This window comes from Panthera onca (genome assembly GCF_046562875.1).
Source record: "Panthera onca isolate mPanOnc1 chromosome E1 unlocalized genomic scaffold, mPanOnc1 haplotype 2 h2.Chr16_ul_9, whole genome shotgun sequence".
In the NCBI taxonomy this organism is placed as follows: domain Eukaryota; kingdom Metazoa; phylum Chordata; class Mammalia; order Carnivora; family Felidae; genus Panthera; species Panthera onca.
In genome coordinates, this window is record NW_027675823.1 from 695,609 (window position 1) to 827,446 (window position 131,838).

The window sequence follows — 131,838 nt, forward strand, 5'->3', positions numbered from 1 at the left end:
TAGTTTCAACCTTCTGCATGTTGCTGTCCAGTTCTCCCAGCACCATTTGTTAAAGAGACTGTCTTTTTTCCATTGGATGTTCTTTCCTGCTTTGTCAAAGATGAGTTGGCCATACGTTTGTGGGTCTAGTTCTGGGGTTTCTATTCTATTCCATTGGTCTATGTGTCTGTTTTTATGCCAATACCATGCTGACTTGATGATGACAGCTTTGTAGTAGAGGCTAAAGTCTGGGATTGTGATGCCTCCTGCTTTGGTCTTCTTCTTCAAAATTACTTTGGCTATTCGGGGCCTTTTGTGGTTCCATATGAATGTTAGGATTGCTTGTTCTAGTTTCCAGAAGAATGCTGGTGCAATTTTGATTGGGATTGCATTGAATGTGTAGATAGCTTTGGGTAGTATTGACATTTTGACCATATTTATTCTTCCAATCCATGAGCAGGGAATGTCTTTCCATTTCTTTATATCTTCTTCAATTACCTGCATAAGCTTTCTATAGTTTTCAGCATACAGATCTTTTACATCTTTGGTTAGATTTATTCCTAGGTATTTTATGCTTCTTGGTGCAATTGTGAATGGGATCAGTTTCTTCATTTGTCTTTCTGTTGCTTCATTGTTAGTGTATAAGAATGCAACTGATTTCTGCACATTGATTTTGTATCCTGCAACTTTGCTGAATTCATGTATCAGTTCTAGCAGACTTTTGGTGGAGTCTGTCGGATTTTCCATGTATAATATCATGTCATCTGCAAAAAGCGAAAGCTTGACTTCATCTTTGCCAATTTTGATGCCTTTGATTTCCTTTTGTTGTCTGATTGCTGATGCTAGAACTTCCAGCACTATGTTAAACAAGAGCGGTGACAGTGGGCATCCCTGTCGTGTTCCTGATCTCAGGGAAAAAGCTCTCAGTTTTTCCCCGTTGAGGATGATGTTAGCTGTGGGCTTTTCATAAATGGCCTTTATGATCTTTAAGTATGTTCCTTCTATCCCGATTTTCTCAAGGGTTTTTATTAAGAAAGGGTGCTGGATTTTGTCAAAGGCCTTTTCTGCATCGATTGACAGGATCATATGGTTCTTCTCTTTTTTTTGTTAATGTGATGTATCACGTTGATCGATTTGCGAATGTTGAACCAGCCCTGCATCCCAGGAATGAATCCCACTTGATCATGGTGAATAATTCTTTTTATATGCTGTTGAATTCGATTTGCTAGTATCTTATTAAGAATTTTTGCATCCATATTCATCAGGGATATTGGCCTGTAGTTCTCTTTTTTTACTGGGTCTCTGTCTGGTTTAGGAATCAAAGTAATACTGGCTTCATAGAATGAGTCTGGAAGTTTTCCTTCCCTTTCTATTTCTTGGAATAGCTTGAGAAGGATAGGTATTATCTCTGCTTTAAACGTCTGGTAGAACTCCCCTGGGAAGCCATCTGGTCCTGGACTCTTATTTGTTGGGAGATTTTTGATAACCGATTCAATTTCTTCGCTGGTTATGGGTCTGTTCAAGCTTTCTATTTCCTCCTGATTGAGTTTTGGAAGAGTGTGGGTGTTTAGGAATTTGTCCATTTCTTCCAGGTTGTCCAATTTGCTGGCATATAATTTTTCATAGTATTCCCTGATAATTGTTTGTATCTCTGAGGGATTGGTTGTAATCATTCCATTTTCATTCATGATTTTATCTATTTGGGTCACCTCCCTTTTCTTTTTGAGAAGCCTGGCTAGAGGTTTATCAATTTTGTTTATTTTTTCAAAAAACCAACTCTTGGTTTCGTTGATCTGCTCTACAGTTTTTTTAGATTCTATATTGTTTATTTCTGCTCTGATCTTTATGATTTCTCTTCTTCTGCTGGGTTTAGGCTGCCTTTGCTGTTCTGCTTCTATTTCCTTTAGGTGTGCTGTTAGATTTTGTATTTGGGATTTTTCTTGTTTCTTGAGATAGGTCTGGATTGCAATGTATTTTCCTCTCAGGACTGCCTTCGCTGCGTCCCAAAGCGTTTGGATTGTTGTATTTTCATTTTTGTTTGTTTCCATATATTTTTTAATTTCTTCTCTAATTGCCTGGTTGACCCACTCATTCGTTAGTAGGGTGTTCTTTAACCTCCATGCTTTTGGAGGTTTTCCAGACTTTTTCCTGTGGTTGATTTCAAGCTTCATAGCATTGTGGTCTGAAAGTATGCATGGTATGATTTCAATTCTTGTATACTTATGAAGGGCTGTTTTGTGACTCAGTGTGTGATCTATCTTGGAGAATGTTCCATGTGCACTCGAGAAGAAAGTATATTCTGTTGCTTTGGGATGCAGAGTTCTAAATAGATCTGTCAAGTCCATCGGATCCAATGTATCATTCAGGGCCCTTGTTTCTTTATTGACCGTGTGTCTAGATGATCTATCCATTTCTGTAAGTGGGGTGTTAAAGTCCCCTGCAATGACCACATTCTTATCAATAAGGTTGCTTATGTTTATGAGTCATTGTTTTATATATCTGGGGGCTCCGGTATTTGGCGCATAGACATTTATAATAGTTAGCTCTTCCTGATGGATAGACCCTGTGATTATTATATAATGCCCTTCTTCATCTCTTGTTACAGCCTTTAATTTAAAGTCTAGTTTTTCTGATATAAGTATGGCTACTCCAGCTTTCTTTTGGCTTCCAGTAGCATGATAAATAGTTCTCCATCCCCTCACTCTCAATCTAAAGGTGTCCTCAGATCTAAAATGAGTCTCTTGTAGACAGCAAATAGATGGGTCTTGTTTTTTTATCCATTCTGATACCCTATGTCTTTTAGTTGGCGCATTTAATCCATTTACATTCAGTGTTATTATAGAAAGATACGGGTTTAGAGTCATTGTGATGTCTGTATGTTTTATGCTTGTAGCGATGTCTCTGGTACTTTGTCTCACAGGATCCCCCTTAGGATCTCTTGTAGGGCTGGTTTCGTGGTGACAAATTCCTTCAGTTTTTGTTTGTTTGGGAGACCTTTATCTCTCCTTCTATTCTAAATGACAGACTTGCTGGATAAAGGATTCTCGGCTGCATATTTTTTCTGTTTAGCACACTGTAGATATCATGCCAAGCCTTTCTGGCCTGCCAAGTTTCAAAGGAGAGATCAGTCACAAGTCTTATAGGTCTCCCTTTATATGTGAGGGCACGTTTATCCCTTGCTGCTTTCAGAATTTTCTCTTTATCCTTGTATTTTGCCAGTTTCACTATGATATGTCGTGCAGAAGATCGATTCAAGTTACGTCTGAAGGGAGTTCTCTGTGCCTCTTGGATTTCAATGCCTTTTTCCTTCCCCAGTTCAGGGAAGTTCTCAGCTATAATTTGTTCAAGTACCCCTTCAGCACCTTTCCCTCTCTCTTCTTCCTCTGGGATACCAATTATGCGTATATTATTTCTTTTTAGTGTATCACTTAGTTCTCTAATTTTCCCCTCATACTCCTGGATTTTTTTATCTCTCTTTCTTTCAGCTTCCTCTTTCTCCATAACTTTATCTTCTAGTTCACCTATTCTCTCCTCTGCCTCTTCAAGCCGAGCCGTCGTGGTTTCCATTTTGTTTTGCATTTCGTTTAAAGCGTTTTTCAGCTCCTCGTGACTGTTCCTTAGTCCCTTGATCTCTGTGGCAAGAGATTCTCTGCTGTCCTGTATACTGTTTTCAAGCCCAGCGATTAATTTTATGACTGTTATTCTAAATTCACTTTCTGTTATATTATTTAAATCCTTTTTGATCAGTTCATTAGCTGTTGTTATTTCTGGAGATTCTTCTGAGGGGAATTCTTCCGTTTGGTCATTTTGGAGAGTCCCTGGCGTGGTGAGGACCTGCAGGGCACTTCCCCTGTGCTGTGGTGTATAACTGGAGTTGGTGGGCGGGGCCACAGTCCACCCTGATGTCTGCCCCCAGCCCACCGCTGGGGCCACAGTCAGACTGGTGTGTGCCTTCTCTTCCCCTCTCCTAGGGGCGTGATTCACTGTGGGGTGGCGTGGCCCATCTGGGCTACTTGCACACTGCCAGGCTTGTGTTGCTGGGGATCTGGCATATTAGCTGGGGTGGGTAGGCAAGGTGCACGGGGGCTGGAGGGGCAGGCTTAGCTCGCTTCTCCTTAGGTGATCCACTTCAGGAGGGGCCCTGTGGCAGCGGAAGGGAGTCAGATCCGCTGCCGGAGGTTTGGCTCCGCAGAAGCACAGAGTTGGGTGTTTGCGCTGCGCGAGCAAGTTCCCTGGCAGGAACTGGTTCCCTTTGGGATTTTGGCTGGGGGATGGGCGGGGGAGATGGCGCTGGCGAGCGCCTTTGTTCCCCGCCAAGCTGAGCTCTGCCGTCCGGGGGCTCAGCAGCTCTCCCTCCCTTTGTCCTCCAGCCTTCCCGCTTTCTGAGCAGAGCTGTTAACTTCTGACCTCCCAGACGCTAAGTCGCGCTTGCTGTCGGAACACAGTCCGTCCGGCCCCTCCGCTTTTGCCAGCCAGACTCGGGGGCTCTGCTTGGCTGGCGAGCCGCCCCTCCACCCCAGCTCCCTCCCGCCAGTCCGTGGAGCGCGCCCCGCCTTGCCGCCCTTCCTACCCTCTTCCGTGGGCCTCTCGTCTGCGCTTGGCTCCGGAGACTCCGTTCTGCTAATCCTCTGGCGGTTTTCTGGATTCTTTAGGCAGGTGTAGGTGGAATCTAAGTGATCAGCAGGACGCGCGGTGAGCCCAGCATCCTCCTACGCCGCCATCTTCCGGAACCTTCTATTTCTGGGTTTTCTATTCTGTTACATTGATCTATGTGTCTTTTTGTGCCAGTACCATACTGTTTTGATTACTACGGCTTTGTAATATAACCTGAAGTCCAGAATTGTGATACCTCCAGCTTTGCTTTTCTTTTTCAAAATTGCTTTGGCTATTTGGGGTCTCTTGTGGTTCCATATAAATTTTAGGGTTTTTTTCTAGTTAAAAAATGCGTTGGTATTTTGATAAGGATTACAATAATGTACAGGTTGCTTTGGGTAGTATAAACATTTTAAGAATATTTGTTCTCTCAATCCATGAGCATGGAATGTCTTTTCATTCATTTGTGTTTTCTTCAATTTCTTTCATCAGTGTTTTACAGTTTTCAGAGTAGAGGTCTTTCACCTCTTTGATTAGGTTTATTCCTAGGTATTTTGTTATTTTTGGTGTAGTTGTAAATGGGATTGTTTTCTTCATTTTTCTTTCTACTACTTAATCATTAGTGTATAGAAATACAACAGATTTCTGAATATTGATTTGTATCCTGTGACTTTACTGAATTCATTTATCAGTTGTAGTAGTTTTTGGTGAAGTCTTTAGGGTTTTCTTTTTTATTAGTATGTTTTATTTAAACTTTAACAGTTCCCCCTCCCTTTTTTCTTGCCATTCATTTATTAAAGAAACTGGGTCATCTGTTCTAATATTTCTTACATTCTAGATTTCATTGATTATATCTCCAGGGTGTTCCTCAAATTTTTTTAAGTGTTTTATTTATTGTTGAGAGAGAGAGAGAGAGAGAGAGAGAGAGACAGCACAAGTGGGGCAGGAGCAGAGAGAGTGGGAGACACAGGCTCCGAAGCAGGCTCCAGGCTCCAGGCTCCAAGCTGTGAGCACAGAGCCTGATGTGGGGCTTGAACCCATGAACTGTGAGATCATGACCTGATCCAAAGTCAGACACTCAATCAACTGAGCCACACAGGCAGCCCTCCAGGGAGTTCTTTAAATGTTCCTCTACCACCTACACATTCTGTACACTAGGCAGACCTAAACACTTGATTAGATTTCAGGTTTGCTTTTTTTCCCCAGAAAGAATATTTACACCTAGTATCATGTGCTTCATATTGCATCACATGAGGAAGTGCATTAGCTTATATCTCTTTCTTTTTTTTTTGTTTTTTGTTTTTGTTTGTTTTTTTGTTTTTTTTTTTTTTTTTTTTTTTGTATCTCTTTCTATATGATGTGAAAATCTACATCTGGACTCTGATGATGTCATTCTGATCCCATCCATCATAATATTCTCTGTCAGCCTTTTACCTAATTAATAGTTTTTAGCAGCTATTGATAATCACTACTTAAACCCATTATTTCACTTGGAGTTGCAAAATGGTAAAAATTCTTCATTCTTCCTGCATTTATTAACTAAAATACTTCTGAAAGAATTCTCTCACTAGTTATTTGGATTTTTACTTTTTAAAAATCTGAAATCTGAATCACTTACATCTTCAACTTAAGAACAATGACTTAATTATTAGATTTATACAAAAAGAAATCAATGTTCAGTCTACAAATTTAGAAAAATATACAACTGTTTGGGTAACAACAAACATCCATATACTGGTATTGCAAAGCTCTTATTACAAGAATAATTCCTATTCTAGTTCAAAGACTTTTTCAACAAGAAGACTATATGACAATCTTGTAATTTAGAAGTAACTATGTATCATAGTCTCTTGGGCACCTGGCTGGCTCAGCGGGCTAAGCGTCTGACCCTTGATTTTGGCTCAGGTCATGATCTCAGGATTCAGGAGTTCAAGCCCCATCTCAGGCTCCGTGCTGATGGTGCAGAGCCTGCCTGGGATTCTCTCTCCCTCTCTCTCTGCCCATTTCCCACTTGCTCTTTCTCTCTCTCAAAATAAATAACTTTAAAAAAAAAAGAATCTCTGTACATCAACAGATGAAGTAAAGATAAGCACCTGTGGCAAATGCTATGTGGATATCTCTGAATCAAGAACAATATCTGCTAGTAATGGAAAGACTGCAGACCCTGGCCACCCCCATCCAAAAAAAAAAAAAAAAAAAAAAAGTTGTTCAAAAGAGTGTCTGGAGATTTTGAACAAATCCAGACAAGCATGAAGAAGCGTGTCTGGAGCTGAGCCATGGTGAGGAGTATAGATAAGACTTGTCTACAGAAACATAGAGGCTAATAGTCAGACAACAGGTGCTCTGCTCTCTTAAGACTACAAAAAGAGGCAGCTCAAAATTAGCTTGCACACTGTCTTTCCTGGGGTCTCCTCAGCAATGAAAAACTACAAGGCTCCGGGGTTTTCTATATAGAGTATCATGTCATTTGCAAATAGTGAGTTTTACTTCTTCCTTACCAATTTGGATGCCTTTTATTTCTTTATGTTGTCTAATTGCTGTGGCTATGACTTCCAGTACTATGTTGAATAAAAGTGGTGAGAATGGACATCCTTGTCTTTGTTAGCCATGGATTTTTCATATGTGACCTTTATTATGTTGAGGTGTGTTCCCTCTAAAACTACTTTGTTGAGGGCTTGTGTCATGAATGGATGTTGTACTTTATCAAATTCTTTTTCTGCATCTAGTGAGATGATCATATGGTTTTTATCCTTTCGTTTGTTGATGTGATGTATGACGTTGATTGATTTGCGAATACTGAACCACCCTTACATCCTAGGAATAAATCCCACTTGATCATGGTGAATGATTTTTTAAAAGTATTGTTGGGTTCTGTTTGCTAGTATTTTGTTCAAGATTTTTGCATCTATGTTTATCAGAAATATTGGCAGTGGTGTCTTTATCCGGTTTTAGTATCAAGGTGATACTCACCTAATAAAATGAATTTGGAATTTTTCCTTCTTCTATTTTTGGAATAGTTGGAGTAGAATAGGCATTAACTATTCTTTAAATGTTTGATAAGATTCACCTGTGAAGCCATCTGATCCTGGTCTCTTGTTTGTTGAGAGTTTTTTAGTTACTGATTTAATCTCCTTGCTGGTAATCATTCACTTCAAATTTTCTATTTCCTCCTGCTTCCATTTTGGTAGGTTATATATTTCTAGGAATTTATCCATTTCTTTTCAGTTGTCTAATTTGTCGGTGTATAGTTTTTTCTAATATTCTCTTATAATTGTATTTATGTGGTGGTGTTTGTTATTTCTCTTCTTTCACTGGTGATTTTGTTTGTTTGAGTCCTTTCTCTCTCTCTCTCTCTCTCTCTCTCTCTCTCTCTCTCTCTCTTTTGATGATGAGTCTGGCTAGTTTATCAATTTTGCTGATCTTTTAAAAGAACCAGCTCCTAAAAATCTATAAAGAACTTATCAAACTCAACTTATCAACTCAGTGAAGAAATGGGCAAAAGACATGAACAGATACTTACCCAATGAAGACATGGCTTCCAATGAAGATGGCTAACAGACACATGAAAAGATGCTCAACATCACTTATCATCACAGAAATACAAATCAAAATCACACTGAGATACCACCTCACGCCTGTCAGAATGGCTAACATTAACAATTCAGGAAACAACAGATGTTAGTGACATTGCAGAGAAAGGGGAACACTTTTGTGCTGTCGGTGGGAATGCAAACTTGTGCAGCCACTTTGGAAAACAGTGTAGAGTTTGCTCAAAAAATTAAAAATAGAACTACCCTATGATACAACTGCACTACTAGGTATTTACCAAAAGGATACAAAAATGCTGATTCAAAGGGGCACGTGCACCCCAATGTTTTTAGCAGTACTGTCAACAATAGCCAAATTATGGAAAGAGCCCAAAGGTCCAGCGACTGATGAATAGATAAAGAAAATGCAAAATATATATGCAATGGAATACTATTCAGCAATCAAAAAGAATGATATTCTGCCACTTGCAACAACGTGGATGGAGATACAGTGTATTATACTAAGGAAAATAAGTCAGAGAAAGATAAATATCATAGGATTTCACTCATATGTGGAATCTAAGACACAAAGCATGTGAACATAGGGGAAGGGAAGGAAAAAATAAGATAGAAACAGAGAGGGAGGCAAATCATAAAAAGATTCTTTTAAAAAAAAGTTTTTATTGTTTATTTATTTTTGAGAGAGAGAAAGACAGAATGTGAGCAGGGGAGGGGCAGAAAGAGAGGGAGACACAGAATCTGAAGCAGACTCCAGGCTCTGAGCTGTCAGCACAGAGCCGGACATGGGTGAACCCATGGACCTTGAGATCATGACCTGAGCTGAAGTCAGACACTTAACCACCACCCAGGTGCCCCCATAAAAGATTCTTAAGAGAGCGGGAAGCAAAGCATAAAAGACTCTTAATGGCAGAAAACAAAATGAGGGTTGATGGAGGGAGGTGGGCAGGGGATGGGCTAAATGGGTGATGGGCATTAAGGAGGGCACTTGTTGGGATGAGCACTGAGAGTAATATGTAAGTGATGAATCACTAAATTCCACTCCTGAAACCATTATTACATTATATGTTAACTAACTTGGATTTAAATAAAGTTTTTTTAAAAATTAAGGGGCACCTGGATGGCTCAGTTCATACGGCATCTGACTTCAACTAAGGTCATGATCTCACAGTTTGTGAGTTCGAGCCCCACATCAGACTCTCTGCTGTCAGCACAGAGCCCACTTTGGATCCTCTGTCCCCCTCTCTCTCTGCCCTTCCTCCATTCATTCTCTCTCTCTCTCAAAATAAATAAATCAACTTAAAATCTTAAAAATAAATAAATACAACTTTAAAAATTAAAAAAAAAATTAATATGAAATTTATTGTCAAATTGGTTTCCATACAACACCCAGTGCTCATCCCAAAAGGTGCCCTCCTCAATACCCATCACCCACCCTACCCTCCCTCCCACCCCCCATCAACCCTCAGTTTGTTCTCAGTTTTTAACAGTCTCTTATGCTTTGGCTCTCTCCCACTCTAACCTCTTTTTTTTTTTTTTTCCTTCCCCTCCCCGATGGGTTTCTGTTAAGTCTCTCAGGATCCACATAAGAGTGAAACCATATGGTATCTGTCTTTCTCTGTATGGCTTATTTCACTTAGCATCACACTCTCCAGTTCCATCCACGTTGCTACAAAGGGCCATATTTCATTCTTTCTCATTGCCACGTAGTATTCCATTGTGTATATAAACCACAATTTCTTTCTCCATTCATCAGTTGATGGACATTTAGGCTCTTTCCATAATTTGGCTATTGTTGAGAGTGCTGCTATCAACATTGGGGTACAAGTGCCCCTATGCATCAGTACTCCTGTATCCCTTGGGTAAATTCCTAGCAGTGCTAGTGCTGGGTCATAGGGTAGGTCTATTTTTAATTTTCTGAGGAACCTCCACACTGCTTTCCAGAGCGGCTGCACCAATTTGCATTCCCACCAACAGTGCAAGAGGGTTCCCGTTTCTCCACATCCTCTCCAGCATCTATAGTCTCCTGATTTGTTCATTTTGGCCACTCTGACTGGCATGAGGTGATATCCGAGTGTGGTTTTGATTTGTATTTCCCTGATAAGGAGCGACGTTGAACATCTTTTCATGTGCCTGTTGGCCATCCGGATGTCTTCTTTAGAGAAGTGTCTATTCATGTTTTCTGCCCATTTCTTCACTGGGTTACTTGTTTTTCGGGTGTGGAGTTTGGTGAGCTCTTTATAGATTTTGGATACTAGCCCTTTGTCCGATATGTCATTTGCACATATCTTTTCCCATTCCGTTGGTTGCCTTTTAGTTTTGTTGGTTGTTTCCTTTGCTGTGCAGAAGCTTTTTATCTTCATAAGGCCCCAGTAGTTCGCTTTTGCTTTTAATTCCCTTGCCTTTGGGGATGTGTCGAGTAAGAGATTGCTACGGCTGAGGTCAGAGAGGTCTTTTCCTGCTTTCTCCTCTAGGGTTTTGGTGGTTTCCTGTCTCACATTCAGGTCCTTTATCCATTTTGAGTTTATTTTTGTGAATGGTGTGAGAAAGTGGTCTAGTTTCAACCTTCTGCATGTTGCTGTCCAGTTCTCCCAGCACCATTTGTTAAAGAGACTGTCTTTTTTCCATTGGATGTTCTTTCCTGCTTTGTCAAAGATGAGTTGGCCATACGTTTGTGGGTCTAGTTCTGGGGTTTCTATTCTATTCCATTGGTCTATGTGTCTGTTTTTGTGCCATGAATATGATTCTTATATTAGGGTCAGCTATATTTTTGTGAACCTTGAAAGTGGTCAGGCTATTGAATAGCATCGATTGTGTTCTCTATTGAGTTCTACGATGGTGTGAATGTTACAGGCTGTGCTCCAAGGGAATTTTATAATTAGTAACGAGTCCCCAAACAATTGCCGCCCCCACCCCGCCCTCGCCGCTTCACAGTCTTGCAGGCTTAGAGACTGAGAAATCCTAGCTAAGTTTCAGAGGCCTTATTTGCCCATAAGAGTTGACCCTGGATTGGTCTCAGGCTTCCAGCCTGGACAGCTCTTGCAGTGAAAGTTGACTTCCCTGGTCATCAGGTAGAATCTCCATTAGCTGTCAATTCTGAGTAACAACCTTTAAGAACCAAACTAAACCTTTGGGTTGCTGACCTCTCCCTAACATGCTATGGTATCCCTTGTACACGATCAAAATGTTGTAGCTGTACTTTGCCTTAAGGGGAATTGTATTGTCTATAAGGGACATGGGCCATTTCTGCCAATAAACTGTCCAAGCGCATTCTCTCCCTCCCCCTCCCCCTCCCCCTCCCCCTCCCCCTCCCTCTCCCTCCAAAGCATTGTTCATCGTATCTGGTGGGATTTTGTTTCCGGGGAGTAGACACTTGCCTTGTTTCTAACATGAAGTATCAGCTATAGTCCATGGTCTGTATTCCAGAACTCACACTGACCTCTACCTAATGCCTTACTGTCTAGTCATCTGATTTTGAACATTGTTGTTTCCATAGTTTTAACTTCCTGTGTCATTATTCCTTAGTTCCTATCTCTTAAGATGATAGCGTTTTTGAACTACACAGTTGTTAACTTCATGTGTATTTTTTCACACATAGTTATGATTAAAAACTGAAGTGTGAGATGAGAAAACTTCTAGGGAAATGCTTTTATTTTCTGCTTTTATAAATAAAAAGAATGTCTAGTTATTGGGTGCTATCATTGTATACAGCTAGTTTTAGAACAAGGAAAATTCTGAATTGATCTTGTTAACTTTATTTTTTAAATGTTGATTTTTGAGAGAGTAAGCAGGGGAGAGGCGGAGAGAGGGGGACAGAGGATCTGAAGTGGGCTCTAGTGCTTACAGCAGAGACCCCAGTATGGGGCTTGAACTCATGAACCATGAGATCATGACCTAAGCTGAAGTCAGACGCTTAACTGACTGAGCCATCCAGGCGCCCTCTTTTTTTTTTTTTTTTTTTTTTCCAATCCTTATTCACTTTATTTCAGAAAGTGGTAAAATAGCTGTGGAATACAGACCCTGTGAAGAGATCACAGATGCCAGTACTGAAGACGAGCTGCAGGATTTAATTCAAGTATGTGGAGATTAAAGTTCAAGGGTGACATAGCCACTGTAGCCATAATGTAAAGCAACCAGCAGAATTTGGAAGACTTTGGCATTAGCTCTATCATCCTTTGGGAAATGTGAAACTCAAAAACTGCTTTTGACTGCAGGGGATTTCTGGGGCTTTTCCTGAAGTCCTGACCCTTGGCTCTGACCCCTTATTTGAAATTTGGAGAGCAAATTTCATCAGAGCACTGCCACAGTTGTGGACATAGGAGAGGACACAAGCCTTTTAGAGCTCCCCTCAAACAGAATCTCAAGGATTTGGGAACAGAGTAACTATGGCCTTAAATGTGATTATACTACAGCGTTTGAAACCATTATGCCATTCAAATAGGATGTATCACCCAGATGTCGGCATCTCATATATATCTTGCGTGAATATCTTGCTGAAGAACTTTTCTGTAAATCACTCACATGGATGTCCTGAATTAGGGATGAAGTTGCCGAAATAATTTCTAAAAAAAATTTTTTTTTTTACATTTATTTATTTTTGAGACAGAGAGAGACAGAGCATGAACGGGGGAGGGTCAGAGAGAGAGGGAGACACAGAATCTGAAACAGGCTCCAGGCTCTGAGCTGTCAGCACAGAGCCCGACGCGGGGCTCGAACTCACGGACCACGAGATCATGACCTGAGCCGGAGTCAGCCGCCCAACCGACTGAGCCACCCAGGCGCCCCGCCAAAATAATTTCTAAAAGAAAATAGTAATGTGCCACATACAGAATGTTAAAAAAAAAAAAAAAAAAAGCAAAAATGTGTTTCAGCTCATTGAGAGCTTAATTTGGGGCTAGATTTGTGAATTTTTTTTTTAGATTTTTTTTTTTAATGTTTATTTATTTTTGAGAGTGAGAAAGAGCGTGAGCTGGGGAGGGGCAGAGAGAGAGGGAGACGCAGAATCTGAAGCAGGCTCCAGGCTCGGAGCTGTCAGCACAGAGCCCGGCGCGGGGCTCGAACTCACAGACTGCGAGATCATGACCTGAGCCGAAATCAGGCACTCAGCCAGCTGAGCCTCCCAGCCGCCCCTCGATTTCTGAATATTTCACTCACCCCACAGTTGCAAAGTTTGTTTTGAAGGGAAGAGAGTGGAGAAAGAGAAGATGGTTACTTTCTGAAAAAGCACTGGAAGATTTTTCGTGCAAAATAATAATGTTAATTGAATCTAAATCAAACCAGTCGAGGAAACTTCAGACGTTTCCAAGTTTAGGCTTTGAGAAGTCTCGCTTCCTGGGGTGCCTGGGTGGCTCCATAGGTTGAGCATCCGACTCTTGATTTTGGCTCAGGTCACGATCCCAGAGTTTGTGGGGTCAGCCCCACGTCGGGCTCTGTGCTGAGCGTGGAGCCTACTTGGGATTCTCTCTGTCTCTCCCTCTGTCCCTCTCCTCCGCTCACGCTTTCTCTCTCTCAGGAAAAAAAAAATTAAAAAAAAAAAGTCTAGCTTCCTGAAAAAGGTGAAAAGATGAGAAAAAGATTCAGCATTGATGCTAAAGATTTCAGAAACCTGATTATAGCAACAGATCCATTCCTGCATGAGGCCAGTCTTGGAATCAGTTCCATATAAAAACTATTCCTGTGTGCTAGACATTGGGATTAAGATAAAAACCCCCTCTCTCTTGCATTTTACATGCTAGAGGTTGTGCCAGACCATAAGCAAGGACTAAAAATACATTAGAAAAGGGGCTGTGAAGGAAGTAAACTGAGTGCTAGTTGCAGTATTTCAAGAAAATTGTTTAACACGCTGACTATAACATCCTAAGTGCCTTCTCCATGTGGGCGCACAGAGTGGACCTCTGAAAAGTGGCCTTGTTACTTTTTCTAGATCAATGGCTATGTCCAGTCAAGATGAGATGGGGGAAGTTTTCCCACCCAGTGTAAATAAAGGGCTAGAATTGGTTTCCGGCCCTCTTTCCCAGAATGAATTGCTTAGCACTCCCCCCAAACTCCTCCTACAGACATTTAGGGGCCATCGCAGATTCAGTGGTAGGCCCCCATCTAACAGCGTGGTGAATTAATAATCAGCCATGGGTATTGAGAATTTAGAGGAAATGGCAACATTTTAGAATATCTGACTGTGAAGTGTGTTCTCCTCCCCATCGCCCTAACTGGTGCTTATTTTGCAGGTCAGCTACTTTTCTTGGAAGCAGTATGGCCAGGGGGAGGAAGAACGTCTCTCGGATTTAAGCTTTGAAGAGCAAGAGTTCAAATTGCTAGAGCTGGACTAGCATTTTTTAATTTCCCAGGATGCCAGGTCCTGTGGCTTCCTTGGAAGCTCTGCTCCACTCCCCCACCCTTCCACCCCTCAGAGCTGCGGGAGTGCGGGGCCACCCAGATCTGAGTCCAAGTACTACCTTGCTGTGAGCAGCCCCGGGCCGGGGAGGGGGGGGGGAGGGGGGAGGGGGGGAGTGGGGGGGGAGTGGTGGCCTTTGCAGGGTGGAGGGAGGCCTGGGCCCCAAGTGATTCTGGGAAAAGGGCCCGCTCTGCTGGTGCGGAGCCCATCTCCAGGGAGCTAATAAAGGTGGCGTAAATAAAGACATCATAAATAAAGGGTGGGACGTGGGCGGGGAGGGCGCACAGTTGCTAACTGCGCGTGCGCATCATGGGGCTGCCATAATGGTTTGGCTCCCGCTCAGGGCCCAGCGCCAGTACCCCACTCGCCTGGGTCGCTGCACCCCGGAGCCTCCGCGTGTCATGTCCCGGCTGCGCCTGTTGGCCCCACTGCTTCTCTTTATGTGGCAACCATTGTGGCTGCTGGTCCAGGCAGCTCAGCCTCCGGAGTGGGCCCTGGACCCTGCCCAGCTGACTTCCGACCCCCTGGAGGCGGCTGAGCCCTGGTCTTCTCACTCCTCTGATCCCCCGCCCGAATCGCCCCAGGCACTTACACCCCCAGCTGAGCCGGGGGGCTTTAATTACCTGGGGTCCTCTGCTCCAGCCCAGATGTTGGCCCCGCCTAAGGAGTTGACCGAGACTTTGGTTCCATTGCTGGACACGGATTCGTTTGGAGAACTACCCCCAGGGCCAGATGAGGATCTGAATGACCAGCTAACCCAGCATCAAAGGCTCCCAGAGGTGGTTCCAGTGCCAGGTTGGGATCAGAATCAGACCATAGCTCCGCCTCCTCATCTCAAAAGTAAGACTAAAACTGTAGGTTTAGATCAGGCCGAAGATCACCAGTCATTTGATTCCAATATGGGTCTCCTGTATCCTGAGGAGAACCTACCTATGGGTTTCCCAGGGGGACCAGATCAACTTCCAAACTTCTCTGAGGAGGCTGAAATTCCTCCACCCTTGCAGAAGACCCCACATCATCTAGAGTCCCCTGAGGAAGCTGAATCTTTTTTGCCCCAAGGGGAGGCTCAGGCTCAGCATCCAGAGCCCTCTGAAGAGACAGAACCATCTCTACTTGAGCAGGAGGCTCCATCTCAGCGTCCAGAGTCCCTTAAGGATGGAAATTCAGCAAACCCACAAGAAGCCCCAGCTGAGCCTTCAAGTACCCCTGAAGAGGTCGAACCTTCTTCAGTCCAGCAGGAAGCCTCAGCTCACCCTACAGAGGCCCCCGAGGAAGTGGAACCTTCTCCAACCCCCCAGGAGGCCCCTGCTCAGCCTCCAGAGCCATCTAAGGACATCATATCTCAACTGTTAGCACATCATGAAGTAAATGTGCTATCTCCAAGTCAGAGTGAAGCTCAGAAGCCAAGCTTCCCCAATGTCACTGTTAAACCTCTGGATCTTACCATAACTCTAACTCAGCCTGCGGAGCACCCTGAGGAGGCTGGACCTACCCCAGTCCAGCAGGAGGCCCCTGCTCAGCCTGCAGAGCGCCTCGAGGAGGTTGAACCTACCCCAGTCCAGCAGGAGGCCCCTCCTCAGCCTGCAGAGCGCCTCGAGGAGGTTGAACCTACCCCAGTCCAGCAGGAGGCCCCAACTCTAGTTCCAGAGTTCCCTATCGAGTATTTAACTCAACTTGCAGTAAGTGATGAGGTGACATCTCTACCTCTAGGTCAGTATCCAGATTATTTAATGTTTCCCAGGGTTATAGGTAAGCCTTTAGATGTGGAATTTACCACAACTCCAGGGCCTGATAAAGGTGTTGAATCTTCTATAGCCCAGCAAGAGGCCCCACCTCAGCCTCTTGAACATACTGAGGAAGCAGAACTTTCTCTAACCCAGCAAGAGACCTCGGGTAAGCCTCCAGAGGAGGTTGAGCCTTCAAGTGAGCAGGAGACCCCAGGTCAGCCTTCCGAGCCTCCTGGGGTGATTGATCCTTCTCTAAGGCAGCAGGAGACCCCAGCTCAGCCTTCAGTGCCTCCTGAGGAAGGTAAGCCTTCTCTAAGCAAACAGGAACCCCCAGCTCAGCTTCCAGACCGTTTTGGAGAAGCTGAACTTTCTCCAACCCAGGAGGAGGCCTTAGCTCAGCTTGCAGAGCTCCTTAATGAGGCAGAATCTTCAACCCAGCAGGAGACTCCAGCTCAGTCTCCAGGGGAGATAGAATCTTCTGCAACCCTGCAAGAGCAACCAGCTCAGCCTCCAGAGCTGCCTTCCAGGGAGGTGGAACCTTCTCCAACCCAGCAGGAGCACCCAGCTCAACCTCTATGGCATCATAAGATGACAGTTTCACCTCCAGGTCACTACCATGATCAACATTTAAACCTGCCCAATGTCAGTGTGAAACCTCCAGATGTGCAGCTTACCATGACTGCAGAACCCACTACAGAGGTGGGACCTTCTGCAGTTCGGCACGAGACTATAGCTCAGCCCTCAGTGCCTCTTAATGTGGAAGCTTTTGAAACCCAGCATGAAGCCCCAACTCTGCCTCCACAGTCCCCTGAGGTTGAATCTTTGCCAGTCCAACAGGAGACTCCAACGCAATCTCCAGAATCTACCACACAGGAGAAACTTCCAACACAGCAGGAGACCCCAGTTCAGTATCCAGAATATCCTGGAGAAGTTGAACCTTCTACAACCCATCAGGAGGCCCTAGCTCAGCAATCACAGGCCCCTGAGGAGGGTGAATCATCCTCAACCCAGGAGGAGGCCCCGACTCAGCTTCCAGAGGCCCAGGAAGAGGGTGAACCTTCCCCTCTCCAGGAGGAGGGCCAGGGTCAGCACCCACAGGCCTCCGAGGGGAGTGAACCACCTACAACCCAGGAGGAGTCCCCAGCTCAGCATCCACAGACCCCTGAGGAGGTTGAATCTTCAACCCAGCAGGAGGCTCCAGCTCAGTATCCTCAGGCATCAGAGGAGGGTGAGCCTTTTCCAACCCAACCAGAGACCCCAACTCAGTATCCAGAGCCCCTTGAGGGGACTGAGCCTTCTCCAGCCCAGTCAAAGGCCACAACTCAGCATCCAAATCCCCTTGGGGAAGTTAAACCTGCAACCTATCAGGAGGCCCCAAGTCAGCATCCACAGACCTCTGAGGAAATTAACCCTTCTGCCACTCAACAGGAAGCCACAGCTCAACATCCAGAGCCTTCTGGTGAGGTTGAACCTTCTCCAACCCAACAGGAGGCCCCAGCTCACTCTCCAGAGCATCAGGTGGTAACAGTTTTTCCTCAAGGTCAGAATCAAGCTCAGCTCCTGCTGTTGCCTAATGTCACTGTTAAACCTGTGGATTCCTCAGTTACCATGACCTCAGAATCCACTAATGAGGTTGAAGCTTCTCCACTCCGAGAAGAGGCCTCAGCTCAGTCTGCAGTGTCCCCTGAGCAGTTGGAACCTTCTCCAATCCAGCAGGAGGTCCCACATCAGCATCCAGCCGCCCCTGAAAATGTGGAATCTTCTCCAGTCCAGCATGAAGTCTCAACTCCACCCGAAGATTTTCCTGAGGAAATTGAACTTTCTCCAAGCCAGCAGGAGAGCTCAGCTCTGCCTCAAGTGCCTGTTGCAAGTATAGAACCTTCTCCAATCCAGCAAGAGGTCCCAGCTCAGCAACCAAAGCCCAATGAGGGGGTCGAGTCTTTTCCAGTTCAGTATGAGCATCCAGCTCAGCCTCCAGGGTCCTCTACAGATGTTGTAGCTCAGTCTCCAGTACAGCATGAGGTGACATTCTCACCTCCAGGTCCAGGTGAAGATCAGCATCCAGTGTTGCCTAATATCACAGGTAAACCTGTGGATCTGAGGATTTTCCTAAGTCCCCAGGCAACTAAGGAGGTTAAACATCTTCCAGTGCAGCAGGATGTCCCTGCTCAATCTCCTATTCCCCCTGAGAAAGTTGAATTTGCTCCAGCTCAGTCCAAGCATCTTTCCCAGTCTCCAGAGTCCCCTGAAGATGAGTCTTCTCCAGGCCAACAAGAGGTCCTAGCTCAGACTCCAGACCCCCCTAAGGCTGTGGACCCTGCTTCAGGCCAACAGGAGGCCCCAGCTCAGTCTGTAGTCCCCCAGCTGGCCCCAGCTCAGCCTTCAGAGCCTCCTGAGAAGGTAGAACCATCTCCAGTTCAGCAGGAAGTCCCAGCTCAGCCTTCAGAGCCCCCTAATGAGGCAGAATCTTCTCCAACCCCGCAGGAGGCCCTGGTTCAGTCTCCTGTCCCCCAGCAGGCCCCAGCTGTATCTCCTGAGCCCCCTAAGGAGGTAGAACCTTCTCCCACACTGCAGGAGGCCCCAGCTCAGCCTTCAGAGCCCCCTAATGAGGCAGAGTCCCCAACCCAGCAGGTGGCCCCAGCTCAGTTTCCAGTCCTCCAGGAGTCCCCAGCTATATCCCCTGAGCCCCCTAAGGAGGTGGAACCTTCTCCCACACCTCAGGAGCCCCCAGCTCAGCCTTCAGAGCCCGGTAATGAGGCAGAATCTTTTCCAACTCAGCAGGGAGCCCCAGTTGTATCCCCTGAGCCCCCTAAGGAGGTAGAACCTTCCACACAGCAGGAGGCCCCACCTCAGCCTTCAGACCCTCCTGAGAAGGTGGAACCATCTCCAGTCCAGCAGGAAACCCTATCTCTACCTCTCGAGCCACTTAAGGAGATAGAACCTTCTCTAACACAACAGGAGGTACAAGCTCAGCCTTCAGAGGCCCCTGAGAAGGTAGAACCATCTCCAATTCTGCAGCAGTCTCCAACTCAACCTCCGGAGCCCTCTAAGGAGGCAGAAACTCCTCCAGCCCAGCAGGAGGCCCCAGTTCAGCCTCCAGAGCCACCTGAGGAGGTTGTAGCACAACCTCCAGTCCATAATGAGGTGACAGTTCCACCTCTAGGACAAGAGCAAGCTCAGCATCCAAACTTGCCCAATGTTACTGTTCAGCCTGCTGACCTGGAGCTTACTGTAACTCCAGAACCTACTGTGGAGGCTGAGCAGTCTACAATCATGCAGCAGACTCTAGCTCCTCCAGAGGACACTGAGGTGACACCTCCACATCCAGAGCAGGTCCAGGCTCAGCATCCAAATTTGACTGAAGTCAGAGTTCAGCCTTTAGACCTGGAACTGACCATAACTCCAGAACCCACTACAGAGGTTGAAACTTCAACCACGCAAGAGATCCCAGGTCACCCTTCAGAGCCACCTAAGGAGGTTGTAGTTCAGCCTCCACTGTTTCAGGAGGTGACAGTTCCAACTCCAGGTCTGGATCAAGCTCGTCATCCATCGTCACCTAATGTAACAGTTCAGCCTTTGGACTTGGTGCTTACTGTAACTACAGAACCCACTACGGATGTTAAACATTCCTCAGCCCTGCAGCAGACTACCGCTCCTCCAAAGGACCTTGAGGTGACATTTCCACATTCAGAGCACATTCAGCATCCAACCTTAACTAAAGTCACAGTTAAACCTTTGGACCCAGGGCTTACCGTAACTCCAGAATCCACTACAGAGACTGAACCTTCTCTAACCATGCAAGAGACCCCAACCCAGCCTCCAGAGCCACCTAAGGAGGTTGTTCAGTATCCGTCCCAACAGGAAGTGACAGTTCCTACTCCAAGTAAGGATCAAGGTCAGCAACCAACATTGCCCAGTGTCACAGCTCATCGTGTGGACTTGGGGCTTACCATAACTCCAGAACCTACTACAGAGGCTGAACATTCTACACCCGTGAAGGAGACTACAGCTCCTCCTCCAAAGGACCTTGAGGTGACACTTGCACATCCAGAGCAGGTTCAGAGTCAGCATCCAAACCTGACTGAAGTCACAGTTCCACCTATGGACCTGGAACTTACTGTAACTGCAGGATCCAGTGTGGAGACTGAACCTTCTCCAACCATGCGAGACACCCCAACTCAGCCTCCAGAGCCACCTAAGGAGGTTGTAGTTCAATATCCATTCCAGCAGGAAGTGACAGTTCCAACTCCAAGTAAGGATCAAGGTCAGCATCCAGCATCACCCATCATCCCATTTCGTCATGTGGAGCTTACTATAACTCCAGAACCTATTACAGAGGCTGAACATTCGACAACCCTGAAGAAGACTACAACTCCTCCCCCAAAGGACCTTGAGGTGACACTTGCACATCCAAAACAGGTTCAGAGTCAACATCGAAACCTGACTGAAGTCACGGTTCCACCTATGGACCTAGAAATTCCTGTAAGTCAGCAACCAGAGTCATTTGAGACAGGTTTTCCTCCAACAACTGAACATCCTGTGGTGCATTTTGTAAAGTATACCTCAGAAAAGGCATACACAACTTTAACTTGGCAACCAGAACAGAATGCCACCACAGACCTCAAAATATGTGAGCGCTGTACCTGCAAAGAGGAGACACTGTCGTGTGTTGGTCTCAGCCCACAGCAGAGGCTCCGCAGAGTGCCCGTGCTGGAGCCCGACACCTACAACGGCACCTTCACCATCTTGTAAGAATCGCCTTTACTTGTTTGTTCTCTGCCTCCTGCTTGACATGGCAGTCTCTTCCTCAATGTCGCCCTGGGCCTTCCTCATCTCCCCAACCACGTTGACTGACTTTCTGTTTTTACCTTTTCTTTGTCAACTATCCCTTATCTTCATTTTCCTTTTTACTACTGTTCGCCCTTCTGCAATCTTTTACTTGTAATTGTCCTTATTCTTTTTCCTTATCCAATTTTTAGCCCCATTATTTCATTCCTTAACCTCTACTCTCCCATTTTTGCTCCATCCTCTATAATAGGATACAACAGAGTAGTGAAGAGTAGAGATTCTGGAACTAGATTGCCTGCGTTTGGGCCGAGGTCTGTCATCTATTAGCTTTGTGACTCAGTTTCCTTTTCTGTGAAATGGAAATTATGATAGTTACCATCTCATGGGATTATGGTGAGATCTAGATGAGGTAATACATATGAAGCACTTGGATCAGTGCCTGGCGAAATATGAGTGTTCGCTGTTATTATTTTGATTCCCCAGACCTCATCTTTGACGCCCGGCCTTCCACATACAGTACTCAGTTTGGGCCCAACCCAAGAGTAAGTACTATGGGCGCCACACTAGGATGAAATCGTCTTCAGAACATGAAATGACAGGTGGGAAGAAAGGAAATGGTCATAAAAAGGGAGGTGGCATGTAATTAAGTACTAAAAGAGGTACCATGGGTGTTGGAATTCAGCAGACTCTGTAATCAGCGGAGTATGGAGGTCAGGGAGAGCTGCATGGATAAGCTAACGCTTTAGCTGAGACTTAAAGAGTGGCTCTGATGTGTTAAATAGAGAAAAAATGGGTATAAGTCTAGGCAAAGGCACGGCTGCAGGAATGATCAGGAATTAAGAATTAGGTTAAGCAGTTAAAGATCCAATTACGAGAAACCTTGACTATCAGCTAGAGAGGTTTGAACGTTAGATTCTGAGTTATAGAGAGCCATTGAAAGTTTTCAAGCATGAGATATACAGAACGCTGAAACAGGATTATTTTCAGTTCCCCATATAGGCCGATCTGGAGAGGAGAGCTTGATCCAGCGAGACCAGATAGAATGTTCTAACAAAACCTGGGAATAAAGTAACAAGGGGCCGACTCAGAGTGGCTGAAAAGAGTAGAAAGAAAAGCCTTGAGAGCACTGCAAAGGAGGAAGTGACAAGATAGACTAACTGATGACAGTCGCGGGTGGGGTGTGCACGGGAAAGAGAAAACTCAGATATTACTCTGAAACTTCTGTCCCAGATAAGGAGAATGATGGAAGTTGAGGCATCTTTTACCAGGGAACACAGAGCAACCAGAAGGCTTCAGGTTGACTGGAAATGTCCACCAGGCACATGGGCAGATGGGTATCTGTTTTGAATTTATTCCTGACTCCCCTGAAAAAAATGTGTATATAAACTGACCAGGTAAGCTGTTGCTGAGGGAAGAGGACAAAACTAAAGGTAAAGATTCAAAGTCATACGCAGAGTTAGCGGTTGAAACTGAACCTCAGGCATTTAATAGCTTCTCTTAAACATGTGTAATTCATGGATACATGAATTATCATGGATACTTTTTTTTGTTTTTAATGTCACAGGTATAGAGGATAAAACGTGAAAATCCCACCCCACCCTCCCTACCACTCATAAGATAACTCCTGTCACCTTTTTGGTGTGTGTCCTTCCTTCCCATCTCTTTCCTTTGCATTTTTTCCTAATTTCCTAATGAGGGGATACTTTTTAATTCCTTGCCCAGTGATTTGTTGCTTTTCCCTATACAATATGTCTAAGAAATCTTTCCATGTTAGTTATTCTAATTTCTAACTTCCCTTATCCTTCTAACACCTAGAGAGGTTTCAGTAGAGGGCTTCTTTACATTTGTTTGCTGATAATGGTAAATTTTTTACCATTTTTTTCGTTGAATTATTATTTTCTCATTGATTTGTGGAAGGAACCATTTTAGACACATAAGTGATTTGGGGAAAAAAAATACTTATCTCCAGAGTAATTAACAGGCGTTATCTACCCAAGGAATGGAACAAATAGGAAGTTCAGGTTCTAAGGAGCTGGCTTGTTTGTGCCAGTGGCCCCACGCTATCTCTTTATTAATTGCACCACCTGGGATGCTGATAGCCGCGGAAATTAGAAAGTTGGCATTTACTGCATTGGAATATTCCCCACAAGGTTGCCAGTGATTCTTTTATTTATTCTGTTCATTCCTTTCCTACCTATTCAAGGATCTGAACTGTGTTTCTTCACAGAAATTTCCAAGGAAACTCTATTTCTCACATTGATGAAAATGTATGGAAGGGATACCGTTGGGCTGAGAAACTGTGAGTATATTCTCTCCAAATACGAATACAAAAAAAAAAAAAACAAAAAAAAAAACTAACTGCATTCTAAGGTCCTTCTTGGTCCAGAACTTTGAAGTCAGTAGCTCTGAGGAAAGGTGTTTCCCCTTCCATATCCCAACTCGACCTCTACCGATTGCAATTCTGTGTTAATTTTTTTTTTAACGTTTATTTATTTTTGAAACAGAGAGAGACAGAGCATGAACGGGGGAGGGTCAGAGAGAGGGAGACAGAGAATCTGAAACAGGCTCCAGGCTCTGAGCTGTCAGCACAGAGCCCGACGCAGGGCTCGAACTCACGGACCGCGAGATCATGACCTGAGCTGAAGTCGGCCGCTTAACCGACTGAGCCACCCAGGCGCCCCATCTGTGTTTATTTTAAAAATTAAATTTGGCAGGTTCCCTTTAAAATTAGAATCAATTTCAACTTATTTTCCATTATACAAGGAATACGTGATTATAGTCTCAATATATAAAAATGAAATAACAGGGGGACCTGGGGGGCTTATTCGGTTAAGTGTCCAACTTCGGCTCAGGTCATAATCTCAACGGTTCGTGGGTTCAAGCCCCACGTTGGGCTCTGTGTTGACAGCTCAGAGCCTGGAGCCTGCTTCGGATTCTGTCTCCCTCTCTCTCTGCCCCTCTCCTGCTCATTCATTCCCTCTCTCTCTCTGTCTCAAAAATAAATAAACATTAAAAAAAATTTTTTTGATGAAATAACAGATCTAGTGAACACCTGCCTTATGTTCTAATCCCCCCACTGCTGGGATAGCCACTACTCTGGATTTAGTATATATCCTTCCAGACCTTTTTCCATGCATTTGCCTACATACATATTTACAGCAAAATAGGTTTGTTGTGTGAGTTTCTTATCTTTTTTTTACATAAATTGTAACATCCTACAACTCGATTCTTTTGCTTCGTGGTATGTCTTAGACTTTTTTTCTTCCAGTACATAGAGGGTTACCCCATCCATGCAAGCTGCTGCATAATATTCCATAGTATGAGTGTATTACGATTTAGTAATTCCCCTCCTGATGGATGTTTAGGCTGTGTCCAGTTTTCTTATTACATGCATTGCTGCATGGACCACCTCATACATGCATCTTTGTGTACGTGGGTGGGTATTTCTGTAGAATAGATCCCTGGAAATGGAACTGTTGGGATGAAGACGATGTCGATATATACAATTTTAATTGCCCTCAAAAAAGGTGTGCCAACTTACACACCAATCCATACACCATGACAGCATTCATTTCCTCCTACCCTCCCACTCTTGGATATTCTCCATTTCTTGGCTGATCTGGTGGGTGAATAAAATGGGTCCCTTCTGAATTTGAATTTTTCTGATTACGTATACATTTAAATATCTCTGTATGTTTCCTGGGCATTTGTGTTTCTTGTCTGAATTTTCTGTCCTTTGCCAATTTTGTTGTTATCTTTTTTTTAAATTGATTTGTAGAAAAAGTCAGTGTAGACACAAGTAATTTTGGAAACAATATTATACTCAAAGTAACTGACTGGCATTTTTCATGACAGATTGTGTGTCATATCATTAGTTCAACTTGGGTAGATAAGTCATAAATGACTTCTGAATTAATAATAAAAGACATAACAGTCATAGTAATCTAAATGTAGGGATTATGATCCCCCTAAAGTAGATTCCCCCCTGCCCCTTAGTCTGATAACCTTACTGGTAAGGGACAAATGGTAGAACAAGGTAGTTGTTTTCTTATGAATTTTATGAATTTCTTAAATACTATATATAGTTTATATTTTCTCATGATAGTATCTAACTTGGAGATCTTATTTCCCAAACTTGTAAGAAAAATGAAAGTAATTTGGCACAAGGAACAAGAGAGAGTGGAGAGAGTGGGTAGGCTGAGGGACAGGGGTAGGAGAAAAACTTTGAATTGTGTATTATATACCTTTGGAATTCTGAGCCATGCAAATATATATTACCTATTAAAAAAAATAAACTGAAATTAAAAAAATATTTTTTGAAAAGCGTGTATTTGGTAGTTTATATACTAGAAGATGAATCTGGTAAGATTTGATGATTCTTAAAAAATTTTTAAATGTTTATTTATTTTTGAGAGAGAGAGAGAGAGAGAGAGAGAGTGAGTGAGCAGGGAAGGGGCAGAGAGAGAGGGAGACACAGAGTCCAAAGCAGGCTCTAGGCTCCGAGCTGTCAGCACAGAGCCTGATGTGGGGCTCGACCCCACAAACTGTGAAATGATGACTTGAGCCGAAGTCAGACACTTAAGCAACTGAGCCACCCAGGTGCCCCAAGATTTGATGATTTCTAATTCAGCTTGAGGGTTATGCCTTGTAAGACAGAAGTTTTTAACTATGGGTCAATAGTCCCCTGGGGCAGGATTTTTAACCTTTTTTTCTATATATCAAATTTTAAAAAAAATTTTTTTCAACATTTATTTATTGCTGAGAGACAGAGCATGAACAGGGGAGGGGCAGAAAGAGAGGGAGACACAGAATTGGAAGCAGGCTCCAGGCTCTGATCTGTCAGCAGAGAGCCCAATGTGGGGCTCGAACCCACGAACCGTGAGATCATGACCTGAGCTGAAGTTGGACACTTAACAGACTGAGCCACCCAGGCACCCTTCTATATATGTATTGATGATCTGCAGAAGCTTATGTTCTTGGGATAATGTTTTCAAATGTATAATAAGTTAAAATATATAGGAAAAGGAAATTATGTGGAAATAGAGTTTTCAAAAATTTTTTAAAAAGATTAGTGATATAGCAATAAATCTGCTTCTGTTAGAATATTAAATAACAAAATATAATGGTACGCCTACTAACTATTATAACTTCAAGGTACTGATGAGAATAAATGATATTTTGAGATATCCACGCCAAATATGTGATATGAAAATATCTGATTTCTGCTGGGGACCAAATTAACTACACTAATCTGTGGTTTGTTGCCTACATTCATAATGGAAGGAAATGCTAATTCTAGTTAGAGGTTTGTGAAAATAGAGATGTGATTCTATTTCCCATCCAAGTTTGGCACCCACAAATTCAGTCCATTCTATTCACGGACCTGAGCCCTAAAGGGATGGTCTGCAAATTGAAATCGCATGCACACCTTTGCACGTATTCAAGAAAGTGCAGTTTTCTAGGGAAAGGGTCCATTCCATAGCTTTTATGAAATTCTCAAAAGGTTCTTGTCTCAAAAGATTGAGTCACAAATTGGGGCGGAGGTGGAGAAAGACATTTGTTTTCCTGTGAAGTTGTACTTATTCTCATAAATGATGATAAATGAATGATTTGTTTTAATTAAAAGTAGTATATTTGCAAATTGATACCTGTCACTTTCTGAATTCATTCAACAAATATTTATGGAGCATCTCCTATGTCCCAGGAACTGTTTTACATGCCAGGGATATAAGCCCAAGAACAAAACTGACCAAATATCCCACTTGTCAAGGGGTTTACAAATATATAATATAAAAACAAATATGTAAATATAATAAATACATAGAATTTCAAGTATTGGTAAGAAATCAGTGGCCAGATCTCTCAAGTTTTCTAATTTATTCAACGACCGTTTCTGCTGCTCATAGACTGAGTTTTTTACTAATGATAATACTTTTCATTCATATAATCTTGAGTTGGTTCTTTTTATTAGATGTACTGTTTACCTCTGTCTGAGGATATATTAATGATGCCATTCTAAATTTTGTATACTGTTTAGTTTTGAGAGAGAGAGAGAGTGAGAGACAGAGTGCAAGTTGGGGAGGGGCAGAGAGAGAGGGAGACACAGAATCGGAAGCAGGCTCCAGGCTCTGAGCTTCAGCACAGAGCCCAGTGCAGGGCTTGAACCCATGGACTGCAACCTGAGCCGAAGTCGGATGCTTAACCGACTGAGCCACGCAGGTGCCCCATTAATGTTGGTATTCTCAAATCCTTTTGTGTTTTCTCTGTTAACTGTGTCATTGACTATAAGCTGTTATATTTGTTTTTTATTTTCTGTCCTGAATAGAATTGGCTTTCTCACTCCATTTGGTCATTCCTGAGTGCAATTTATCTTTGTAGTTGAGATTTGACTTGCTTCTGTTTTCTGGTCCTAAGGAAGAGGTGAAATGAACCACGGGGCTTGTTATTGGTGACAGGTCCCCCTGAGAGTTAAAGAAGAGGTGGGAGGTGACTTCTAATGGCTAGTCAGAGTGTATACCCTTCCTCCAGGGTTCTGGGACCCTGCCCCCTTCTAACACCAATGGCTCCTGCCTGGAAGAAAACACCCTTTGCTGCCAGATCCAAGGAGGAAGGATGTGGGGTTGATGTGCTGTCCTTGGTCCTACTGCAGTATCCCAGCTAATCACCCTGTAGGTGGCTCCAAGGCATTTCTGGTGGGGAGTGTTTGTAGAGCTACTCCCTTGGCTTTGAGCTAAGGTTGTGGATTTTCTAATTGTATCTTTTCTAATCATCCTTAGGGACTTTGGTGGAGTTTGGAGTTTGGTAGAGACTTGGCATGTTTCAATCTGCCAGCTTGAAATAGCACAACCTCTTAGGAAGACAATTTTGTACCCCTGTTAAATCCTGGAGAAACTTAGGCAAATGTGTACTAGGATATAAACAGAAAAATGTCCAAAGCAGCACTGTTTATAATAACTAAAAATTAGAAAAATCTAGTATCCACCAACAGTAGAATGAACAAATAGTGTTACACGGGTATTTACTCTATACTTATTAAACTGAGCATTTATGTTATGTGCATTTTATGCACATTTTTAGTTCTCACAGATATTTTTTAGATGGGGAAAAAAATTAGATGGCTTTACTTGTAGCACTGATATGGTTATAAATAGGGCTTCCACAATAAAATTTGGGAAAAGAGAGGAGGAAGTGGCAGTTCTGTCCATGTTTTTGCCACTCAGGGCTGGGTTCTAACAGAGATTTTGTGATCCAGAGAGTAGGCATTAAATGTACATTTTGGTGTGAAGAGTGGATAGGGGTGTGTGTGTGTGTGTGTGTGTGTGTGTGTGTGTGTGTGAGAGAGAGAGAGAGAGAGAGAGAGAGAGAGAGAGAGAGAGGGAGAGACAAAGGAGTATGTGAGAAGAAAAGATTTGAATCAAACAGCAGAGATCACCATCCCTACATTAAATAAGAATTAGTGTATTTGGTGGCACCATTACCCAGGTTTCTCTCACATCTAGCGGTCCTGTGTAGCAAATAGTTGTAGTTATTTTTGCATTTTGACCCAGAAATGACCTTTTCATTTTGCAGAATTCTCAGGGACAATTATCTGACCGAATTACATAAAGACACATTTGAAGGCCTGCTATCCCTCCAGTATTTGTAAGTTAATCAGTTCATCATTTATTATGAGTTTTTAGTTATATTATTTATTAAAAAATACAGGGTTCAAATTGGGTAATTGCAACAATTTCTTCTAACAGTAGAATTCTATAATTCTCTATAGTGGAATTCTATAATTCTCTCTATTAAATTCTATAACTCTGTAAGTCTGTGGGGACCCAGCCCATCTCTAGCATTAAATACCTCCTATGCATTTTCAACTTTTTAATTTTATAGACAAGATATAGGAAAAAGCCCTTCAGTTGTAGAGGAAAAGGGGTAATGAAGTCTGAGCAATTATGGACACCCATATGAACCTTGTTATGTAAGTGTTCATATACCATCTGCTTTTATTTATATTTATTATTTATGGCCCATGGATCAAATCCTGTGTATGGTCTGTCTTGATACAACCTATGAGTTCAGAATGATTTTCATGTTCTTAAAGGGCTGTAAAAGAGAAAAGAAGAGAAAGAAACAGAGAATATGTGACAGAGACCGTATATGGCCTGCAAAGCCTAAAATATTTACTGTCTGGCCTTTACAGAAAAGGTTTGAAAAAGTTGGCTTAGTAAAATGAGAGGAATTGAAGTTAACCTCAAATTGTCACCTACAAGACAAGAAAATATAGAACACTTACATTAATTTGAATGCCATTAACCCAGAATTTTTAAATAATTTAATCTAAATTAAATATTTAAATATTAAATATTTAACTAAGCAGGTGAATTATGTAAGCAGTATTACCAAGTACATATTAAATTATTAAGAGATTAAGGATTTCAGTGTGGGAAATTTTATTAGTTTATTTTTTTATTATTATTTTTTATGTCATTTATTGTTAAGTTAGCTAACATACAATGTGCACTTGGCTTCAGGAGTAGATTCCTGTGATCAGTGTGGAAATTCTTATGCCACCATAAAAATAGATGTTTAAAATGATGGTTAAGGGGTTGGGGCTCCTGGGTGGCTCAGTTGGTTGGGCGTCCGACTTTGACTCAGGTCGTGATCTCACAGTTTGTGGGTTTGAGCCCCGTGTCGGGCTCTGTGCTGACAGCTCAGAGCCCGGAGCCTGTTTCAGATTCTGTCTCCCTCTCTCTCTGCCCCTCCCCCACTCATGCTCTGTCTCTCTCAAAAATAAATAAACATTAAAAAAATGATGGCTAAGGGGCACGTGGCTGTCTCAGTCATTAGAGTCTGCAACTCTTGATCTCGAGGTTGTAGGTTAGAGCCCCATGTTAGGTATAGAGATTACTTAAAAAAAATGAAATCTTTAAAAATATAATGATGGTTAAGTGGTATAGTTAGAAATGTTTACACTAAACAAACATCAGAAATGCCTCTAACTTCGCTAATTACAGAATAAACATCTCTCCAGCCTCATTGTCAAGGAAGAAATGTTTGCATATATCTCTGTACATTAGACATACAGAGATACTAATGTTCTTTGCTATGGAGGTTCAGTGTTTATTCTTTGTCCATGCCATGCAAAGCTGTGTATTTCATTAATCCTTTTTAAAAAATTTTTTTAATGTTTATTTATTTTTGAGAGAGAGAGAGAGAGAGACAGAGTATGAGCAGGGTAGGCACAGAGAGAGAGGGAGACACAGAATCCGAAGCGGGCTTCAGTCTCTGAGCTGTTGGCCCAGAGCCTGATGCGGGGCTCGAATTCATGAGCAGTGAGATCATGACCTGAACCGAACGAAGTCAGATGCTCAATCGACTAAGCCATCCAGGCACCCCTCATTAATCCTTATTAATGATGTGCTTTAGAAAATAGATTCTTCTTGCAAATGTGGAAGGCTTAAGGGTAGTGAGTAAAAAGAATCTCATATGACACTAAAAATAGCCCTTCAAATTATCAAACCTTCCAAGTCTTAGGGGACAACCACTTTGTATTGGTCTTCTTGGCTACCTCTGCCATCTGGGCTCCAAACGTTACAAACACAGTTTGGAGAAAACCAAAAGAGACAAACTGCGCAATGGATAGGGCCTTTCATTATTTCTACTATGAGGTACTTTGTAAGCCAATTATTTCATGTCAGGTGAAGTGTTCTCATTCATTCATTCAAAAAAAATGTGAATCAAAACCTAAAAAAGAATGTGACAGGCCCTATGCCCAGTACCATAGGCACGCAGATGGTTAAGACAGGCTTCCCACCCTTGTAGGAACTCATGATTTCACAGGGAAAATAAACAGAAGCTTAAACCATAATGCCTAAGCACTAAATGGATGATGAAGCACTGACAAAGTGCAGAAGAGGGAGCCACAAAGTCGTAAAACCACATTTCTTTTCAGTCGTTTTGCTCCTTCTACTCACTACCCAGCTGTTAATTTATTTTATAAATATTTGAGTTTGTTCTTTGTCCATGCATCAGTTTTAAACACAGTAGACAACGCAGATGAGCAAGACTAGTCCATACTTTCATGGAGTTTATGCCCAGAGGAAATGGAATGCCAGAATAACTATATTAAGAAGAAATTGGGGCACCTGACCGGCTGAGTCAGTAGAGCATGCGACTCTTGATCTCAGGGTCGTGAGTTCAAGCCCCAGGTTGGGCGTGGAGTCTACTTTAAAAAATTAAAAGAAGGAGAAGAAGGAGGAGGAGGAGAGGGGGAGGGGAAGAAATGGATTTGGGCAATGAGAAGTATAAGTTGTTTTTGGAACACAGAAGAGGGGGGGAAGACTTCAAGTTGGATCAGGGAAGTTACTAGAGAAATACTGTTTGAACAGAACCTTGAATGGCTATGACGTATCATCAGATAGACATCTTGGGAAGAATATGCTTGCAAGATAGAGTGAGTGAAAGGCAAAATGCAGGAGAAATTTCTTTGGTATCTGTAGAGTAGGAAACTAGAGCCGGATTTAGGATTTTGAAGGCCTTGGATAATATGCCACGCTACCGTGTTATCACAGCAGTGCTCTAGGACAAACTTTAGACTGCACCAGGGTCACCGGGAGGCCTTGTCAGAACACAGGTTCCACCTCCACAGTTCCTGATTCACTCAGTCCAGAGTAGAGCTGAGAATTTGCATCTTGAGTAAGTTCCCAAGTGACTCTGATATTTGAGAACCACTCCTGGAGAATTAATCTGGTGACTGTGTGCAGTATAGATTAGAATGGGAGAGACCAGAGATGAAAATGCCAGTCAGAAGATGGTGGTACCCATGTAGGTGGAAAGTGAGGGACTCGGCTGAAATCCATGGAAATAAGAGGGTCAACCATAATCAAGAATGGGTGTTTCCAAATAAAAATCCAGGACCGTGTTGTTTTTTTGTTGGCCCCACTTGCAGCTGAAGCAATTGATAAATTCATAGACCGTTTAGGCAACGTACAACCAAAAATAAATTTCTATTAATATGATAATATAATTCTGAGTTCGTTCAAAGTTAGGTATTGATTAGAGGAGTAACTTCTTTTCAAGTTAAATGAAAAGGTATCTTTTACCTCTTCTGGTATTGACTTGGTGTCAAGAAGTAGAACTAAACCAGGAAGGTGTGCTAATGTGAGAATATCCCTTTTAATGTTAGAAATTATAGGGGCGCCTGGGTGGCGCAGTCGGTTAAGCGTCCGACTTCAGCCAGGTCACGATCTCACGGTCCGTGAGTTCGAGCCCCGCGTCAGGCTCTGGGCTGATGGCTCGGAGCCTGGAGCCTGTTTCCGATTCTGTGTCTCCCTCTCTCTCTGTCCCTCCCCCGTTCATGCTCTGTCTCTCTCTGTCCCAAAAATAAATAAACGTTGAAAAAAAAAAAAAAAAGAAATTATATGTGGCGATCACAACTTTGAGCTCATAATTTAGAAATTGATGAGGCCACAAAAAGTCATTTAATCAATTCTTCTGCTCTCAGGAAACATTACTTCCAAGATCTATCAAGATCTATAGTTGTATATTTTATGTATGAAGATCACAAAGGTGAGACTCTTAAGAAAGGTGAGGACAGGGTTAGGGGCTCTGGAAGGTTCAATTAACAATTCCTAATACTCAGAGTTTAGCCAAAAGCTACTTATTCAATACTACCATCCTACTAATTAGATATCTTATAGCTAATTGAGGCAATATTTTCCTTTTCCTTTTCCTAGAGATTTATCCTGCAATAAAATACAATCTATTGAAAGACGTACATTTGAATCACTACCTTTTTTGAAGTTTATGTAAGTTACAAATATAATTTCATTATATTTGGAATTTGTATTAAACTTAATTGTAAACCTCTTTGTTATTCATTTGGAATGAATGAACCTTTATTAGTCGAAAGCTACTAAAATTATGTAGCAAATCTTTTTTGTCTGTGGCAAAGTTTGGTGTGAGAGTTATTATAGAGATCAGAGTGAATCGTTCTAGAGCAGCAGTTCTCTGCCAGGGTGATTTTGCATCCAGGTGACACTTGGTAGTGTCTGGAGACATTTTTGATTGTCAGACTGTAGATGTGCTCCTGGCATCTAGTGGGTGGAGGCCAGGGCTGCTGTCACACCCTACAGTTCACAGGGCAGCACCCCCCCCCCCATAACAAAGATTATCCAACCATAAATCTCAACAGTGCTAAAGTTGTGAAACGTTTTTCTAGAGAAATAAACTTACTTCTCTAGAAAAAAATACTTACTTAACACAAGTATTTATTGAGCATTTACTGATTTGTATCTAATGCACCACATGTATAAACATGAAAGTATAAATCTTTCATGCAAATATTTTTTTAAAAAGGCAAGTATCTTTCCTAGTGAGATTTCTTTAGTGTATGGAGAGAGTATTGTGGTTATGTTTCATTATCTATAAATTAGAATCACTGCCAAAGGATAAATATTCTGAAAGAATATCTTTTTTTTCTCTTTGTTTGTCTTGTTTTTGTGTGTGTGTGTGTGTGTGTAGAAATCTTGGTTGCAATTTACTCACCGAACTGAGCTTTGGAACATTTCAGGCCTGGCATGGAATGCCGTTTTTACACAAGCTGTAAGTGAAATAGAAAATGAATACATGTAAAAAAAAAAAAAACTACATGTAAAAATATCATACAGTGATTGGTTAGGTGTGTGTTAATAAACCCAGTATGAATTCTGGAAAGTAGGTCTTAAAATCCATTTTTTTTTTTCAAATGAGGAAACTAAGGTACAAAGAGGCCAAGAGACTTGTCTTAACTCCTAAATGGCACTCTCTGCCCTCCCTCGTACCCAGCTTTGTGTGGGCAATGAAAGCCCCAAGCAAGTAACACCCAAGTCAGTATTATCATGGGAATTCGTGACAGTGATGCTTCCCCAAGGTGTGCATGGTCCTTGAAATCCACTTTTGAATTTAACTTTGATTCCTGCTCATGTGCAAGTTTCCTATGCAAAAGAGAACTTCAAAGAACTAAGTTTAGCACAGAGTTTTCCAGGCAGCAAAAGGTGTGGGTGCTTCTTGAGCCATCAGGAAAGCAGAAAGAACTCCTGAATGCCTGCCACAGGGCACTGCTCTCCATGTGTTTTCTTTCCTGACCACTCTTCAATTAAGAAGTATGTTATTCCCTTTCAGCCGGAAAATTCTGTGATTTCTCTGTAAAAAAGCAAATCATACTGGACATGTTCAGTGGCCTGAGGGGGATTTTTAGACTCAAGGTTGAAGACCCTCCTCTAAAGCAGACGCTGGAAAAGACTGTCTTACTGTCTTGTGGTTCAGAAATCCGATTTCACAACTTATCTTCCGTTAGATGAAAGTGTTTACGGTGTGTCCGGAGCTGGAGTAAGTTCCTGCGGGTGCCCAAGAGCAGGGGCCTCCTCTCTCCTCTCATTAATTTGCTGATGCCTAACTTGGGGAAAGAATACTGAGGGTCAGTTTTTTGTTTTGCCGGCATGCCAGAGAACGGGCTCATTGAGTTTCTCCACCAAGAGGTTTTAGTGGTGTCAATATAATGTCTTAAAACTCACCACCTCTACTAAGCATCTTATAACACCGAGAGTCTCTTCCAAGAATCTGAATTTCATAGTTAGGTAGGCAATACAGGACAAAATAGGGTGGAATCCGTTGATAACAATGAATGAATTCATTGAAAAACACTCAGTGCCACGCGCACTCTATGTCGACAGTGTACTAAGTACTGGGGGTACAAAGAATACACAGGGACTGTCCCCAAGAATCTTTCATACTGGAAGGAGAAAAAGATGGCCGTTGATGGGAAAACGTATGTGAGCCATGCTGGCATCAGTGCAGCAGGGTAACGAGCTAGGGGGTGACAAAGTAGGGGATGGTTGTGGAATAGAAAAGATTTGTTGTGGAAAAGGCAACAACTTGCTTGTGTTGAGTTTCCACGTTCATCTTGATGAAGTTTTGGGGAGATGGTGGGGAGTCGGGAGCCGACGGCCAAGAAAGAATTCTTGAACATGTCTTTGGTGCAAAAAGGTGATTTTATTAAAGCACAGGGACAGGACCGTGGGCAGAAAGAACTGCGCTGGGGTTGTGAAGAGTGACAGGTTATATGCTATGGAATTGGGAGGTCAAGTCAAAAGGGAAGTCTCCAGAGGGACTGTGATATGTGAAAGAGGACTCCTAAGATACCAGAGGCCTTGCTATTGTCAAGCTAAGGTTGTTTTTCCGTCTAGCAAAGCATTAAGACAGTAGGGAGTTCCTGGAGAAATATTTTATTTGCCTGCCTCAAGTATCTGTCAATAGGCTGCAGGTTATAAGGAAATTTAATTTTACCTGAGATTTCCTTCTTGCCTTTGTTCCCCATATCACTATGGAGGGGTGATGTGGGGTCTCCAGGAAGCTGATTCTGTAGGTTTCTGGCGATTAGGCTATTGATAAGATTGCCTTTTTCTTGTAATTTACTAAGATATTTGTAAACTGATGGAAACTCCTATCTTGCCCGACTGAGATCTCTTATCAGTTAACCATTTGTTTTCTTTCCTTTCCTTTGTCCTCGAGCAGCCAGAATCACACATATCCCACCTGGGGCAGGGGCATGTGCTAACTTGTATCTTGCCCTCAACTTGCCTCATGCTCCCTCATCAATCTTACATGACAGAAAAAGGTAATTAAAGAACCAGAGCTAGCTGGTATTGAGAATAAATTAATACTCATGTCATGTGTGTTATGCCCAGAATTCGTGATCCCCAAATACCGCCAGGGAGCCGAGTCCGATGTAAAAGCAAAAGAGCCTTTATTCGAGCTAGCTCGAGCTCAATCCCCTACCTGCACTGATGCAGAGGTGAGATACCGGGGAGAGAGAGCCAGTTTCAAAAGGACAAAGGTTTTATGGGGGCCTAGGGGCAGTTGGTGAGGTAATGGCTGTGGCCTCAGCTGATTGGCTGGGGAAGGGTCCTGGGGAAGAGTGCTGTTAGGCAGGTGGGGGGGGGGGGGTTACTCAAGGGGAGGAGGTGTGGTCAAGGTGAAGGACACAGAACAAGATGGAGTCAGCCGGCGTAGGCCCGCCCTTTCAATGTGGTTTGAATAGAGCTGTACTACTAAAACGAATTCACAGTTAACTTCCAAAAAATTATCACAGTACAGTAAGTGTGTATTGGAGGTTGGGCTCCTTGTTTGGGGCCAAACTTTTCTTTTCTTTTTTCTTTTTAACGTTTATTTATTTATTCTGAGAGAAAGAGAGCATGCGCAAGGGAGATGCCATCCCGTGAATTCAGTCACGTTATTACCTATGTGACTTAATTACTGGGGTGTTTATAAGTTGAAACAATATTTTCTCCAGCATTAAATAAGTTTGTAAACCTTTTGGGCCCCAGCTGAGGTGGATTTATCTTGAACTGACTGAAGCTTAAACTTCAGGTCTTCTCACTTACATAGGCCCCTTCCAAAGTCTTGGGAGGGACCCTCGCAGTTCCTGTACGCATAATTTTGCATGTTTTGATGAGGCAGGATTTCCCAAAGTAGATGAGGTTCAGACCCTACAAGGCCTCGATACACCCCTGGGTTTCAGGTAATTCTATCTCAGTAAGTTTTTTGAATGAAGCCTCTTAAGTTATTGATAAACACTGAGTGAACACGTTAGCGGTGTGGTAAAGTCTATTTTGAATCTGAAATCCACCTCAAAGCCATGCCAAGAGTTTATTAATAAGGTACCACTTTTTGAATGGTAGTAATAATCCTATTTCTTTCAGATGAAATCAGGAATGAAATATATTATGGAAAACCAACAGTGGTTGATAATCCTAAATGTTAAGTATACTTTTTTTTTTCCTGACTTTAAAGTGCTTCTCCTTCATTCACCTACACAGGTGCAGACCGATGGCTTATTTTAAAAAATTCACTTCATTGCTTCTAACAGTACGAGCTCCATGAGTTTAGAAGCCGAAGGACTCTACGATGTAGAAAGGCTGTACCTTATCGGGATAGAGCACATTCACATGCTGGCTCGTCTGTGGCGCATCAGTATTGTGCCAAGAACATAAGCTCTAAGGGAGAATAAGGAAAATCTAAGCCTTACCCCTTTTGAATTATTGTTGAGAATATCGTTGAGGTAGGTGTGGCCACCCTCTGAAGGCAAAGTCGAGCCGCAGTCACATTGACGCCCTAACGCTCCCCCAGTCAACTGGCATCTGCTTCCTTTTAGACGGCTGCGTGCCCACACAAGTTGACACACTTCAGGATATTGTCATCGCTTTTTGGTATGTACTGGAAATCCTGGCAGCTTCTTCTCAGATTCAGAAAGGCATCAACGTTAAGGATGAAGATGACAACTCAGGGCTGTCCTTTTGGGGTGATTTAGGGTAACTTTTATTATTTTCCGTGTGTGGTAGTTCAGAAGCTTTGCGATAGTCATACCCAACTGTTACTTTTCTTCTCCCAGCTGCCTCTGATTCTTCCCACGTATATGCCAAGGCATCTTCTTTCTCTGGGAAGCATGGTAGTTGCTCCTCTGCCCCATATCATTTCTTTAATACCTACCTCTGTTAGGTATTTACTGCGCTCCGGCACTACGCTAAGACCTTTCGCTTGTGCTGCAAGTAAGACAGTGTGTCTTAAACTCTTAGAATAGAGCCTGGCACGTGGGAAATGCTCCGGACGTGGCCCCTCACACGCCACTTCATTTTCGTTTTTCCAGCAACTCTTGTGATACAGGTAGTATCATCCTCATTTCGGGGATGAGGAAGTTGAAACTCAGAGACATCGGGTGACTTGCCTAGGTTCACACTGTCAATAAGTGACAGAACCACTTAAGAAGCTTCGCGAGTAATACAATTCCGCATTCCCTGGCACTAGGTAGGACCTGAATGACAACCGGCCTTTTGGGCGTCGTCCCTTGGAGTCAGCTTCTCACTGGAATAGGACCTTTCGAGCAGGGAGCTCCTTTTCCCTATGCTTCGGGAGCTCCTGGCCATGCCACCTATGGGCATCCCCAGGCTTCCTGCTCACCGCCTGGTGCAAATATCACATCGTCACTGCTAGGCACCCACTCTGTGCCCAGCCTTATGCTAGGTGCTTTGCACATGCTCTTTCCTTTAATCTTCAAGTTGCCTTATGAGGTAAATGCTGCTAAAAAGACTCGGAGACGTTCGTTACTTAAGTCCCTTCACCAGGAAGTGACAGCCAGAATTCAGACCTAGGTCTGCCTGATTCCGGGGCCCTTGCTTCTTGGGCTGTTCCTCACTGCCAGAAACTCCTCTTCAAGGCTGTTCTCAGAACTTGAATTAAAACATGGGCTCACCATTTCAGATTCTTTAGGCTTCGCCCCTCCCCCCGCCCAACCCCTGAGAGAGGATCTACGTGATGCCGTTAGATGTCTTGTATTGAGGAGCTTCGCATGGGGAGTCATGTTCTCATGGCTCATGGACCTATGTAGATGAATAAAGGAAAGGGGTTATTCTATCCCCAAGTACTTCAAACATACTGGAATAGGGTCTAGATCACTCTACTTATTTCTTCAACTGCTTTCCTCCAAGGAGCCAGTTTTCCCTCCATGCCTTGGGATTCCAGCATAGAGAGTTTGGAGTCTGTCCTATTTGAAATGTATTTTCACTGCCTGCTTTGGACATTTTTTCAGCCAAAGCTGTTAGGATTTCAGTACATTCAGGACAGTGGTGACAAGCTTCAGTCCTCAAGTCTTCTCTGTCTCCTCAGTTAATAGAAAGGAAACGTAGCCCATCTGTCTGGACCTCTGTAGAAGAATTTGGAGAAAAAAAAAATAACACGTAAGAAATGTTCCCTTATTTTGTGAGCTACCTTTAGTCTGTCCCGTTGCTCTGCAACGGAAAGCTTTTGCAAAAATACTTGAGTTTTCCTCTTCAAATAAGATAGAGTTTTTAAAAAACAAAAAAATATCTAGAACAGTATTTCTTCAACTTTGATTATGAGACAGTCTTTGAGGATAACTGTTGTTATGTTTTACTCCCATAAAGATAAGCCCACGAATATCCAAAAGCCAATAGACTGAGTCAGCACACGTTTTATCTGTAAAATGAGGGAATTGAACGGAAATGGAGATGATGTCTAGTGCAGCGTCCACCGTTCGTGCGTATCGCAGTCTGTGGAAAGACAATTGCTGTCGGTCCAGCAGATGTAACCTGTCGGGTCAGTTCTCATTCTCCCCTTGGCTCGGGCACAATAGCTCCATGAAGAGAAGGCGGCACTAAAGACAGGAGGAGATAGGATAACTTGGAGTGGCCTGTATTTTGTTTTCACTACAGATAAACACAGGGCATTCATCTCAGCAGGAGGGCTGCCTGGGTAAGAGGAAGCACCGAGCCGATGGGTATAAGGCCATGGGTGAGCTACCAGGAAAGAGGGGGGGACAGTGGGGGTAGAGCACTGAGATAGTTGGGGGGAAGGATAACAAACTACTAAATTGTTTTGGCTGCATAATTCTTCATAGTCTTTCTTAATAGGGAGCCAGGGGGGCGGGGTGGGGGGGGGGGGGGGGAGAAGTGGGCAGGGGAAGACACACACGTGGAAGAGGTTACTTGCACAGAGCCCGCCAGTAAGCTTGTAGGTATTAATGCCATTTTTATGTTTTCAAAGCCAAAGGACATTCGGAGCCTCAAGGTTGAGGAACTGTGTTTAACCAGACATGTGACACTCACGTTCTTTCTCTTCATAACATTGTCTGACTGGATATTAACTAGTGTTACACAAACCCGACATGTTAATGGGCCTTGAAAAACGTAGAAGAAGGGGCTGGAATAGGAAGAATAGGGGAGTTTCCAAGGCAAGAACAAAAATGCATGGCTCCCAGCCGCACCGCTAACTCCCTCTGACCTCCGCGTGGAAGAGTTTGAGTCTTCGCTCCCCTTTTCTCCACCTACTAACGTGTTTGATCTTCTGGCAACTGGTTCTCTATTTATCACAACATGGTTCTTTTTTTTTTTTTTTTCAAATTGAGATATAGTCCGCATAACAGAATATGCAACATTATAAAGTATATAGTCCAATGGTATACTTTGATAGACAATAATCACTGCTAATCCAGAACATTGTCATCGCCCCCCTCGAAAGAAATACCATACCCATCAGCCTTTACTCCCCATTCTCCCCTCTTCCCAGGCCCCTGGCAACAACTAATTTACCTTCTGCCCCTATGGATTTGCCTATTCTGGACATTTCATAGAAATGTGTGTCTAGTTTCTTTCACATGGCTTGTTGGCTTCAAGATTTATCCGGTTGTAGCATGTTTCAGTACTTCATTCCTTTTTTTAATGTTTATTTATTTTTGAAAGAGAGCACACACAAGCGGGGAAGGGGCAGAGAGAGAGGGGGACAGAGGATCCAAAACCACAGAGCCTGATGTAGAGCTCGAACTCATGAACTGTGAGATGACGACCTGAGCCAAAGTCAGATGCTTAACCGACTGAGCCACCCAGGTGCTCCAGTCACATTTTGTTCATCCATTCGTGAGTTATTGGACATTTGGATTATTTTGACTTTTTGGCTATTGTGAATAATGCTGCTATGAGTATTCATGTACAAGTTTTTGTGTGGTCATATGTTTTTAATTCTCTTGGGTACATACCTAAGAGTGGAATTGCTGGGTCATGTAGTAACTCTATATTTAACCCTTTTGAGGAACTGCCGAACTGTTTTCCACAGTGACTACACCATTTTACATTCCCACCAATGTATGAAGATTCTGGTTTCCCCAAATCTTGCTACCACTTATCATTGTCTCTCTGTTCGATCATAGCCATCTTAGTGAGTGTAGAGTACTATCTCATTGTAGCTTTGATTTATATTTCCCTAATGACCTAAGACATTGAGCATCTTTTCATGTGCTTATTGGCCATTCATGTATTTTCTTTGGCGAAATGTCTCTTCAAATCCTTTACCCATTTAAACATTTGATTATTTGTCTTTTCACTGAGTTTTAAGAGTTCTTTATATATTCTGGATGTTCTGGATACTAGACTTGTATCAGACATATGATAGTTTTGGGTTGTTTTTTTATTTTTAAATAAAGTCCAGTTTATCTATTTTTCCTTTGGTTTGTTGTGCTTTTTGTGTCATGTCTAAGAAACTGGCGCCTAAATCCAAGGTCATAAAGATTTCTCTCCTGAGAGTTTTATAGCTTGAGCTCTTCCATTTAGGTCTTTGACTCATTTTGAGTTAATATTTATATATGGTGTGAAGTGTAGGAATCCAACTACATTATTTGGTATGGGGATATACGGTTGTCCCAGCATCATTTGAAAAGACTAGTCTTCCCACGTTGAATGGTGTTGGCACCCTTGTTGAAAATCAGTGGGCCATAAATGTGAGGATTTGTTCCTGGACTGTCAGTTCTGTTCCATCAACTTACATGTCTGTTCTTTTGCCAGTACCACACCGTGATTACTGTAGTTTTGAAGTAGGTTTTGAAACCAGGGCATGTGAGTCTTCCCATTTTGTTGTTCTGTGTCAAAATCGTTTTGGAGCACCCGGGTAGCTCAGTTGGTTAAGTGGCCGGCTCTTGATTTCAGCTCAGGTCATGACCTCATGGTTTGTGAGATGGAACCCTGTGTTGCAATCTGCACTGACAGCATGGAGCCTGCTTGGGATGCTCCCTCTCCTTCTCCCTCTGCCCCTCCCCTGCTCACACTTTTCCCCACTCACACTCGCTCATGTTTGCTCTTCTGCACGGGTGTGTATGCTCGCTGTCTCTCAAAATGAATAGATAAACTTTTTTTTTTTTTAAAAAGATCATTTTGGCTATTCTCGGTCCCTTGAATTGACATACAGATTTTAGAATTAGCTTGCCAATTTTTGGAAAGAAGTCAGTTGGGGTTTGGATAGGGATTATACTGAAACCACAGTTCAATTTGGGGTATAGTGCCATTTTAACACTATTGTCTTCTGATCCGTGAACATGGCATATCTTTACATTTATTTCAATCTTCTTTAATTTCTTTCAACAACGTTTTGTGGTTTTTAGTGTGATTCTTGCACTTCTTTGGTTAAATGTTTTCCTAAGTATTTTGTTCTTTTGAGTACTGTTATACATGGAATTGTTTTCCTAATTTCATTTTTGGAATAGTCATTGCTGATGTATAGAAATAAAGCTAATTTTTACATATTGATCTTGTGTCCTGTAACCTTGCTGAACTCATTTATTAGTGCTAAGGTTTTTTTTCTACATTCCCAGGAATATGTCTTGTGGTCTTCTAGTTACCCAGGAAGATGTTGGAGCATTTCAAAGTCCCTATGGACATCTCATTTCTCAGCTTTTTCCTTTTAGGCTTTTTGTTTAGGCTATTTTTTGTCTTGTTATCAATTGCCTCACATAGCTGCCAGATTAAAACATTTATCTATAATTGTTTTCAAAAAATGCCCCTTGGGAAGAGGCTATTTTAGCACTGTGCAGTTCTCAGTGAGGTCAAGGGCAAGGCTTTCAAGTGAAGTTTTTTAGGGACCCCACTAGACAGGTAAAACAATGACAGTTTGTTCCTTGGGAATGAGGCTTTAAGGAACTTCAGCTCCATTCTGTTCCCCTGGGATGTGGGCAATTTTTAAGGCTACCATCAGGATGGAGAGCAGAGGTTGAGGACAAGTTAAAACAACAGAGCTCACTGTTCTCATAGAAATTAGTAATTTTTTCTTTAATAAATGCTCTCCGGGTTGCTGCAAGCCCATTGGTTAAAATTTCCAAAGTTCTGAGAAAGTTGATTTTGACCATTTTTGCTAGTTTTTGTTGTTGTTGTTGCTTTTACGGAAGGATGAATTTTCAGACGTCCTTCCTTTCTCATTTTCACTGATTCACCTGTAACAGGGCTTTAAAATGTCTAAAGTCTCAGGGCACCTGGGTGGCTCAGTTAACTGCCTGACTCTTGATTTCGGCTCAGGTCATGATCTTGCGGTCATGGGATCAAGCCCCATGTCAGGCTCTGCACTGGGCATGGAGCCTGCTTGGGATTCTCTCTCTCTCTCTTCCTCTGCCTCTCCTTCACTCATACTCTTGTACTCTCTCTCTCAAAAAATAGAATACAAAAATAAAAAATGAAATCTCTAAAGTCTCAATGATCACAGGCTAATTAAATACTTAATCATGGGAGATGATTAGAGGAAAGGAATAAAAATAGAAAATGTAATTCTTAGAGAAGCTCTCCCAGATGGAGAGATGAAGTTCAGCAAAGTGTTTCTATATTTAATGCTCTCAAAGTTAAGTTTAAGGTAACGGCTATTTTAAACCCCCTTTTTTTTTCATACAAGTTAAATACAGGCTTTGGAGTCAGAACTGAGTTCAGATTCCAGCTCTGCTTCTTGACTGGCTTGACAAACTGGGACAAATTATACAACCTCTCTGTACTTCAGTTTCCTCACTTGTAAAATGGGGTAATGATGTATCTATCACATAAGGTTATTGTGAGGTTTAAATGTGAAATGCTGATCACAGATGCCCTATAGCTCAATAGTATTGGTTGTGATGATTATCCTTATAATTTTGCAAAAGTACAGTGATGATTCTTGAGCAGAGTCAACTTAAAGGCAGATTTTCTTTTCTTTCTTCCTGTTTCCTTCACTTTATTTTTGCTGTAAAGAACTGAGAAGAAAATCTACTCGGCATTTTGGAATAAAAACTTGTGTCAAACAGTGACAAAATGTTATTTATTCAACAAGCCTTCACTAAGTAACTAGTAAATAACAAGCACTCTGTCAGGCACAGGGACAAAAATGACAATAGAGCATGGTCCCTGCCCTCAAGGAGCTGGCAGTCCAGGAGATGGATAAGGAAACGGGATCATATGCCACCTAACAAAGGCTGTCATAGGAGAATACACATGGTGGGGGTATAGCTTTCACCATTTCCTCTTAGATTAATCCCTTTGTCTTTGGCCCCCAAACTGAGAAATTGGTCCTATTTTTGTCTTTAACCGGGTGTTTTAAACTGTGGAATTTTTTACATTTCTAGAGATAAAGGAAAAGCACCTAGAATTATAGAGGACACTAGAAACAGTCTTTCCTACAGAGCCTGGGCTTCCTACCAGCATAGTCACTTCTAGGATTTTCAGCCCAAAAAGTTCTTTGGCATATCTTTGCTTTGCTGTCCACGTAAAAAAAAAAAAATTTTTTTTCCTCTTTCTGTTCTCCACTTTATCGTCCAGAGAGCTGGGTAGTTCCCAAAGGAAGAGTGCTTTACAGAATCTAAGGGTGATTTATAGGCAAAGGCAGAAAATGATTAGTTTTCACCTTCCAGTTCCATACACCCAAAATGAACATAAACTTTCATGGTAGTCATTACTGGAAATGCAGATAATTTTAATTCCATTGCATTTTTCAGAATTATCAGTCGTAACCCTCTGTCAACTGTTGAAGATTCCTATCTTTTTAAGTTGCCAGCATTAAAATATTTGTAAGTATTGCAACAATCTCATGGCTCATGAGATGATTTCTGATCTTTTTTGTTGTCATCAAAAGATTAAGTATTTTGCGTTTTGGTTAAAAAGTCGTAATTTAAATTTTAACTGGGTTATTGAAATAAGCATTATTAGCAAAGAAAAAACGTATATGGGCAAGATAGCCTGCAGAGGAAGGAGTAGTATTGAAGAACACATAACAGACATGGGACTTGTAGATGTAGGTAGAAATACCATTTATCTCAAAGTGGAAAGTGGAGTAAGGTGTATATTAAAAGAAAAAAAGACTAATCAAGAGAGGTGGATGCAATTGAGAATGAAAATGAGGATAAGAGTAAAAAGGATTGTACTGTTGAGCACCAAGGTGATTAATTTGATGATGCACATAAAATGTCTTCATTGGGAGCTTTCTGAAATTATTGTCCATAGCAAGAAAACTCTTGAGCTGACTTGACAAAGAAGCCAGAATTGAAGTAATCACATGTTGTTAAGTATCTTTTTAGGTACAGAATTTTTATCCTTGGGTTCAAATCACGCATGTTTGGGCTTTCTCCTTCAGAGACATGGGATCAACACAGGTGTCACTTACAACAGTTGAGAGCCTCCTCATGATGACCCTTGAATTGGAAACACTGTAAGTTGATTTTTCTTATGTGTATTTTCACTTAGTTGTTTACTTAGATTTGTTTTATTGTTTTCTTAAGTCAGATTTATTGAGGTATAAAATTTACTCTTTTTAAGCATACAGTTTGATGAGTTTTGACAAACGTGTAGTTATGTAACCACCACCACATTTGAGACGTAGAACATTTCTGTCACCCCAAAAGGCCCCTATGTGCCTTTGCAGCCAATCCCCTTTTCTCACCACCAGCCCTGGCAACCACCAACCTAATTTTTGTCCCTATAGTTTTGCCTTTTCCACAGTGTCTTATAAATGAAATCATACCAGGGGCACCTGGGTGGCTCAGGCAGTTAAGCGTCCGACTTCAGCTCAGGTCATGATCTCGCGGTCTGTGAGTTCAAGCCCTGCATCGGACTCTGTCCTGACAGCTCAGAGCCTGGAGCCTGCTTCAGATTCTGTGTCTCCCTGTCTCTCTACCCCTTCCCCACTTGCACTCCATCTCTCTCTCTCTCTCAAAAATAAATGAACATTAAAAAAAATAAATAAATGAAATCATACAGTATGCAGTCTTCTGTGATTGGATCCTTTCAGCATAATCCTTTTGAGATTCATCCATGTTTTTTTTTTTAACTTTTTTAACGTTTATTTATTTTTGAGAAACAGAGAGCATAAGCAGGAGAGGGGCAGAGAGAGAGAGAGAGAGACACAGAACCCGAAGCAGGCTCCAGGCTCTGTCAGCGCAGAGCCCAATACAGGACATGAACCTGCGGAACATGAGATCATGGCCTGAGCCAAAGTCGGTCACTTATGTGACTGAGCCACCCAGGCACCCCAGAGACTCATCCATGTTTTTGCACATGTCAGTAGTTCATTTCCTTTTTATTGCCGAGTAGTATTGCAGTTGTGAGGATATACCAGTTTGTTTATGCATTCATCAGTTAATGGGCATTTGAGTTGTTTCTAGCTTTTTGGCCTTTATGAATAAATTTGCTTAAAACACTTACATGCAGGTCTTCGTGTGAGCATATGTTTTCATTGGGGGAGGGGGGCAGGTGGTAAAATACCTAATGGCAGGATTGCTACATCATATGCTGAGTGTATATTTAACTTTTTAAGAAACTGCTTACCTGTTTTCTAAAGTGGATGTACCATTTTGCATTCCAGCCAGCAGTATATGAGATCTTCTATCTATCCTTTCTTCTAATGTCTTTATCTATTTTTCATAAGGTGAATGTTGGCCTTAAAATTGAGTTGGGAAGTATTCCCCTCTCTTCAATTCTCTAGTACTGTTTGTGCAGAATTGGCATTATTTTTTCCTTAAATGTTTGCTAGAATTCACCAGTGAAGCCATGTGGGCTTGAAGCTTTCTTTGTGAGAAAGTGTTAAACTACAGATTTTATTTTTGTAATAGTGCTACTTAAATTACATACTTTATTTTTTTGAGTAGTTCATGTCTTTCAGGGAATCTATTTCATCTTGAAGTTATTGACATAAAGTATTTTATAATAATCCCTTATTATCCTTTTAGTATCTGTAGAATTGTAGTGATGTCATTCCTCTCATTTTTGATATTGATAATTTGGTCTTCTCTTGTCTTTTCTTGATAAATCTGGCCAGAAGTTTATCAGTTTTACTTATCTTCTCTAAAAAGTGCCTTTTCATTACACTGACTTCTCTATTTTTGTTTTCCTTTTCAAAAATTTCTGCTTTGATCTTTATCATTCCATTTTCTCTCCTTACTCAGTGATGAATTTCCTTTTCTTTTTCTAGTTTCTTAAAAGTGGACACTGGGGAAGATGAATACTATATGAGCAACATCCCACATGTTGACATGTTGTGTTTTCAGTTTCAGTTGGTACAAAATAGTTTCTAATATCCATTTTGACTTATTTGACCAATAGGGTTACTTAGGAGTGTGTTGGTTAGTTTCTAAATATTTGGAGATTTTACAGATCTGTTAATTTGTTATTTAATTCCATTGTGGTCACAGAACAATATGTTGGATGACTGAAATCCTTTTAAATTTATTGAGGCTTGTTTTATAGCCAATGAATTCTGGTAATAGATGAGAATATGGCCTATTTTGATAAATATTATGTGTCCACTTGAAAGAAAATATGTAGTCTGCTGATTTGGTGTGGAGTATTCTATAAATGTCAACTAGGTCAAGTAGGTTGGTAGTATTTTTCAAGTCTGATGTATCATTACTCATTTTCTATATATTTTTTCTGTCAATTATTGAGAGAGGGATATTGAAATCTCCAACTATAATTGAGTGCTTATGTGTCTCTCTTTCCTATTCTCCTTAATATATTTGGAAGTTCTATTATCAGATACATAAATTCTTAAGTTATGTCTTTTCTAATAGTTGACATTTCTATCACAATGGAATAACCTCATTTATCCCTGGTAATATCTTTGCTTTGAAATTGACTTTGTCCTATAGTAAATATAGCCACTCAAGGTTTCGTTTGATTAGTGTTAGCAAAGCATAATTTCTTCCATATTTTTAACCTACTTATATCTTTGTATTGAAGATGAATCTTATAGACAGCATATAGTTGGCTTTTGCTTTTTTATCCAGTATGACAACTCTATCTTTTAATTAGGTGATTATACCATTTATATTTAATGTAATTATTTATATGCTTACATTTAAAGCTACTGTCTACTCTTTTCTATGTATCCCATCTGTTCTTTGTTTCTTTTCTTTTTCTTTTTCTTCTTCTTCCTGCTCTTGGGTTGATTTAGTACGTTTTATTATTTTTTGGTGGGGGGATAAATAGTTACAACTCAGGTTTTGTTATTTTAGTAGCTGTTTAATGGTTTGTAGTGTTCATGTTTAACTTATCACAGTCTATCTTCAAATGATATTATATGATTTCATGAATAGTATAAGAACCTTACAATAAATAGTGTACTTCCATTGTTCCCCTCCTGACCTTTGTGCTATTGTTTTCATACATTTTACTTTTAGCACACCATATTATTTTTTTTGTTTAAATAGTCAGTTATCTTTTTTTATTTTTGTATTTTTGAGAGAGACAGAGTGCAAGTGGGGGAGGGGCAGAGAGAGAGGGAGACACAGAATCTGAAGCAGGCTCCAGGCTCTGAGCTGTAGACACAGAGCCTGATGTGGGGCCTGAAATCACAGACTATGAGATCATGACCTGAGCTGAAGTCAGATGCTTAACTGACTGAGCCACCTGGGTGCCCCTCAATTATCTCTTTTATTGAAGTATATATAGATCATGTAATATTAAATTAGTTTCAGGTGTACAACACAGTGATCTTTTATATACATTATGAAATGCTCACAACACAGTGATCAATTATATACATTATGAAATGCTCACCACAATAAGTATATTACAGTATTATTGACTATATTCCCTATGCTGTACTTTTCATCTGGTGACTTATTTATTTTATAACTGCAAGTTGGTACCTCTTAACCCTTTTCACTCATTTTGTCCATATCCCCAGTTTGTTCTCCGTATTTACAAGTGTTTTCTCTTTTTTGTTGTTGTTTATTCATTCATTTGGTTTTTTGTTTATTTTTTGTTTATTTTTTACCTTGTTTTATTTTTTATTTTTTAAAATTTGCATCCAAATTAGTTAGCATATAGTGCAACAATGATTTCAGGAGTAGAGTCCTTAGTGCCCCTTACCCATTTAGCCCATCCCCCCTCCCACAACCCCTCCAGTAACCCTCAGTTTGTTTTCCATATTTATGAGGCTCTTCTGTTTTGTCCCCCTCCCTGTTCTTACATTATTTTTGTTTCCCTTCCCTATGTTCATCTGTTTTGTCTCTTAAAGTCATCATATGAGTGAAGTGATAGGATTTTTGTCTTTCACTGACTAATTTCACTTAGCGTAATACCCTCCAGTTCCATCCATGTAGTTGCAAACGGCAAGATTTCATTCTTTTTGATTGCCAAGTAATACTCCATTGTATATATATACCACATCTTTCATCCATTCATCCATCAATGGACATTTGGGCTCTTTCCATACTTTGGCTATTGTTGATAGTGCTGCTATAAACATTGGGTGCACATGCCCCTTCAAATCAGCATTTTTGTATCCTTTGGTTAAATGCCTAGTAGTACAATTGCTGGGTTGTAGGGTAGTTCTATTTTTAACTTTTTAAAAACCTCCATACTGTTTTCCAGAGTGGCTACAGCAGTTTGCATTCCCACCAGCAGCGCAGAAGGGTTCCCCTTTCTCCACATCTGTTGTTTCCTGAGTTATTAATTTTAGCCATTCTGACACATGTGAGGTGGTATCTCATTGTGATTTTGATTTGTATTTCCTTGATGATGAGTGATATTGAGCATCTTTTCATGTGTCTGTTAGCCTTCCGGATGTCTTCTTTGAAAAACTGTCTATTCATGTCTTCTGCCCTTTTCTTAACTGGATTATGTATTTGATTTTTTGGGTGTTGAGTCCTTTATATATTTTGGATACTAGCCCTTTATCAGATTATGTCATTTGCAAATATGTTCTCCCATTTCATCAGTTGCCTTTTAATTTTGTTGATTGTTTCCTTTGCTGTACAGCTTTTTATCTTTTTTTCATGGATGTTTATTTTTGAGAGAGAGAGCACAAGAGTGGGGTAGGGGCAGAGAGTGAGGGAGACAGAGGATCTGAGCAGGCTCCGCACTGTCAACAGAGAGTCGATGCGGAACTCGAGCTCACAAACCGTGAGATTATGACCTGAGCTGAAGTCAGAAGCTTAACCGACTGAGACACCCAGGTGCCCCAGAAGGTTTTTATCTTGATGAGGTCCCAATAATTCATTAAAAAAAATGTTGTTTGTTTGTTTGTTTATGTTTATTTTTGAGAGAGAGAGACAGAGTGCAAGCAGGGGAGGGGCAGAGAGAGAGAGGGAGACACAGAATCTGAAGCAGGCTCCAGGCTCCAAGCTGTCAGCACAGAGCCTGACACGGGGCTCAGACTCACGAACTGTAAGATCATGATCTGAGCCAAGTGAGATACTTAACCAACTGAGCCACCCAGGTGCCCCTATTAATTAATTAATTAATTAAGAACATGGACACACACATACATGTATGCATGGGGGGGAGCAGAGAGAGAGGGAGAGAGAGAATCTCAAGTGGAGAGAGAATCCTGATGCGGGATTCAATCCACGACCCTGAGATCACGACCTGAGCCAACACCAAGAGTCAGGCATTCAACCCGCTAAGCCACCCAGGCACTCCTCAGTAGTTCATTTGTACTTTTGTTTCCCTTGCCTCTGGAGACATGTCTCTACTAAGAAGTTGCTTTAGCTGAGATCAAAGAGGTTTCTGCCTGTGTTCTCCTCTAGGATTTTGATGGTTTCCCGTCTCACATTTAGGTCTTTCATCCATTTTGAATTTATTTTTGTGTATGGTGTAAAAAAGTGGTTTAGTTTCATTCTTCTGCACGTTACGGTCCAGTTTTCCCAACACCATTTATTGCGAAGACTATCTTTTTTCCACTGGATATTCTGCTTTATCGAAGATTAGTTGACCATATATTTGTGGCTCCATTTCTCGGTTCTCTATTCTATTCTATTGATCTATGTGTCTGTTTTTGTGCAGTACCACACTGTCTTGATGATTCCAGCTTTGTAATACAGTTTGAAGTCCAGAATCATGATGCCTCCAGCTTTGTTTGTTTGTTTTTTCCCAACATTATAATTCGGGGTCTTTTCTTGTTCCATACAACTTTTAGAATTGTTTGTTCTCGCTCTGTGAAAAATACTGGTGTTTGATAGGGATTGAATTGAATGTGTAGTTTGCTTTGAGTAGTATAGACATTTTAACAATATTTGTTCTTCCAATCCTTGAGCATGGGATGTTTTTCCATTTCTTTCTGTCTTCTTCAATTTATTTTCATAAGCGTTCCATTGTTTTCAGCATACAGATCTTTTACCTCTTTGATTAGGTTTATTCCTAGGTATCTTATGGTTTTTGGTGTATTTTTTTTTTAATTTTAGAGTCAGAGTGTACAAGTTGGGGAGAGGGGCAGAGGAGAGAGAGAGAGAGAGAGAGAGAGAGAGAGAGAGAGAGAGAGAGAATCTTAAGAGAATCTTAATCTAATCCATGCTGAGTGTGGAGCCTGACACAGGGCTCGATCTCACGACCCTGAGATCCTGAGCCGAAATCAAGAGTAGGATGCTTCATCGACTTAGCCCATCCAGGCACCCCTTGTTTGTTTGTTTTTTTCTGAGATTCTACATATAAGTGAAATCATATAGTGAAATGATATACATACATATAGTGAAGTGAAATCATAACCTATATAGTTACCAGTTCTAATGTTCTTCATTCCTTTGTGTGGATCCACATTTCCGTCTGCTATCCTTTTCCTTCTGCTTAAAAATACTTTCTTTAGGGGCACCTGGGTGGCTCAGTCAGTTAAGCATCCAACTCTTGATTTTGGCTCAGGTCATAATCTCACAGTTTGTGAGCTCAAGTCCCGCGTTGGGCTTTGCTTGGGATTCTCTGTCTCCTCAGTGCTCTTTCCCCCTTGCACACGCATACTGCACGTGCCCTCTCTCTCTGTCTCTCAAATAAACATTTAAAAAAATACTTCCTTTGGCATTTCTACAGTGTAAGCCTGCTAATGATGAATTCTTCCAGCTCTTGTATGTCTCAGATAGTCTGTCTTGCTTTTATTTTTGAAAGATTTGGGTATAGAATTCTAGCTTGATAGCTATTTGGTCCCCCTCTCCTTTTCACTGCTTGAAAGATGTTGCCCCACCGAGTTCTGGCTTACATTATTTCCAACAAGAAATATGTTGTCATTGTTATATCTTTGTTGCTCTGTGTGTCATGTGTGGTTTTGTTCCTTTGGCTGCTTTTAAGATTTGCTCTTTATCGCTGGCTTTGACCAGTTTGATTATCATGTGCCGTGGTGTAGTTTTATCCGTGTTTAATGGATTAAACTAAACATGTAGTTTAATCCATGTTGTGCTCAGATTTCATTGACCTTGCTGGATTTGTGAGTTTATAGGGTTTACTTATTTGGAAATGTGGGGGCTATTAGTTTTTCAAATTTTTTTTATATCTCCTCTCCTTCGTGGACTCTAAGTATACATATATTAGGCCACTTGAAGTTGTTGCACAATTCATTGAGTTAAGGAGAGGCATGGGGTTTTTTCCATATATGAAATACTGTTATAATAACTTTTTTAAATGCCCTTGTCTGCTAATTGTAGCATTTGTGTAGATTATGGATTAGTTTTTGATTGATTGCTTTTTTAAAAAAAAAATTTAACATTTGTTTATTTTTAAGACACAGAGAGTGATCAGGGAAGGGGTAGAGAGAGAGGAAGTTAAATCTGAAGCAGGTTCCAGACTCCGAGCTCTCAGCACAGAGCCTGATGTGGGGCTCAAACCCATGAACCACGAGATTATGACCTGAGCCAAAGTTGATTGCTTTTTATCCTCAGTATGGGCCATATTTCAGATTTATTCAAACTCTTAGAAGTCTACCCTCTTTCTGTGTGCTCTCAACCCGAAGTGAGACTTTTGGCTTGGAAGGAGTTACCTGTGTATTAAACTACTGATCAGTGTCACCCAGTTCTAATCTCTATCTCATTCTAAGGGTACCATACCCCATGTCATCCTTACCTTTCCGTTGGGCACCTCTGTCCTTCTATCTGTGTATTTATAATATTCAAGAGCAGCAGTTGGCCAACTGGTCCCTACCCAACCATCCAGGCCATGTGCCTCAAGAATTCCTTTTTGCACAGCCCTGTGATGACTTTGGCCCGCCTCTTCTACCTGCTCGAGTAACTCCTTTACCACTAATTTAATTGTCTGTGTTTCCATTTATAGGATTTTACCTAGCCGTATGGCCTGCTGTCTCTGCCAATTTAAAAATACTATTGAGGTTGTCTGTAAGACAGTCAAGCTACATTGTGACAGTGCATGTCTGACAAATGGCACACGTTGTGGTAAGTCCTAATTGCCTGATGATAAATTTGTAAATTTTTATTTTATTTGTGGTTTAACTTTTATTTTTAATCAACAATGATAATTTTTTTTAATGTTTATTCATTTTTGAGAGAGAGAGCATGCACGTGCGTGAGCTGGGAGGGGGCAGAGAGTGAGTGAGGGGGACAGAGAATCCGAAGCAGGCTCTACACTGACAGCAGCAAGCCCCATGCGGGGCTGAACTGTGATATCATGACCTGAGCCAAAGTCGGATGCTTAACTGACTGGGCCACCCAGGCACCCTAACAATGGTAAATTTTTAAACTAATGATGTCATTGCATTATTTTTACTCATTCAGAGTTCAGATCCCTAAATTTCTAAGAACTATTCCTTTGTTAAAAGTCAGATTCTCAGTTACATTATTAAGTCAACTACCCACCCCCAAATGAAAACCTGTTCACATAGTGCATCACAGCTTATAAGCTGATTTTACGTGCGTTAGGTCTCAGGTGCCCTTTGTCTTATAGGACAGGTGGAGATACCTTTTTGTTTATTTTGTTGTTTTTATAAGTGTGTAAGAGTACAAGTGATGCTGATTTCTGAAAAAGTTTTATTTGGAGCCTCTGTGTTTCTGTGCCCTAACCAGAAGCTGCTACCCAACCGTTCTAACAGATGAGAGGGCTCTTCTATTCTTGGGCTGTCCAACTCTTGTTCTGAATCTTAAGCTTTTCTATCCAAAACACAGGTGCTTTTAGGTATTTTTCTGTTCTTAGGTTTTATTGGCACTAACTTGGTGACTTCCAAAATGTGCTTTTGCACCTGGATAGCTTGAATATGGGTCCCTGTCAATGGTCTAGGGCACAGCATAAATTACACTTTGCTACTTCTATAAGTGGTGTTGCTTGTTTTCCAAAACAATGTTTTACCAATTATCTTACTCCCTTCTCCCTTAGAGGTGGGCAGAATAGGCATTTTTTTTTTTTATCTCCTTTGACAGGCGAGGAAAAATGAGATCAGAGGTGCCTTAGCCTAGCACTCGAGTCTCCTCTCCCGTTTTGGGCGCTCCGCCAGCCCGCTGCTCCTCCTCTCTCGTGACCTTTATCACCTCCTCCTCCGATTCTCACCAGCACCACTAAAAATACTTTTAATTCTTCTGGAAAAACCCAGCTGCACAGTGCTGTTCAGTGTACACAAGCTGTACGCTTGACCTTCATGTAGTTGGAAGCTCTGGATGGTTCTCTCAGTAAAGCTAGAAATCTGGAAATGAAAGGAAATGAAAGCAAAGTAGGCATTTGACCAAAGTTTCTTTATCCCTTCTGCATTTTAAAACCTCAAGTATCATTCCGTTGATTTTTTTGAATGCCCCACAGTGGCATCTCTCTCATAGCTGGAAAATCTCTTAACCTATACCCCACATCTCTGCCCAAATTTAAGCAAAGAACCAGGGTGGACTTAGCGGGTCTTGTGTTTAGTTTTTTCTGTCTAGAGCTTATGTTACGGGAGGTGCGATATATGGGAGCAGGGACCAAGCGAAGGAATTGGTGGGTGGGCGGAGAGGGCGTGTCCAGATGAGGGCCTGCTGGTGACGGGTGTTGTCCCGTGCATATGTGATGGTAGCAAGAACTCAAGCCCACTGAAGACGTAGAAGGAGGAAGACTCGCGCTCCCTCTGCCCCCGAAGCAGGACAGGGTGGGGTATGTGAATGCCAGGAGTCGCACTAGAGCTGCACACAGTTTAGCCGAGTATCTTCCGGCCTTGGCTTTTCTTGAGGCCTGGGCAATCGGCCCTTAGGGACCAATGGAATAACTCTAAATATACTTATTCACACTGTGGAATGTTCTGAGGAAATAGCTACTTTTTCAAAACACATCTTTTTGTCCTTTTGTTGTTGCCAATCGTGGGTCCAAGTTTGAGTTCGTCTCCTCTCTAAATGGCGCTCGAGTATTTGCTGATTCTTAATTTGCTTGACTGGGACGTATGACTGTGCATTGACAAAGAGCTGTGCTGTCAGTCTTCCATTATCAGAACTCATCTCTTCTTCTTCTTCGACAGATCAGGAAGTATACCTAAGGAAGGCAGAGGGATCATTCATGAAGGTATTGACAGCTCGAAAGAAGAGCGCCAGCACGGAGCTGACTATTGAGCCAGAGAAGGCGTCCTCAGACATAGATCGTGTCAGTTTGTCAGCCTTTATGAACGAGCAGCTAGACTTCAATGACGAAAGTGATGTCATTAGTGCACTGAATTACATATTGCCTTATTTCTCGGAGGGCAATCTAGAAGACGTAGAATCGACGCTGTTACCGTTCATTAAACTTCTGTTTTCAAATGTGCAAGAGGGAGACAAGCCCGTGGGTCACTCGATGAACGACACAGGGGACCCTTCTCTTAAACCTGGATCCAACAATTCAACTTACAAGAATAAACTGAGAAAACTCTACTTTCTGGAAAATTTGGTAGATGCAGAAATTCAGGAAAAAATTGATGACGTGAAAAAGAAAGAAAAAATGGCCATGCTTATACATTCCAGCCTTTTAGGTCCCAAGTTTAAACGTCAAATCTTTCCAAAGAAATTGGAAACTGCCCAACCGCAGGAGAAGAGCCTAGACGAGGTTGAGAGTGTGGGGAAAAAGTTCCTGAGAGTGAACAAGGTCATCAAGGGCCCAAAGGGCATACGGAAAAGGCACTTAAAAGAACTGAGACGTCAGAACATCCAGAGGAAACAGAGCGCCCAGCCATCTGTGGAGAACATGGCCAAGGAAAGAAGGCTCAGGACACCATCCCCGGGGGAGCTTCCCGTGGCGCACAGGCCCAGCAAATCAGTGGGAAGCTCCTTCAATACAGAGCCTTCGTTCATAGATGAGCACAAGGCAGCGGTCTCTTCTCTCATGAAGCAATACTTTTTGGACAGGCCTTCTGCCACCCCCGCTCCCAAGGAAAGAAGGCTCAGGAGACCATCCCCAGGGGAGCTTCCCGTGGCGCACAGGCCCAGCAAATTAGTGGGAAGCTCCTTCAATACAGAGCCTTCGTTCGTAGATGAGCACAAGGCAGCGGTCTCTTCTTTCCTGAAGCAATACTCTTTGGGCAGGCCTTCTGCCACCCCCGCTCCAAAATCCCCACCTGACGTGAAAAAAGAATCAAAAGACTTAACGTACACCATTTTTGTTTTAGAAGATGCAAATGCTAGAGTTAGAAATATGAAGCCTTTCAGACCAGCCTCACTCCCCAGAAAGACACACCACTTTCATAAAAGTCGCTCCCGTGTGGTCCACAGAACACCCAAGGCCAAACTGAATCGAAAGTCCAGAAAGGAAAGTTCACTCAGTAATAGACAGCTGCTTGCAAAGAGGCCTCCATCCTCTGCAGTCAGGAGCCTCATAAATTCCCCTTCACGAGAGGATTTTTCATCTCCGGGAGAACTGAGTCCTCAGAAAAATCCTTTTCCAGAATTATTTGCTCCTTCAGGAACTTACAGAGAAAACACTACTGTAGAGAACACTACTGCCCAAAATGTTTCTGAAGAAAATATTTCTACAGGAAACACTACTGTGCCAGAACAAACCCTCCCTGAATTCACAGACCGTAAGAATCTTTCCACTGCTAATTCTACTGTTACTGCAGACAACTCTATGCCGACCATTAAACAAACCAATGATACACAACGGGAATACCACAATGCGGGCACTGGCTTGCCCCCAAAAGCCACAGGCTTCACTGTGTCAAAGCTCTCGTCCCCAGGTGATCTGTTTGAAATTCAGTTAAACCAGCAGCTACAGTCCCTCATCCCCAGCAATGACGTGAGAAGGCTCATTTCTCATGTTATCCGGACTTTGAAAATGGACTGCTCTGAGACCCAGGTGCAGCTGGCCTGTGCCAAGCTCATCTCCAGAACAGGCCTCCTGATGAAGCTTCTCAGCGAGCAGCAAGAAGTAAAGGTGTCCAAGGCAGAGTGGGATACGGACCAATGGAAAAATGAGAATTATATCAATGAGAGCACAGAAGTCCAGAGTGAACAGAGAGGGCAGGAGTCAAGGGAGGTGAGGATAAATCCCCAAATGTGGGGTCTCGACATTTAGGTGGTTTAGGACATGGACCCAAGCACAAGGACCAGGGGCTCCTAGTCCGGGTCTTGTCTTGGCCACATAATTTTGGCTAAGGCAGTGATCTGCCACTTTGCTCATTTAGGAAACAGTGCCGCTGTTCCCAGAGGAGACAAAAAGAGGACCTAACATACAAGATACATCAAGTCTTGAAGAAAATGCTAATGATTAAGATTACATATCACATTAGATTTGGTATATTCCTTAAGAACCTATAAGCGATTCATCGGAAAGAATGGGGTTTTAGAGTCGTTAAAGAATAGTTAACTTTCATCCTATCTCTGTTTTCTAAAAAAATTGTTCTTTCCCTTTTTTTTAGCTCACAAAAGAAGTTCCAGGCTATGGCTATAACAACAAACTCATCTTGGCAATATCTGTGACTGTAGTAGTGATGATTTTGATCATAGTGTTCTGTCTCATTGAGGTAAGGACAACAATTAGTTCAGATTCCCAGACTATATTCCTTCTTTATAATAGATTCAGAACCCACAAACTGAAAATCAAAGCCACTTTCCCACCTATCACGACTTGATATCCCTCTTCAGTCTGGAGGACTGAGATATGCTTTGTCCTTTTATTGCAAAGTATATTCCAGGGATTTTAAAAGGAACCCCACTGCCGGGAGACATCTGTGGATTGTAACCAAGATAACAAGCCATTAGCTTGTTCTGAGACATTAGGTCTAAGAAGGCCACAGTTGACATGATAGTAAAATTTCTTCAACTCAAAAAAATGATGTCGATTCGATGCACTCACCAGTCATCCTCCTACTACCACTGATTTCTTTCCTCGTTGGCTAAAATGATGAGAGAGAAATAGTCTTCACCTTCATGGAGCTATCAGTCATCTTGGAAGAAAGGGCATGGCTTAGAGATAAAAGTGTCATCTTGTTGATTAATTAGATGTGCCTACAGCTCTCTCCCCCACTTCGCAAGGCATTGTGTAAACAGGTTCAGTTAAAACCCTGCAGCTAAAATCCTGCATCAGGCTACTCAGAGCGTGTCATAATTACAGTTGCCTATTCCTGGAGCTTGCCTGTTTACCTTTTATTCAATTATGTATGAATTGAATATATATTCAATATATTTATTCAAATATACATATGCTTATTATATATCTATATCTATATCTATCTATCTATCTATATATATATATATATATAGATATATATATATTGCCATCTGTCATGGCAACCCTCCATTTCAGCCAAAACAGCCCCTCACCATCCCCTAGTCAGACCATGCCCATTCCTACTTTTGTTGGTGACTTTGCCCACTTGAAATTCCTTTATTTCACTCTGCTGGTGGAAGTCCCGTGAGCCTTCAAAAGCCAACTCGAGTTCATCTTTCTTCACAAAGCCTTCCCCGAATACTGTAATACTCCTGGACCTAGTCCTTCTGTGAGATTGTCACCATTTCTTAGGGTCTACAGTGACGCATTCCCCTCCCCTGATAACAAAAATATGCTAAACAGTTTGTTAAAAGGCAGCTCCTCAAGAGAGAAATATCAAGGTCATGGATCAGAGCAGAGATATGTAAGGCTTCCTGGTCTATCAGACTTGAGTAAAACCTGACTGGATGTATTAACTGCTAAGGAGAAACATGTCTGTCTTCTGGAGGGTTGGTCAGTAGTAAAAGCATAGAAATGGTGAGGAAGAGACCAACATGGGCAGTGCCCACCTAGCCTTGCCTAAGAGTAGAGATGGCACCTCAGGCAGCAGATGAGAGTCAGGCCCACCAGCCGGGCTGTGCCCGCGGGGCAGATGGATGGATCTAGCTACCTCCGTCCTTTCCATGAAACACTGGATTCAGCTAATTACTTTTCTTCCACTTCTCTTCTCACCAAATAGCCTTCTGATTATACTTCAGTGTGCCACAGAGGCCTGTCTCCACAGGAGGTGATGCCCAATCATGTGGACACAGATGCCCTATCTGTGGAATGGATGTTTTCCTTATTGTCAAGTCATGACCTGACATTCTGATTTTGATCAATCCTGTGACATTGGTAAGGTGATATTGCCTCCATGCAGAAAGAAGTGTGTTCTCTCTTGATGAGATCAGAGTCTGATTTCTCAGCCTAAGAGCCTAGGAACTAGCATGGGGTCAACTTACCATGACCTCTGGGAAGAGAAATCATTGGCCATTGTCCAGTCAGTACTCTGCATCTTGAGGTGGCCTGCAGCCTTTTGCTTTTGGGAAGTTCTATAAACTCCTATTGCTGTTTTAAATTCCTATGTGGTTTAACCTTGTGTTTATATTTTTTTATGTGGTTTCATTATTTCCTCTCCCTACTTAGATGATACACTTTTTGAGGTCAGAGACCATGCAGTTTTTTTCCTGTAGTGGACAATAATGATGTTCAAAGGAAGAGATGAGGCATTGTGTCAATTTCACAATGAGGAATAATGCAACGTAATATTTATGTGAAGTAGCCTACAGAGTCCAGCAATAGACAGATCCGTGGGTGATGAGGACTTTTAAAATGTTACCTTTTAGAGGCGCCTGGGTGGCTCAGTTGGTTAAGCGTCCTACTTTGGCTCAGGTCATAATTTCATGGTTCAGGAGTTCGAGCCCTGTGTTGGGCTCTGTGCTGACAGCTCAGAACCTGGAGCCTGCTCTGGATTCTGTGTGTGTGTCTCTCTCTCTTTGCCCCTCTCTCACTCTTACTCTCTCTCTCTGTCGCTCTCAAAAATAAATAAATAAACATTGAAATGTTACCTTTTAGTATTCAAATCAGTGGAAGAAAATAAATAAATGGTAATAGAACAACTGCTTAATTATTTGGGAGGAAAATAACAACAGATCCCTATTTCTCACCTTAAAAAAACATATTTCAGTACATGTAAAAAAAGAGAAACAAGAACCCATCAAAGTACTAGAAGAAAATAGAATCAATACTTTTATAATCTTGTGGTGAGAAAAAGCTTTGTGACCTGATACCACATGCAGAAACATTTGATAGATTTGATCGTCTTGTCTGATTTCTGCTTGGAATAAACCAGACATCTGATTTAATCCCCACAGTCCTGTGAGGATGATATCACCATCCTTCTTTCCTACATAGAAGGGGATCAGCTTAAGGCCACTGTGGCAAAATCCAAAGCAGAACCCAGCTGTGCCTGCAGTCAGCCTGTGCTCCTATCCCACTGTTCCGTCTCCTTCACGATAAAAACACTGACAAATATTTGAAACATTGAAATTCAGTGAAAGCCCTTGAAAGGATTAATATATTTCATATGAAGAGAGTTTTATAAATCAACAGGAAGAGGACAAACAATCCAGGGGATCAAGGGGGCAAGGACTACGATGAACAGGAGGTGTGGACAGTCCGTCACCATATCTGCCTCATGGCTTATGGGACATGGGTCTCGTTAACAAGGCCTTTTCGCCTCATGGTATAAAAATAGTCTCTGATATTTTCTTCTGTACTCTTATAATATTTGTTGTGATTTATTTATTTTTAATCTGTATGGAATCTGTTTGGTGTTTTGGTACGGTCGAGGTAGGGGATCTAACTTTTTTCCCTTGCATAAAGATCCAGTTACTTTAAAATCTTTTATTGAATGGTTCATTCTTTCTTCATGGATCCAAAATACTAGTGTTATCTGGACTCTATTCTATCAACCTGGTTTTCTTTTCCTGTATCAGTATCACGCTACATACTTAACTGCAGTTGCTCTGTAAGAACGTATTTTAACGTCTGCTCTGTGATCTTCTTTTTCATCCATTTTGTAGCTATGCTTGCACATTTTCTCTACCAAATGTCAGCTGGCCAGTTTTTGTTTAAAAAACTGTCTTGGGATTTGAATGGGATTGCCTCGAATTTGTAGGTTAATTTGAAGGGAACTGACATCTTTACACTATTCCAGGAAAAAGGTGTCTCAGATCACGTATTTGTTTCTTCTTAATGTCCTTCAGAAGAGCTTTAGTGTTTTCATCTCATAGGTCTTACCCATTCTTTGCTAAGTTTATTCCTAGGTACTTTATGCCTTTTTACTGATAATTGTAAATGGGATAATTCTTCCGTTTTTTGATTAATTGTTTATGGAACATAGGAAAGTCATTGAGGTTTACATGTTGATCTCTTGATTTTATATATATCTAGCCATCTTGCTGAATTCTCATGTTTCTTCCAATAAAATTTTAGTTGATTCTCTTGGGCCTTTTAGTTTGTCTGTAATTTCGTATGCAAATACATCTTAGTTCTTCCTTTCCACGACTCCATTTTTTCCCAGTGCATCAGTTAGGACCCCCTCAACACCAATGAATAGCAGCAGTGATAACAGACATCCTACTCTTGTCCTTGATTTTAAAACAGTGCTGCTGTTTAGGTTTCTGGTAGACACTTTTCTTTTCCTCCTCCCAAGAATTTTTATTAGGAATTACCTGTTGAATGTTATCTGAGGCAGTCAGTAAAATGTATTACCAGCTGCACACGAGTTAGGTGTTATTGAAGAGTCAAAGGACTATTCAACAAATTCCTGTCCTAGGAAAAGTTATCATCTCACTGGGTAGATAAGACCTAAAATGCAAAGGAATGAATAAAGATGTGGAGGGAGTGGTTATTGTGATGGGTAACTGTGATCATGTTTTCTTCCAAAACAGATTTATTCTCATAGAACAGCAGCCAAGGAAGGTAAAGAAGGAAGCTCAAGGTAAATATTAGTCTGGCAATCGTTAAAGTAGAATTTTAGAACTAGATTTTCAAACTCATCTATTTCAATCCCCTTGTCTTACAGCCAGGAAATCACCAAAGGCAGAAAGAATACATATTTGGCCTAATGCTTTGCCTGGATCCAGCAAAGTTAGCTGCCCAGCCAAACCCGAGTTAGAATGGGACTGGCACAGAGCACCTGCTCACTAGACCTTTAAAGAAAGATCGTGGGGGGATGGGGGTGGAAATGTTCAGACCCGTTCCCGCTGGCGGTGGGCATCAGGCCTGGCCACAGACCTTCTCAGAGGCTCTGGAGAAGGGATAGGGAGGGCCAAAAGTCGTGGGGTGAAGGCGCTAGTCTTCAAGCATGATGGAGGGTAGAATACATGAGTCCCCCCCGTAAAGTAGGGGGAAAACTTCCTTCTTCCTCCTTCTGGTTTTCGAGGCCCCGCTCTCCATTCCCTTTATCCAGACCCAATAGAATTTGAACTGGGAGAGACCTTAGATAATCATTTATCTCTTCCTTTTATAATAATGAGATGGAGAAGGAGAAAAGGAAGATGTCTTGCCGGACGGTTGTATCACTAGTACCACTAGAACCAGAAAGAAGATGGTTCCTTTCCAGTTGGGCACGTCTCTGACTACACTGTTCTTGGGCTGTGAACTGCATTTTATGTCACAACTCAGTGCACACATACCGTATAGACATAAGTACCTTCTAAAACAAACTTACCATACACTCTTGATTCTTTCTGTTCTGTTTTTTTTAAGTTTATTATTTATTTGGGGGGGAGGGTGGAGCAGAGAGAGAGAGAGAGAGAGAGAGAATCCCAAGCAGGTTCTACACTATCAGCACAGAGCCAGACACAGGGCTCAATGTCACAATCTGTGAGATCATCACTTGAGGCAAAATCGAGACTTGGGCTGCTCACCTGACTGAGCCACCCAGGTATCCCCTATTCCGTTTGTATTCAAAAAGAGTATTTTGTGTTTTAGCGCTAGCCGTGTGTTTTCAGGTGATTTCACGACTCACTCACTCATCTGCCTGCAGTGTGAAAGTCAGTGAGCTAGATAACTGCTGGTTGGACTCAGGCATTCACTCGGTGCGATTCATCTTGTAAGGTAAAGCAGCTAGGAAAATAGAAACACCTCCCCACCCACCAGCAAATGATGCCTGTGAGGCTAAGCCTGGCGGGGACTGATGTAAAATGCTTCTGGAGAGAGTTAGGTGCTTCTGCCGTGTGGTCACCCAGTTTGTTGACTGCACAAGGGCACTTGGCCAAGGGCCAGAAGGTGAGCAGGGTGAAAATCCTGCCTATACTTCATGTCAAGTTACATACAAAGGTCTCCCAGGGACACTGTGGGGCCATTATGGACAGACACAGGAAAATTCTGAAAGCCCAGCATGTATGGAATTATTTCTGAGATCCCAGGTCTGTGTTGATTTTGCTTGCTAATAAGACTGGAGAAATACATTGTGAGAGGCACGGAAAATGGTACGAATCACCAATTGTCTGTGTGTGTGTTTCCTTCCAGGGGCTTCTTTGGATCTCTGCTGCGTAAGAGATGCTCAGAGGAAAGTGACAATCAGGTAAATCTGAGGAGGATAAAGTACCGTGGCTGGAGAAGGCAGGGGAAACAGACCTAACGTTGTCCTTTCTGGTTTCTAGAAGGGCTTTTTCTGGAGAAGGCGGCCACTTTGGCTTAGGGACATGTACAGACCTCTCAATGCCACACGCAAGAAAAACATGGCACAGAAGCTACACGACAAGGATTCTTCTGATGAAGATGAGATTTTCAACATGGAACTAGGGTACGTGATTGGGGAAGATTTTCTCTAAAATGAGGAAATTATGAAGAGTTGAATTGTTCCTTTCGAGAGTCAAAGCCTTGGCATTCTCCTCCTTTTCCCAGGGAGGCTGGCAAAGCCACAGCAGAGAAGACTCGGACCACAGATTCCACTACTGAAGAGCTGGGTGACGAGAGTGAGACAGCACGTGAGATTGTCACAGAGTGAACGCCGTCCTGCCTCAGGCCACCTACAAAGTTTACTTTCCGATACTGGCTTCTCAGCATTGCTTGTAAAATACTTTTTTTCTCATATTAAAATGTATAAATCCATAACCAATTCTAGCCACGTGGTAAGGAATTAAAACGTAAACGGTTAAATATTTATCTACAGACAACAGGGGCCACAGGCGAGAGAAGCAGGACTGAAGCCAGAGTCCCTCGTGGTAGCCAGTATTTCCACAAGACACAGTATGGGCAAAGTAGGGTGAACGGGGCGTCTTTCCGTCATTTCCCTGATACGGTCAGTCTCTGGAAACTGGAAAACGTATCTTCAAGGGGCTTAGACTATTAAGTTAATTAACAGCCTATTCTGGTGCTCTCTCCCCTGGCTCACCAAATACCAGTTATTCACAACGCGCTTGACCCCCTGCCCATAGAGGATCATCTCTCTCTGGCCCCTCTGTGAGGTCTTTGGGGTTGCCAGAATATTTGGATCGCTGAGCCGACCTCCACTGTAGGGCTGAGGCCTGTCTTTCTTCCCAAGAGCTCAAACTCAGACACAAAATGTGTAGTTGGAAGTAGGGTGTTCCTCAACCTTACAAGCTAGTAGATAATTCCCATTGGGTTTTTTTGTTTGTTTTCTTTAAAAAAAAAAAAAAAAAAAAGTCCCCACCCTCAGAGAGCTAGCAGGGAGATGCTGGAGGGTTAGAGTAAAGAATGTGTGAGAGCAGTAATTACCCAGGACTGCCCTGCTCAGGCCTTTATTTCAGAACACTTATTGGTGGGGGCACTTACTGTTCACCTGTACCCCACTAGCCTCTGCTGACCCCACTGAGGGTCGGATGCGTGCGGCTGGGCTCTCTCCAGTTCAGCCCAGCACCACACCTACCACTGCTTTCCTACCCAGCTCAGATCAGGGCTGCACGATTCCAAGAGATAATGCAGCACAACGTGCAGAAGACGCAAACATCCCTCCACTTCTGCAGAGGAGGGCGTTAACCAGTCACATTTAGGATGTTGGGAGGAGTCGGGGTGCCTGGGTGGCTCAGTCCAGTGAGCATCCGACTTTGGCTCAGGTCATGACCTCATGGTGTGGGAGTTTGAGCCCTGCATTGGGCTCTCTGCTGTCAGCACAGAGCCCACTTCAGATCCTCTGTCTCCCTTTCTCTCTGTCCCTCCCCCCAGCTCACACACTGTCTCTCAAAAATAGATAAACATTAAAAATAATGAAGTCATCTATGCTTTCTGAGTACATGAATGACAGGTTTTAGAAAAAGGACGTCAGAGTCAAAATACAGTAGTGAATAAAAGAAATCCTGAATTAACAAGGTTTGATAATCTCTTTTCTTAATGTCTGTTTATTTTGAAAGAGAGCAAGGGGGGAGGGGCAGAGAGAGAGGGAGAGAAAGAGTCCCAAGCGGGCTGTGTGCTCAGTGTGGAACCCGATGCGAGGGACTCGATCTTACGACCGTGAGATCACAGCCTGAGCTGAAGTCAAGAGTCGGATGCTTAACCGACTGAGCCGCCCAGGCGCCCCTGACAATCTCTTTAAATGCCCCCAAATAAATGCTGGTGGCTTAGCGATAGGTGATGGAATATGGCACCAACCGCTGGCCACCAACAGAGTCCCCCGAGGGGACAGTAGGACTGGGGCACAGCCCAGCAGGTTTGGCAGGGTTGGTAGGAACGGTTCCAAGCGGGGTGATTGGCCCATCAGTGCCTCTTCGGCTTTATTAGTTTGCTGCTGCTGGGCAAGGACACCTGTTCTCCTGGTGCCTGCTCCCGTTCCCCCAGCGTTTTAGTGAGAACGGCCACCAAGTGTCTGTCTCTGTGTGGTGACGTCAGTGAGCCAACAAATAACTGTGTTGAAAGCACAAGACTAGAGAGTAACAGTAATCGGAAGCGGCAGCAGCACCTAGTTTACTATTTGCTTACTTGGTGTCAAGGCCTGGGTTGGGTGTTTTGCAGTCTTAATTTAGCCCAACAGTCCGTGAAAACATACTTTATTATCCCCATCTGGCAGATAAGGGGACAGGGCTTAAAGGATGTAGGTACCCTGTTCAGGTGCCCAAGGCCGCAAATCCAAAACTGCCAGGTAGGGGTTTAATCCAGGCCTGTTAACTCCAAAGCCTGCTGACGGTTATACTGCCCTGCTGCAGGGTGCAGGGGTACAGAGACGTCTAAGCCATGGTTACCATCAAAGAATCAATAATTATAACGATGAGGATGGTGGCCGCTACTGTTTGTTGAGCACCTGCTTTGAGCCAGGCGCAGTACTAGGCCCTTTAGTCACTCTTAGGTCACAAGGGCAGAAACTCCTCATGCCAGCTCAAACTCCTTCATGAGCTGGGTGGAGCGGGGGCCGGTGGTGACTTTTTGAAGAAGAGAGGTGGACACAGAGACAGAGCTGACGAGAAACCAAGAAGACCCATCTGTGCATAGTTGGGCTTCCCGAAGTGTGGGCCGGGATTCCAGGCAACTCCATTCTCCTATTTTGGAATATTTCCATTAGCTCAAATGTGGTTCATAAAGTGAAGCTTAGAAAATGTTGTTTCTATAACACGACCTCAAATTTGCACAATACTTATCAGTCTCAAATGCTACCTTGCCGTATTTCTTTTAATTTTTTTTATGTTTATTTTTGAGAGAGAGGGAGAGAGAGAGACAGAGCATGCGGGCAGAGAGAGAGGGAGACACAGAATATGAAGCAGGCTCCAGGCTCTGAGCTGTCAGCACAGAGCCCGATGCGGGTCTCGAACCCATGAACCAACCACGAGATTATGACCCTCTCTGCCACCCCTCCACTCGCACTCTATGTCTCTGTCTCTTTCTCTCTCCAAAATAAACATTTAAAAAAATTTTTTAAAAACAACAATAAACATTTATTCCTCAAAAAACATCTTTTTTAATGTTTATTTTGAAGAGAGAACAAGAGAGAGAGGGAGACACAGAATCTGAAGCAGGCTCCAGGCTCTGAGCTGTCAGCACAGAGCCCAATGCGGGGCCCGAAGCCATGAATGGTGAGACCATGACCTGAGCCAAAGTCAGACGCTCAACCAACTGAGCCACCCAGGCGCAATACCCATCCCCAACCCTCCCCTCCCTCCCACCCCCCATCAACCGTCAGTTTTGTGAACATATTTTAAAACTACCATAGCCAGGAAAACAAACCATTCTAGATATTGCAAACACACACACACACACAAAGGTCATACAAGCAATTGGTGCTCACCACTGGTGGGGCTCGCGGTGGTGAAGGTCAGGGCCAGGGGGGAATCGCACCACTAGCTCTCAGGTTACTTTACCACAGTTGCTCTCCATAGATTCAAAGCTGCTGCTGCCACTCGGTCAGGAAACTTCGGGAAGCCACTGCCGGGGCCACTACAGCCCCATGGCCCCAAGCCTGACTGGTGGGGAGTATGGACTCCAACATTCGGCCCGCATGTCTGCTGCTACAGAGGAGAAAAGCATGGCTTCCACCTCCTTCCACCTCCGCCTTCCAAATTTCACACAGGTACGCTTTATTGGCACAATTCTGCTGTCGAGGGAATCTGTCAACGATGGTTCGTGGGTTTCCAGGACCTGCAAAGAAGGGGCTAGAAATGGGTGTCAAGAGCCAACCAACATCATCCAGCAAACCCCTCCTGATGGGGGGGTGTTCAAAGGCTTTGTAAAAGGGGGGTGGTGTCCACGTGGAGTAACCTGGTGGTCGTGTTTCTAAGTCGGAAACCCTGAAAGGTGTCATTCTAGCTGGGCAGCAGGTGAGGCGCTGGATGCTGACGACATACACTCATCCCCAGAGGTGACTGGAGAAGCGCCTGGAGTTGATTCTTAGTTTCATCTCTGGAACGTTCTCACTGGAATTAAAGCTGGATGGACTATTGGCAATGCAGTATCTGAGAAAACATAGCCCCCATTCAAAAGGGCTGCCAGAGAAAAGATCTCCACAGGGAAACATGTTTTCTCAAAATACAGCCTTTGGACCTCTATACGCAAACATCCCTGGGATGCTTACTTAAAAAGCTGATCCTGAAAATAATTTAATTTCAAAGGCTGTTGGGGCACCTGGGTGGTTCAGTCAGTTGAGCGACCGACTTCGGCTCAGGTCATGATCTCACGGTTCTTGGGTTTGAGCCCCACGTCGGGCTCTGTGCTGACAGCGCGGAGCCTGGAGCCCGCTTTGGAGTCTGTGTCTAACTCGCTCTCTGCCCCTCCCCCACCCCCCTGCTTGCACCCTGCCTCTCTCTCAAAAATAAATATTAAAAATAAAAAAATTAAAAGGCTGATCCTGCACACCTCCCCTGATGAAAACAAACAAAAGCAGACACTACTTAAAGTAATCCAGACAGATTTCAGTCAGTAACATAGTATTGCAGTGCCGTAGGGGAAAGGGTTCATCGTGAGCAGGCACCCGACTGGGATTATTACAGAGGTGATGGGGTATTTCACAGGGAGAATGAGGGACTAGGGAAGGGAATGAGTGGGGGGCTCTATAATCAGAAGTGAAAGATGACAAAAAGCAGGAAGGGACGCTGGCCCATATGAGACCCATCTGGCTTTGCTGACACTTCTCAAAGTTAAGCTCCTGCCCTCTCACAGAAGCTGGGAGACAGGGGCCCGATCTTCAGGCGTTGGCTGGACTCAGCAGCCAATCCTTTAGACAGCCGGGAGTTTTGCAGGCAGGCACTTTAAGGGAGGCTAGGGTCCTACTAGGGATGCGGCCACGAGCTGCCAGCAACCACGTCCGTGTTTGTTCGCCTTCACAGGCCAAGCAAGGTCGAATCAAGAAGAGGGCTCGGAGGAGCCTGGCGAGCATTTGGAGAAAGAATCTGTCACCCTCCGAACCCACATGCCCACCCCTCCTGAGCCCATCCCCCAAACAGAGGGACCACTTTGACAGGCCTTTTTATGCTCACCAAACGACTGAAGTAGGACAAGGCGGACGGGGAGGTGGGGGAAGCAGAGGTTCTCCGGCTTCTTCAGGGCTGGAGGTCGGCAGGGATTTGGGGGTGGGAGACGAAGGGCAGAGCAGATTGAGGATGACCAGGAGGCTCAACTGGATTCTTAACCTGGGAGTCCCGACTGGTCATGCTGGCCGGCTCCTGCCCCCACGGAGGTCAGGGCCTCTCAGTCCTGAGGACCACCAGGCACGACCAGCTCTGGCTCCTGTGGTCCTGGTGGGGGTATGTTGTTGAGACCTGGGGGATGGCGTGGAGCACCAGCTGGGGGGCGGGAGCACACTCATTCAAGAAGAAGAAAAGTCCCGAGGCCCAGAGCAGAGGCAGGAATGGTGCTTAGGCTGCGTGTGTTTCCAGGGCAGCGGCAGAGAGCGGTCTGGCGCCACACTGTGGAGGAAATGAAGATTTCAACGGTACAAAGGCCTCGTCTGGATGAGGGCTACACCCCAGGGTGGTAGAGCAGGAAAACAGAAGGAGCCTGGCTCCCTGACATAAGAGCCACCGAACCAGCCCCAGATCCAGTACTTAACCGGATTATCATATGAGAGATCAAGAAGCTGCTTCTTAAAAAAATTTCTTTTCAATGTTTACTTATTTTTGAGAGACAGAGACAGAGCATGAGCAGGGGAGGGGCAGAGAGAGAGGGAGACACAGAACGTGAAGCAGGCTCCAGGCTCTGAGCCGTCCGCACACATCCCGACATGGGGCTCGAACCCATGAACGGCAAGATCGTGACCTGAGCCAAAGTCAGACACCTGACCGACTGAGCCACCCGGGTGCCCCCAAGAAGCTGTTTTTTAATTTAACCCACTGTTGGGGCGCCTGGATGGCTCAGTCGGTTAGGTGTCCGACTTCGGCTCAGGTCAGGATCTCACCGTTCGTGGGTTCGAGCCCCACATCGGGCTCTGTGCTGACGGCTCGGAGCCTGGAGCCCGCTTCAGACTCTGTGTCTCCCTCTGCCCTTCCCCCACTCAATCTCTGTCTCTGTCTCAAAAATAAATAAACATTTAAAAACAAAGGAATTAAAGGGCGCCTGGGTGGCTCAGTCGGTTAAGCATCCAACTTCAGCTCAGGTCACGATCTCGGGGTTCGTGAGTTTGAGTCCCACATCGGGTTCTGTGCTGTCAGCCTGTCAGCACAGAGCCCGCTTTGGATCCTCTGCCCCACTCTCTCTGCCCCTCCCCCGCTTGCACTCTCCCCCCCGCCCCCCGAAAAAAAGGATTAAAAAAAAAGAATTAAAAAAAATCACTTAACCACTGTTGTGTTGGGTCTCTACTGCAGCAGCTGAACCTGTACGTAACCTGATAACGGAGGGAATCCATGTATCTGTTATCTTTTGCCACAACAGTGCTAACTAATAGACCATCCTCAAAACTCAGAGGAGGCTGGGAAACCGATTCTCACAGGTTGGCCGTTACCGCTGTACTTTAATGCCCTGCTGGCTGGATCGGCGCTGCTTCTCACTGCTGGTCTTTTCTCCCTGTGTTGCTGCCGGGACCCAGGCTGAAGAGGCAGCGGCTACCCAAGAGAAGCGTAAGAGAGCAAGCAAAAGAGCCATCGGGCCTCTTCGAGCCTAAGCACGGAACCAGCCCCCAGCCCCAAGCCAGGGGATGGGAAAGTACACTGTGGCCACGAGGAGACACAGCAGGAGCGGGGATGCGGGGAGGGCCCATAATTCTCTCTCCCAGAATGTGACAGAGTCCTGGGTCAGAGGCTACAACACGGTGGCCCTGCTCTTCTAGGCGTCACCTACGAATGGCGCAGAGTGAAAGACAGCGTCCGTCCATGTGAAGACTCAACCGCAGTTCTCTATCAGGTCAGGAGCCCTGACAAGACAAGAATCACATCTCCTTCCTCTTCCCAACGCCTAGGGCCAGGCCCTGCCCTCAGGGCTGACTCAGGGAGATTACTGGGTGAATCTGAGACCATTTCTTCACTCTCTGCGTCGGATTCCTTATGTGATACAGACTGACCTCCTAAAGGTCAGCACACAGTGCTAGGGGTTTGCCCGCAAAGCTGCAAAGGGACTGTGCCATTGGGAACTGAGATGTGTACCTAGGTCTGTCTACACCGCATCCTGGATCCACTGCCTGCCAGAGGGACCTCCAGAAGAAAGGACTTCTACAAGTTAAATATCGCAGACTTCACACTCCAAAGGAGAACCGTTTGAAGAGAGCCATGGTTAACCCTGACGAATGCCACCATCACCACAGAATTCCAGGCACCGGGCATGTGGGTAGAAAGCATATTTTAGGGCAGTGACTCATGGTAAGTCGTTTCCTCCAGTCCCTAAAACGGGCTATTCAATGTCAAGCTGTCTCAGGCTCAGGCTGATAACAGGGCAGCCATAGGGGACCTAGTGGGAGCTGCGTTGTCACGGTCCAAGTCTGTACGCACCGCTTGTATAACCTGCCCAAGTTCACAAAGACAGGATATCAGTCGCCGCTCTTTATGCTCCCAGTGAAAGAAATCCAACTAAAATATGCTTAAGCCAAAAATGTCATACGGTGTATCGGCTCACATAACCGGGAAGCCTAAGATCTTCAAGCTGGCCGCATCTAGCGCTCAAACGTCATTCTCTCCCCAACTATCCCTCAGTTGTGCTTTCCTCCATGACGGCTTCAGGCCACAGGATGGATGCCCCAAGACTGCAAAGATAGTCCTTAGTAACTCCAACTCTCCACTGAGGTTGAGCAAGCCTCATAAAGGAAAGCCAGTCTTCAAAAAGCCTCTGATTGGTCTGCTTGGACCCTGTATCTGGCAGGAGGAGACCCTGATTGGCCAGCCATGGTCAGCGTGCACCTGCAAGGTGGGCCTTAAACCAGTACTTAAGTCTCTGCTAGGGCACAGGAACTGAATAGAAAGTCAAGAGAGGGGGTTGTCTCACGGCAAGTTGAGGGGGCGAGGTGACAAATGGAAGACCAGACATTGAGGCTAGATTGAACTAACCCTAAGCCTAAACTTTGAACAGGCTTTCACACGTTCATAGATGCTATTGTGAGTAAAACACAAATTCACTTAAGAGCAGGAGTGCCTTCATAGTAACTTTTGGTCTTTCTGTATTTTTTGTCCCAATTAATAGATATCGAAAGGATCCCTACGATCACGAGCAGGTCCGAAGACCATTCTATTTTTTAATATTAGAAAGGGATTCTTAACTGCAGATTAAGAGAGAGAGTAAAGAAAGCAAGAAGAGAAGGGAGCCAGGAAAACCCCAGCCCAGGAAGCAGCGAAGGAAGGTTCCAGGACAGCAGCGTATGACAGGTCAAGGAGGTAGCCGAGGGAAACGGCACTAACTGTCATGCCAGAGCACTGGAGCGGAGTGGAGGAGTGATCGTGGCGGGCAGCACAGAAAGAGAAGGAGAAGAAATTAAACCCCGGGGGGTCAGGGGACAGAAACGAGTGCCATCGGACTACATGAGCAAGCTCTGCGGTGAACAATGCTTACCTAGTCACAATTCTGCAACCACTATCAATCATGGGGCAAGAGTGACAAAACTAAACCCCAAGAATGGAATGGGTGGGGGGTGTTAAAGACCTAACTCCTTGCCTGTGTTGCTAGGAAGTCCACAGATAGCGTCTAAAATGGGTGAATCAGAGCACCTGGGTGGCTCAGTCGGTTGAGCGTCTGACGTCAGCTCAGGTCACGATTTCACGGTTCGTGGGTTCGAGCCCCGCATCGGACTTTGTGTTGACAGCGCAGAGCCTGCTTGGGATTCTCTCTCTCCTTCTCTCTCTTTCAAAAAAAAAAAAAAAATTAAAAAACTCTTTTAAATGGAAGAATTAAGAGCTAGAAACACAAGATAGGTGGAGATAAGCACCAGAAGATCCAGCGAGAGGTAAGGAGGACCGAGGACTGGCGAGCTGGCCCAGGAGGGTGGGGATGGTCGAGGCAAGAAGCTGCTGCGGGTCATTCTGTTTCCTCACCACTTCATTTCGTACTATTTGAACTGTAAACTATGTGTGATAACATTTGGGAGGCTTAAAGAGTCCATTCTTTTGTCAACGGCACCTCAAAGCTGTATTTGTGTCCAACTTTATTGAGATAGAATTGACACATAATTTTTACGAACCCTTTAAATCCATTTTTTAAAGAGAGTGGGAAGAACCAGCTTCCTGCAACAGAAGCCATGAGAACATTACCTATTCCGGTTTCAAAAGAAATGGTGGCATTAGTTCTGCTTAGATGATTTCGGTCAGAGACCAAGTAAGCATACATCTGGGGTTCAAACAAGAGAGGCTCTCACTCCAGTGCTCAAAGACCAGTTAGAAAACGGAGATCTGACTGAACTGGGTAGGTACGAATTAGCCAAAACTGTAACAATAATAATAATAATAATAATAATAATATAGCTAGTTATCCTCAAGTGCTTACTTCAGACCAGAAACCGTCCTGAGGATATTATCTTATTTAATCCTCATGGCAACTGATATTTTCCCCAATTTACAGATGAGGAACTGAGGCTCAGATAGTTTGGGGAACTTCCCGGAAGTCACACACTCTGGCCCCTCTGCCTGAGGCAGAGGGGCCTCAGCGTGTTGTGATTTACTTCTCTTTTCTAACCACCAATCAAACTTAGAAGTTTCTATCTCTGGTGCCATCTCGAGGGGCCTATGAAAACCACTGACTGTGGCAGTGGTCTCAGGCCCACACTTGCTGGGTTGTGCTGGGCCCTGCGCTGTCTTAGGGAAGGCCTAGAAAACAGTATGGGGTAGAGCCGGTATTCAAACCTAAGCATTCCCGGCTCCAAAGCCCACTTGCTCGGCCACTGAATTATGCTAGTTCTCCAGCTAGAATCAGAGCTGGGTGAGGATCCCATCTGTAGTAATTATGAGTTGTATGGCCTTGGGCCCCCAAGTTCCTTAACCTCTCTTAAGCCTGTTTTATCATCTATGCCATGGGGATAACAATGGTGCTTACCTTCAGGGTGGTTGCTAAGGATAAATCAAAATTCCTATCTGGCAAATAGGAGCCTCTATTTTCCACACCTGTTAAATGCCTTGCCCTTCAGCTCCTAGGTTAAGGAGAGATTCTCACATTTTCTCACCCTTCAGATCCACGGGTGGTAGGGCAAGAGACAGAAAAGGTTTGGGTCAAGGCTAAATACTTGGACCTCATCCCAGAGTGACTCTCCAGGGCAGGGGCGGGGTTCAGGAATCTACACCTTAGACCCCCGAGAAATTCAGATGCCTGCAGTCCTCCTGCCTGGCTTTGAATGACTATGCGTAGTGCTTGAAATCTGACAGACCAGTGCCTTTGTGAGCGTCTGAGCCCTTCCTGCACTGGCCTCCAGCTCTGTCTGTGCCTCCTCCCTTTCCCCATTGCCCAATCTGTCTTTATCTCCCCCTTCCATTCTAAGCCCCCTCCCCTTACTCTAGCCTTACTTCCTAGCTTCCTCTCCACCTCTCCGTGCACCCTCCCCTGAGCTCAGTCTGCATTCCTACCCACCGGCCGTTTCTCTACCAGTCTCTTCGCAGGCATTGCCCTTTCCTGTGTCCACCCGGAAGGCTCAGATAAAAGTTGCTTCCGCCAGGATAACCTTCAAGGCCTCTTCCCTGGCACCATGGCACTTTGCACGTACCTTTATTATTGCTCAAATAACAGGGTAATGGGAGATTTTTTTTTCCGGCCTCAGATTACCTGGTGGACTCGTGGCCCACGAATGGTGGAAATGTGCGCCAGAGTAAGATGGAGAGAGGAGGACAAGCCCGTAGACTTTGCAGAGGGGCCGAGAGGCCTGAGAAGTAAGAGAAGACCAGGAGACAGGGGCTCCTGAAAAGATAGATAAGAGATTACCATGCGGGGTTCCCACAGCTTTTGCAGACAGCGGCTGCGCAAAAATTCATTGGAAGAACTGAGGAATGTTGCTGGCTCCATCTGGGGGAGGGCATGCTTGTATCAAGACACTGATGCTCTTGATGTGCTATAATTATAACCAGAAACACTATCCTTTTGCCCAGGAAACTGGATTTCCCAGTAAATTCCTTACTTTCCAAGTTGTTTAACGCTAAGATAATGCTTTGCTTCTGTGTCCTTATTTATTTATCTTTAACGTTTATTTACTTTGGAGAGGGAGAGCACAAGCGAGGGAGGGGCAGAGAGAGAGAGAGAGAGAGAGAGAGAGAGAGAGAATCCCAAGCAGGCTCTGCACGGTCAGCGCAGAGCCCAATGCAGGGCTGGAACTCACAACTGTGAGATTGTGACCTGAGCCGAAGTCAGACACTTAACCGACCGAGCCACCCAGGCATCCCTCCGTGTCCTTATTTCTAACTTTCTGTTCAACTGTTAACCATACTAAATGTACTCAGATTCATCTAGTCTAAAATCGAGGAGAGGTGGTTCTCGCTCCTAGAGACAGAATTATTGAAGAGGCAGCCCGCACACACTCAGGTGCCACATCTCCAACAGCTGGTTTTATAAATGGAAACAGGCACTGGGACCCCTTCTTCTCCCCTTCCCAGAAAGGCTGATGGAGAGCCTGGCCCAGATCAGTGGAGCTTTCTTCCAAGAACTGTCCCGTTCCCAGACCAGCCCTGTAGACACCCCCAAAGTCCCCCTGGACCTGCAGGTAGCAGTACCTCTCCACCCCAGTACTCACCCCACACTCAGGCCCTAAGATCCCACTTGACCTGAGCCTGCAGGTATGAAGTGTCCAAAGCACAAGACATCTGTCCCCACCCCCACCAACACACACTCTTGACCTTTTGTTCTGGGTCCATGTGAAAGAGAAATGTCAACTCTACCAAGTAAAGGAAACAAACAACTTCCTGGCTAGATGAGAATAACCAGAACCTTAAGCTTCATGCCTGGGGGCTGACGGGTACCTAAAGGTGCTCCCTTGGTGATAGGGGTGATCAAAACCTGTATGCTTGTCCTGAGAACCACCAGGCGGGAAGCACCAACTGCACTGATGCCCTCAGGGAGGCAAAACTAGGGTAGACGTTATTGGTCCGATTTTACAAGTGGGAACCTTCCGGGCAGGAGGCCAACAGACAGCCTCCGTAGACAGCACGGTAGATAGTGCTGTGCCCAGGCAAGGTCGTGAACCCAGAAGGCGGCCGGGATCTAGTGAGACGCAGACACTGCTGGGGGCGGGCAGTAGGACACGTTCCGCCCGACACTGGTGGGCTAGCCTGGTGGCCTCGCCTCTTCGTGCGCATCTCGGGTCGCAGAGTCCCCAGCCTCCCAGATCACTCACCTGCTCTGGAGCTGGGAACTTGGGCTTTCCTGAGCGCTGGCCCCGCCCCGAGGCTCCGCCGGCCCTGCGCTGGGCTCCGCGGTCCGGGGGCGGGGCCGGACGCCGAACCAACGTGATGGCGTCAGGCGCCGCGAGCGCCGTTTCCTGTTGTCCCTGGCCCGGAGGCCGCAGCGCCTGGTCGGAGGCTTAGGGGCTGCAGTGGCCAGGAGTGCCCCGCGCCCCCTCCCCGCTCCCTCTGGTGAGTTAGGGGTCAGAGGGCGAGGAGGGTGAGAAGGGGACGGCGGGGCCGAGACGAGAACGGGCGATGGGTCACCAGCCCTGTCCGTGATCGCAAACCCTTGGTTGCTTTGAAACTGTCCTGCTTCAGAGCCTTTTCCCTGCCCGGCCTGAGCCCCGCACCCTACCCCACTCGGACCCGAGCCTTCAGCCCAAACAGCCAGTGCTGACCCGTCCCCTTCCTCTTCTCCACCCGTGACCCGAGCCCAGCCCTTACCCTCACCCCTTCACCACTGGTCTTGCGTAAGTGCAGCCACACTCGACCCCACGGTAGCCCACTTCCAACCCCTAGGACAGCCACTTCCCTCCGCCTCCCTCTAACGCATCTCCTTCTCACCCCTCAACCCCTTTGGCAATCCCAGTGCTCCACGCAAACCTCCTCGAGCCCCCCCTCCCCCTCCCCGTCTTTCTGGCTTACCCCTTTTCAGGCTCAGCTTTCTTATCCCAGCCCCCCTGCTCAGCCCCCCAAGGTCTGCTCAGCCAAAACACCCACCTCCCCCCACTCATTTAATACCTACCACTACAGTAGATGCCCTATTGCGCTTACCCCCCTCTTCTTGATAACTCTGATCTCAGCCCTATCTCAAGTCTTGTATGTATCTTCTTGCCCTCACCCACTCAACCCCTAACTTCCAAGCCCACCGCATACTTTCTTTCCATCCCCAGCCAGCCTGAGGACACTTCATTCCTGAGTCTTTGCTAAACCACCCCCCAACTCTTGCTGCCCTAGTTCCCACCACCCCTACCCAATCTTGTTAGATTGACGTCTTCCTATCCCCATTTCAACTCTTCATCCCAGCTCTGTGCCCACTCTTCCCTTGATGTGGTCCCCATTTGATCTGAGAACCTAGTGCAGTCCCCTGCCAACCCCACCTGCTTTCTCAGAGCCAGGCACTTGCCGAACACCTCAATTGAGGCAGGGCCTCAGATGGTAAGTAAGTGTGGAGGAGTAGAGATCCTTCTCCCGTGGGTCAAGTGCTTTTCCTGGATGTCAGGCCCCCTGTACCTGTCCTTAAGGATTGTATTCCTGGCATCCATATTACATTACTCGCGTTGGCTGCTGGAATGATAGGTATCATCCAAATACCTGGAAGGTGAGGGAGCTACTCATTCAGCTGGGGCAGTGGAAGCTTATCACTTCCTTTTGGGTGACGATCTGGAGAAACTCAAGCGGTTCCACTGTGTGGGGTTGGCTGTGGTCACAGAATCATGTCCATGTGCATTGCCCTGCCGCTCAGAAAGGACCCTCACCCAGTGCTCCTCCTGGCCAGAACTGGTTGTAGATTAGTCCCGCTACCGAATGTGCCAGAGGTGACGTTACATGTTGTGAAGAGTAGAGATGAGTGGATCCTGGGGACGCCGAGGCCTCCGTGGAGGCTGTTGAATTGCTTCCTCTTTTTGCAGGTGCTGGATCATTGAGTTTTGACCATTTTGATTACCCATGAACACAGAGAGTCAAGTTATCTCAGAGTAGCTAGACATTCTTGAGGCACCCAGGCTCCATGGTTAACATTTATAATCTCCTGGGATTTGGGGGTGCACATCCCCTCTAAGTTCTGGTGACCAAACTCCAAAGGATTGGCCACTTGACAGCCATTGTAAAGGACCCCAAAGAAGACCCCTTGTGTTTGCTTGCATTTATAGTCTCACGCCTTTGAGAATCGGATGTCCTTTTACCTTCAATATCCCCTTCCGTTAAGGTGTGATCTCTGAAGGGTTTCAGCCTGTTGGCAGCTTGGTGTAATGGAAGGAGTTCTGCAGTGACCCCACCACTGAGAAGTTGTATACCTCAACTTCTTACAGTCTGAAACGGTCTGAGCCTTTTTATTTTACTCATCTGTTCATTCAGCAAGTATTTTGTGAGCACCACTGTGTGCCGTGCACTGTTTGAAGCATTAGAAAGACAATGGTGAATGAGTCAGGCAAAGGTCCTGCTTTCATTCACTCAGAGTTTGGTCCTTGCCAGAATCTTAAGGGATCTGGGACAAGAATATGGGAGAGATGGGTGTTGTTGGATGGAAGGAGGGAGGGAGGAAAGAAAGATACCCAGTGTTCCTAGACCTCACATTTCTGGCCTCACCCACTAGCCTTTGGACTGGGAATCACGAGCTAGAAGTTGCTTGCCCTCCAGCTGATATTCAGTTGCTTTGTCGCCCTACCCACTCCCCCCCCCCCACACCCATCCCACCCCCCACAGGGCTCTTGTCTAGAAATCCAACTTTCTTCAGGTAGAAGGAGGTGCTGTTTACTCAGCACTCACATGTCTGAAGTATCAGCTGTCTTTCTGAATCAGAAGATAACTTTGTCATTTGTTTCCAGCTGAAAACCCTGACTCATCACCTGGTACAGCAGCTGGAGGGCTTAAACACCGGCCTGTTGTCCTGCATAGCCAGGTGCAGGATCGGAGTCAGGCCGTAGAGACGAGGCTGTCGCGGATGGCGGGGAAGTCTCTAAGAAGAAGAGGTTGCTGTTTACTGATGAACGGAGTGTTTCGAAAGTGGTGAAGCCAGGTTATCCATTTCTTCTTCTAATGTAAGTCTCATCTGAGTCCTTCTCCTCTTTTCGTTCTTCCTTAGTCTCTGGAGGAAGTGAAATTGGATGTTTATAGAAGGCCAGGCAGTATCACGAAGAGAATCAACCCCAACGATTCCTTCCTGTGTGTTGGAACATTTGAGGAGGGACAGCTCGGAAACCTGGCTGCCATGGAAAGGACCTGTGGTCAGCTAGTTGGGGCCACAGATCTGATGGGCAAGATTGTTTCTTGTCAGTGTTAGGCCTTCTTTGATAAGGTGGAGCTTCTGAAGAGTCTGTGAATAATAAGTTTGCCTGAAACTCTTTGAACCAAGGACCTGGGACAGTATGAACTGACGAAAGGCACAGAGCTTGGAATGAGAAAATTCTGTCCCTCACCTGAGGCATGTTTCTACTGAGCCTCAGTTTTCTCTTCTGTGAATGAGGGATACTCATCCTTCTCTCACAGGATTGTTTTAAGAATTAAATGAGGATAGAGAATGAGATCCTGTGCCAGAGTGAACCAATACAGAGGGGCAGAGGTAGACGAAGGGTGACTTAAGAGTTTCCTAAAGGCACACGGCACTCACCTTTTCTGCTCCACTGTATCAGGGATGTTTGAACTCTCTACTTGCTCTCTTTCTTCTGGGTCTCCTGAAGACCCACCCCTCTTTCGTTTGCTTCTTGGTGTCAGTGAAGACAGCTCTGAAGATAGAAAGTGAAACCAGTCCCATAGCATGGTAGATGGGGGTCTGGCTCACCCAAGGAGCCTGCTGGAGTGCTGACCTAGCAGTCAGGAGACCCAGAGCCCAGAGATCTCACATCGTAGATGGTCGTGGTCCTGCCTCTGAGCCATTTCCTGCCTTCCTGAGGCGTTCTAGAACCGACAGGCCTATGTAGGTAGGGAGCTTTGGCTTCCTGCAAGGAAAGATGTGCCCGGAACTTTGGCCTGACCCCCACGTCTCAGTTCTGTTTTGTGAATTGTCAAGTGGCAATTCTTCTAGGTTTCTCTGCACTGTTGTCCTTTTGTGACGTTCCCGACACTGTTTTAGGTCACAGTTGTCTCTTGTCTGGCCCTGCTCTGACCTCAGTGTCAGTTTACTTTGTTTTTTCAGCAGACCCTGACTTGGCCAGAGCACCCACTTAATGATAAGCCTCCCTCCCTCCAGTGAATATTATATTCAGTGAATTAGTTGATGAGGCCTCAATGGTCTTCCTCTTCAGATTGCTGAGGCCCAAGCCTTGAGGCCGGCTGAGGGAAGGGCAGTTTTAGGGCTTGAGGCTCTGTCTAGAAGGGCAGGCCCCCGGAATTGCCAGAGGGGATTGGATGCCAGGGTCTCAAAGCCAGCGAGCCTGAACGTGGCCTGCAGGGCTGCGTAGGGTAGCCTTGAAGAAACCCAGCCTCTAGGATCAGGCACGGTTTCAGGACCGACTCTATAGTATGTCCCCTTCTCCCGGTGCCCTGGTGGCCAGAGCATGGAGCTGGTCTCCAGCGAAGGGTCCTGAGGATTCCCAGTGGGTAGGAGCTGGGAAAGTGGTGGAGGGAGAGACAGTCTGATGGGCTGTGGCCAGGGGCTAGTGTTCCTCCTGTCAGTCTGTTGTGCGCTGACCAGAGCTGGTTTCGTGGGGGCCGTCCTCCACACACCTATCTGCCTTTGCATGTCCTTACTTAGGAAGGTCGGCGCTGGGTCCTGTTCACCCTCTGCCGGATCCAGAGGCCAGGGCTTGAATCAGAGCGTCTTTCATCATTTAGGGCCACCCTGCCGTTCTCCATGCCTCACTGTTCGCCTGTAAACCTTTCCTGCCAGACTCAACCCTGATGCTCCCTTGCATCCCGCCACCTGGGCCCCCAGCTGGAGAGCCCTCCTCCCAAGACTTCCCTGCCCCCTCCCCAGCCACCCCTTAGCCCTAGCTCACACCCGCCTCTTCCAGAAGGGTGGATGTCATCCTGGCCGAAGGTGGTAGAGCCCGCCACTGATCAGCCCTGGGATCTTGGGAAGTTCCCTGACCTGGGTCAGCTTTGATTTATCTGGATAATAAAAGAGCTCGCCTAGGGTGGTTACAAGGAATGAATGAAGCAATGTGTGTAAACAGTACAAAATCCATTCATCATGCCTCCATTTGATAACTTCTTTGGGCCATAGGTTTTTGAGAACAGAGACAGCGATGACCTATTTTTTGGTGTCCCTCCATGCTCGGCAGCGTGGTCACTAGAGATCTGTTTAGATGGGAATGTGCCTGCCCAATCCTGGTCCGTCCAAGTGGCTGGGGCGGTCCAGGCGAGCCAACAGCCACCCCCCGAGGCTCAGGTTGAGCCCCCCCCCCCCCCCACCTAAGCCACCCCCGGGGGGGTGGGGGGGAAGCCAGTGCCCTGAGGGATTTACCTGTGTACTGACTTCAGGTAGTTGAGCGGACTCATTCAGACAGTGGCCTTTGCCTATAAGGCTTGGCCACATCCAACCGGGGTAATAGATACCATTTATCCTTAGTACCGTCAGGCACTGTGCTGGGCGTTTTCCACATTCATAACCTCCGTTTGAGACGTCTGCCGTGGTGCCCCACCTAGCATGCCTAAGTGGTTAGTGGCAAATTGAGATTCGAACCCGTGTTGTTTCCCTTTAGGCGTGTCCCTGTGCTGCTCCAGCTGGACCCTCGTGCCTGGAGGGGAAGCAGCTATGTAGCAAGAGGCCCTCCCTTTGGAAACTTCCTTCAGTTGTGCTTGTCCCTGCCGAGCTGGCAGACATCGGGCTGGCACAGGAGTCAGAGGCTCCGAATGTGAATTGTGAGCCCCTGCTTCCTGGTCCACGTGGGCTCTTGGCACCTCCAGCGGCAGCATCCCCCTCGCACCCTTAGTTCTGTATCCAAATCGGCCCCTCATTCCCTGCTTTTTTGTGCCAGCGTTTGGTGTGGCATACAGAGGCCTCTCCATGCCCTGATTAGGGTGGACCCACCCACGGCACATAGGATTCCCCACCTCCTGAGATTCGAGCCCTCAGATTTCTTCTCTTCCCTTGTTTCCTTCCTTAAAATCCACTCTTGGCTTTTACTTTTGAATTCAGAGGCCTTTGCATTGCAGTTTGAGGAAGATGGGCTGACCCGCTGCCTGCTGGGGGGAGGGGGAGAATTGGCTGGGGGTGGTGAGCTGGAACCTGCTCATCTGGCCGCGCCGTCTGTCTCTGCAGGTGTCATGTGATTCTCCGAGGGAGCTGCAGTGTGAGCGGAAATGCTCTCGGTGGTGGAGAATGGACTGGACCCCCGGGCTGCCATCCCGGTAGGCAGTCGGAGAGGCTCAAGGGTGGGGAAGGGGGCACGGGACAGCCATGTCATTGGTCTTCCTCACTTTGAAATGAATGAGTACTGTCTGGAAAGCGAGGCTTCGGGCTGAGAAAGAGTTATAGCAGAAGCAGGCTCTGAGGAGACCCTGCCCTTTCTAGAACATCTTATTGGTGATAGAATGGGAATTGATAAAAAACAACGGATTTTAATAGGGGCTGCCTGAAGACCAAGGATTTCTCAAAGGAAGTCATACATATGGGGCGCCTGGGTGGCTCACACGGTTAAGCGTCATGATCGTAAGCGGCTCATGGTCTTGCAGTTTGTGAGGTCAAGCCCTGCATTGGGCTCTCTGCTGTCAGAGCAGAGCCTGCTTTGGATCCTCGGTCCGCTCTGTCTCTGCCCCCTCCCCCACAGGCACATACATGTATGCATATTCTCTCTCTCTCTCTCCCTCTCTCTCCCTCTCTCTCTCTCTCTCTCTCTCTCTCTCTCTCTCTCAAAAATAAGTAAACATTAAAAGAAGGGGCAGCTGGGTGGCTCAGTCGGTTGAGCATCCGACTTCGGCTCAGGTCATGATCTCACGGCTCATGGGCCGGAGGCCCGCATCGGGCTCTGTGCTGCCAGCTCAGTGCCTGGAGGCTGCTTCATATTCTGGGTCTCCCTCTCTCTCTCTGCCCTCTCCCTCCCATGCTGTCTCTCTCTGTCTCTCAAAAATAAATAAACATTAAAAAAAAGAAAAGAGGGCATTAGGGTGGCCTGGGTGCCTCAGACGGTTGAGCGTCCATTTGGCTCAGGTCATGATCTCACGATTTGGGAGTTTGCTGCTGTCACTCCCTAGCCCACTTTGAATCCTCTGTCCTCCTCTCTCTTTGCCTCTCTCTCTCTCTCTCTCTCTCTCTCTCTCCAGTCAAATAAGCAAACAATAAAAGAAGTATATGACCCATAAGTCATATGAAAAGATGTCTAACATCAAAAGACTGCATACTGTATGACTTCATTTACACAAAATGTCCAGAATTGGCAAATCCATAAAGACAGAAAGTAGATTAGTAGTTGCTAGGGGTTGAGGGAGAGGGGACTAGAGAGGAGTGACTGCTCATGGGCACAGTGTTCCTTTTTGAGACAATGAAAATGTCCTAAAATTAGGTAGTGGCTGTAGTTTCACTATTCTGTGAACATACCAAAAATCACTGAACTGTATAGTTTAAATGAGTGAATTTTAGGCAATGTAAATTGTGTCTCATTAAAGCTGTTATAAAGAAAAAAAAAAAAAAAAAAACAGGGGCTCCTGGGTGGCTCAGTTGATGGAGCGTCCGACTTCGGCTCAGGTCATGATCTCACGGTCCGTGAGTTCGAGCCCCGCGTCGGGCCCTGTGCTGACCGCTCAGAGCCTGGAGCCTGTTTCAGATTCTGTGTCTCCCTCTCTCTCTGACCCTCCCCCGTTCATGCTCTGTCTCTCTCTGTCTCAAAAATACATAAACATTAAAAAAAAAAATTTTTTTTTTTAAAAAAAAAAGAACATTCGACTTTTCAAAGAACATTAACATGAACTGTTTGGGCTAAGATAAAAATAAAACAGTAAAATATTTATCCATAATCCTATCAGCTAACAGTTCAAACCAGGTTTTCTGTATTCCCTCCCAATCCTTTTCCAAAACACATAGGTAATTTTGACATGCTTATACTATGACAGAACTGTCTTTATCTTTCCAAAGGATTTTACATATATGTATTTTATAATTGATTTATGTAACAGACCTTAACGGAATACTTACATGTGTCAGGAACCAAGCCAAGTGTTGAGGATGCAAGAATGAAAAAAAAAAGCAAGTCCTGCCCTCAGAGTAATCCCCCCGCCCCCCAACTCCTGTGCTGTAGGTCAGGAAGTATTCGTTCCGTTTAACAGATGAGGAAATTAAGCTCAGTGAGGTTAAGTGAAATGTCTGTAGTGACCCAGCTGTTGACCAACAGAGCTGAGACTAACATCTGCCTCTGACTGCCAGGTCAAGGATCTTTCCTTTTTTCTTTCTTTCTTTTTAAAGTTTATTTATTTATTTTAGGGGCGCCTGGGTGGCTCAGTCAGTTAAGCGTCCTATTTCAGCTCAGGTCATGATCTCACGGCTCGTGGGTTTGAGCCCTGCATCAGGCTCTGTGCTGACAGCTCAGAGCCTGGAGCCTGCTTCGGATTCTGTGTCTTCCTCTCTCTCTGCCCCTCCCCCCTCCTCATACTTTGTCTCTCTCTCTCTCTCTCTCTCTCTCAAAAATAAACATTAAAAAGATATTTTTAAATAAATAACGTTTATTTTATTTATTTTGAAAGGGAGAGTGAGCATGAGCAGAGGAGGGGCAGAGAGAGGGAGAGAGAGAGAGAGAGAGAGAGAGAGAGAGAGAGAGAGAGAGAATCTCAAGCAGGCTCCACACTGTCAGCACAGAGCCAGATACGGAGCTCAAACTCAAAAACCGTGAGATCATGACCTGAGCTGAAATCAAGAGTCAGATGCTTAACTGACTGAGCCGCCCAGGTGCCCCTAGGATCTTTTTTTTTTTTTTGAATTTTTTTTTTTTCAACGTTTTTTATTTATTTTTGGGACAGAGAGAGACAGAGCATGAACGGGGGAGGGGCAGAGAGAGAGGGAGACACAGAATCGGAAACAGGCTCCAGGCTCCGAGGCATCAGCCCAGAGCCCGACGCGGGGCTCGAACTCACAGACCGCGAGATCGTGACCTGGCTGAAGTCGGATGCTTAACCGACTGCGCCACCCAGGCGCCCCCCTACGATCTTTCTTAATGTGGACCATGCTCCTGTTTTCTTGGTGTTTTTATGGTTCTAAAGTGGCACTTGTTGCCTCTTCATGGAATCGTAGACCCCTAAACAAGGTGGAAAGCTTCACCCCTGCCCTAGATGGATCACCCAGGCTCCCACACCTGTAACTATGATGGAGCCGGTATTTAAACACAAGATTTCTATGGCTATCAAATCACTGAAGTTCGGTTTAAAAAGCAAAACAAAAGAAAAATATACAAATATCTTTGCAAAAAAATAACTATCTCTGGGTGGTATAAGTACGTAATTTTCCTTTTCTCCTCTATGCTTTGTCTCTGTTTTCTTTCTTTTTTTAAAATTTTTTCCAACGTTTATTTATTTTTGAGAGAAAGAGAGAGCGTGCGTGCGTGTGCAAGTGGGGGAGGGGCAGAGAGAGAGGGAGGCACAGAATCCAAAGCAGGCTCCAGGCTCTGAGCTGGCAGCACAGAGCCCGACGTGGGGCTCGAACCCATGAACCGTGAGATCACGACCTGAGCCGAAGTCGGACGCTCAACCGACTGAGCCACCCAGGCGCCCATCTTTGTTTTCTATGATTAGCTTGTGCTAGTTTTGCTGTATACACACCCACAGGTAGACGTGAGCACGTGTGTGGGTGTGCGTGTATTTGGTGATAAGCACTTACCTTCCAGGGGTCACCGCAGGATCTTCTAAAGGCCTGTGTTATGTCTGACACCGACTAGGTCATCAAGAAGAAGCTAGTGGGATCTGTGAAGGCGTTGCAGAAGCAGTACGTGTCCTCGGACACAGTGGTCACTAGCGAAGACGGAGATGCCAACACCATGTGCAGTGCCCTGGAGGCCGTATTTATCCACGGCCTGCATGCCAAGCACATCCGAGCCGAGGCCGGAGGGAAAAGGAAGAAGAGCGCCCACCAGAAGCCTCTGCCTCAGCCTGTCTTCTGGCCCCTCCTGAAAGCTGTCACCCACAAGTGAGATCAGCAGGGGAGGCTTTGCTTTGGGGAGGAGCTTCAGTGTGGGTGACCCTGGGCTCTCCCTCTACAGCTATATGGGAAAGCAGCAGAGATGCTCTGTGTTCTAGAATGGAGATGGGTGAGATAGGGGTTATTGTTAGACCAAGCCTCAAGAGCCCCTCAGCGCACAGGCAATGGCCTGGGGCTGCTCAGGCCCCTGGCTGGTCGCCTTTAGCAGGAGCCGCCTTTTTGCCACACCGTGGCAAAGTTAGGTAGTTGGAACAGAGAATGTGTGGCCTGCAAAGCCTAAAATCTTTACTAAGTGGCCCTTAACAGAAGAGGTTTGCTGACCCTGCCTTGGAATGTTTGAACATCTCTATGCTAAGTATTATATCCTAACAGGCTATGGCATTTTTTAAAGACGTGGAATCCAGATCATCTGAATATCCACCCTGGGACGTTTGCCTCTGCGGCCCTGGCCCTAACTGCCTGGGCTTTGGAGCAAGCAGCTGCTGGCACGTTGCCTCTAAGGGCTATTAAATGCCACCTTCAGCCTGAAGGTGCCTTGTCAGTCTGTATCTTCCTTTTCATGCTGACTGCCACCGCCCTATCTCAGGTTCTTACCTCACTCCTAGGTGGCAGTGGCTTTCTGATTGTCCCCCTTATCTCATTGTGTCTGTCCTTAGGTCAGGCAGCTGGTCAACATTTATTGAGCTTAAGCTAACCCGAGCTCATTCCCTGAGCCCTGTGGCGCACGCACTCCTATGGGCGAGACGTGCTCAGGGCACTGTGATGGTCAGAGGAAGGGCATTTACATCAGACCAAGGGTTCGGGAACTGAGTTGGGTACATGATCTTATCCCGAGCAGCCCACCCAGAAGTCTGCGCGACTGCGGTCAAGTCATTTCCCGGTGTAAAAACTCTCAGGCTCCCCAGTGCTAGCCTGGAGTTCCATTCACTTCGTTGGGGCCCCGGAATCTGTATCCTGACCAGGTTCCCAGGTGATTCTGACGCACAGCCAGGTGTGGGGACCCTTGCCCCACCTTGCCTCACCGGTTGGATGCTCAAGACCCTGCATCACCTGACTTTGCAACCCAATCAGCCACTCCTCCTCCTCCCCGTGCTGTAACGGGAGTGCTCACCACTCCTGTTACACAGCTGCTGCTTCCCTACCCTTGGTGCCTTTTCTCTGTCAGTCCTTGGTGCCTGAGGTTCCCCTTCCATCTTTGCGGCTTGAAATCGCTCAAGGCCCAGCTCAATGCCTTGCCTGTGCCTAATCCCTATGCCTAATCCCGCAATGCCTTGCCTAAGGCATTGTCCTTACTGCAACCTGGAAGTGATTGCCTTCCCCCCACCCCAGCTCTACTGACAACAGGGTTCACTTCCGTGTGCCCTTGAAAGGTAGTAACCTGGACTGAGGGCAGGACCATGTCTGTATCCTGTATCTTCACAGCTCCAAAGACCTGGCACTTAGGGGCTCATCACATGTATGCCGGATGAGCAGGTGATGTCAAGGGCGCCTGGGGAGTTGAAACTAAAATGGCAATTATCCTGCATGACAGTAACCTTGAAAAAGTGGGGAGTTGTAGCTAAATATTTCTCAATTCCCTGTAGAACACTGCTATCTGAGATATTTTCCCAAGCCTGTATATACTTGCAGTCGTTATTACTGGCTCCTGCTCACCAGTGGATAAAATGATCCTCTGTGATCTGAACTCACTTCTTGAAACAAGCCTGTCCTCTCCACCCCCAGGCACATCGTCTCGGAATTGGAGCACCTGATCTTTGTCAGCACGGACGTGGGCCGCTGCCGGGCCTGGCTGAGGCTGGCCCTCAATGACGGCCTGATGGAGTGCTACCTGAAGCTGCTCCTCCAGGAGCCCGCCCGCCTGTGCGAGTACTATCAGCCCACAGCCCTGCTTCGAGACGCCGAGGAGGGCGAGTTCCTCCTCAGCTTCCTGCAGGGACTGACGTCCTTATCCTTCGAGCCCTCCTACAAGTCCGCCATCTTAAACGAGTGGACGCTCACCCCGCTGGCTCTCTCTGGGCTTTGCCCGCTCTCTGAGCTCGACCCCCTCACCACCTCTGGGACAGAACTACAGCGGAAAGAGTCTCTGGATTCAATTTCCCATTCCTCAGGCTCGGAGGACATCGAAGTCCAGCACTCAGGCCATAAGATCCGACGGAACCGGAAGCTCACGGCCTCCTCCCTCAGCCTGGACACCGCCGGTTCATCCCAGCTGTCTTGCAGCCTAAACTCTGATAGCTGCCTACTCCAAGAGAATGGCTCCAAGAGTCCAGACCGTTCCGAGGAGCCCATGTCCTACGACTCCGACCTGGGGACAGCAAATGCCGATGATTCAGACCCGTCTCTGCAAGAGTGAGTGTCCTTCCCCCACTCCTCTCCTCCCCCTGCCTTCCTTCCTTCTCCTCTTCCTCTTTCTCTCCCTCCCTATAGCATGTGATTGCCTGTCACTGAGCATTGACCTCTCTAAGGGCATAAAGGAAAAGGGGATCGTGGCTCTTCCTCAGGGACTGGAGTTGCCGGGACTTGTAACTGGAGGCAACATGGGGCAGCGAGGAGAATGGATTCAGGGAGGGCTCAGAGCTGAATCAGGCTCCAGCTCTGCCCCTGGCTGATCTTCGACCAGTTACCTAATTTCTCTGAGGCTTCGTGTAAAATATTATTGCCTCTAGGGCGGAAACCAACGGTTCGGAGTTAGATATACAACTTCCAAAAGACGCAGTGAAGCCCAGCGCGTCTGGGTGCTCCGCTGCGACCTCCCAGAAGGCCTCTGAAGGACACAGACCCTGAATGAGGCCTGGAGGAGGTGGTGCACAAAAGGGGCCAAGCGAGTGAGTGGAGGAAGAGCACAGGGAGCAATGAACTTGACTAGAGAAGGGACACTGGGCAGAGCTGTCTCTTTAAAAGAACTTTTTTCTATTTGAGTATTGCTGACACACGGTGTTATATTAGTCTCAGGTGTACAAGGTAGTGAGTCACCATCTCTCTATGTTGTACCATGCTCACCCCAGCAGAGCCTTCTTCGTTCAGGCCCTTTTTAAACACTCATTTTTTAATAGATTTATTTTTATGGTAAGAAAAAAAAGTCTACCTACAGTGAAACGTCTTCTCCGCCTTTGTAACCATAATTATTAATTCCTTACATCTTTCTTTTTCTTTTCTTTAAAGTTTATTTATTTATTTTTGAGAGAGAGAATGAGCAGGGGAGGGGCAGTGAGAAAGGGGGACAGAGGATCTGAAGCAGATTCTGTGCTGACAGCAGAGAGCCCAACGTGGGGCTCGAACTCACGAACCGTGAGATCATGAGCTAGGCTGAAGTCAGACATTTAACTGACCGAGCCACCCAGGCACCCCCTTTACATGTCTTTTTCTGATGTTTCTAAATGCATCTAACAGATATGAATAGATCTGTTAATAACTGTTAATATCTGTTAATAGATCTGTAATAGACTTTTTAAATGTCTTTTATATTTCTTATCTCTGCCCCATCCCCACAAAGCTATTATAAATATACTGTTTGATACCTTGTCTTAGAAGAGATCAGAATTTTTGTTTTGGAGCTTCATATCAGTTTCTTAATTTTTTTTCCCCCCTATGGCATGTGTTTCCATTGTATGAATGTACCTTAGTTTATTTGACCAGCCCTGTATTTACTGGACACTGGAGTTCACTCTTTCTATAAATAACCGTGTGTATGTGATCTTTTAATTCTATGCAACTATCTCTGTTCAGTAAAGTCCCAGAAACAGAATTGCTGAGGCAAAGGATAAATGAATCTACAATTTTCATAGATAATCGCCTGTTTACACTCTGTCAGGAATGTACCTGTGCCCCCTCGGCCTTGTAGGCAGAAGGTATTATTGGGGCCCCTGGGTGGCGCAGTCGGTTAAGCGTCCGACTTCAGCCAGGTCACGATCTCACGGTCTGTGAGTTCGAGCCCCGCGTCAGGCTCTGGGCTGATGGCTCGGAGCCTGGAGCCTGTTTCCGATTCTGTGTCTCCCTCTCTCTCTGCCCCTCTCCCGTTCATGCTCTGTCTCTCTCTGTCCCAAAAATAAATAAAAAACGTTGAAAAAAAAATTAAAAAAAAAAAAAAAAAAAAAAAAAAAAAAAAGAAGGTATTATCAAACTTTTGGATATTTGCTCATCTAATAGGTAGAACATGATAAACTTTTTTTTCAAGTTTATTTACTTGTTTTGAGAGAGAGAGAGAGAGACAGCAAGCGAGCATGAGTGGGGGAAGGGCAGAGAGAGAGGCGGGGGGAGAGAGAGAGAATCCCAAGCAGGCCCCTCGCTGTCAGTGCAGAGCGTGATGCAGAGCTTGATCCCAGGAACTGTGAGATCATGACCCAAGCCAAAATCAAGAGTCGGGCTGGTACGGAGTGAGCTTAGAAGACATCTGTGAGGAAACAAGGCCATTAGGGCAGCCATCTTGCCCAAGCAGCAGCCTGTGGGTGGAGGAACCTAGGCCTTTGCTCTCAGGAACATACACCTGCTTTCAGGGGAAAGATACGCATGCACACACCCACCACACACACACACATGCACACGGTGACAGAAATAGCCCCATTCTGTGTTTTCATGGCATTGATAGTTTTTTTTTCCCAATGTTTATTTATTTTTGAGAGAGAGAGAGAGAGACAGAGTGTGAGCGGCAGAGGGGGAGAGAGAGAGGGAGACACAGAACCCAAAGCAGGCTCCAGGCTCCAAGCTGTCAGCACAGAGCCCGATGCTGGGCCTGAACCCATGAACCACGAGATCATGACCTGAGCCGAAGTTGGATGCTTAACCGACTGAGCCAGCCCAGGTGCCCCATCCAGTTCTTCACCAAGCTTCCCACCACCTTAGATTTAATATCCATTGATGATTCTTGCCCAAACTAATCTATGATGGCTGCAGAGTGATGATTTTCCAACCTCATGACCACCTCCACGTTTATCACTCACCATCTTATTGTCAGGAAGAGCTCCAACCCCATCCCCGTTATGTATCTGTTTGTCTATTTATTACTATTAAGGACTCAGGGATTCCTATCTCTTTCACTAGATTATAATCTGTCCCTATCCTTATTTTTTTCAAAGACGCTCTAGGCCCAAGGTGGGGTGCTAACTCATGACCCTGAAACCAAGAGTCGCTCGCTCCACCAACTGAGCCGGCCAAGCTCCCCTGTCGCTATCTTTATTTGTGTCGATGGCCAAACTGTCCCAGACTACCTTAGAAACCATTCTGTATTAATTCTGTAGCTACGATACCAAAAGCGTAAGCAACAAAAGAAAAGATAGAGAAAACAGTCTTCGTCATCATTGAATTCTTTTGTTTCTAAGAATACCATCAAGAAAGTGAAAGGCAACCCACAGAATGCGAGAAAATATTTGCAAGCCATGTATCTGATAAAGAATTTTTTATTTTTTATTTTTTTTAATTTATTGTTTTTAATTTTATTTTTTATTTGTTAAGAGTTACATGCAAATTAGTTAGCATCTAGTGCAACAATGATTTCAGGAGTAGATTCCTTAGTGCCCCTTACCCATTTAGCCCATCCCCCCTCCCACACCCCCTCCAGTAACCCTCTGTTTGCTCTCTATATTTATGAGTCTCTTCTGTTTTGTCCCCCTCCCTGTTTTTATATTATTTTTGTTTCCCTTCCCTTATGTTCATCTGTTTTGTCTCTTAAAGTCCTCATATGAGTGAAGTCATATGATGTTTGTCTTTCTCTGACTAATTTCACTTAGCATAATACCCTCCAGTTCCATCCACATAGTTGCAAATGGCAAGATTTCATTCTTTTTGATTGCCGAGTAACACTTCATTGTATATATATACCACACCTTCTTTATCCATTCATCCATCGATGGGCATTTGGGCTCTTTTCATACTTCAGCTATTGTTGATAGTGCTGCTATAAACATGGGGGTGCATGTGTCCCTTCAAAACAGCACACCTGTATCCCGTGGATAAATGCCTAGTAGTGCAATTGCTGGGTTGTAGGGTAGTTCTATTTTTAGTTTTTTGAGGAACCCCCATCCTGTTTTCCAGAGTGGCTGCACCAGCTTGCATTCCCATCTGATAAAGAATTTTTACAACTCAATAAAGAAGGACAAATAACCCAACTAGAAAATGGGCAAAAGATCTGAATACTGAATTTCCCCAAAGATATGCAAATGGCCAAAGAGCACATAGAAAGATGCTCAGCGTCATTAGCCACCAGGAAAATGCAGATCCAAACCATCATGTGTACGACTTGGCACCCATTAGGAGAGCTTTGATCAGAAAGACAGTTAATAGCAAGTGTTAGTGGGGGGGGGTGCTGGTGGGCTCCATTGGTATAGAGCATGGTGACTCTCAACATCAGGGTCATGGGCAGAACCTACTTAAAAAAAAAGAGTAAATTGAATTAAAAAAACAAACAAGCGTTGGGGCACCTGGGTGACTCAGTCAGTTGAGCCTCTTGATATCAGCTCAGGTCATGATCTCACAGTCTGTGGGCTCAAGCCCCGCATTGGGCTCTGCGTTGACAGTGAGGAGCCTGCTTGGGATTCTCCCTCTCTCCCTCTCTCTCTGCCCCTCCCTAGCTTTTGTGCACCCTCTCTCTCTCTCTCTCTCTCTCTCTCAAAATAACTAAATAAACTTTATAATTTTTTTTTTTTAAAGTAACCAGTGTTGGTAAGGATGTGGAAAAGCCGATGGCAATGTAAAATGGTACAGCCACTTTGAAGTCAGGCAGTTGCTCCAAAGTTGAAACTTGAAGTTACTCTATGGCTCAGCAGTTCCATTCCTTGGCGTATATGCCCGAAGGAATGAAAACATTTGTCCACACAAACACTTGTGCGTGAATGTTCACAGCACCGTCATTCATAATAGCCCCAAAGTAGCCCAAAAGTCTATAAAACGATCAATAGAGAGACAAAAGAAGGATTCATCACAAGGAATGAGATCCCAGTGGCTGCCACAACATGAATAAATCTTGAAAACATCGTTAAGCGAAAGAAGCCGGGCTCAAAGGCCACCTATGGTGTGACTATTTGTGTGCAGTGTCCAGGTTAGGTAAATCTAGAGAAATGGAAAGTAGGCTTGTGGTGGGCAGGGGTTGGAGGAGGGGTGGATTAGTGACAGCTAATGGGTATGGGGTTTCCTGTTGGGTTGATGAAAATGTTTTAAAATTGACCGCGATCATAGTCGCACGGCTCTGCAAACACACTATTGAGCTGCACGCTTTAAATTAAGTGATTGTGCGGTATGTGAATTATGTACTGTGAATTTTATCTCAATAAAGCTGTTACCAAGAAAGTGTTCCAGATTTGGCCAGTGGGTGCCCCTCTGAGCTGGCTCTCATGTCCATTTGACGTGCCCCAATCCATATTTTGAGCACTTTCTTACTTTCTAGCACAAGATAATTCAGACTTATTTTATACTCTTTCCTAACTCCAGCCTAGGAATCAACCTTTGTCCCAGAAGTCTTGCTTCCTATTTTGGGGGGGAATGCAAAACCAAGATTTAGGCATTTATCATTTCGTTTAATCATCATGACAACCCTAGTAAGTGGGTACTGGCATATCTTCCTTTTACAAATGAGGCCCGGAGAGGTAAAGTATATTGCCCAAGGTCACACTGCAGCCCAACCTTTGAAAGCAGGCGATGTGAATCCAGAGTCCCCGCCCCTTGCACCTCCCCCTACACACACACACACACACACACACAGAGTGTGAAAGTGAAGTTTATTTCTTCAACAAGGTCACTTTTACTTGAGTGACCCCAGTTTTGAGTGGAAACAAAGGTGTAGAGCTTATAAGACAGCCTCTCAGGAATTGCACATGGCAGGGTATACCCTTGGGAAAAGTCACATATCATGCGTCTGGGAGCGTGGGGTTGAGGGCAGACCAACACCCAGTGGCCTGGCCCTTCCTACGAGAGCACATGTTCAAACCCACACACGCAAGTACCAGTAAAGTCCAGTGCTCATCAGTCTCCTTTGCCAGCCTCACTCCCCACCCCTGTACCCAAATGCTGCCCATAGCCAGGTGTCCTTTACAAGAGTGAGAATGGCTAAAACAGGAGAAAACCTATAGATGAAAGGAGATCAGCCTCGGTTTTTCACTGTTGACGCTGGGCAGTGGCTACATGGAGATTCATGATATTATTCTCTCTTATTTTGTAAATGTTTGAAAGTTTCTGTAGTAAAAGAAAGTATAAAATGGTGAGAGGAAAGAGAAATAGCCAGGCGGGGAGCCGTGAGTGAGCCGGGACATTTGGCTGCTGTCTCCAGATTCCTCAGGTGCTCAGAGGAGACCAGCAGCACGTCTGGGAGATCCTCGGGACCACAGGCCCTCAGCTGCACCTTCTCCCCTCCGAAGATGATGAGGATGCTACTCATGTCCTTGGTCAGCTGCCTCGTTGCCATAAATGAGGCCAAGCTCATCAGTCGCTGTGACTTGGCCAGAGTGCTGCACAAGGAGGATCTGGATAGGTTTGAGGGCTACTCCCTGAGTGACTGTGAGTGCTGCTTTCTCACACTCCCGCCCCCCCATTCCTCTTCTGCTCCTGGTCACCTCCTATGTGGCCATCTTTCCATCATTCATCTTTCGAAGCCAAGTTCAAAAAGCAGCCCTCCCCGAGAAGCCCCTCCCAACATTCTATATTCCTTCCACTGAATATTATTAACTGAGCACTTACTATGTACCGGGAACTATTTTAGGGGCTGGGGACAGAGACATCAACAAAGCCCCTTCCTTCACAGTGTTCGCATTCTAGGGGGAGAGGCGAGTCCCAAACAAACACACAAACATATGAAGCACTTCCTGGTGGTGATAAATGTTATGCAGCAGAATAAAGCCAGGGGAGTGAGAGGTAACCTTGTCCTTGAAGGGGAAGTCAAGGAATACCTCTCTGAGGAGGTGACATTGAGCAGCACTGAATGAGGCAAAGGACCGGGTCACCCAAATGTCTGGGGAAGAGCATTCCAGGCAGAGGGAGCAGGCAGTGCAAAGGCTTCGTCCTCCTCCCTGGTGGGGCTAGCTTCCTTTTGCCCAGATTTTGCACACACCTGTCTTGTGCCGTCCTTCTCGTTTTATCTTGTCTTGTGGTCCTTTAAGGGGTGCGTCTTCGTTCTTGCTGAAGGCACCAGCTGCCTTTGCCCCAGCTGAATGTCCCTCACTGGGCTTTGCACGGGTCATGGCACACAGTAGGCGATCATCAAGTGCAGGAGATGCGGATGGACAGCGGGATGATGAGCGGTTGTACTGAGGGGCAGGTGGATGGACCGAAGGGCGAGGAGAGAAGCTAATGGGTGTTTCCGGCCAGCTCGCCCCGTCTAGCCTCTTAGGCCTTGTTCCTTTCTTCTGCTTCCCCGTCTCCCTTTCTCCTCCGTGTCCTTTGTCCCTCAGTTCAGAGCCCTCTAAAAACCTTCTTCTCCCTGTTCTAAGGGCTGTGCCTGGCTTTTGTGGAGAGCAACTTCAACCTATCAAAGGTAAATGAAAATGCAGACGGCAGCTTCGACTATGGCGTCTTCTAGATCAACAGCCACTATTGGTGCAATGATCACAAGAGTCACTCGGAAAACATTTGCCACGAGGACTGCAAAGGTCTGGCCGGGGTCTCAGGGTGGGAGAGGGGAGAGGATGAGTGGGGTCTACTCACAGGACTTCTCGTCCCACTCCAAGCCTGGGAATGCACCCAGGAGTGCCTTTGCTGAGCAGAGGATTTCACTAGTGGCTACGATGCCCCTCCGGTTAGGAGATTCTCCGGGGTGCAGGCTCCAGAAAGGCTCTGCACACCCAGTAACAGAGGACAGCAGCGGCCAACATTTAGCGAGAGTGTGTTGTATGCTGAGCACTTCACATGCCAGCTTCTCATGCGGTGGAAACTATTATGATCCCCGCTTTACAGACGAGCAAACTGAGGCTCATAGAACCAGTGCTGAATGCCAGACTGGTGGCCCTGAAGGCTCAGCTCTAACCATCAAGTCCTGACTTTGGTCAATGGCCTGATTGATTCGAGGCCAAGGGCAAACTCCCCACCTCAGAGCCACTCGTGGAGGCTCCACAGGTCCATGACTTTGCCCCTTACTCCCTCTTTCGTACTCTGATCAACATCCCTGCACTCTTCACCTGAAGAGCCTCTCTCATTAGGCAAGGTTTACCTCGGCCTCTGTGCTGCCTGTTTTGACATTTCCTTTCCCTAGAAACCCTCAAACGTGGCGCGAACCAGCATGTACCCTAGCTAGGATGTGTGGTAGTAAACATACATTTACTCCTGCCCCTCCTGCCCCCACCCCTAGCCACCCTTGACCTCTAGCAGCCATTGTAGGGATATCTCCATGGGCCTCTGGGAGGGAGCCCTTGCCTAATCTGGAAGGACTCAGCCCCCGGGGGGCGGGGAGAGCCGGTGTGTGCCTCAGTCTCTGGGACTGTCCTCTGTGTTCTCACAGGTATTCTCTGTCTCCCCTTCAGAACTGCTGAGCCCCGATCTTCTCTCAACCATCAACTGTGTGAAAAAGATTGTGTCTGGAGCAGGGGGAATGAAGAACTGGTGAGGAGGTCACTGTGGGACTAAGTCAGCAGGCAGAGCCCCAAGAAGGATGTAGTGACAGGAGGGGACAGGAGGCAAGGACTCCACCCCTTCTAACCATCTAGAAAAATGTGGGAGAGCGGCGGGCTTGGAACTGGGACTTACAAGACTTGGGATCTGGGTCTTTCTCTGATGTTGTATTAAAACTGTTTTGGACACAGTAGCAAAGGAACTTGAGTTAGCTGAGGGAGATGGCTTCGGAGGGGACAAGGTGTCTCACCGAGCTTACCCAAGGGGTCTCTTCTCTGGAAGAGAACGGAGGCGGAGCTGGGAACTGTCAGTGTGGCTTTCCTGACAAGTTTCTGCCTCCTCGTGCATTTCCTTCACTACTTTCTTTGTAGAGCAGTATATTCTGCTCCCCATTCCAGAGGACAGACTGTGGCTGCCCCCAAGTTAACGGGCTAATGTTCTGAGCAGTCACGGAGACTGGCTAGTCTCAGCCCCAGAGTCCAAGGGGCTGGGATAGAGAATCTGATTGACTCGAGCCCCTTGTCTGGCTCTGTGCTGACAGGATGGAGCCTGCTTGGGATTCTCTCTCTCCCTCTCTCTCTTCCCCTCCCCCCCCCCTCTCAAAATAAATAAATAAACTGAAAAAAAATGTTTTTCTTGCAGAAGATGATGAAGTACAAATAGAAGAATTTGGACAAGTGGTAAAGGATATTCGTGATGCCTCCAGGTTAAAAGGTAACTAGTAAATTATTTGTGACTGTTAAATTTACTTTTATTGAATGGATGTCTTTGTGTTTTGTTTTTTAGAATTTCTAGTTCTGTTAATTTCTGCTTACCATGTTGGCATTGATCTGTTTTAAGGCAGGCAAAACTTGATTTTGATTAAAAGTTGGCAGCATCCATGATGAAAGAAAAATGCCTTTTTCTGGAATGGGGCCTGTGTAACCTATTTTAAATCCCTTTTTTTGTTGTTGTTATTTGTGTGTGTGTGTGTGTGTGTGTGTGTGTGTGTGTGTGTGTGTGTTTTGTTCTGGACTTTATGTAAAGTCAGATACTAGCTTTACAATTTTTCAGATATGAAAATTTTCTATACCATTTTTAGCCTCAGACTTAGGACTCTACCCTGTGTAAAGGCTTATATATTATAGAATTTCTCAGAAATCTTCTACCTCTTCCTTTAGTAGACATTCCTCATGTTCCTTTCTTTGGATTTTGTTAACATACAAGAGTGACCATGTGCATTTTGGTACCATGGCTATTTCCTACCACTTGACTTCCATTTTTGCTTAAAAGTTAAATCATAGACCTAAAACCAATGGAGATCATACTCATGGAGTTTGTGTACTTTTCTATTGGGAAAATAAGTTTAAAACTTAATTATCACTGGTAATTTATTTGAATAACATTCAAATGACTGTTTGGTCAATGAGCGCTGTCAGGAGAAGAATAACAACATAGGTATATGTTTAGGAAAACGGAAGCGGAGTCATTTCTGGGTGTAAAGAAGTAGATAGATACTTTTCAGATTTTTCATAACCACTCTGCCCTGGTATAAAATTTTTAACATCATTGTTTCTCTTTTAGGTTAAGAAAAGTACTTAATAATTCCCTGTTGACATATAAATATGTTACCTGGGTCACGTAACATAATTAGCATCAATATAGTATAGTGAAATAGATTAGCCGTGCTATAGGAAACAATGCATACAGGTAGAAAAGAACATGGGCTATGGAGTTTGATACATGGTGGTTTGTGGGTTTTTGACTTACCAGCTGGGTAGTCTCTGTAGGTCATTCTGGTTTCCTCATCTTTAAAACAAGGAAGCTAATAAAATCACGTTTCTCCTAGAGTTGTCAGGATCAACTGCAAAAACACATATAAAGCACATAATCTAATTATTAGGCACATACTATATACTTGGTAAATGGTAGTTAATTTTGAAATCAGAAAACAGAGTTCAGAAAGACTGGTATTCAGGACAGATAACTTTTTATGTGGAGGAAGGAAAAAAAAGTGGAAACTAAACCATTGAGAAAGGAGAACAGTGAAAAAGGAGAAAGGTGTAGTTTAGGTACCTGAATCTGGGAGCTGGTCATAATGATTGGGGGTTGACACTGGAATCTGTCAGCCAGTGCAAGAAAAGGCCAATAATTACAGGGAAGAGTGAGGAAGGGCCACCCTGGAAGAAAAGTGTTAACATAGCAGGCCTGAAACTGCTCTTTTTAGAAAAGTCTCCTTGCAAGGTTGACTGTCATATGCTCAGACTGTTCCCTTCATTACTGACTGATAAGGTTAGTTCACTGTGCCTGGACTATTTGTTGACAAACTTGGAGGGGCTGAGAAAACAGGCATATTGTGGATCAAGTTCTATGCTTTCCTTCAGTATACACACAGTTTTAAGGGATTATGGTCAGTGTCTGATCTTGTAGTTGAAGATTTTAGAGGTTGGGCAGGCAGTTCTAGGTATTGATGAGGATTAAGGATAGCCATTGATCTGGATGACTTTGGAAAGGAAGTGAAAGTTTTTGGAGTTGAGAGGTCAAGGTCATTCTTATTGTCATCAGATGATAATGGGAAATGGGGCTGAGGGAGGATTATGAGCAGGGTGACCAAAGATCCTCCAAGAAGGTGAAAGAGTGATCAGAAAGTCAGTAGATGATGGTGTCCGGAGGGTAGTGTAGGTCAATGACAGGCCTGAATCTCAGGGGAGGGATAGGTTTGATTGAAGGTGGAACTAAAATAGCCAGACAGCAGAATCTTAGGAGTGTTTCTCTGCTTCCTGGTCCTATGTGGAGCATGGGAGGATGAGCAGACTCCTCTTAAGGTGTCTGTGCAAAGAAACCATATTTTAAAGGGAACCAAGCTTTAGGTAAAACAAGCAGAGCTGATACAGGTTTTTAGGTGACTGTCATTTGCAGTTGCCTCGCTGAGATGTTAGGGGGACAGAAAGTGAAGCGGGATCGAAGGTACTAAGAAGCTGTGATTACTGTTTGCAGCTATTCCTGAAGGCTTAATAATAATAATAATAATAATAATAATAATAGTAACTTTATTGCTATTAATATGACACTTAGTGTTTGCTATATACCTAATGTTGTTTTAAGTGTTTTTCATACATCATATATTTAATCTCCATATTAACTGTGTGAGGTAGATAGTATTATTAAATTATTTTAGATATAAGACTACTGAATTTGATAGAGGGGTTAAATAGTAATAATTTGCTCAAGGTCAGATAGTTTCAGGTCACAAATCCTGGAGCCAGGATTTGAATGTACTTAACACCGCCTCCTTTGAAAGGGCTGGAAATAAAGCAAAATTCCAGATGCCAGAGTACAACTGGATCTTGGTAGAATTGAAAAGAAAAGGTGAGTGAGTCTTTGTGATACTTGTGTTTACAATTTTACATTTCTCATGATTCTGAAATCTATTTCACTTCCACCAGGATGAGTTAATTTTGTTTGCTACCATTAGAGCTCTAGTTTAAAATAACTACTTTGTGTCATTGCAGTGAAAAATTCAGCCATAGCAACCATTTTGGTTGTGCCAATTTTATATTAGCACCAAAGAAACATGGCAGACCAAGCATATTGTTTTGCTGGACTTAGAATTTCCTGAGGGCTGGATTCTTCACTGAGATTTCTTATTCAAGAGGTGATCATAAATCATGGACTACCACTGACAAAAGTCTTGAGTGATGGCTACTGTTGTTTTTTAAGTCAGAGGTTAGTTCAATTACCGAATCACTTTTTTCTGTTTCTAGAGTTACAAGACATTGTCTTAGCTCTTGATGGGCTTGAAGGTGACATGATATCTGGGAAGAACTTGGAGAGCTTTCTAGGCAATATTGGGATTAAGTCACCTGAAGAAGAGGTAGAGAAAATTCTTCAGTCAGATCTTGTTTCTGGTAAGCATTTAAATATTATTATCCATTTTTTTGTTTTGGGTAGGAGTAACTGAAGAAAGTGTGCAAGGTTTTTGTTCAAGCGAATAGGGCTCCTTTGAGCTAATATCTATAGGTATTTGCTTGTATTGCTGTAAATGTCCTTAAAGAGGAGACTTTCTTTTAAAGTCCTTTTTTACAGTTAATGAGAATACTCTTAGCAAGCAGGTAGAAATTTTGTGGGGGAGTGGGCTCATTGGTATCCACTCTCTTTAGATAGATCTTGATTTAGTGACTAACACATAGTTTGGAAATTCCAGCTCTGTGAATAGAAAACCTAGCTTTGCTGGTTTGTACCAAGTAAAGTTATTGGACTTACAACTTTCTTAGTAGGTTAGTTGCCTTACAGGTAGAATCAGAACTAGCGTATCTACAATCTTGTAAGGTTAATTGCAAGGCACAGTGGGTGAAAATGAATCCCAAGTATCTTGTATGTAAAGTAAAGAAATTGTATGCTGGTTTTGATTTTCATATGAGCTTTTTAATATTACGTTTTCCAGGGATTCTTGTCTGTTCCCCTCCCCTCTCTCTCTTACAGATGACAACGTGGTGAATGTTAAAGACTGTATGAGGGCTTTGAAGGACACTCAGAAATTTTCCACTTTTGTTGGTAAGAACTTTATGGTAAAACTGTTGAATGGCAAACAACACAGGACTCATTCAGAGGTCACGTAGCCAAACATTATATTTGGTGCTCAGATCTTCTTTGTAGTATCTGTGCCAAATGTTTGTTTCATCTACATTTGAACTCTTCCAGTTATGGCAAACTTGATTACATTTGTTTTTCATTTAAGAATTTGTATTTGAATGGAAAAGATTGGGAAAATGACAAGGTTATGATGTTTTCCAATAGCTAAAGTAAGGACATTTTATTATATAATAATGGTAATTTTGAAACTGTTATAAAAAAATTTAGTGACCAGAAATGTAAGAGATATAAAGTGCAAGGCTCATGTAATGTCACCTTCTGGAAATATCCCTGTTAAAGTGTGGTAAATATCCCTTTAGCCTTTTTTATTTGAATCTATGAATATTTGTGTATTCTGATATTATTTAAAAATTAGACGCACTTGGGTGGCTCAGTTGGTTAAATGTCTGATTTTGGCTCAGGTTATGATCTCATGGTTTGTGAGTTCAAGCCCCACATTGGGCTCTCTGCTGTCAGCACAGAGCCCACTTCAGATCCTCTGTTTTCTTCTCTCTCTGCCCCTGCTTGTTCTCTAAATAAATAAATCAATTAATTAATAATTAATTAATTAAAATAAAATTACCATGGGGGCGCCCGGGTGGCTCAGTCGGTTAAGCGTCCGACTTCAGCCCGGGTCACGATCTCGCGGTCCGTGAGTTCGAGCCCCGCGTCAGGCTCTGGGCTGATGGCTCAGAGCCTGGAGCCTGCTTCCGATTCTGTGTCTCCCTCTCTCTCTGCCCCTCCCCCGTTCATGCGCTGTCTCTCTCTGTCTCAAAAATAAATAAAACGTTAAAAAAAAAATTTAAAATAAAATTACCATGTCCATAATATTCCACGACTTGCAGGTTTAAAGAAATTAACAGTGTATCTTAGATATTGTTCCATGTTCCATTGTATCATAAACAACCTCATTCTTTTTTTTTTTTTTTTTTTCAACTTTTTTTTAATTTATTTTTGGGACAGAGAGAGACAGAGCATGAACCGGGGAGGGGCAGAGAGAGAGGGAGACACAGAATCGGAAACAGGCTCCAGGCTCCGAGCCATCAGCCCAGAGCCTGACGCGGGGCTCGAACTCACGGACCGCGAGATCGTGACCTGGCTGAAGTCGGACGCTTAACCGACTGCGCCACCCAGGCGCCCCGCAACCTCATTCTTTTTAAAGACTGCAATAATATTCCATTTGGGGGATGTACTGTCATTTTATCCACAACACTTTTGATGATATTTGCCAATTAAAAATCTGAAAATTTGCCAATTTTTCACCACTGAAACATTTTGATGAGCATTGTTGTATGTATATATGTGCATAAAGTTCTCCTGGGGGATAAAACCCTCAGAAGTCACACTGCTAGACTGAAATATATGCAGATGTGAGATGTTAACAGCTACTGCTTAATTATCCTCCAAAAAGTTTGTAAAAATTCACACTTTTATCAGTAATGGATATTATTTATTGAAAATTCTGCTGGTAAAAGAATTCTATTATTGTTTTAATATGCATGTCTTTAATGACTAGTGAGGTAAAACATTTTTCATATGATTGTCGAATATGCTTTTCTTTTATTTTAATTAGATTGTCTTTTTCATATGAATTTATAAATAGCTCTTTTTTTTTTTTAAATAGCTCTTTATATATAAGGGACATTAATGTTCTGTCTTGTCTATTGCCATTTTTTTTCTAGTTTATTATTCATCTTTGACTTTGATTTTGGTGGACTGCTTATTGCCATCCTCTGTTTTATTTTGTCAGTTTTGGTAATTTTTATTCTCCTAGGAAATTTATTTTATTCAAGTGTTTTTTGGGAATATTAGTACAATCCTATGCAGTGATAATTCTTTTGATTTTTTTGTGTCTGGTTATTTTCTCATTCTTAAATTTGTATATATATATTTGTGTGTGTGTGTGTGTGTGTGTATATATGTGTGTATATATACACACATATATACACACATATATATATATATATCTTCTTCTAGATTTCCTAGCAGATCTTTTAATTATCTCTCTTTTTAAAGCTCTACATCTTAGATTTATCTTTAGTGTTTCTATTTGTAGTAAAAAAAAAATTCTGCTTTTATCTTTAGGATGTCCTTTCTATTGTTCCCTTTTGTCCATTTTGTAGTTTTTCTAAGTTGTTTAAATTATGAACTTACTTTTTTCTTCTTACTGAGAAATAAATGTTTAAGACTATCAATTTTCATTTCAGTAAGACTTTGGTTTATCAAAGTCTTTATTCTTGTTTTTTTCTAAGCATATTCAGTTGTATTTTGATTTTCTCCTTGATGTAAGAGTTGCCTAAGAGAAAAACCTTAAATTTTAAAGCAATTATTTGAAAAATTTTAAATGAATTTAAAAATTTTAAATTTGAATTTGAATTTCATTATTGTCCTCTCTTTGTTGTTTATTTTTAGTTTACTGTGGTCAGAGAATGAGGTCTATAGTAGAGGATTTGATAGTTTCTGTGTTAATTAGATACGGAGTTTTTTCGATTTTTACATGTTTATTTAAAAACCGCATTAGGGGTGCCTGGGTGGCTCAGTTGGTTGAGCGTCCGACTTTGGCTCAGGTCATGATCTCGCGGTTTGTGAGTTCGAGCCCCGTGTCGGGCTCTGTGCTGACAGCTCAGAGCCTGGAGTCTGCTTCAGATTCTGGGTCTCCCTCTCTCTCTGCCCCTCTCCCACTCATGCTCTGTCTCTCTCTGTCTCAGAAATAAACATTAAAAAAAAATTAAAAAAACACATTAGTGGGCTTCAGGGACAGGCTAATCGTAAGGGACACTCATCCTACTGTTTGTCTTGGAAATCCTTATGACTCTTTGAAGCAGCGCATTCCATAATTTTTGGACAGCTGTAGAACTAGTCAATTGTTCCACATATTTGATGGAAATCCTGCCTTATAATTCCATTCCCAAACTTAACATTTGGACTCTTCCCCGTCAGTAGCCCTCCAGGGATGGGAGGAGAGCTCTTATATTTTCTTTCTTTTATGTTGAATCATCTTTTCTCTGGACTCAGATTTCCTTTCAACCATTCCTCACATGGCCTATTTTTGAAACTTCTTACCAATGACTAATGACTAACTCATGGAACAACATAATATATTAAATTATACTTTCACATAAATTAGCTAATTTTAAAGTAATTTATTATATATTTCTCTTAATGAATTCTGAAAGATTATTTTTTTAGACATGTACTTTAGAAATGTGAAGAGGTTTTTGTTTGTTTTAATTAAGGGGGGGTGGTCAGTCATGGATTTCCTAGTTCAGATGTTTGATATTATCATGCTAAACATAATAGGCTTTGCTGATTCTCTAAATTGGGTAAAGTGAGCTGACAGGAGCAAGGGGTGTAGGGAAAGAAAGTAGAAAGGGAAGGATTGGAGTTTGGGAGCAGGTGTGACGAATGGAGGGTATTTTTTATGAAATGGTGAGCTCGTTAATAGAATCACTAGAGAAACTTTGGCATACTTTTTTGTTCATAAAGGAATAGCCCACGCAGAACCCAGAGTTTTAACAAAATAATTTTAAGAATAAAGATAAGGGGCTATAGAAAACTATAGTGGAGAACGGATTGCTCTACCTTTTTAAATGGCCACATGTGGGTAGTGGCTGCCATTTTGGACAGTGCAAAACTGGAAGAATCCATCAGTTTTACTGTTATGTTCCAAAAATTTAGATCCATGGACTGAATTACATGTTGCATGTATATTCTCTGTGTTTGTAGTATTGAATGACATCATCGGTACATTGGAATGTATGGAAGAAAGTGATCAGTCTGGCAAGGACAACTATGCAGATGTACTTGGAAACACCAATAGAATTTATTTCACTGATAATAGTTTTCAAGAAGTGTTGGATGATTCCTTGCTCGACGGTGAGTTGATTGAGCAGATAACCAGCAACTTGTAATAAAAATTTCTTCTAAAATTTTATCCAAGGTTTTAAAATATTTTACCAAATACTAATTAATTAAATCTTAATACTTAGTTCCTAAATACTACTGTAAATGTATTGAAATGCAATTTACTACAGATCAGATTTAGAGATATATCTTATATTCTATATTCACGGAGATTTAGTTATTACAGTATCAAATTCCTGGATGATCTCTTGGACTGCATTGTAAACTTGGTCTGAAAGTATTTATATACGTTGTCATATGGCTTTAAAATGTTTCTTTCTAGAGTAATTTCATTTCAAAGTTAATCCCTTTCCTTTTATGAATTTTAGAGAGGTCCTAATAGTTGTCTAGCTTTCTTTTTCTTTTAGGTGACAGGCTCTTTGAAAAATACAAGTTATTGTTGAACAATTAAACCATTGGTCTATATAACATTCTGTGTAAGTGTTGATCTGGCTATTTGCTCTATTTACAAAGAATTTACCTGATCCATCCATATTCTTATCTGGGATATACCCAGATGGGTTTTATCAATACTTGGAAAGCCATCCCCTGCCTTTAAATTTAACTTCAGCTAAAAAATGAGATCAGATCTGTGTCTCAGGGAAAACTGGCAATCTGCAAAGACAGTTTAGATTGTCAAAACTGATGGGGGAGGAATGCTGGGATCTGGTGAGTAGAGGTGAGGGATGCTACTAACCACCCTATAATGTATAGGACAGCACTCCCCCACATAATTAGCTGGCCCCAAATGTAATTTTGCTCAGGTTGAGAAATTCTGTTTTAGAGTTATCTTGTAAAATTGCCAAACCTACTATTTTGAAAGTACTTTTTAATAGGTTAGTTATATTTTTTTAATCCTGCTTGGATCACATTTTAAAAATTAATGTAAATATAATGTATCTTGATTCTAACCTCCTTTTGCTTCAAGGTAATACCTGTACTAGTTGTGAGTTATTCTAAACTGCTCTCTAACTGCGATGTGGTCCATCTATGCAAATGGACATATTTTGTTTCTATCACTTGTCCCTCAAATAGATCTCTGTATCAATTTGCATTTGTGTAGAAAATGTATAGGATGAAGCGTATAACTGCACCTTGTCCTTAGGAAAAGCTCCAGAATTAGATAGATAGGTAGGCAGGCAGGACTAAAAAAGGACAATTCAGACTAATAATTAAACACGTTATTGAATATATGAGCCTGGGGATTAAGCTGTTCTCTTAGGGATAAAGGAAGCATTTGTAACATTAGAATCTCAGCCACATTTAAGAAGCTTGGTGGAGCTTGACGAATCCATGGAGTCTAAGAAGTAAGAGGAAGATGAGTAGAGAACGTTATTCTGGAAGCTAGTGGAGGATTTTGAGAAGAAGGGGATGGTCAATGCTAAATGTTATTGAGAAATGAAGTATGTAATTTATCCATTGGTTTTCTTCCAAACTGGGTAAAATCAGGATGCTGTTCCTTATGGCATAATCTCTCTATTTAAATTTGCAGACTTTAGGAAAGAGGCTTTGTCTTCAAATCTGAAACTACCAACAGCAGATGGTAAGGACTTTATATATGTATACAAGAAAGCATTCCCTATGAAAGAGTTATTTTTTAGGATCATTGCCAGGTGCCAATGGATTCCTAGTCCATTCTTCCCACTCCAGCCAGAGTAATTTTTTTTTTTTCAAAAAAGTAATCTGATTGTGTGATGTCCCCCTATTTTCAACTCTTTAAACATTTTTCATTGTTGTTAAAGATCAAAATCCTGCATGTCCTAGCTCTCTGGTATAATTTTGTACCATTACCCTTGCTTTCTGCATTTTCAAGTACAATGGCTTTCTTTCATTTCCTTAGAACTCCAAGTACAAAGCTTTTGCGTATTTTGTTCCCTGGAATAGTTTTCCCTGACACTCTTTGCCTAGTTAATGTTTACTCATCTTTCAAATGAGTGATGGGGTGCCTGGGTGACTCAGTTGGTTAAGTGTCTCACTTTGGCTCAGGTCATGATGTCGTAGTCTGTGAGTTTGAGCCCTGTGCTGAGCTTTGTGCTGACAGCTCAGAGCACGGAGCCTGCTTCAGATTCTGTGTCTCCTTCTCTGTCTCAAAAATAGACATTAAAAAAAAAATTGAATGAATGTCAATTTCCTCTAGGGAGCCTGTCATTATCTGCTAGTCGAGGTCAGCTTCTTTTATTATAAGCTTTCATTAAACTATGTCTTTTTCATAGCATTTACTTCATACTATAAATACCCATTAATATTTTTTTAAATGACACTAGAAATGCTCAATATATTTTAGCTTATATAGTGACAAAAGTAGGAGCATCTGACTGGTTCAGTTGGTAGAACATGCAACTCTTGACCTCAGGGTCATGAGTTCAAGCCCCATGTTGGGTGTAGAGCTTACTTAGGAAAAAAAGTAGCAAAAATATTAGAGAACTTTGAATTATCTTAATTCATTAAGACCAAAATAATATAATTTCTCATTAAACTTTTTTTATTTGAGTACGGTGGACACACAATGTTATATTCGTTTCAGGTGTAGTGATTCTCTATACATTTTGCTATGCTCACCACAAACATAGCTATTTGTCACCATACAACAATATTACAATATCACTGACTATATTCCCTTTCCTGTGCCTTTTATTCCCATGACATAGTCATTACATTCCTGGAAACCTGTATCTCCTACTCTCCTTTACCCCTTTTACCCATTATCCCCCTTTCTCTCCGGCCACCATCAGTTTGTTCCTGTATTTATAGGTCTGATTTTGCTTTTCTTTTTTTTATTTGTTTTTTAGATTCCACATATGAGTGCAATCATATGGTGTTTGTCTTTCTCAGTCTGACATATTTCACTTAGTATAATACCCTCTAGGTCCATCCATGTTGTTGCAAATGGCAAAAAAAATCTCATTCTTTTCCATGGTTTTGTCAAATTCCATAATATACCACATCTTTATTCATTCACCTATTGATAGATAGTTGAGATACTTCCATATCATGGCTGTTGTAAATAATGCGGCAATAAACATATAGGGGTGCATATACCTTTTTGAGTTAGTGTTTTTGTTCTCTTTGGGTAAATACCCAGTAGTGGAATTATTGGGTCAAATAGTATTTCTGTTTTTACTTTTTGAGGAACCTCCATACTGTTTCCACATCAGCTGTACCAATTTACATTCCACCAACATTGCACAAGGGCTGCTTTTTCTCCACATCCTCGCCAGCACTTGTTACTTCTTATGTTTTTGATTTTAGTCATTCTGACACGTGTAAGGTGATATCTCATTGTTATTTTGATTTGCATTTCCCTGAGATTGGTGATGAATATCTTTTCGTGTGTCTGTTGGCCATCTGTATGTCTTCTTCAGAAAAATGTCTATTTAGGTCTTCTGCCCATGTTAAAATCTGGTTGTTTTCTAGTCACATTTTTGATTATTTGGTTAATGATTCTTTTTCTTACGTGCCTGGAAGCATCATTGGGCCAAGAACCATGTTTCCATTTTGCTACAAGTCCTAGCATTGTTTCTCCAGATCCTAGCACAATTTTGGCTTTCAGAAGCCCCTTATTAATAGCTAATTGAATAGCTAATATTAGATGATATTTACTGTGCTAGGCATTGTTTCAAATCTTTTATATTATTGACTTATATAATTGTGAATATTTATGGAATTAAAGAATGACAATAAATCTGTCTTCTTATCTCATTAGCCTCATCTCTCATCACTTCTGCATTTGTATTTATTCTGTAACCATATTACTTATTATAATTTAAATTGGTTCCATATCTTCCATGTGCTTTTGGTTCCGTATATTTGCATGTGCTGTTTCCTTTCTGTATATTTTCTGTCAAACAAATTCACATTTTCCCCCCAAACTCAGCTCAAACATCACTCCTCAACCCATAAGACTTTTCAGAGTTATAGGTTAGGTGAACTGTCTCAGTGCTTTATATCTGAGTGCTCAGTGCTCATATCTGGCACACATTTTTCTCATAGTACCAACTATATAATGTATTATAATTTTATTTACAGACATGACAAATTCAGTCCCTGTCTTCAAGGAATTTAAAGGAAACTCTTTAAGAGGGCTGAAATTTTCATTGTTGGTCTTAGTAGCTATAAAATAAATGTTAGTAAAAATGAATATAGGTCTAAAATGGTATTATGGTATTCTTTCCAACTGAAGGTTTAGATCTGTTAGTATAATGCAACGATTTTCGGACTGTGGAAACATACATGACAACTTCGTTTTGGGGTTGAGAGAGAAATGGGGTGAGAAATGGTATTGACAAAAAATTGAAACTCCCAGTAATGATCATGTTTTATATTTTAAATTGGTGTGGTATCAACAGGACTACATTTGGTTGTATGGGTTGTGCTTGCACAAAGATGCCTGGTTGAGAGGGTACAAGTAGAGACTGAAATGCATTCTACATTCCACTGTGCTCTCCAGGCTAGGACCACCAATGCTAGATTGCAGCTACCTAGAGGAAGGTATGCCTCTTTGTAATTGATACATAGAGAGGGGTGCCTTTTTTCAATTCACACAAAAGCACAATATAGACTGGTAGTGGCCCTGGAGATCAAGAGCTTTAATCTCAAATTTTAGCATTTTTTTTTCGTTTATTTCATCAGTTGATAGAAGTCTTTAGATCTACATGTACAGGATGTTACTATTATTTAAGAAAGGGTCACAGCTTACTCAGTATTTAATGGATGAGTGGATTCAGGTAACCCATCATATTCTGCATATAATTTTTTGGTTTAATTTTTTCTTTTCTTAAAATGTTTAGTTTTAAGAGACAGAGAGAGAGAGAGAGAGAGAGAGAGAGAGAGGGAGAGAGGACAAGTGGAAGAGGGGCAGAAAGAGAGACACAGAATCTGAAGCAGGCTCTAGGCTCTGAGTTTTCAGCCCAGAGCCCAATGCGGGGCTTAAACCCAGGAACCATGAGATCATGACCTGAGCTGAAGTTGGATGCCTAACCGACTGAGCCACCTAGGCGCCCTTAATTTTTTTAAATGCTGCTTGAAATAAATAGGTTGTCAGTTACAAGTAGAAAATACTTTGCTTTTTTTCTGCAGAGATTTTAGTTAAATATATATACTTAAATTGAGAGTTCACCTATAGTGGACTCTGGGCAAACTATTTTGCATTTTTTAAAATAATAGTATCTTATATATATTTATTTATCTTTGTAGCAGTTAAAGAAGCTGCTTATATCTTGACAAGTGTTGATAATGGCAAGATTGGCATACGTAACTTGGAGCATGCCCTGAAAAGTTTGAATGTTAATTTAGCTGAGGAGGACGTCAGTGAAGCCCTTAAATATTGTGACATCGGTGGTGAGCATTTTTTTTGGCTTGAGATTCTGCTCATTTTTTCCTGTTTATAGGAACCAGTTTTAGAGTGTTTTATATGGAGGTAAAATGCTAAAGGCAGTCGCAGTGAGGCCTAGGTTGATATAAATTAGAGCCAAAATAGTCTGCTAATTTATTTACTGACCGTATCTATCTGTTCATACTCTACATATGCTTATTTAGATAATTAGCATTCATTTCTTGTAAGCATGGGTGGGAAAATACCATTATGTAATAAAACAAAGACATGACATCAGCAGCTTCATTTTGATCTGCAGTCTTTCTTCAGAGGAGACCCAATTTCACCTTTTATTTTGCTTGTCCCATTCTGCTTTTTTAACCAAAGGAAATACCCAAGGTTTCATTACATCTCAGAAGAATAATTATTTAGTCTTGATCATTGTTTCCAAGTGGTCACATATTTATCTTTGTTTTCCATCTTTGACTTCATGTATTGTGAACTTGATCTCCTTTCCTATTTACATCCACTCTTAAGTGTCAAATCGTGTGGGAATACTTCTAGAAGCTGGTGAGTTTTACCAGTTTTAGGTGGCTTTTTATTTGGGGTTTATCTTAACCAGCTTGTTTTTTCTATGGGAATCCCATGAGCATGTCTTAGGTTTAAGAGTACCTCCCCAGCATTGATTGGTTATTGCTTTTGCCATAGATTATTATTGACCTCAATCAATTTTTATGTTTTGACCTGGAGTTTTTCATATCATGAGAGTGGTATAAATTTAGACCCTAAGCCCACATGAGTTGCAGGAGATTTTTCACAGGTGATCTTTTTTACCCACTGCCTCTCAAAATTGGGAAGATTTAGGTCACCCTGGTGTTTACATGGGCCAGTGAATATAATATTTTAATCTCCCTTTCACTGGATTGAAATTCTTTAAGCATCCCAGTTTCATTTGGTATCTAAATTCAAACTCTCCGTGTAGCAGGACCCAAGATTTCTTTTATGAATATGCATGAACATTTAAATCAAGCACCTTGCTGCTTTTGGATCTAATATGTATCCCCAAATAGCTGTAGGCTTAGTATTCACTTGGTTTTCCCCTCTGGATCTCTGTGCCCACTTAACGTTTTATCATTTCCTTTTCATACAACTTGATAATGCATTTATAGAATAAAGTATTTCATACAGCATCTTTAGGAATTTGTAATCATTCCTGTGCTACCCAGCTTGCCATTTTGTTATAAGTTAAAGTCTTTTCATTGTAGGTATAGCCCTATATTTTCTGCTGTGGTTACATTACTGCATTTTATTTCCTGTGTGTGTGTGTGTGTGTGTGTGTGTGTGTGTGTGTGTGTCCCAATAGTTAACATTGTCACCTCTGGCCTTAGACTGCCTTAGTTCAAATACAGCCTCGAGCACTTTCTGGCTCTTGTGACCTAGACAAGTTATTTAATTTCTCTTTGCTTTCATCTTTTAAGGATAGGCACATCAAGCATGTTATAGAATGAATTCTTGTGCATATTTTAGTTAATAAATGTGAAGCATCATAAAAGGATACTTAGTATACATAAGGAACTCAAAAGTTATTTTAAGTTCTTACTTTTGAGTAAGAAGTCAAAAAAAGTGAACTATTAATATCATTAACTGATCAATAGGTGTGGTTCCTGAAAGTATGAAAAATTACATTGAAATAGTTTCAGCCATTTGAGAGAGAAAATAAGGTAGAATGAGATTTTAGGTATTGTTAATCAGAGCCTTTATTTTGTGTACTGACTGAGTATCAGGGTTTTAATGACAATATGCTTGATTTTGATATTTCCGGATAATAATGAGGTGAATTTAAAAGATTTCTTTGAAAGAATTAAAGGAAGTCCACCTTTCAAAGAGTCCGTAGGTAAGTGAATACTTCCAGTTTAAAGAAGTGACTGTAAAATAAAGATAATGAAATCACATTTAAAAAAAATCACTAAATGGATTTCAAGTGTTTAATTTGTAGTCTCTATAGTGTCAAAAAGGATTTCAAGCAGCTTATGCGATATAAAAAAAAAAAAAAAAAAACAAGTGAAAATGGGACAAAGTTATAAAGGAGGGAAAAGAAATAAAACAGGGTCGAAGAAGATACACAGTAAATACCTTTGCTGTTAATATAAAGTCCTTCCTCAAGAGGAGATAAATTTTTCTTCACTCAAGGGGTTCTGGATCTATGAATTAAATCAGGTGTGGAAATTGGGTGAAGGACCACTACCCTCTGTGCTGTCTCAAGACAGGCCTTTGGAGTTTTCAGGTTTACCCAAATGGACTGGCCATTGATTTCATTTATAGAAATCTTAGCTTCATCTATCTAGTTTCTTTAAATGCTTGGGCCATTAATCCCTGTATCATTCTTACTACCATGTCATTTCTGTGGCCTAACCACATCATTTTGCCCCTGCTGCATAAAGACAATTGCTTGGTCTTTGTCCCCAAAGTTCCTCTCGTGCTCCTTGAAATTAGGGAAACCATTTCAACACCAGCATCTTTCCCTAAACGCCCATGTCTACAGAGAACACCTACCAAAGAACTCTCCGCAAATGCAGACACCCCTGCCAACAATGTATTTCTAAATGCGTTGGGGAAACAAATGTCTTTTTTTCTTCACGTTTGAATATCTCTAAAATTAGAACACCTTTATAATCAATGGCATTATTTATCAAATGTACATTTTTACTGAGATATAAATCACGTACCATAAAATCTCATCCTTTTTTTAAAAAAAAAAATTTTTTAATGTTTATTTTTGAGACAGGGAGAGACAGCATGAACGGGGGAGGGTCAGAGAGAGAGGGAGACACAGAATCTGAAACAGGCTCCAGGCTCTGAGCGGTCAGCACAGAGCCTGATGCAGGGCTCGAACTCACGGACCGCGAGATCATGACCTGAGCCGAAGTCGGCTGCTTAACCGACTGAGCCACCCAGGAGCCCCAAATCTCATCCTTTTAAGGTGTTCAATTCAGTGGTTTTTGGTATATTCACAAAGTTGTGCAACCATCACACTCTACTTCTGGGACATTTTCATCACGTCAAAAAAACCCCTGTACCCTGTAGTGCTTATTTCCCCACTCTCCCCAGCCACTGACAACCACTAGTCTGCTTTCTATCTGTGTTGATTTTTGAACATCATATAACTAGAATTATATAATTTGTGGCTTTTTGTGTCTGGCTTCTTTCATTTGGCATACTGTTGTTTGTTTTTTTTTTTTAATATTTAATGTTTATTTTTGAGAGAGAGAGAGCGAGGAAGGGACAGAGAGAGAGGGAGACACAGAATCTGAAGCAGGCTCCAGGCTCTGAGCTGTCAGCACGATATGGGGCTCGAACCCACGAAACCATGAGATCATGACCTGAGCTGAAGTCGGCCGCTCAACCGACTGAGCCACCCAGGCGCCCCAGCATACTGTTTTTAAGGTTCACCTGCATTATAACATAAATGAGTACTTTATTCCTTTTCGTGGTAGAATAATATTCTGTGGTTATACCACATTTTCTTTGGCCATTTATCAGTTCATAGACATTTGGGTTGTTTCCCTTTTTTGGCCACTAAGAATAATGCTGTTATGAACATGTGTACATTTTTTTGAGTACAGGTTTTTGTGTGGACGTACATTTACATTTCTCTCAGGTACCTACCTAGGAATGGAACTGCTGGGTCACGTGGTAACTTTACATTCAACTTGAGGAGCTGCTGGAACATTTTCCAAAGCAGCTGCCCCATTTTACATTCCCAACAGCATTGTACATTTCTTTAAATCCTTGTCAGTACTGGGGTGCCTGGGTGGCTCAGTTGTTAAGCGTCCGACTTCGGCTCAGGTCATGATCTCGCGGTCCGTGAGTTCAAGCCCCGCGTCAGGCTCTGGGCTGATGGCTCAGAGCCTGGAGCCTGCTTCCGATTCTGTGTCTCCCTCTCTCTCTCTGCCCCTCCCCCGTTCATGCTCTGTCTCTGTCTCAAAAATAAATAAAAACATTAAAAAATAAAAAAAAAAGTTTTTAAATCCTTGTCAGTACTTGTTACATTGTCTGTCTTTTTTATTCTAGCCTAGTCTCACAAGTATCTCACCGTGGTTTTGTTTTGCATTTTTCTGATGGCTAATAACTTTGAACATCTTTACATGTGTTTACTGGCCATTTAGAGATATGTACCCTTTGCTTATTTTAAAATTGGGTTATTTGTCACGTTGTTAGGGTTCTTATGTCCTGGATACTATAGCTTTATCAGATAGATGATTTGCAAATCTTTTCTCTAATTTTATGGGTCTTTTCGCTTTCTTGGTGGTGTCCTTTGAAGCACAAACGTTTTTAAATTGGGTGAAATCCAGTTTATATTTTCTTTTGTCACTTCTTTTGATATCATGTCTAAACATAATCCAAGATCATTAAGATTTATACTAATGTTTTCTTCTAAGAATTTTATAGTTTTAGCCTTTTAATTTCAATCTTTGATTCATTTTGAGTTAATGTTTGTATGTGGTGTGAGATGGGAGTCCACTTTAATTCTTTGGCATGCAGATAGCCAGTTACCCCAGCATCATTTGTTGACAAGATCATTCTTTTCCCCCTTAAATAAATGGTTTTGCCATCCTTGTAAAAAATCAATTGATCAGAAATGTATGGATTTATTTCTAGACTCCCAGTTCCATTCCATTGATTTTTATTTATTCTTATGCCACATGGTCTTAATCACTATAGCTTTGTAGTAAAGTAATAACCTAAACAGTAATTTTCAACCAGAGCAGGGCATCAAATTTACCTATAAAGCTTGAGTTACCTGGTTCTACTTCTGACTATGATGGAGTAGCTTATGTGAAACCAACCCTCCTGCTGAGAACAGCTAGTAAAATGTGGATTAAATTAAACAGCATCAACAACCACAACTGTTTGAAGGCATTGGAAAGTGACCAAGGCTGTCAAGATTTGTGGGGCTATAAGATAAATATAAAGAGCACGACTTACAGAAACAGCACCTTCTTCTTCTTCTTATTTTGTCTCTGTAACATAACTTTAAGTGAAATAAGGCAATAAAGTTTTGATGTAAACTTCTTTGTAATGCTTCACAATTATTTCAGGGTCCACATATGAAGTATTATGTAGCTGTAGGCATCATGGTTGACCAGTTACATACGTCTACTTGAAAGGCACAGTAGTTAAGAGCATGGGCTTTGGAAATATCGTGCCTGGATTTGAATCCTGGCCCTGCCACTTAATACCAGTGTATTCTTTAGTAAATCACTTAACCTCACAAACCTCGGGGCGCCTGGGTGGCTCAGTTGGTTAAGCGCCCAACTTCAGCTCAGGTCATGATTTCGCGGTTAGTGAGTTTGAGCCCCACGTTGGAGTCTGTGCTGACAGCTCCGAACCCGGAGCCTGCTTCAGATTCTGCATCTTTGTCTCTCTCTGACCCTTCCCCGCTCGTGGTCTGTCTGTCTGTCTGTCTCTCTCAAAAATAAATAAACATTAAATTTTTTTTTTAAATCTCACTAACCTCAATTCCTTCATCTGAAAAATGGGGATAATAATGCCTATCTTGGAATTATTATAGGTAATAATAGACTTAAGTAGGTAAAGTAGAAGTACTCAGAAGAGTCTCCAGCACTTAGTGTTCAGTAACTGCTAGCTGTTACAATACACAATGGTTTTTTTTGTTTTTTTTGTTTTTTTTTTTTTTTTTCAACATTTTTTATTTATTTTTGGGACAGAGAGAGACAGAGCATGAACGGGGGAGGGGCAGAGAGAGAGGGAGACACAGAATCAGAAACAGGCTCCAGGCTCCGAGCCATCAGCCCAGAGCCTGACGCGGGGCTCGAACTCACGGACCGCGAGATCGTGACCTGGCTGAAGTCGGACGTTTAACCGACTGCGCCACCCAGGCGCCCCTACACAATGGTTTTTAAAACTACTAGTAATTTCATGTAAAGTTCTTTTATGCAACTCAAGCCCATTAAGTGAAAGTGAACAATGTACTCTTATTTCTGCTGTTGAAGCACGTTTTTGCTCTTTTTTTTTTTTTCTCAGTTACACAGCTACTCTTCATTACTATTCAAATTCTCCAGAATGATCTAATTGATGTCTCTAGCCTCAAGGCATTATTGATGAACAATGACTTTCATGCAGCTAATGTTTTACTTGATGAAGTATTAAGACATGGACCTGAACATGGTTAGTAGTCTGAATGCATCTAGTTGTAAAGGCCATCATCTACCAGTGGGGATGGGAGATGTATGGATGGGATATACAGCAATGGAGGGCACCCTGGGGGGGGGGGGGGGGCGCTGCAGTGAGATGACTGGTGAGCACCAGTGCCACCATAGTGTGCCAAGCCTGAGCTCTGTGAAACTGAACAGATGGGTGAGTCTGGGCCTACTTTATCCCTGTGGGTGGTGGTACTTGGGAGATGAGGTCACTTTGTGAACTGACTGGCACGGGCAGTATTCAGTCAGAATGCCATGCACAGAGTACAACAGAGTCCGTGAGGCCCTTCGCCACGTGTTAACCCTTTGGAAGGTAAACTATGCTGATATCCAGGAATACCTCAGGGGGTGTTGCCTGCGGCATTGGCTCAAGGAAGCAGATGTTTATAAATGTACAAAATAACTGCGTTATTTTAATGACTGGTATTGTTGAATATCATTTTTGTTACGTTTTCAAAAGAGTTGGGGAATATTCTTTACTTTCCTATTCTCTGTAAGAGATTTTTTTTCTTCCTCAAATGTTAAGCAGAACTCACAGGTGAAGCCTTATGGGCCTAGAGTTTTATTTATGGAAAAATTCTGGACTATTGATTTAATTTCTGAAATTGTATGGTATTACCAAGAAAATATTCTATTTTCCTGTCAATTTTGGCAGGCTGTGTCTTTATAGGAATTTGTCCACTTCATCTGACTTTTCAAATGTATTGGATAAAGTTGTCCTTGACATCTGCTTTTTATCTTTTTTGATTTCTGCTTCATCTGTAATGATACCTTCATTTTCATCCTCAATATTAGTGACTTAGAGCTTTTTTTTCCCCCCACTCCACCTCCACAGAGTTTTTCTTTTCCTTTTTGTAAAATTGAGATAGAATGGGCATATAATAACATTATGTAAGTTTAGAGTGTCCAATGTGTTGATTTGATACATTTATATATTGCAATATAATTATCACTGTAATGTTATCTAACACCTCTATCACATCACGTAATTATCACAATTTCTTTTTTTGTGGTGAGAACATTTAAGATCTAGTCTCTTAGCAACTTTCAATTATGTAATACAGTATTAGATCAGCACAGCATTAGATTTCCAGAATTTATTCATTTTAACTGCAAATTTGTACTTTTTAACAGTATCTCCCCAATCACCCCACCCCCTAAGTCCTTGGTAACCACCATTCTGCTCTCTTTCTGTGAGATCGGCTTTTTTAGATTCCACATATTAGCGATATATACAACATTTGTCTTTGGCTTATCTCCTCTAAGCATAAGGACTTCAAGATCCTACCATCTTGTTGCAAATGACAGGATTTCTCTCTTTCTCATGGCTGAAAAATACTCTGTTGTCTATTTTCACACTACCTCTGTTTATTCATCTGTTGATGAGCACTTAGATTGTTTCCATATTTTAGCTATTGTGAATAATGCTGAAATAGACACAGGAGTATGTCTTCAAGATCCTGTTTTCGTTTCCTTTGAATATACACTTGTAAGGGGAATTGATGGTTCATATCGTAGTTCTATTTTTAATTTTGAGGGGAATTTCTATACTATTGTCCATAGTGGCTGCACCAATCTACATTGCCACCAACAGTGTATGAGGGTTCCCATTCTCCACATCATCACAAATCCTTATCTCCGGTCTTCTTGATGATAGCCATTCTAACGGGTTTGAGCAATATCTCATTGTGGTTATGATTTGCATTTCCCTGATGGTTAGTGATGTTGAACACCTTTTCATGCACCTGTTGGTCATTTGGATGTCTTCTTTGGGAAAATGCCTATTCTATTGCTCTGCCCATTTTTAAAATAGTTCATTTGCTTGTTTGTTATTGAGCTGTGTGAATTCTTTGTTATATATTTTGGATAATAATCCTTTATCAGATATATGGTTTGCAAATATTTTCTCTCATTCTGTAGGTTGCCTTTTCATTTTGCCGATTGTTTCTTTTGCTGTACAAAAGTTTTTAAGTTGAATGTAGTTCTGGGGTGCCTGGGTGGCTCAGTCGGTTAAGCGTCCGACTACAGCCAGTTAAGCTTTCGACATCAGGTCTTGATCTCATGATTCTTGAGTTCAAGCACCATGTCGGGCTCTGTGCTGACAGCTTGGAGCTTGCTTCAGTTTCTGTGTCTCCCTCTCTCTCTGCCCCTCCCTGCTCATGCTCTGTGTCTTTCTCTCTCACAAATAAATAAACATTAAAAAAAAGAAAAATCTTAAATGGCATCTAGTTCTACTTGTTGATTTCTGCTTTTGTTGTTTGTGCTTTTGGTGTCATGTCCAAAAAATCATTGCCAAGACCAATGTCTGAAAGCTGTTTCCTTATGTTTTCTTTACAGTATCAGATCTTACAATTAAATCTTTAATTCATTTTGAGGTAATTTTGGGGAGTATCCCAAGTGGTTATTCAGTTTCCCAACACCATTTGTTGAAGAGACCATCCTTTCTCCATTGAATGTTCTTGGCTGCCTCGTCAAATATTAGTTGAGCATATGTGGGGTTTATTTCTGGGCTCTGTCACTTCTGCTGTAAACTTTTCTACTTTTTTTTTTTTTTTTTTTTTTTTTTTTGCATTGGGTTTTTTTTTTTTTCTTCCTTTTCTCTCTCCCCCTCCTTTTTTTTTTTTTTTTTTTTTTTCCTTTTGGTTCTTTTCATGTCTATCCTTTATGTCCCTTACTATAGTTTGTCATATCCATTCTACCTTGTGTACCTTTACTTTACTTGAGTCTTTATTTTGGAGCTGACTTGGTCTTTCTACACAGTCTATTTTCTGAGTTGTTGGCTCCCATCTCAGATCTTCCTTTGTCCATTTCTATCCTGATTTGTTGAAAGAGTTGAGGGTGTTGGGTGGCACATTCAGTGTGGAGCTCTGTCTTCAGTTTCTACTGAAGTAAATGAAGTCCGTTTACTTTAATGGCACCTTTGGGGCAGAGGGTGGGAGGTGGGGGTAGTGAGCCTTCTGACATTTTGATACTGTTTAGTAGGGACTTCATCTTTAACTGCTTCTTTCTTTTCCTTCACCACCAAATTCTATGCACTGAGTTCCACATCAAGATGCCATCTTTGGTCCTATGGATTTCTAAGCCTTTTTCTTAGATTTCTCCAGAGTAAATTTAGGTGGTTACCATTATCCTAAAAGTAGTGTTTCTTAACCTTTAAAAAAAAATATCACTCCCCTAAGGAGACTTTTTAGACATTTTTGTCTTTTTCACCATCCCACACGCTATGAATGTTTAATGCCAAAAATAAATATTTGCTTATGTACTGTGGCCACAAACCATTGTAATGGCTAAGATTTTTTCCCCTCCAAGAACCTGTTTTCCTTCCTGAAAGCCTATCACCCTCAGTGAAAATGCATGTCCTAAAGGTATCTAGAACTTTAGTTTCTGCTTATACTGCTAAACCCTATTTTCTAGAATTTCACTTAGATGTTAACACATTTGTAAGGAATATTGGCCTATAGCCTCTTTGCCTGCCCACCGTGTGTTTGTTTTGTTTTGCTTTTGTAGTTTTTGGACAAGTAGGAGCTACTGAAGGGTTTTATTCAGAGGAGTAACCAGATTTTTTTTTTAAAGAGAAAGACCTCTCTTGCTGCATTGTTTAAAATAAATGGAGAGAAATGAGACTGATGCGATAGATTTTTAGCAATGCTATTGTAATAGCATAGGCATTAACTAATATAGTGATATATTCAAGCAGTATTTGGAAATAATTGAATAGAAATTGATAATCATATGTATGCAGAAGTTAAGGAAGAAGGAACAGTACAGGCTGACCCCCGGGCTTTTCACCTTTGTTATAACTTGACTATTAACTGCTGACAGATTAATTCAGAAGCAGTAATTCCTTCATCTACATTTTACTTTGCATTACAGAAAATGGCAAGATTACCTTTGAAGAATTTTTTTATTAAGTTCTGTGATACATTGAACATGCCTAAAGCCTCAGGTGAGTTCCACTTAATATGTATCTACTGGCTCTGTGTGGAAGGACAGGCAGTGGTTTTCATGTTAAAACAACACAGGATTGGGGCGTCTGTGTCACTCAGTTGGTTGAGCAACTGACTCTTGACTTCGGCTCAGGTCATGATTCCAGGGTCATGGGCTCAACCTGCATCCATTCGCGCTGAGTATGAAGCCTGCTTAAGATTTCCTCTCTCCCTTCATCCTTCTCCCCAGCTTGTGCTCTCTCTCTCCCTAAAATAGTAAACAAACAAACAAACAAAGATGTTTTCAAAAAAAAGATGTTTTTTAAAACATCTTTTAAAAAACACACAGGATTAGATAAAGCACAGGTAAGTAAGAAACAATATAAAGATAAAACAATATAGGGGCACCTTGGTGGCTCAGTTGTTTAAGCGTCAGACTTCGGCTCAGGTCATGATCTTGTGGTCTGTGAGTTGGAGCCCCCCATCAGGGTCTGTGCTGACAGCTCAGAGCCTGGAGCCTGCTTCGGATTCTGTGTCTCCCTCCCTCACTGCTCCTCCCCCACTCGCTCTCGGTTTCCCTGTCTCTCTCTTTCTCAAAAATAAACAAACATTAAATTTTTTTAAAGATAAAACAATACAGTATTAGTTTATATAACTTGTGTTTGAATTATATGGCAAAGACTGCTAAATTTACCCCAAACTCAAAGTTATGGGTGGTTTTACTTTGATAGTGCTAGAAAAATATTAGATTATATACTGTTCTCTGAGATTATTCACTAGGTATATCTGACCTGAATTTATTAGAATATTATAAACAATGAGAAAATAATTTTTAGAATGCAAATTGGTGCAGCCACTGTGGAAGACAATATGGAGTTTCCTCAAAAAGTTAAAAATGGAACTACCCTATGACCCAGCAGTTTCACTACTAGGTATTTACACAAAAGGTATACAAATACTAATTTGAAGGGCCACATGCACCCTGATGTTTATAGCAGCATTGTCAACAATTGCCAAATTATGGGAAAAACCCAAATGTCCATGGATTGATGAATGAATAAAGAAGTTATGGTGTATGTATATGTATATGTAATGGAATATTACTCAGCCATCAAAAGAATGAAATCTTGCCATTTGCAACAATGTGGATGGAACCAGACTGGATTATGCTAAGTGAGATAAGTCAGGCAGAGAAAGACAAATACCTATGATTTCACACATGTGGAATTTAAGAAACAAAACGAATGAACATAGGGGAAGGTGGGGGAAAGAGAGAAGCAAACCATATGAAGAGTCTTAACTATAGTGAACAAACTGAGGGTTGGTGGAAGGAGGTGGGCGGGGGATGGGCTAAAAGGATGATGGGTATTGAGGGCATTTGTTACGTTGAACACTGGGTGTCATATGTAAGTGATGAATCACTAAATTCTACTGAAACCAATAGTACACTATATGTTGACTAACTAGAATTTGAATAAAAATTTGAAAAATAAAAAGAAGACAACTTTAAAACTTTTGACCAACCTAGCAAAGTGGATTTTATACCTATCTTTTCTGTTTTTATGTATTCTCAACTACTCTCTTGACTATATTTTTGAGGAGCAAATTTATATTTATTGCAGTATAACTTGCGTGTAGTAAAATTCACCTTTTTTTAGGTATATTGTTTTTTGAATTCTTAAAAATAATGTCATGTAACCATTACTAAACAGCACATAGACTGTATCACCACAGAAGTTTCTTTGTGTCCTTTTGTAGTCCATCCATTTCGCTAACCCTCATTCCTGGTGACCCCTGATCTATTCTTTGACTCTAAAGTTTTGCCTTTTCTAGGTTGTCATGTAAATGGAATCATAACATATGAAGCTCATTTGAGTCTGGCTTCTTTCACATAGCATATTATACTTTACATTCATCAACTTTTTGCATGCAGTGTGTTTATTTTTATTGATGAGTATTATTCCATTACATGAATGTAATGTTTGTATATTTACCAATTGATAAACTATTGAAGTTTCCTGGGTTTTGGTGATTATGAGTGAAGCTGCTATAAATATTTATGTACAGGTATTTGTGTGGACATATATTTTCATTTCTCCTAGTTGAATACCTAGAAATGGGATTGCTGGGATATATATTTAAATTGATAGAAACTGCCAAACATCAATTTATGATAGATAACATCCATTTATGATTAAAAAAAACCTCTCAACAAAGTGTGTACAGAAGAAACATACCTCAGCTTAATGAAGGCCATATACGAAAGGCCACATATATGCTCAATGGGGAAAAACTGAAAGCTTTTCTTCTAAGATCAGGAACAAGACAAGGATGCCTATTCTTGCCAGTTTTTTTGTTTTGTTTTGTTTACTAAAATATAGTTTACATAAAATGTTATATTAGTTTCAGGCATACAACATAGTGATTCAATAATTCTATGTATTGCTCACGTCTCACCATGATAAGTGTAGTTATCATCTGTCACAATAAAATGTTATTACAGTGTTATTGACTATATTCCCTATGCCGTAATTTTTCTCACTACTTTTACTCAACTTGTGTTCATAGTATTGGAAGTCCTACCGAGAACAATTAGGCAAGAAAAGGAAACAAAGTCATCCAAATTGGAAAGAAAGAAATAAAACTGTTACTATTTGCAGATAACACAATATTATATGTAGAAAACCCTAAAGGCCCTATTAAAAAAAAACTGTTAGAACTAATAAACAAATTCAGTAAAGTTGCACCATATGAAATCAAATAGAAAAACCAGTTGCATTTCTATTTGCTAATAAACTATCAGAAAGAAATTAAGAAAACTATCCCATTACAATTGCATTGAAAAGAATAAAATACCTAAGAATAAATTTAACCAAGGAGGTGAAAGACCTGTACACTGAAAACTATAAGACATTGAAGAAAGAAATTGAAGATGATGCAAATGAATGGAAAGATATTCCATGCTTGTGGAGTCAAAGAATTAATAATGTTAAAATGTCCATACTACCCAAAGCGATATACGGGCTCAATGCAATCCCTATCAAAATTCCAATGGCATTTTTCACACCTAGAACAAACAATCCTAAAATTTGTATGGAGCCATAGAAAACCCTGATAGCCAAAGCAATCTTGAGAAAGAACAAAGCTGGAGCCATCATACTTTCTGATTCCAAACTTTATTACAAAAGTATAGTAATCAAAACTCTATGGTATTGGCATAAAAACAGACATCAGTGGAACAGAACAGAGAGCTCAGAAATAAACCCTTGCATATACGGTCAATTCATTTATGACAAACGAGGCAAGAATATATAGTGGGGAAAGGACAGATTCTTCAATAAGTGGTGTTGGGAAAACTAGACAACCACATGCAAAAGAATGAAACTGGATTCCTATCTTAGACTATGATTAAATACTTGCTCTTGTAAGACCTGAAACCATAAAACTCCTGGAAGAGGAGCGCCTGGGTGACTCAGGTAAGTGTCTGGCTTGGCTCAGGTCATGATCTCGCGGTCTGTGGGCGTCGGGCTCTGTGCTGACAGCTCGGAGCCTGGAGCCTGCTTCGGATTCTGTGTCTCCCTCTCTCTCCTCCCCTCCCCGGCTCATGCTCGCTCTCTCTCTCTCTCTCTCTCTCTGTCTCACAAAAACAAATGAAAAATGTTAAAAAAATTTTTTTAACGTTTAAAAAAAATCTAGGAAAAAACATAGGCAGTAAGCTCTCTGACATCCATCTTGGAAAAAATTTAAAAAAAAAACAATTTTATCTATTAATACAATATCATAGGTAAAGTCAAAGAACAAATAACAATATGGTAGAAACTATAATGTATATCACAGAAGAAAAATAGAAAAATGGGCAAAAGTCATGGATATATAAATCATAAAAAAGATCTTAAATGGCTTATGAACATATTAAGAGATGTTTGATTTTACTCATAATAAGAAATATGCAAATTGAAATGGACATACAATTTCTCACCCATTAGATTGGCAAAAATTGAAAACCTTCACAACTGTTAGGTTGTAGAGAAAAAGACGTTTACCTATAGCTGGTGGGCGTTTAACATGCTACCAGTCTAATGGAGGGAATTTGGCAATGTCTAACAAAACTACATATGCCTTTACCTTTGGACCCAGCAATCCTGCTTCTAGGAATTTTCCCTGAAGATACCTTCCAACAATGTGAAAATATAGATACATAAGATTATTCATTACAGAATTATTTGAGATGGCAAAAGAATGAAAATACTTAATGTGTAAACATTGGAGGTTAGTTGAATAAACTTTAGTTTCTATGTACAGTAGAGTATTATACAACTCTAAAAAAGAATTTTTTAAAAAGGAGTTTCAGGGGTGCCTGCATGACTTAGTCGGTTAGGCGTCCGACTTTGGCTCAGGTCATGATCTCACGGCTCGTGAGTTCAAGCCCCGTGCCAGCCTGGAGTCTGCCTTGGATTCTGTGTCTCCATCTCTCTCTGCCCCTCCCCTACTCATGCTCGCAGGCGCGCTCTCTCTCTTTCAAAAATAAACATTAAGAAAAAAGAATTTCATACCACTACTTTTTGTACTACTGATTTTATACCTTTCCAGCATTTAAAACTACAAATTTCCCTCTGAGCACTTTCACAGCATCTCACAAAATTTTATATGTTGTGATTTGATAATCACTTATTTAAAATATTTTCTTTTTTTTTTAAATTTTTTTTTTTCAACGTTTTTTATTTATTTTTGGGACAGAGAGAGACAGAGCATGAACGGGGGAGGGGCAGAGAGAGAGGGAGACACAGAATCGGAAACAGGCTCCAGGCTCCGAGCCATCAGCCCAGAGCCTGACGCGGGGCTCGAACTCACGGACCGCGAGATCGTGACCTGGCTGAAGTCGGACGCTTAACCGACTGCGCCACCCAGGCGCCCTAAAATATTTTCTAATTTACCTTGTGATATCTCATTTGAAACATGAGTTATTTAGAAATGTACTATTTAGGGGCACCTGGGTGGCTCAGTTGGTTAAGTGTCCAACTTCGGCTCAGGTCATGATCTCATGGTTCCTGGGTCGGAGCCTCGTGTCGGGCTCTGTGCTGACAGCTCAGAGCCTGGAGCTGCTTCGGATTCTGTGACTCCCTCTCTGTCTGCCCCTCTCCCACCCACGCTCTGCCTCTCTCTGTCTCTCAAAAATAAATCAACATTAAAAAAATTAAAGAACTATATTATTTAATTTCCAAATATTTGGACATGTGCTAGGGATCTTGTTACTGATTTCTAATGTAATACACCTTGGTCAGAGAATTTATTTCGTACAATTTAAATTCTTTTAAATTCATTAAGATTTGGTTCAAAGACTAGCATGTGGTCTACCTAGGTGAATATTCCATGTGCACTTGAAAGAATGTATATTCTGTAGTTGTTGGGTAGTGTTCTATAAATATCATTTGGTTAGATTGTTTGCTAGTTTTGTTGGATATTCTAATTTCTGATTTTTTTTAAACATTAAAATTTTTTTTGTTTTAATATTTATTTTTGAGAGAGAGAGAGAGAGAGAGAGAGAGAGAGAGAGAGAACGAGCAGGGGAAGGGCAGAGAGAGAGGGAAACACAGAATCCAAAGCAGGCTCCAGGCTCTGAGCTGTCAGCACAGAGCCCAACACAGGGCTCTAACTCATGAACTGTGAGATCGTGACCTAAGCCAAAGTCAGACACTTAACTGACTGAGCCACCCAGGCGCCCTTAATTCTTCCTGATGTTTATTCTAGTTGTTCTATTAATTACTAAGTGCAAGATTTTCAAATCTGCAGTTCTGATTATGGGTTCATGCATTCCTCCCTTTAATTCTGCAAGTTTTTGCTATATTTGGAAGGCTCTTGTTAGATGCATGCACATTTGATATTGTTGCAAAATTTAATGTATATGACCTTATGAAATGTACTTTGTCTGTTGCTCTCTTTTGTCTTATTTTTGCTGCTCTTCTGTTTCTTTCCCCCAGTTTCCTTACTTATATTTATACATTTCTGTGTACCTATTGTCACCTATTTTAAATTATTGTAGGTACATAAATAAATACAAATACTGCCTTTTCTCTTAAGTATAATTTTATATCTTGGGAGATTTTTTTCCCCACTTTTTTTTAAATATAAAGGAGACGGGTGTCTGGGTGGCTCAGTCGGTTGAGCGTCTGACTTCAACTCGGTCATGATCTCGCGGTCTGTGAGTTCGAGCCCCGTGTCAGGCTCTGTGCTGACAGCTCAGAGCCTGGAGCCTGCTTCAGATTCTGTGTCTCCCTCTGTCTCTGCCCCTCTCCAGCTCATGCTCTGTCTTTCTCTCTCTCTCTGTCAAAAATAAATAAACATTAAAAAAAATTAAAATATAAAGGAGAAACATGAAAATTCCTTTCTAACTGAAGGTGATTATCTCTTCCCAGGAAATAAAAATCAATTTTACAACATCAACATTTACAAAAATGAACTTAAAGACATTCCTGTACTTCAGCAAAATTTAAATGCCATTGGAATCTATCTAACAGATGATAAAATAAAGGAGACTTTGGATAACACTAATCCTAACGGTGAGTAATTATTTCAATTTAAAATAACAAATTTTGCATATTTCAGAAGTTTCACTCTAAATGCCAAAGGAAATATACTGCCATATATCTTTTAAAAGAGAAATTAAAAGTTGTTTCTTGTCTATCAATTTACGGGTTTTTATCAGAGGAATTGATGTTCAAAGTGCATCTCTGACAGCTTTATTTTAGGTCTATTCTGCATATCACATGTGTCACAATAGGATTACCAGTCCTCTCCATTATTTTTGTGTTTATAGCTCTGGTGTTATAACATCAAATGGTCCTTTTTACAATAATACCTAAATTCTTTCTTTTTTTCTTTTTTAAAAAAAGATGAAGTGGTGAGTTTTAAGGATTTCATCAGAGAATTGAACAACAGTGATGAATTTATCGAGTGCCACAGTAAGTATGAAATTCAAAATGCATATGAACAGAAACTTCATTTTTGGGGGTTGGTGTATGTATAGGTATGTGTGTATATAGACTTTATATATACTCTACCAAACCCCCCTTTTATGCATTTTCTCATTTAAACTCAGTTCATGTTGTAAACTCTAGGTTTTCACACATAGATGCATATTTTCCATACTGTAATATTCTTGAATTATTTAAAAAAATTTCTGTTGTCTCTCTTTCTTCCTTGTCATGTGTTTTATTGCTATATTCTTTCTTTTGTCCTCACTAATGCTGATGGGGTTATCCATCTTATAATCAAAGTAACAGGTTTGCTTTTTTAAATCACATCTAATGACTTTTCCCCTCTGTATTCTTATCTTTCTTGTTTATTTCTTCATATATATATTTTTTTACATTTGCTCTCTATCTCCTTGTGAAAAACATTGGCTAAATGCTTAACTTTTTTCGGTTTGTTTTGAAATTTCAGCACAGTTCTATCATGGGGACACTAAAACAGCCTTGGACCACAGACATTGAGATTGAGAACTGTAGTCCTAAAACTGGGGTTTTAAAAGAAGTATTGAAATAAGTGGATTCTCTCTAAATAATCTGTACTTGGAATGCAGTTCCACTCACTATCTCAGGATAAGTTTGGTGGGAACCTTGACAAATTAATGCTATATTCATTATAGAAGATTATAGATCTATGAATAGCTAAGACCCTTTTGGGAAAAAAAAAGATAAAGATCTTGCTTTGTCACATGTTAGTACATAGCATAATGCTGTTTTAATATAGACCTGTGAAAATAGACCAGTGCATCACAATATGGAACCCAGTAGAGACTTCTATTAATGGGAACTCGGAATGTGATAGAAATGACATCATCAGTTAGTGGGGGAAAAGATGTATTATTTAGCTTCTGATTTGAGAAAATTGCCTTACAATGCAGAGAAAATGAAGTAGAATCCCTATGTCATACCATATACAAAAATAACCTTCAAAGAATCAAATGAATGTTAAAATGGATCTCAAAGATTAAACTATAAAGCTGTTGGAAGAAAATGCAAGAAAAACTATTGTGCCTTGTGGTTATGGATGCCTTCTTAAAGATGTTACTCCCCAAAAGCACAACCATGGGGTAAAAAAGGATTTGATCACATCAAAATTAAGGATTTCTGGTAAATGAAGGACTCTAAAACATGTAACAGACTGGAAGAAGATAATTACAAGATAACTAACAAAAAATTAATATCTCAAATATAAGGGAATTCTGCAAATCAACAGTAGAAAGAAAGAAATCAATTGGAAAAATAAGTAAGGATATAAGACTTAGTATACAGGAGGAGAAACCCACATAGCTAAATATGTGTATGAAGAGAGTTGGCAATACTCACAAATTGCTAGTGAGTAGGTAAAATGGTACAGCATTCCAGATTGCAATCTAGCAGTACTTGTCAAATTCAGTATGCATATTTCTTATGATCCAATAATTCTATTGTCAGATAAATAGCCCAGAGAAGTTTCTTGTAGAGACATGTACAGGGATGCTCCCTGCAACATTATGGGAGGGAAGAAATGAAAACAATCTATGAGTCCATGATTTGGGAAATGGTTGAATAAAATATGGTCCATACATACACGTCATAACAGTAAACTAGATTTACATTTGCACCAGAGAGAGACCTCAGTAATAATACGGTTCCATGAAGAAAGGAAAAAATGGAATACGTGTATAACAAAGAATGCTTTATATAAGTTGGATTTCTACTAATGCCCATAAAACACAACCATATTTATATCTATTTCCAGGTAAACACTGAATTCTAAATAGATAAGATTGAAATAGACGGATTGAAAGAAATTGAGAAAGAGATTGAGATTGAAGTGACAATATTAACAAAGTTGACTTCAGAAACAGATTAGAGTACTCTGTATGCTAAAAACATACACATTCTTTTCAAATACTTATGGAATATCCACAAAAATAGATGATGTATTTAAGCCACAAATAAAAATTTCAGTGAATTCTGAAAATCAGAAGTCATTCAGACCACATAGTCTGACCATGATGTTGTGACATTAAAATTATTTGTGAAAGAAAGGAAAAGTGTTGCTTTTAAGATGAAAAACAAATTGCCTTGTAAGTAATTCCTTGGTGGAAGAATAAAAGAAACCTGAAAGATTTTAGAAATGATGACAGTGAAAGCACTATGTATCAAATCGTGTAGAGTGTGACCAAAACAATCTTACAGGATATTTTATAGCATTAAATGCTTTTATTAGAAAACAAGAAATATCAAAAATAATTTATCTTTTTTTAAGTTTATTTATTTTCGGAGAGAGAGTGCATATGACGGGGGGGAAGAGCAGAGAGAGAGAAGGACAGAATCCCAAGCAGGCTCCTTGCTGTCAGCGCAGCTGACATGATCATGACCTGGGCCAAAATGAAGAGTGGGACGCTTAACCGACTGAGACACCCAGGCGCCTCCAGAACAATTTATCTTAAACGTTCAGTTTACAGAGCTAACCAGCAGCATAAACAACAAAAGAGCAGTACAATCCCCCTGAAAAGTGCTAGTCAGGAGCTAACAAAGTGGAAAGTTGAAGTTAGTGAAATAGAACACACACACACACACACACACACACACACACACACACGCACTTATCCATATAACCAAAAGTTGGTTCTTTCAAAAGACTAATAAAGAACTCTTTAGGAAGTATGATGAAGGGGAAAAAATAGGGAGGACATAATAAAGAAGACAGTTGTAACTTGGATACAAGGGAGATTAAAAGATATAAATGAATAACACTTGAGTTAGTAAAGCAACAAATTATTGGCATGTCATCAACAACACTGTCATTCTTTCCAAATGTTTAGATAAAGACAGAAAGGGCTGCCTTTTTTTAAATGTTTGTTTATTTATTTTTGAGAGAGAGAGAGTGAGCGAGCATGAGTAGGGAAGGGGCAGAGAGAGAGAGTGCCAGAAGATCTGAAGCTGGCTCTGCGCTGACAGCACAGAGCCTGATGTGGGGCTCGAGCTCACAAACCGTGAGATCAAGACCTGAGCCAAAGTCAGACACTTAACTGACTGAGCCACCCAAGTGCCCCCTTTTGTTTCCCCATCATGGCACTATTTTCTTAGAGATAATTTTGGTATTTTGTTGTTTTGTTTACCTTCCTGTGTTGAACTAGTAAGGTAAACTATTTCAGTGTGTCTTGTTTTCTGATATAAGCATTGTAAACCTATAAATGTTGTAGAGCTTTCAGTTTGGAGAATATTTCAGAGAGGCAAAATCTCTCAAGACTGGGTATTCTAGAAAATGAATACATCTCACCCAAATCAAGTTGTTATGTGCTTCTCTGGATAGACTGACCAACTAGATATCTTTGTATTTTGTCATGTCTCTGTTTAGGAATAGAAGATGCATGTAACGTTGTTAATAGTGTCTTTGATAGGAAAGTTGAAGTTACAGACCTTTTATCTGCGTTGGAGGGCCTGGAGAAACCTTTAAATGAAGAAAAACCTGAGGTGTTACTGAACTCTGAAACAGATGGTGAGTTCTTGAGTTACCTCTCAGTTTTCCTGTTTAGACTATACGTGTTCATGCTGGCTCATTTTTTTTTTTTTTTTTTTTTAAGAATACTAATACCATAGGTTTAGGAAGATTGTTATGGGACTGCTATGTTTATAAACTGGTTACTGAGAATTGTTGTAACCCTTTTGGAAAGTGTGTGGATACTCTTCTTTATTTGGAGAAGACTAGTAGAAACAAGTACTGTTTTTATCCAGGTTTTAAAATCAGATACTTCTTGGGGTGCCTGGGTAGCTCAGTCAGTTAAGCGTCCAACTCATGATTTTGGCTCAGGTCATGATCTCACGGTTTGAGATCACGATCTCACAGTGCTCTGCACTGACGGACGGAGCCTGCCTGGGATTCTCTCTCTCTCTGCTCTCTGCCCTTCCCCTGTTCTCTCCCTCTCTCTCTTCCTCCAAACATAAATAAATAACCATTAAAAATGTTTAAAAAGATGTTTCAAACATTTTAAAAAATAAATAAAATCAGATACTTCTTTTTTAAAGATTTTTAAAAATGTTTTTATTTATTTTTGAGGGAGAGAGAGTGGAGGAGGGTCAGAGAGAGGGAACACAGAGTCTGAAGCAGGCTCCAGGCTCTAAGGTGTCAGCACAGAGCCTGACACGGGGCTCAAACTCATGGACCACGAGATTATGACCTGAGCCGAAGTCAGACGCTTGACTACTGAGCCACCCAGGCGCCCCATCTTTTTTCTTTTTAGGTCATTTATGCTAGCGGTTTGTCAATTTTAATAACTCTTAACTAATTCCTGGCTTTCTGATCCTCTCTATCGTGTTTATTGTTTCCTCAATTTATGTTTTCATCTGTATCATTTTCTTCTCTACCATTGATTTTGTGACATTTTGTATATATATTTCACATAGAGAATGAAATGATCACAACGATAGATCTAGTTAACACGTCACCATGCATAGTTAAAAAGGGGTTTTTTTCTTATGTTGAGAAATTTTAAGATTTACTCTCTGAGCAACCTGCGAATATGCAATACAGTATATTTTTGGATATATATGTATTTTCTATTCTTTTAATTTCACTCTTTCTGTACTCTTCTAAAAAAAGATAAATTTGAAAACATGT

At 42.6% G+C, this 131,838-nt stretch overlaps 3 protein-coding genes and 3 long non-coding RNA genes across 11 annotated transcripts; 3 read left to right on the plus strand and 3 right to left on the minus strand.

Annotated features, from left to right (window-relative positions):
* The first annotated feature begins 14,851 nt into the window (after window positions 1–14,851).
* LOC144615266 (uncharacterized) lies at window positions 14,852–65,055 on the plus strand. Of its 2 annotated transcripts, XM_081794911.1 has the most exons (15): window positions 14,895–19,655; window positions 20,013–20,983; window positions 23,251–23,322; window positions 28,593–28,664; window positions 44,335–44,406; window positions 44,970–45,044; window positions 52,865–52,983; window positions 55,017–55,294; window positions 55,562–55,762; window positions 55,934–57,001; window positions 57,384–57,488; window positions 61,669–61,718; window positions 63,254–63,308; window positions 63,388–63,530; window positions 63,632–65,055. In XM_081794911.1, exons 1-15 carry the CDS (start codon window positions 14,910–14,912, stop codon window positions 63,732–63,734), a joined length of 8,130 nt encoding a protein of 2,709 aa, XP_081651037.1. In that variant the 5' UTR covers window positions 14,895–14,909; the 3' UTR covers window positions 63,735–65,055. The 2 variants fall into 2 exon arrangements, with proteins under 2 accessions (XP_081651036.1, XP_081651037.1); XM_081794910.1 differs by lacking the exons at window positions 55,562–55,762; window positions 55,934–57,001 and having other exon boundaries at window positions 14,852–19,655; window positions 55,017–55,060.
* Window positions 28,928–34,581, minus strand: LOC144615446 (uncharacterized). Its single transcript, XR_013553808.2, has 3 exons — window positions 34,302–34,581; window positions 33,558–33,612; window positions 28,928–29,274 (listed from the first exon to the last, which is right to left on the minus strand). It is a non-coding gene; the product is annotated as an uncharacterized LOC144615446 (long non-coding RNA).
* Window positions 38,712–51,414, minus strand: LOC144615282 (uncharacterized). The gene is made up of 2 exons (XR_013553712.1): window positions 51,332–51,414; window positions 38,712–38,748 (listed from the first exon to the last, which is right to left on the minus strand). It is a non-coding gene; the product is annotated as an uncharacterized LOC144615282 (long non-coding RNA).
* Window positions 65,056–66,382: 1,327 nt separating the features above from the next.
* LOC144615159 (uncharacterized) lies at window positions 66,383–77,738 on the minus strand. Of its 4 annotated transcripts, XR_014137221.1 has the most exons (4): window positions 75,885–75,899; window positions 72,289–72,421; window positions 68,644–69,072; window positions 66,383–68,532 (listed from the first exon to the last, which is right to left on the minus strand). It is a non-coding gene; the product is annotated as an uncharacterized LOC144615159 (long non-coding RNA). The 4 variants fall into 4 exon arrangements; XR_014137218.1 differs by having other exon boundaries at window positions 66,383–69,072; XR_014137219.1 differs by lacking the exons at window positions 72,289–72,421; window positions 75,885–75,899 and adding an exon at window positions 77,248–77,738 and having other exon boundaries at window positions 66,383–69,072.
* An 865-nt stretch (window positions 77,739–78,603) lies between these two features.
* LOC144615270 (pleckstrin homology domain-containing family M member 1-like) lies at window positions 78,604–96,223 on the plus strand. Of its 2 annotated transcripts, none has more exons than XM_078442177.2 (7): window positions 78,604–78,692; window positions 81,854–81,942; window positions 85,452–85,699; window positions 87,434–88,060; window positions 93,966–94,192; window positions 95,122–95,280; window positions 96,126–96,223. In XM_078442177.2, the coding sequence occupies exons 2-6, from the start codon at window positions 81,895–81,897 to the stop codon at window positions 95,208–95,210; spliced, it is 1,239 nt and encodes a 412-aa protein (XP_078298303.2). In that variant the 5' UTR covers window positions 78,604–78,692; window positions 81,854–81,894; the 3' UTR covers window positions 95,211–95,280; window positions 96,126–96,223. The 2 variants fall into 2 exon arrangements, with proteins under 2 accessions (XP_078298303.2, XP_078298306.2); XM_078442180.2 differs by having other exon boundaries at window positions 96,148–96,223.
* LOC145715203 (EF-hand calcium-binding domain-containing protein 13-like) lies at window positions 95,233–110,779 on the plus strand. Its single transcript, XM_081794902.1, has 8 exons — window positions 95,233–95,299; window positions 96,878–96,949; window positions 99,979–100,122; window positions 100,697–100,768; window positions 104,573–104,722; window positions 106,242–106,292; window positions 109,943–110,086; window positions 110,769–110,779. The coding sequence occupies exons 1-8, from the start codon at window positions 95,233–95,235 to the stop codon at window positions 110,777–110,779; spliced, it is 711 nt and encodes a 236-aa protein (XP_081651028.1).
* Window positions 110,780–131,838: the final 21,059 nt, after the last annotated feature.

Coding starts and splice junctions, on each gene's coding strand:
- LOC144615266 (XM_081794911.1), top strand. CDS start 14,910: ATGTCCCGGCTGCGCCTGTTGGCCCCACTGCTTCTCTTTATGTGGCAA. Junction 28,665..44,334: donor CTGCTATCCCTCCAGTATTT/GTAAGTTAATCA, acceptor TGCATTTTTCAG/AATTATCAGTCGTAACCCTC. Junction 61,719..63,253: donor GGTAAAGAAGGAAGCTCAAG/GTAAATATTAGT, acceptor GTTTCCTTCCAG/GGGCTTCTTTGGATCTCTGC.
- LOC144615270 (XM_078442177.2), top strand. CDS start 81,895: ATGCTCTCGGTGGTGGAGAATGGACTGGACCCCCGGGCTGCCATCCCG. Junction 88,061..93,965: donor TCAGACCCGTCTCTGCAAGA/GTGAGTGTCCTT, acceptor TGCTGTCTCCAG/ATTCCTCAGGTGCTCAGAGG. Junction 94,193..95,121: donor GGGCTACTCCCTGAGTGACT/GTGAGTGCTGCT, acceptor CCCTGTTCTAAG/GGCTGTGCCTGGCTTTTGTG.
- LOC145715203 (XM_081794902.1), top strand. CDS start 95,233: ATGATCACAAGAGTCACTCGGAAAACATTTGCCACGAGGACTGCAAAG. Junction 96,950..99,978: donor TGATGCCTCCAGGTTAAAAG/GTAACTAGTAAA, acceptor TTCTGTTTCTAG/AGTTACAAGACATTGTCTTA. Junction 106,293..109,942: donor GAAACTACCAACAGCAGATG/GTAAGGACTTTA, acceptor TTATCTTTGTAG/CAGTTAAAGAAGCTGCTTAT.